The sequence below is a fragment of the Lepidochelys kempii genome, chromosome 7 (genome assembly GCF_965140285.1).
Source record: "Lepidochelys kempii isolate rLepKem1 chromosome 7, rLepKem1.hap1, whole genome shotgun sequence".
In the NCBI taxonomy this organism is placed as follows: Eukaryota; Metazoa; Chordata; order Testudines; family Cheloniidae; genus Lepidochelys; species Lepidochelys kempii.
This window is the reverse complement of record NC_136386.1, coordinates 82,276,193-82,420,371: the sequence shown is the minus strand read 5'-3', so window position 1 is coordinate 82,420,371 and position 144,179 is coordinate 82,276,193. Positions and strand designations below refer to the sequence as shown.

At 43.8% G+C, this 144,179-nt stretch overlaps 4 protein-coding genes across 4 annotated transcripts in view; 1 reads left to right on the top strand and 3 right to left on the bottom strand.

The window, feature by feature from the left end:
• The window catches only part of FAM241B (family with sequence similarity 241 member B), a 6,043-nt gene extending 2,939 nt beyond the window's left edge, over positions 1-3,104 (bottom strand). The window contains exons 1-2 of the mRNA XM_073353514.2: positions 3,027-3,104; positions 1,156-1,283 (exon numbers count right to left, since the gene is read on the bottom strand). Coding sequence (XP_073209615.1) covers positions 1,156-1,248 — 93 coding nt within the window. The 5' untranslated portion in view covers positions 1,249-1,283; positions 3,027-3,104. The remainder of the gene's footprint in view (positions 1-1,155; positions 1,284-3,026) is intronic.
• A 30,309-nt stretch (positions 3,105-33,413) lies between these two features.
• On the bottom strand, positions 33,414-34,130 carry NEUROG3 (neurogenin 3). The gene has a single exon (XM_073354773.1). It carries the CDS (start codon positions 34,128-34,130, stop codon positions 33,414-33,416), a length of 717 nt encoding a protein of 238 aa, XP_073210874.1.
• A 38,951-nt stretch (positions 34,131-73,081) lies between these two features.
• Positions 73,082-97,781, top strand: LOC140915197 (broad substrate specificity ATP-binding cassette transporter ABCG2). The gene is made up of 15 exons (XM_073354772.2): positions 73,082-73,230; positions 76,282-76,341; positions 76,729-76,846; positions 80,681-80,836; positions 81,830-81,987; positions 82,399-82,550; positions 83,785-83,877; positions 84,433-84,620; positions 87,260-87,411; positions 87,841-87,930; positions 89,586-89,710; positions 90,644-90,798; positions 95,146-95,235; positions 95,530-95,582; positions 97,634-97,781. Exons 1-15 carry the CDS (start codon positions 73,082-73,084, stop codon positions 97,779-97,781), a joined length of 1,887 nt encoding a protein of 628 aa, XP_073210873.2.
• Positions 97,782-101,523: 3,742 nt separating this feature from the next.
• TSPAN15 (tetraspanin 15) lies at positions 101,524-139,743 on the bottom strand. Its single transcript, XM_073353513.2, has 8 exons — positions 139,543-139,743; positions 125,470-125,655; positions 122,347-122,421; positions 112,677-112,772; positions 110,579-110,695; positions 104,809-104,856; positions 103,278-103,394; positions 101,524-102,792 (listed from the first exon to the last, which is right to left on the bottom strand). The coding sequence occupies exons 1-8, from the start codon at positions 139,636-139,638 to the stop codon at positions 102,640-102,642; spliced, it is 888 nt and encodes a 295-aa protein (XP_073209614.1). The 5' UTR covers positions 139,639-139,743; the 3' UTR covers positions 101,524-102,639.
• Between the last annotated feature and the right edge of the window lie 4,436 nt (positions 139,744-144,179).

Here is a 144,179-nt window from a genome sequence, read left to right as displayed (position 1 = left end):
CCCACATTACAGAGCCCAGCAGCCATAGCGCACCGTGATTTGCAGCATCTTTTCCCCTCCTGTGTGTTTTAACTTGGTCAGGGTGGTTGGGCCCTAAATGTGAACTCAGATTCCTACCCAAATTCTGCACCCACAACAGCACTTGTCATTTCCGCTGCCTACCCCAAAGATTCTTCCAGTATTTTGCAGTAAAATGTGGAATGCTGTTTCTCCCAACTCTGTCTTGCCTAGCCCTCTGGACAGAACGTTACGATCAATGTTCCCTCTACATTTTCTTTGCTCTGAGCGGGTTCCAAATTCCAGTGAGAGCTACATTTTTGTAGCAATCTGAGACTTTTTTAAAAAAAATCTTTTTACACTATATTACATTAAACAGTGTAAGGAATTTTTAAAACAACATGTTAGTAATACACATGCATCTGGGACAGACATGCATGCTGAGTACCCATTACCTTTCAAGAGCTTGAGTTAAAAAACACACACAGTTAGGAAACCAGGAGCCCCTATCTTTCCTATCATAAGCTTCTACACCCAGCCCTTCCCAGGAGCCTCAGCCCTTGAGGGAGCCCGCTACCACGCCTTCCCAAGAAATCCTGCCTCCCAAACCAGGGTGCCCGGGAGGCTGTTGCCATTGCAGCCCAGAGCGGGCAGGAACACACAGACCAGGCACTCCTGCCCCAGCAGCAGTGGCAGCACAGTCTCCCCCTTCCCCCATGCCACAGCTCCCTGCCAGGCCAGGCTCATTTCAGCACTGATAGCCCTTGGAGGCTGCTCCCAGTGGCAGGGACTAGCCTCTCCACGAACACCCCGTGCCCTACCTAAATGGCAACCCTGGTTCCTGTCCCTCACACACACACACACACATACACACTCCTTACCCATCCCTACTGGCTTGAGGTTTAACATGGCACAAAAGAGGAGCTGCTGCAGGTTCTGGAAGCAGGGCCCAGCTACCAGCCATGCTTCCAACCACATGAGGTGTGCTGTAGGTACCGCACTGCTCTGCAGCCGCACATGCTCACAGCTGAAAGGGAATGTTAATTATGAAGCATCCATTGAAGATGTAAATCTTGATGCACATCCATTTCCTTCAGCAAAAAATCTAAGCAATTACAAAAATACACTGCACTTCTTCACACTTTTCTGTTTCATTACCTGCCAGGAGGTGTTCTCCCTGTGCTGTGCATTTGCTCTCACCCGGGGGTCGTCATCCTGTACAATATCTCCATTGGCCAAAATCCGAACCATCCTTGGGGTCACGCAATATACCCACCCTGTCACACCTGTAACACACAGGAGAAAGGACCTGTAGTTCCCCTCTGAGCATTATTAGCTACTTCAGACTGATCCAGGAGGGAAGAGAGGCTCAGGGGGAACCAGTTAAACATCTTGGGCCATATTGTGAGTGCAGTCAAGGAGGGACATGCAAGAAGTTTCCCCCACTCTTTGCACGACTGCATAAGGGCCTCCACAAGAGGCCTCTGGGGAGTGTAGGAATTGTTCAATCCTGATGCCTACCAGGGAGCAAAGACAGAAAACAAGGGGTTGGTAGGAGTAGGGAGCAGATAAGGGTCATGGTGCAACCCACATTCCTCACCAGCTTGCAGAAAAGGGCCTATGCAATAAGGGTGAAATCTGCTCCATCCCAGGGAATGTGCCCACAGAGAAGCCCAGAGACATCATGGCACCTTCTCCCCAGCATACATCCTGGTGTGATGCAGCTCCACATTACACCATACCAAAGGTAGAGATGTAAATGCCACAATCTAGCCTCTTGGGGAATGGGAAGATATGTGTGTCTATCGCTCTCATTTTATCTATTACTTACGCACACTATAAATGTATTTTTTTTATGGACACAGCAAAAATCCCACTGCCAGAAAATGAAAAAGATACTTTTTCATAGCTATGGAATCCCCAGAGAATAATATTTTTGAAAAGCTGTCAAAAATTACTTTTGAAAGTGTCATATGAACATAGTTTTAGAAACTGCAATAAAGTCAGCTGTTTTACAACTTAAAAAAAGGTTCTAAAATACCGTAAGGTTTTCCCTCTTGTAATAGCAAATCTCTAAGAAGCAGAACCTTAGGAAAAACATGCAGGAGGGCTCTGCACAGAAGAATATTTTGTGCTGTGATTTAACAAACACGTTTCTGCTGATAAATTAAAAATTGGTCTGACCAGTCAAATCTATAACACAGACAGGAAAACTGACCATTACAACACATCTATCCCAGGGATCTAGTTTCTAAAACCTGGCATTTGTGGTTTCCAGGCTATTAGAACTAGCAATGCTCAAAGCACAGGGTGAAAACTGGAACTGACCTGAACCTTTGCCTATAATGCAAACTTATGGGTTTGGTTTTTTGTTTTTTTCGTTTGTTTGTTTGTTTGTTTGTTTTGGGGGGGGGGGTAAAGGGATGGTTAGAAACTTCCATCCAGTGCCCAGGGATGAGGAAGATCCAACACAGCAGCTATGCCTTACCACCACAGTGCACAATGCATAGGACCCCCCCTTTCAAAGAGACAGCTAGCAGTGTTTCAGAGTAACAGCAGTGTTAGTCTGTATTCGCAAAAAGAAAAGGAGTACTTGTGGCACCTTAGAGACTAGCAGTGTGTTTCCCCTCTACAAGACCAGGTTCAGAATGGCCTGAATGACCCAGTTTGTCATATGAATCTGAAGGCCAGTCTCTCCCATTCCCAGGAGAGCTGATAGATGCACAGACACATGAGCATGCTGATCATACCACATATGCTGGGCAAGTAGAAGCAAAGCACTAACAGATTCCTCTGGGTCAGGTACATGGCTTAAATTAGCCTGAGCAGGAACACTATACTACCCAAGCTGCCTGTGTCACTCTGCACGGTACTCAGAAACTCTTCTTCTTTGCCTCACGTTTCTTGACATAATTTTGAAATTTTGCAAGAAGCAGCTCTTAGGGCGGTGGGAGGAGAAGGGAAAGCAGAAGAGGCCGTACTGCTTCCTGAGCAGATTACCGATAAACTGTCAGAAATAGCATACTCACCTTGGCGATTCCCTCTCTCTGTTCACTCCATACAGTCTGACTGACTTGTACCCAAACTGCTGCTTCCTCCGGGCTGACATCACAGGAAGTTAGCTGAGCGAGGTGAGGGAGCAAGCAGTTTCTCTTCTAGCCAGGGGCTCTCCAGAGCTGAGCAAACCCCTCTTCAGGCGCCACAGTAAACTGCAGTTCTCTGAACTGGCTATGGAGATTAAGTGAGCTCTCTTTTGAACTCTGCCCCTCTGTCTCCACAGTATTTATGCTACACTCCTCTCCCTTGGCCTGCATGTTCATTCACACCATGACTCTGATCACCCTGCTCAAAACAACTCTAATAATCCCGACGCATCTGAAATCTAGGCATGGCGAGTGCCCCAGCACAAAGAGAAGGGAATATGGGGCAATGCGCCCCAGGCATAGGCGTGGCGTGGAAACTAGGGGTGCGGGAGGTGCTGCAGCATCCCCAGATTTTACACTGAGCCACTGGCTGAGCACCCAGGCCTCCACTCCCCAGCCTGTGCCTTGGGTCCCAGCTGCCAGCCCTGCTCCCCGGCCGCTGGCCCAGTGCCTATGGCTCCAAGCCAGGGCCCCGCTCCCAGGTCCAGGACTCTGCTCCCCAGCCCTGCCCCTGGGGCTCGGGTCCCAGCTTCCACCGGCCCTGCTTCCCAGCCGTTGACCCTGTGACCGGGTCCCCGAGCCTGGGGCTCTGCTCTTGGGGCGCTGGCCCCCTCCCTAGCCACTGGCCCTGTCTCCGGGGCCCCGCACCCAGCCCCCAGCTCCCAGGTCTCTGCTACTGGCTCCAGCTGCGAGGTCCCAGCTGCAGGCCCTGTGCCCAGGACTCCACTCCTGGCCCCATGCCCACCCCCAGACTTTTCCCCCTTACCTCTGTCCGACCCCACCCCACCCCGAGACAGGACAACTGCTCCAGGCCCCAGCTGGGGTGCGGGGCGCGAATGGGGGTAAGGGGGTTGGCTTTCAGCACCCCCACTATTAAAAGGGTTCCAGTGCCACTGCCTAGGCTACAGCCTATCAGAAATCTGAAACACTGACCACTTGTTTCCAAATCTGTAGGACTGTCCTGACTTTCACAAAGCTAACCCACAAGCCAGGTTTGCCGGGCAGTTAAAGTGCCTCAAACTGGGATGAATTCATGGGCTGGGGATGGTATGGGATTGAATTTGGGGCCAATTGGGGACCAGTTTGTAGGCTAGGAAACTAGGGTAGGGCTTGTGACTGGTTTAAGGTTGTGAGGCAGCGGGGGTGCTCAGATGAGTGTGAGATCTGGCAAAAGTTTCTGGGACCATGCTAGGGTTAACATTGGGACTAGTTTAGAGCTAATTTGTAGGCAGTGGCAGGCTAGGATATGGTTTGGGGATGCTTGTTAACCTGGGCTGTGGTAAAGTTTGGTAGCAGTTTGTGGGGCCAGGCTAGGTTTAGTGTAGGGACTGGTTTGTGAGTCCTGGCTAGCAGTTGGCAGCAGTTGAGTTCGTGGGTTCAGACTACAGTTAGGCTGCTCGAGACTTGTAAATTCCAGGACTATAACACAGTTTAGTAACCTGGTTAATTCTGTCCACACAGGAATACAATGCTCTATAACACCATGAGGGTATTACCAGGTTCTGATGTAACAAATGTTGCTTTGTAGAGGCACTCCATTTCTCCTCAGTCCAAATTACCCTGTGTAGAGTTCACAGTAACAGTTCATTTTCTAGATCAGAAAGCTTTAAATGGGACATGTTTATTGACATAAGGATGGGTTATATTTTGTCAGTCTGTATCTAATTAGGCCTTTGGCATCAGCTTAGTTGAAACCAACTGGCGGGACCATGTGACATGGACAGAGAGACAGGGTGGTGATCCTGTTCATCTCCTCTGGTCTCCCTTTGCTTGCACCTCCACGGGGAAGAAAAGCATCCAAGATGGACACTCACAAAGATAGACCTTCTTCGTTGGGGGGCCCCCATTGTGAGCTCAAGTAATGGAGCTAATCCTCTTAACAGATTGCTGACTTCTTTTCTAATAGACAAAAATCAAAAGGGAAGTGGGGAAAGCTGGTTTGGAGTTTAGGACCACAACATTAATCCCCCACTCCTTCAGAAATAAAGAAAATCTTAAAGAGACATTGTCAAGCCCTTTAGCCCACACATTTCACTTACTTTTAAAACTGAACTGAATGTTGCAGATGCCCTCTTACTCCTGGAAATCCCTTTGGGTTTGGCTTTAAAATCAATCTCTCCAACTCCAAGTATCTGAAGGATAAAATGTGCAATCTCTGTTTGTGCTACAGGCCCCACACATACTGCAGGTTCCATCTATATTGGCCAGATAAACCATGCTGGCAACTTTCTAGGAGTTTAATGTGATCATATTTAGCCCTGAGCAAAAGTGCTGAAAAATGCTCTGGGGGAGATTTTACAAGTTTGTTCCATGTAGTGTTCAAGTCTGTTCAGTTTAGCCTTTTGTGAAATTGTGAGGACCCAAAAACTTTTCATGGAGCAACTTCAATTTTCAAAATTTCAAGTAAAAATATGGGGTCAAGGACAGCTCTTTGTCACAATTTTGGCTTGCGGAGAGATGACAAGGGAAGGCAGAGCAACACACAGATAATCACACACAGAATTTGCAATATATTGTGTACACACACGACAAAGCATTACTGAGTCCTATGACCTATGGTCTGCACATATACAGCAACAGGAGTGATAATGAGCCATAAAATTGACATAATAAATTCAGGCATGGGATCAGCAGTAGCAAAGGTAGACAGGTCTCCTGTGATTTCCCAGTTAGAATCCTTCTCGCTGTTTAAAGTATTTAGGGAAAGCATTACTGAATCTGACCTGTATATGCTTCACTAAACACATGCTTTGAATACACATTGGAGGGACAGGAGGCTTACACTTCTCTTAGTACTGCCAACAGTTTTCCACTACCCAGTTAATGCTAAACTGAAATAATAATTTTCTTTTCCACTTTAAATTATTCTTACTCTGCTTCTATCATTACAAGAGAACTGAAATAAAAAAAATAAAATCTCAGACAGACTACATATGAGCATGTAGTAGACTAGCCTCCACAGAACAAAACCAAACGAACCAATCAGTAAAAAAGCACTCAGCAAACCAGCCTACCAATTGAAAAATGAGGAAATTTCAAGAGGTTCAGAATTTAGATGGTTAGCCAAACTATCCCACTAGACAGCGGTGTTGTATACCAATGCCACACTGGTTTGGGGCCCCACTTCTCCCTTAGTGTAGGGGAGAGCAAACTCCACAAGTTTCAACTAACAGAGATTCCTATTTATTCTTCCAGAGTTTCCCTCTACCCCATTAGCACTGAAATCCCCTAAAATCCAGCCTTTTTGTTTGGTGTTGCTTTTTCATTTCAAATTCATCTTAGTAACTAAAGTTTATCATATATTTGTCATATATATGTAAAGTTGTTTAGATATTTTTAATTGCTGAGTATTTTTGGAGGATAAAGATAATTAAATGTTAAAATTGTAGTGATCACTTGACAGTAAGAAAAAAAAAAGAAACATATGGGCTCTTCAGTTAGCCGTTGGCCCCAATGGGATGTGAATTAAATAGCTTTGAAATTTAAAACAAACTTTTCCCCGTATTCAGTAGGTTAGTGTTGTTTGAAAAATTATAGCCATTAACTTGGCCACCAGAGGGCAATCATATTGTATTTAGAATGCAATTCCAGTCTATTGATATTGTTAATGATGAATAAAATGCATACAAAATTAATGTCACAAATATGTCACATTTTTCACCTAGTTCAAACCCAGATAAATGCATATGTACAATTTCATGAAAATCAGACTTAATCTACTATATTTTGTCTATTCCAAAAATTTAGCTGTGCATGAGAGCACATAATAAAAGATAGTTTGGCTCTTTGTTTCTCTGTAAATGGACAACATAACAAAAGGTAGTCTGATGGTGATGTTAAAGCAAGATATCTGAGCAAAAATATGAAAACGCTTCATGGCTTTGTATTATAAAGGCAATTTCCACTTATCGCCATCAAGTTCATTCCCCTACAGATTGCAGTGGTAATGCTCTCCATCTAGTATGGCTGGAAGTCACACTTCACTTAGAACAGCCGCAATATAAAATTCCCTAAAAACCTAATAAAATTATGAATTATTAATCACAACATCTTGTACTCAGCCACCAACTGCCTTTAATTTTAAACGTATACAGGTACTTCCCCCATTGTAAACTAATCAATGCATTGTGGCTGACATTTTCAAAACTGGCTACTGAGTTTGGATCCTTTTCTTTTGGGGGCTCAAGTTGCCTCTTGTTGGACACGTAAAATCAGTAGCCATTTTTTAAACTGTAGATGCAGAACACCTCTAATCTCTCTCTTGTGTGTGTGTACGTGTGTGTCCAGGATGTTGGTCCCCGGTAATAAATTTGGGGCGGACCTGCAGCTTTCAGGAAACAGAGTACTCCCCTGACTCACCCTATGGGAGCAAGCCAGCTCTGCAGGACTGGGGAAGCTGCACTCAGACAGCAGTGTGAGGTATTGTCAAAGAAGCCTCCAGTTGCAGCTGCCTGCTGCTGTGTGAATAGTTTCACAGCTCACCGAAGAGACGACCGAATTTAATTTGAGATGAATGAGTGCCTCCCCGATATAGATGACATTTTCATTGCAAACTAACAAGGGGAGAAATCCAATTACATCACAAAGGGGCTCCCTAATAGGCCATGCAACTTGGAGAGTGTGTGTGGGGAGCAAGAAGAGGTGGGGAAGCATTCTCCAAACCCAAGTCTAGGGAGGCGGGGGATCTGCAGTGTCCACATATCACAGATAGGAACAATGCGCGTAGCGTTCCGGCAGAGAGAAGAACAGGCCATAGTAAGAGACCGCCGGCTGCAGCAAGACTGGATTAAGGCCAGACAGATGCCAGGGGTCAGGCTTAAAAAAAGTCCCTATGAAAAATTCTCTTGCTATTGGGGAAAAAATACTGGCCTCTCACATTGAGATTTCTAGGCCACTGTAGACTAATAACTGATGTGACCATCCTGTCCCAAAATCAAGAATCTCAGCACTTTTTCACATAAGTCTTCTGCTCATCATCACTTGATTCCAAAAATATATTCTTTTTCTCTTGAAGGGGGAGGATCACGGTCTCACTGACCCTGAGAAATGCATTCATAAAGATCATGGCAATATCTGTTTCCAGTGTCGATCTTGACATTTATGTTTCCAGCATGGATCATATCTTGGGCACTTGGATGCTGCACAATAATTCAATAATTATATAGAAGTGTCATAAAATTGCTCTCATAAAACCAGATGTGACACACAGGAAAAAGGCAGAGGGGGTAGATGTAGATAAACGGCCCACAAGAGTCTTTATGGGGGGAAACGTCACATTTTTAAGATGGCATGTAAAAGTGAATTGCACTACCTGGGCCCACCTGCTAACATGAGAGGAAACAGTGAGGCCCCTGAAAGGTAGGTGGTATCAGTTCCGCTCAGGGCCAGGCTCAAATAGGTCACAGATATAGGCTTACACCAGTAAGGGCTTTAAACACCATCAAGGCCAATTTAAAATCAATCTGATTCTGGCCCTTACGGGCAGCCAGTGTAATGAATGTAGGATGGTAATATGAGTAGTAAGAAGTAATATGATCACGTTTGCTCAGACCAGAGAATAAACACATTGCTGCATTTGAACAAGCTGCAAGCAACCAAGAAGCCCTGATAAAAGCGAATTTCCATAACCAAGCTAAGGGTAGGAAAAGGAGTACTTGTGGCACCTTAGAGACTAACCAATTTATTTGAGCATAAGCTTTCGTGAGCTACAGCTCACTTCATCGGATGCATACTGTGGAAACTGCAGAAGACATTATATACACAGAGACCATGAAACAACACCTCCTCCCACCCCACTCTCCTGCTGGTAATAGCTTATCTAAAGTGACCACTCTCCTTACAATGTGTATGAAAATCAAGGTGGGCCATTTCCTGCACAAATCCAGGTTTTCTCACCCTCCGCCCCCCCCCCCCCCCCATACACACTCACTCTCCTGCTGGTAATAGCCCATCCAAAGTGACCACTCTCTTTACAATGTGTATGATAATCAAGGTGGGCCATTTCAAGCACAAATCCAGGTTTTCTCACCCCCCCCCCTTTTTTCCAAAAACCACACACACAAACTCACTCTTCTGCTGGTAATAGCTTATCCAAAGTGACCACTCTCCTTACAATGTGTATGAAAATCAAGGTGGGCCATTTCCAGCACAAATCCAGGTTTTCTCACCCCCCCCTTTTTTTCCAAAAACCACACACACAATAATAATAAATTATTAAACAGAATAAATGGACACAAATCAGATGTCAAGAATTATAACATTCATAAACCAGTCGGAGAACACTTCAATCTCTCTGGTCACGCAATCACAGACATGAAGGTCGCTATTTTAAAACAAAAAAACTTCAAATCCAGACTCCAGCGAGAAACTGCTGAATTGGAATTCATTTGCAAATTGGATACTATTAATTTAGGCTTAAATAGAGACTGGGAGTGGCTAAGTCATTATGCAAGGTAGCCTATTTCCTCTTGTTTTTTCCTACCCCCCCCCCCCAGATGTTCTGGTTTAACTTGGATTTAAACTTGAAGAGTGGTCAGTTTGGATGAGCTATTACCAGCAGGAGAGTGAGTTTGTGTGTGTATGGGGGTGGGGGGGATGTGAGAAAACCTGGATTTGTGCTGGAAATGGCCCACCTTAATTATGCACATTGTAGGGAGAATGGTCACTTTGGATGAGCTATTACCAGCAGGATAGTGAGTTTGTGTGTGTGGTTTTTGGGAGGGGGGTGAGAGAACCTGGATTTGTGCAGGAAATGGCCCAACTTTATTATCATGCACATTGTGTAAAGAGTTGTCACTTTGGATGGGCTATCACCAGCAGGAGAGTGAATTTGTGTGGCGGGGTGGAGGGTGAGAAAACCTGGATTTGTGCTGGAAATGGCCCACCTGATGATCACTTTAGATAAGCTATTACCAGCAGGACAGTGGGGTGGGGAGGAGGTATTTTTTCATATTCTCTGTGTATAAATACAGTCTGCTGCAGTTTCCACGGCATGCATCCGATGAAGTGAGCTGTAGCTCACGAAAGCTCATGCTCAAATAAATTGGTTAGTCTCTAAGGTGCCACAAGTACTCCTTTTCTTTTCACACACACAAACTCACTCTTCTGCTGGTAACAGCTTATCCAAAGTGACCACTCTCCTTACAATGTGTATGATAATCAAGGTGGGCCATTTCCAGCACAAATCCAAGTTTAACCAGAATGTCTTGGGGGGAGAGGGGGGTAGGAAAAAACAAGGGGAAATAGGCTACCTTGCATAATGACTTAGCCACTCCCAGTCTCTATTTAAGCCTAAATTAATAGTATCCAATTTGCAAATGAATTCCAATTCAGCAGTTTCTCGCTGGAGTCTGGATTTGAAGTTTTTTTGTTTTAAGATAGCGACCTTCATGTCTGTAATTGCGTGACCAGAGAGATTGAAGTGTTCTCCGACTGGTTTATGAATGTTATAATTCTTGACATCTGATGAACTGTGAGGGAGAAGATGAACTGTGAGGGAAGAAAACCCCTTATTTAAACACAAATATCTTTGAAAATGAGCCAAAGTACCTCCAAAAAATTAGAAATATGTGAATGGTCTATAGATTTATGCTTACATGAGAGGTATCTAAAAATTTTCCTCAGCATATAAATTACTCATTAAAGCTCTAAGAAAGTGTAATTCCTGCTGTTAATTAGAGAATTAAGTGCTGTAGAAGAAAAGAGAGAGGGAATCTAGTTAGAACATGGGACTAGGAGCCAGGAGTTCTGGGTTTTACTCCTGGCTATATGACTTTGCTGTGTGTCACTTAACTTCATCTATAAAATGAGGGTAATAATACTCCCCCTCCAACTATAGGGGTGTTGTGAGAGTTACTTAATTAATACTGGTAAAGTATCTGACATCCCTTGACCAAAACTGCTGTGCAAAGTATTATTAAAATGTTGCTACCTGTATGAGTGTGGGACAGATGCAACTAGCCCTGGGACGTCTCTAAATGCAAAGTCTTTTTTGAAAGGACCAAGAAGAAGAAAAAAAGCACTTCAGAGCAAATTCTCATTTTTGACCTGGGTAGAGAAGATTTGTTGGCCCAGAGAGAGACCAGGCCAAGTCCTAGTCCCACTTCAGTTTTTTTCACCAGTCTGGTAGTGCAAAATAGACAGAATCTAGCAGAACCAGCCCCAAGAGTGTTCTCCTTCCCCAGACTCAACCCAGAAGGCATATCCACAAGAAAGAGGGGATGGTCCAGGCATTCCAATACCCTGCCAATTCTCAGATGCCATAACAGCTCTTCGGAGCCACGGGCAGCTGGGTACAAATTACAGCAACTTGTAGGCTGCTCTAATTTATGTCAGGGACTGATCAGCCCCCAGCAAACCTCAGAATCAGAAAAGTATAAAGGAGGATAAAGCCAAATTCAGCTTGGCCAGACTAGAGGATCTGGACAACTCTCTCTATAGATCTTTGAGACAGAAATACCTTAAAATGGGACATTACCCAGCAATGGCCAAGGCCTGTGTGGCAGGGGCAGTATCAGTGCACACGCTCATCAGTCACTGCTTTCTCTCCACTGCTTCTCTTGTTTGGCTGCAGACTGCTTCCCTGTCACCAGCACAGAGGAGTGAAAAGGAAAAAGGATTATATCTTTCATCAGTCACCCTAAATGAAGCTGGGGCCAGACGGCAGGGTGAAAGCAGGGGAAGGGGGAAAGAAAGTAATGAGATTCTGGGGCTCCGTTCATACACTAGATATCCTTTCTAGTTGCTCCGTCGGATTCAGCCAGTCTGTTCAACCATCCACAGCCTGAGAGGAGAACACCCCCCACCCCCTTGCCGCAGCACCTCCCACCTACCCTCCCCCAGCCCCTGTGAGCTGCAGGTGAATTAGCATTCGTTTGGTTCTGCCCAGGGTGAGCAAATCACAGCTTCAAAGCCATCGCAGGCTTGGGTGAGGCCCACACATTGTGCCCCTTTGTGTCTTTCTTCTACTGACGATTGACTGAGCTAATTGAACTCCTCTCCCGGAATGACTGAATGGGGTTTCTCAGTGAAGGGTATGGGGCAGGGGGCGGGGATGGGATAGAAGAAAATGGGAGAAGGTGGGGGGGTAAAGATTCTTTTCCAATCCAGTGAATGATCTTAGGGTCCCAAACAGTATCTCCAGGGTCAAAAGGTTAGAAACTAGCTAGCCAAGTTAGTCCCTGCAGGGCACTCCTCCCTTCCCAGGGGTTGAGATTCTCCTGCTTCCCTTTCAGTTGCAATTAGCTGCCACACTCTATAGACATGTCCACATCTTCCAGCAGGAAGCTGAGACTGCTCTCCAGTCCAGTATGCACTAGTTCTGCACAGTGACCATTCTGTGCTCCTATTCCATCGCCAGCTGCACTTATTTATTTCTGAATTAGTTTCCTCTCTGACTTGGGTTTCTTCTTTGATCCCCCCCCCCCCCCGTTCCCAAAGAAAAAATCCATGGCTGCATTATAGCTGAATATAGCCAAAGACCACGGTTGGTTGGAAATGCTTGTGAGAGACAACAGCATTCCATATGGAACATACAGCACCATGACTGCAGGGACAGCACTACGGTGAATAATGTTTCCAGCATTTTCCTTTATAAACTCCACCTTTCAGAGCTATTCCTTACAAGCTGATATTTGGGTCCAGATAGCCCTGGTTTATATCAGTTTCTGATACCTCAGCTGTGGAAACTCCACCAGGAGGGGAAGTTGTAGTGATGGAAAGTGGAAGGCCCCAAAAGCAGGTGGCACAAAATGGAAAAGTAACATGGAAAGACCAAGAGGGTACCCAAGGCTGCCCTTCCTCACAGAGAATCCCCCATAGGGAGCTCACTAACAGAAAAGCTTAAACTTTCATGTACCAATACTGGCAAACTTGGCTTTTGGTGTTTAAAGGCAGATCGTTAGTATGCAAGGACAACTGAAGTAATGTATTTCCAAAGTAAAAAAACTCTTTTAACATTGTAAAAGTGACCAAAAAATTATCTCCAATTATACTGTATTGGCTTCCAGTAGCTTTTTTATTTCACGTACCCATTGCAAAACTGCTTTGCTGTTGGAAATGTTTGAGGTTGCCAGGCTAGGAGTTTGTGGCTCAATTTAGGGTCACAAGTGCCATGGACATGGTATCACTGATAGTTAGGGATGGAGGCAAGTCACAAAGGCTAGAGAGGAAACCCCTATTAAAGGCAATCGCAAAACTCCCATTAGCTTCAACAGAGCCAGGATTTCAGCCAAGGCATTTATCTGAACTTGCTCCCATATTTCAGGGTGTTTTTTATCCAGAGTTTTGGTTTGGACCCACCTCCACTGCAGACTTGACCCATTAGCTTTGTATTGTAAACCAGTAAATAAAATACAAAGAAACTAGAACCTTTAACCACAACATTTAACAGAGTGGGTACCTGACAAACATGATTTCAAAGATGATCACTTTCAAAATTAAAAAATCACGGAGGGATACATAATAAATTATCATAACAGGAAAAAAAATAAGAGTACAGTTATTAGAGCTCTGCAAAATGTTTTGACTCAAAACACAAAGCACTTAAAATCAGCCTTGGTTCCAGGTAGACCTGCATGCATTAACCTCAACCCATGCTCATGAAAGTTCAATGACCATAAGCCTAAGATTCTCTCAGAACTATGAAGCTAGCAAACCTCCCTTCCCTATGCCATGCTCTGTTGCTCCAACCTGACAGCCTTCCTGATGATAAGTTGCCAGACTCCCCTGAAGATGCTGAAGGTAAAGAAGTCCTAAGGCTTGTTACAGGATGGAGGGAACAGTAGAGCTTAGGGGTGGGATGTTCTTTCTATCTTGTACCTTCAAGTACCTCTCAAAAAAAGTTGGTTTTCTTCCAATCCCTCTGAGCCTGCCATCAGGGTTCAGTTTGAAAACCATTTTGTGAACAAAATTCAGCATGGCTTACATGGGCCTTACAATTATGCCTTCCAGAGGATGGGGCATAATTGCATATGTAGGAATTACATGAAGTTAACACTATACTGTAGAGTTCATTATTTGGCAAGAGGTGGATGCAGTAATGGTGGGTTTTGAACCTGTAAGGAACATGACATATACAGAAGGCCGTGCAACAAACAGAATACATTATTCTCTGTTTCAGGCCATGTCACTGGTAGTTAGGATGTATTAAAAGAGACTATATCAAGTCATGTAGGTGCCCATATCAAGATAAGCATCTAATATTTTTGGTATTTATTTAAACTGAAACCCATACTTTTCATTAGTGTGAACCCAGCTCTAACTCAGTTGCAGCACAATTTAAAATATTGTTTAGTGCCTACAGTTCTCCAGGGTGTCAAAGTTTGCATGTGTGACCATCAGAATTCCATCTCTCTTAGGAAGAGCCATTTCAAAAGATGTTTCCTGATGCTTTGGAGGTTATGGATCAGCTTTATTGTGGCCTGGGCTATGGATGAACTGGAGAGAGGCTGGGCAGACAGCCACTTACATATCATAGCAGGAGGCTAGTGAGGAAGAGGGCGGGGGATAGATACAATCTCAGAGAAATAACAGGAAAATATATATGTCAGTAGCAATAATGAAACAATCATCAATCACCCAAGGGAAGGTGGGGGAGACCTCGTATAACCAAAAGAAAATGGAGGGGGGAGTGTTTGGAAGTCACTGGTCAGAATGATGAAAGACCAGAGCTTTAAGAAAGAGACAGAGGGAGAAAAAGAGAGGGAGAGGGGAGATAAATAATGGTTTATTTTTAAAGGAGTAGTGATAAATTTTAAGTCAGCAGTCCCTCTGGAATCATTAATGGGGAGGGAGGTTGAAACCTTGGCTTTGCCCAGTCTAGCCGGAGAGTAGGGCTATTGAGTGGAATTTGATCAATAGAACCAGCCAGCCAGAGCAGATGGCTGAAGGGAGGCCAGGTGGGGGACCCTGAGGACAGAGACTATGTCCGTGAGCTGAAGGTTTCCCCCTCTATTCCTCCCCCTTAGTTAGAGTGCTTGGCTGGAGTTGCACAGTGACAGGGAGCAAGAACCTCACTCCTGACAGGTTTACGAATGTCTCGTTCAGGGAGTTAAATCATTACCAGAGCCACAAGGTCAGACACCAAGCCGGCTGCCTCACATTAAGGGCTAAATCGACCTTTTCTTGGCTTGTTTGTATGAGGGTTTGGGGTTGGTTTCTTTAGCTTCTATAGAAATAATGTTAAGCATAGAGGCCTCCTGACACGCACACACTTTCAGACTGTCCGATGCAAAGGCCCTTTTGACACAGGGCTCCTGCACCCCAGTTCCAGTCTCCATTAACTACCACACACACGTGCATGCTTTCTACTGCTTTAACACAAACTGCTCCCCTGCCCTAGTGGCTTTGGAGCAGAGGGCTCACAAGCTTACACAACAATTAGCATAACACAATTCCAGATGTGAGACTATCCCAGGAAACAGGCATACAGCCACCATTGGCCCCCTTTTCTTCAGGTACTATGCTGAACTGGGCTTGGCTGGACCCAATAATCTAGTCATGGGACTTCTATCAAGTTACTCTCTATCTACGGTGATATAAGTGAGAATAAAATCAGGCCTAACAAATTTTAAAATTCTCTAAGTCTTACCTTAAAACAGTTTTTCTATGAAGCCTGATAAAATTAATGCTGTATGTCCCATTGGAAAGCTAGAAATCTCCTCTTTCCAATGATATAAAGTTCCCCAGTTCTAGCCCTAAAGGCTCACAAGAAAGTGGACTTGAACGTGTCACTGGTCTAGAAGAGTCTATTGCCCATGCTGTGCCTCAGGCAGGTGTAATTTGTTACATGCATTGGAGGGGAGAGGAAACATTTCTTTGGCTTTTTTTTTCTTTTTCTTTTTTTTTTCCCTACTGTTGCTACTGTAACTGTTATAATGGCAACTATCTGAAACAGTTCCTCAGAATGGAATTCTACGATTAGACCTAGTGGAGATGGATTATTGGCCAGACCACAAATGATAAATGCAATTTATCATATGGATGCCACCACTACATGCTCTGTGTGTGTGTGTGTGTGTGTGTGTGTGTGTGTGTGTTTGTGTATAATATCTATCTATCTATCTATCTTCTGGATAGAAAAGGGATGAGATGCAGTTGCAGGAAAGGTTTAACTCATAAGATCAGACTATGTAAACTGTGAAAGTCCTGTTTTGTCACGGTCTGTCTCAATCAGTGAAGCCATGATAAGGTTAACCACAAAGCTGATAAACTCTATTAGAAACTGGAATCTTAGCTACTAAAAAAAGAATGTAAGATGTTAGCTTCAGTCATGCTGCACAGAGACCTCAGTGAGTTAGATGCTTATGCTTTTAAAAAAAATTACATTTCTCAAAGTGGCGTTTTCTTCTCCTGGTTTAATTTTTATGTTGAAAATGTCTGCAGGCTAAAAGAGGGGCAACACTTCCTCCATCTTCAAAGCAGTGACATGAGTGGACATTCAAATATACTCCCACCTTTCAGGGCACTCCTTTGGAGGCTAATTTGTTAATGGGTTACAAATCATCATTTTCGAAGCAGTCTAAAAAAAATCATACATCCAACTCCCATTGAATGTCAATGAGATATAGAAGCCTAACTCTCTTAGGCCACTTTGAAAATCCTGATCTAAATAAATAATATAATATGTGGTTTCACAAAGATTAATCTTCAATACCCCTGTGAGGTCGGTAAATTGCTAAAATACATGGTATAATGAAAATATTAACATGTAAGTATTTATTAATTTCAAGAGTCTCCAAATCCTTTGGCGGATTTGTCACTTTTAATGTGTGTCATTTCATACATCTCTCAGGTGGGAGAACAACTCAGATACTTCGTTTTCACACCTTCAATCTATTGAAAGAAACATTCAAAATAAAGAGAAAGAAGTGCAGTTCACTGATAGCTAACAGGAAAAAGTGCATCAGTTTTTCTTACCTTGCCACATGAATGATCGTGGTCAAAGATGTGATGCACAGCTATAGTTCATTTATAGTATCTCTTTTAGGTGCTTGCTTGGGAAGATTTGGGCAAGAAGGATTGTAGCTCATGAAGTCAGTCCATCATATGAGTGCCCACTGGCTTTCCTACATATAAACACAAAGAGTTTCCATTAGCGTCCCTGCTGGCTTTACCAAACTACTGTGGTACTTCTCTAACTTACATACAGAGATCTACTCAGTCAAAACAGTGCCAGATTAGGACCCCAACTGAAAAGATTCCATTAACATCTCAGTCACATCCTGCTTAACCGGACTACTTTTTATCCATCACATCTCTCATTGGCCTGCTGAGTGATCTTGGGCAAGTCACTTCACCTCCCTGCACCTCAGTTTCCGCATCTGTAAAAATGGCAATAATGATCCTGACCTCCTGTGTAAAGCCCTCTGAGATTGACTGATGAAAAGTGTTATATAAGCGAGAGGTATTAAATAATTCATTAAATGAACAGTTCCAAGGCATGTTAAAGTTGAAGGTACTTTTGTTTTAGTTTCATGTGTGTTTCTGTGTATGTGCCTGAATGTGGTTCTCAAGAAAATGAGAAGCTGATAGTATGGCCAAGGGTCAAACCTTGCAAAGGGATCTGCAAGCAAGAACCTATATGGGCACATGAAGAGACAAGACCCATTACAGTCAATGGGGCTCTATGCAGGCATAAGCTTCTGTTCTTGAAGATCTCTTTCCAGGATCAGACCCTAAAGCAAGATGAAGGGACAGATTGTGGCTATCCTGTGCAGGTGCGCAAGGGGAGCAGAAAGACAGCACAAGGAGCCATCTCACATCCTTCACATCCCTGTGCAGGAGCCTGCCATAATCACAATGCACTGCTCTAGACTACCGCTGCTGCCTATGCGGGAGGCACAGGCTGCCCCACCCCTAGCCCCCACTCCACCCCCACCCCACTCCACACCAGTCAGCACAGCTGACCTAATCTATGGGGAGAATACATGCTGACTGCTACAATAGAGTATATGTGCTTTGCTCCACCATGTGTCCTGTCCCCCTCGTGGAATGTGGCTGAGTCAGCTAGAAATCATTTGGGGCTTCCTGCTGTACAGCCTCTGACCACACCCCTCAAATGTGGCTAGTGGCTTAAAGCCAAAATCTGGTCACTGAGGCATGGTCTACATTACAAATGTAGGTCCACATAAGCCGCATTAGGTTGATCTAATAATGTATGTCTCTACTCTACTGAGTCCCTTCCGCTGACCTAAGTGGCCTGTAAGCGGTTGTGATTATGTTGTGGCTTGCAGTGAAGTGTATTGAGGGGTGTTTTTGTTATAAAAAAATTAACCTTGCACCCCAGAAACAATGTATGCACTGTCAATGCTACCCTTGTGCTTTGCATTCCTTGCAGCTGAAATCTTGTCCATCAGTGCATCCTCCACACCGAGACAGAGACTTTCCCAGTATAGAAGGTGGAAAATGAAGACTTGGGAGGACATGTTCAATGAGTTAATGCGCATCTCAGAGAGCGACAAGACAGAGCTCAGAGCATGGAGGATTACATTGTCCGAGAACCTCGATATGGACAGGGAGGACAGGACAGCATGCAGGGAACAAGAGCGTGCCATGCAGGAAGAGATGCTGCAGATTATGAGGGAGCAATCAGACATATTGAGACGTATGGCTGAGGTTCAAGAGAGGCAGCTGGATACTAGAGTCCCTCTGCAGCCTATGTTGAACTTGCTGCCATCATGGCCCAGTTCTACATCCTCCTTCCACAAACATCCTATGGGGGTGAGGGAAGGAAAGTTCAGTATCCCTTGCACTCAACACCACAGGAGGGTACAAGGACCAGAAGGTGCCCATTCCCACACCTTTGATTATTGCAGTGCATCTGTAAGCAAACTTTCCTTGTTTCTCCCCCCACAGTGTTATCAGCCCTTTTGCTTCAAGTTATCTTACTTTCTTTTGCTGTCTCTCTGCATTTGTGTGCATAATAACAGTTAACGGATTGAGGAGAAAAGGCTGTTTATTCATTCAACACATGGTGGTTGGTGGGCGTGATGCTTACAGGGGAGACAATTCAATGGAGGAATCAGTTTGGTAAGGAACAACACAGATAAGTGTCACGTTACTCTGGCTCATTGCTGAAACTGGTTTTCCAATCCTCACAAAGATGCAGAGCCCTTCGATGTGCTCTCCTTATTGCCCTGGTGTCTGACTGATCAAAATTGGCTGCCAGGAGATCTGCCTCAACCTCCCACCCCGGTGGAAACTTTTCTCCCTTTGTTTCACAGATATTATGGAGCAAACAGCAGGCATCAATAACAATGGGGGTATTGCTTTCACTGAGATCTAACCTAGTAAGCAAAATGTGCCAGCAACCTTTTAAACATCCAAAGGCACATCCGCCACCATTCTGCACTTGCTCAGCCTATGGTTGAACTGGTCCTTACTGCTGTCCAGGCTGCCAGTCTATGTCTTCATGAGCCATGGGAGAAAGCGGTTAGCTGGATCTCCCAGGATCACGACTGGCATTTCAACATCACCAATGGTTATTCTGCAGTCTGGAAAGAAAGTCCCTGCTTGCAGCTTTCTGAACAGACCTGTGTTCCTAAAGATGCATGTGTCATGCACCTTTCATGACCATCCCACATAGATGTTGGTGAAATGGCCCATATGATCCACCAGCGCTTGCAACACCATTGAGAAGTACCCCTTGCAGTTTATGTACTCTTTGGCAAGGTGGTCTGGTGCCAAGATGAAGATATGCATTCTGTCTATTGCCCCACCACAGTTAGGGAACCTCATTGTGGCAAAACCATCCACTATGTCCTGCATGTTGTCCAGAGTGACTACCCTTCTTAGCAGAAGTCTGTTAATGGCTCTGCAAACTTGGATCACAACAAATCCCATGGTAGATTTACCCACTCCAAATTGATGTCCCACTGACCAGTAGCAGTCTGGAGTTGCAAGCTTCCACAGCACTATTGCCGCTCACGTCTCAACTGTCAGTTTAGTATTGCTGTGCTTCAGGGCTGGGGACAGTTCTTCACACAGTTCTTGGGAAATGGCCTTATGCATTCTAAAGTTCTGCAGCCACTGCTCATCATCCCATAGCTGCATAACAATGTGGTCCCCACCAGTCAGTGCTTGTTTCCTGGGCCAGAATCAGCGCTCAGCCATGTCAAGGTGATGCGTGACTGTTGCCAGCAACTGCGAATTGCTCCGCTCTATGTTTTCCAGCAGAGCTGTTTGTGTGGCATCACATTGTTCCACACAGTAGCTCCTGTATCAGCTGTGTAAATACTGCAGGATAAGGTGCGAGGTGTTTGTGATGCTCACAATACCGTACAGCTGAGCAGCGTCCATGCTTATCGTGCTTATGGCATCTGGGTGGGTAACCCAGGCTTATGCAACAAAGCGTGAAAAAGGCTTGGTTTGTTTGCCATTGATTTCAGGGAGGGGAGAAGGGAGGGAGAGAGGTAAGTGCATCATGGGAGGCTAACGCCATGTTCCCATAATCACCCAGGCCAATATTTTGGTCCCGTAATGCATTTCAAGCCCAACCCAAAATTTCACTCGGCTACCCAAAATTCCGCTCAGCTACATTCACTGTGGGATAGCTACCCACAGTGCAGTGTTCCGTGCGTCGGTGCAAGCCCTGATAGTGAGGATGCACTCCACCGACACAATGAGCATAGTGTAGACATCCAAGATTGACTTGCTTAAATTGGAGGCTCGATGTCGACTTACATAAAGTCGACTTAATTTTGTAATATAGACATGGCCTGAGTGGGCAAGCACTGGGTAAGCTTCACCCACACAGCTCCAGTCAATGCATCTCCTTCCTGACATGGAACACTCTAGCTGTTTCAGTTCTGGGTTCCCATATCCTTCTCAGTTCTGACCTGCAGCATCCCTGCTGTCCCAGTCATTGATCCTTACACAGTACTGTGAAATCTCTTCAATCCTGCTGCCCTCCCACGCTACTTGGTATTCAACTTCTGAGTCTCTGTTGAGGAAAAACCCACAATCATTTTAAATTGTGCCAAACTGTGGGAGGGCAGAGGGCAGGGAAGAAGTGTAATGCAGACAAAAGCTCAGTAGGCCTTATTCTGAGACCTAGATACTCACCTTCGCCAGTGACCTAATCCAAGATTTCAGCTCAGTTCTCCAGAGTAGAGAGCACACTGATGCATTATTCCACAAACCCCTCTCCACCACCCAGAAGAAAACAATGTTTTTCTTTTCTTTTACTCTATCTTCCTCTCATTCCTTCTTGTCTCACAGCACTGTAAACCTGAAAACTAGTCAGCTTCCTCAGGTAGAATCTATAATGCAGAACAAACAAACTAGTCCTTGCTCCTTCCCAAAGAAGAGCATATCCTTTGTTTCCCCCCTGCATGTTACTCATACCCAGGCACACTCTCCAGGTGGATACAACAGTGGTTGTAACTAAGTTAGACTTAGCCGTATCTCAGTTAGAAACGTTATCAGTGAATTTTCCAGCTCTGGGCTTAAAGCACCTGTTTAATTAATCTTCTTCTGTCCCACATACATGAGGTCTCTGTATTTAAAACAAGCTGTTTGCTGACCAAGCAAAAGGATTGAGCAAAATCAGAGGTAGGGACCCCATTTCACTCTACCTGCAGATGCTAACCAGATGGATTTGACACTCCTTGTTTTCCGAAGTATTTATGGGTGATGGATTGGTACCTGGCAGGTAAAGATTTTTTTTCTTCGGTTCCAGTCTGTTTCTTTTGGAAAGGAAAGGGGAAAGTTCATGACTGTGCAGATGTCTCTCTACCATACATGGAATGGTGTAAATATTTTTAAATTAAAAGCCAAATGAGCAACAAAGATAATAAAGGGTCTCAGGGGTTTTAGTGTTGTGTAGAGAGTAGGAAAGCTCCATTTATATCCATTAGAAAAGACAGTAATTGATTGAGGTGTGCGGCATTCTGATGAGTATTGGGAAGATAAATTCCATTGAACTATTTCATGGAAGGATGATGAGTTCAAACAGAAGGCATGAGCTGAAGGTACAAAATGGAGTTAAAACAGTAATGAGGAATTGCTTTACCCATACAGTAATTATAATGTGTAGAATGGATCAAACTGCCAACAACAGCAATAAAAGATATAACCAAGAACAAATTAAAAAAACAGCTAGAGGCAGCTAGAAAGCAAACTCTGTACAGAATATGATTACCTGACAAATGAGTGGATAGATCAAAGGGAAACATGGGGACAGATTTTCAAAGCCATGAGTAGTAGTTGGGTGCCCAGCTCCCCTTTGTGCCTTTGAAAATCACCATTGTGATGTGTATGAACTACCATAAATGTGAGCTTCTTCCATCTAAAATCTTACCATGAGATACAGAGATAGTAAACATTTATTGTCATCTTTGACCCTTGCTATTGAGATGGGCTTTATACTGAGCCACATTTGAATCCAGCTTCCCCAGAGTTTGGGGCTGCTCAGATCTGTACTTTTCGCTCAGGCCTACCTCTGCTTATAATATACTAGAGGAAAGCAAAGCAGCATGGTGATGGGGGGAAAGAAAAGAATACAACGTGTTTTGCATTATAACAAGCGTTTAACAGTGTGAAGTTCTCCATTTCAGACTTCTAGAAGATGACCATTCTCTTCCCACTACAATTTTCCATTCAGTTCAATCAGTTGCCAGGATTTCCTGAGTGTTAGCTGCATCTTTAAATGACTGCTTCAAAACAGACACATTGACCTGCACACTGTTGTAAAACTAGCGGAGTGTAGATTTTTTTCCTATTATACCACAGGCAGCCAATCATCTGACTCAGATACCTTCACAGATAGTATTCTAGAAATCACAATAAAACATGAATTGTAGGACTTCCAAAAGATATTACTGCTCCCAGTGAAGTCAATTGGGAACAGAATTAGGCCAATGCTGAGTGCTTTTGAAAGTCCCACTTTAAGACTCCAATATAAAGGAATGAAGTAAGAGGTCATGACTCTTACCATGTTTATCCTTCACAGAGTGGTGAGGTTTGGTCAAATGTCCACATGTTGGAAATAAAGTTAATATTCCCACCAAACATTGTCATTTTTTTCACACAGACCCTGCTTAGATGTTCATAAACAGGTTCTAGTCAGATTCTCTACACCAAATACAAACCTGTGTTTTTCTGGATCAATGCATCCACAACACTCAGGTGAACTGACTTCTCAACTTGTTCATTCTCTAATATGGACTATTAGCCATCAAAAAGAACAGTCATTTGGGACACCAAGAGGAATACAAGTGATGATTTCATTGAGAAAGCAAGAACACTCATTACTCACAATACGCCAAAACATCCAATAACACCAAACTGAAAAGAAAATCCACCTTCTGAAAGATAAGATGGTTCCTTATTCTTTGCTGACAAGTGGAACAAACAGAGACATGAGGCCAAAATGTGCTGTGATCCTTCCCAACAGGGAGCCCTTCAGTGCTGTTGCTGATACGAGCTAACCACACTCTCACTCTGCCCCCAGTGCACTGGGATGCTTTTACCCTTCCAGACACTTCCATTGAACCTTCATTTCTGCTCTTGAAGAACCCTGCTGTGTTTTCCTTAAAATGTGCTTAAACCCTCAAATTACACATCCTTTCATACAAAAAAAAAAAAAAAAACAACTCATGTTAACAGTGTGACACTTGATTCATATCCAAAGAGCTAGTGGTTCCTGGTCATAACTGTTCAGCTTTCAGGCACTGTGGCATGCAGCAGATCTATTTTCTTTTCTAAATCCTTTAGTGTGTAGAGTCCACTGGCCAGACAGAATGAAGTTTCTATCTTACACATACTTGTGATCTCTTTTCAGCTATTGCTTTTTGTATTGATTTTTAAAGGGAGCTCCGCAGCTTTAAAGAGATTTCCAGACTTCTTTTTGTGATTAGGAAAGAGGGTGGGGCTGTGAAGGAGGTGGGGACCCAGAAGAATTAAATAAAAGGAGCCCAACAAAAAGAAGTTAAAAGTGTGAGTGACAAGTTCTGGGCAACAGGCTTCAGCTTGAACTGAACCCTGTGAGGTCGTTTGCACTAAGAATGGAAACAAATGAGCTGGATTTTCATGGTTGGTGGACAGTGAATGAATAAGCATCTTTTAAAACCCTATCAGGAACTCTTTGGATTGTCATTATAGCTGGAAAAAAAGAGAGACTTTTGAAATCTGCCCATGTGAAAGTATCCTGATTCTTAGCCTTTACAGCTATGGGCTTTAGACCTTTTCCTCACTGAGGAGGAAACCTTTCTCTTTAAGATGTAAGCGTATAAATTTGCAGATTACGCATGAAGGCCTCTCCTTAATTAATTATTCATAATTAAAGAGCCCTGCTAAATATTGGTTGGGGAAAAATACAAACATGAGGGAGACATATTTCACAGTGGTGGTATCTCAGATTAAATACAGAACTGGTTTATATAAGAAGGATGTACAGAAAATGCAAGACGGTTTGACGTACTTGTTGAAATGACAGCTAATCTATAATTAATTATATGAAGGGACTGGAGACTAGTTCACAAAATTTGATGCTTTCTATTAATGGGGACTGAACAGACATGCCAGATGTATACAGCATATTGGGGAAGGCACTTCCCTTAAGTCTACATTTAAGCAGAGACTGAAGGCCATAGGTCAAATAAATTGTCTTGGAAATATGGGAATCTAGATAAATTGTTTCTCAGTTATCTGACATGATTTGATCCAGCTACTTTCTCCTGGAGCAGGGATCAGCATAGAAAAGTTTGATGAAGTTTCTCATAGGAAAATAACCCCAACATTTCCACTACTCAGCTTTGTGCTCCCCTGTCATGAGCTTTGGCAAGGCCTTTTAATAATTAGACTTGCTTATTATTTTACTCATGTAAATTATTTACCTTCTCTGTTTTCACTGTTCATTATTTTTACTGTCCTTTTGTCATCTTGATAGAAACATATATAAGCAATCTATATGTAAGAATCTACAGCTACAAGCAATGAGCCAGCCTGCTCTAATGCTAAATACTGTATGCAGCCTGAAAAATAAGCCTGTGGTTCCTAAAAACAAATCTTCTATGGCTGAAAACTAATATAAAAACCCAGAACAAGCCAAAAATGTACCATTAAGGAAAGAGAGAGTTTGAATTGGAGATGTTTAAAGCATCCCCACCTTCATAATATATATTGTCTTGTCTTTACATAGCATATTTCATCCCAAAGCATCCCTAAATGCTTTACAAAGCATAATCTATAAAGGATTACATTCTCCCACCACTGAAATGCAGCCACCTCTGGTTTCCATATGATTCTTTCATTGTTCAAATCCTTTTATCTAAACAGAGAGAGATTACCTAGAAGTGTGTGTCTCAGGCACAAAAAATGTAAGTATGTTACAAGGGATTGACTGTCTTCAAAAATAAAAGTCAGTCCTGCAAGTTTCTCAGCAACTAAAGTTTCTCAGCAACTAAATCTGTCAGAACACATGCTAAATAGTCTTCAAAATATTTATATTTTGAGCAGGAGATTCTGTAAATTTATATGAGCAGGAGATTCTGTAAATTTCTGTATCTTTGGAATGGATGCATTTCAAATGGCCACCTGTTTATTGTACATCCAAAAGTGCACAGGCCATTAAAGAAGCCTCAGTTATTATGGTGGGACACCAGATCTGAGACAGCCTAGTGAACAGAAATGAAACCATCATGCACTAAACACTGAAAAAAAGATAAATGGAAAAGGAGTCTTTCAGTGTTCATTATCAAGTCTCCAAAGGTTTGCCAAAACCATAGCAACCAGTTCAAGCAATGATTAACCTAATAATGTGGAGGCAAAGAAAAAAGATGCATTCAAGACCCTAAAGCAGTCACTAGTTCTCCAGTGGTTGTAAATTTCCCTGCCAGTGCACAGAACCAAGGCTAAAAGACCAGAGACGTCCTAAATCTCCAAAGAAAAGAGCTGCAACACAGTAAAACCCACGTAAGTGAACTCTTTCTAGAAAAACAACTAGTTTACGAAACAATCACCCTCCAGGCCTCCTCTAATACCTGTGACTTGTTGCATTGTAGGGCTCTTTCCCCTTCTGTCACTCATTCAAACATGGAACTTTACACCATGACTTTTGCAAAAGTGCAATTTTGATCAAGCCATTGTTTGAGAGTGTAAGTGTCATAATTTTTTATCCTTCTTTTCCTGATCCACATACTGAAAGGGCACTGGGACAGTCTTAGATAAGGCGGATACCAGAGACAAGCTGAACTGGGGGGGAAGGGTCAAAAGACGCTCAGTGTGGAAACTAAAATACTAAGGAGCCAGAAAGAGTAATGCTATTAGGCCTTTCACTAAGGAGGTGGGGGATGGGTAGCATTCAGGAATATGAAAAGGAGTACTTGTGGCACCTTAGAGACTAACAAATTTATTTGAGCATAAACTAAATTTGTTAGTCTCTAAGGTGCCACAAGTACTCCTTTTCTTTTTGCGGATACAGACTAACAGGGCTGCTACTCTGAAACCTGTCATTCAGGAATATAACACCCCACTCACACCTAGACACATGCTTTCTCTCCCCTCCCCTCTACCAGCCCCAATTACCTTCCTAGTGGCTTCCCAATCCACTGTGCAGGCAGAGGAGTGGACCAACACCACTGCACTCCATAATGCCAATGAAAGAGGGAGGTCCCAGGCTGCTCCCCGCCCTGGGTTGCCAGTAGAGGGGGAACTCACAGAAAGAGGAAGGCCCCAGACCCATGCCTGGAGCAGGCCCCAGCCCTGCAGTGAGACAGTGAGCAGCAAAGCGCCGCGCTAATCGCTGCCCCAGCTACCAGCTCTCTGAGTCCCTGGTTGCCGAATCAAATCTTCAAATGCTAGCAGCGGCTGGGAGCTGCGTGCTAGCAACTGGTGCAGGCCGGGGAGGTGGGAGGGGAGCTAAGGCGGATTGATGGTGCTTCCAGATGCATATTCTCCTAAAATAGTGCCGGGTCACGGTGGGGAAGAGTTCATTTGCTGGGGCAGAGTAGCTAGTTGAGGAGAGGATGGGACCGATTGCCAGTCCCTAAAAACCACAGTGCCCCCACAACTTTTTCTGATCGGGCAGTGGGCCTAGCATCACACGGCACTATTCCTGCCCGTGCGCGCCCAGGTCTCTAACACAGGGGCGGGGAAGCCCCACCAGAGCCAACTCATTTCCAGCACCGAGTTCAAAGCAAGTGACAGAAACTTTCTATAAACTCGTTTAAACAAACAACAACTCTTCAAAGGAAAGGGCAGGCCTTGGTTTGACTCTGGCCCGCGGAGCGTGTAAATGGCGACTCGCCTGGAAGCAGAAAGGCGAGCAGGCTCCTGACGAGGGGCTGGCAGCTTAATCCCAAACCACCACCCCCTCCAGCCCCCACTTGCCCGCACACCCGCTGCCCTGCCTGCTCCGGCCAGTCACGGGAACGGCTCCCGGCTTTCAGCACCATGGCCAGTGTCTTCCCCCCGCCCCCGGTTTTGCTCCAAGCACCAGTCTTGGGCGGCGCAGGCAGCCCTGCACCGAGAGCCGCGCGGCTGCGCAACAGGCACGGCCGGGCGAACTGCGAGCGGCCAGCGAACCCCGCGGAGAGCGAAGCTGCTCCAGGCGCCCCAAAGCCGGCAGCGAGGGCTGGGCAGGGCCTGGCTTCCCGCCCCCCGCCGCCGCGGGGACCCTCCCGCCGAGCCGGTCTGCGCCAGGCCGGCGCACGCAGCGGCGCTGCCCGAGAGGCGGGAAGGGCGTCGCGGGCCTCACGCCGGGCGCAGCCTTTGTAAGGGTCTGAAGGAAAGAGGCGGGAAGTGAAGCAATCGACCAAAGGGGACCCGCGCGTACTGAGGAACAGCACAAGCCACATGCTGGCCAGCTCCTTGCAGCGTGGCCCTGCACCTGAGGGAGGTGCTCGATGAAGCCCGCAGTCAATGCGAGGGACTCTTCTGGCTGCTGTTAAATGACACAGAAGATGCCGACGCCTGGTAGAGGCCCTCACCCTCCCCATCACCTGGCACATACACACCCGCAACCCCGTCGCCGCCTGGCCCCGCGTGCGTGTACCCCACACCTCCCCTTCCTCTCACCCCTGGACACACCCCACAGCCGCCACCCCTCCTCACTCCAGTGCGCCTCACAACAGCCCTGCTCCGCCTCTCCTCACCCACGCCAACGTCCCCCCCACATAAAGACACCCCACACCCCTCGTATATACACCCTCACCGCCCCCACACCCCCGCTCTCCCTCCCCCTCCCCCATGCCCCACAGACGCCACTCCCCCTCACCCCCCACTCTCTCTCCCCACCTCCGCTCTCCCGCCCCTCAGCCCCATCCTACCACCCTCAGCGTCTCTCTCCTCCCTCTCTCACCCGCACCTCTTCCTGAACTGCGCGCACTCACTAGCAGACGCAATGGGGGGGGGGGGAAGAGGCTGGTGCCTGGAGCCGGGCGCGGGGGGGGGGGTAGAAAAGAGCGAGAAGAATTGAGGACAAACAGCTTTAAAGCGCCCTCCACACTGCGCTAGGGCCCTGCAAGGCCTAGGAGCAATAAATGGGCAGGGGCCTTGTGCCCCTTTCTCAACAGAGAACTCCCCTCCCGAAGCTGGGGGCTCCCAGAGCTACGCCGGGGGAGTCTTGTGCCAGCTGGGCCATGGGACGCTGCCCCCAGTCCTCCGAGCGGCAGCCAGCTCTACCAACGGCCTGAGAGAGAGTTAGCTCCCGCAAGCCGCGGGGCGGAGAGCGGGACAGCTCGGCTAGCGAGGGCCGGGTTAGAGCGTGGGTAGCTCGGGAAGAGGGGGCGTCCTGGGCTAGTGATCAATGGCTCCATGTCTAGTTGGCAGCCGGTATCAAGTGGAGTGCCCCAAGGGTCGGTCCTGGGGCCGGTTTTGTTCAATATCTTCATAAATGATCTGGAGGATGGTGTGGATTGCACTCTCAGCAAATTTGCGGATGATACTAAACTGGGAGGAGCGGTAGATAAGCTGGAGGGGAGGGATAGGATACAGAAGGACCTAGACAAATTGGAGGATTGGGCCAAAAGAAATCTGATGAGGTTCAATAAGGATAAGTGCAGGGTCCTGCACTTAGGACGGAAGAACCCAATGCACAGCTACAGACTAGGGACCGAATGGCTAGGCAGCAGTTCTGCGGAAAAGGACCTAGGGGTGACAGTGGACGAGAAGCTGGATATGAGTCAACAGTGTGCCCTTGTTGCCAAGAAGGCCAATGGCATTTTGGGATGTATAAGTAGGGGTATTGCCAGCAGATTGAGGGACGTGATTGTTCCCCTCTATTCGACATTGGTGAGGCCTCGTCTGGAGTACTGTGTCCAGTTTTGGGCCCCACACTACAAGAAGGATGTGGAAAAATTGGAAAGTGTCCAGCGGAGAGCAACAAAAATTATTAGGGGACTGGAACACATGGTTTATGAGGAGAGGCTGAGGGAACTGGGATTGTTTAGTCTGCGGAAGAGAAGAATGAGGGGGGATTTGATAGCTGCTTTCAACTACCTGAAAGGGGGTTCCAAAGAGGATGGCTCTAGACTGTTCTCAATGGTAGCAGATGACAGAACGAGGAGTAATGGTCTCAAGTTGCAGTGGGGGAGGTTTAGATTGGATATTAGGAAAAACTTTTTCACTAAGAGGGTGGTGAAACACTGGAATGTATTACCTAGGGAGGTGGTAGAATCTCCTTCCTTAGAGGTTTTTAAGGTCAGGCTTGACAAAGCCCTGGCTGGGATGATTTAACTGGGAATTGGTCCTGCTTTGAGCAGGGGGTTGGACTAGATGACTTTCAGGGGTCCCTTCCAACCCTGATATTCTATGATTCTATAATTCACCCTTCAAATCAGCCTCTGCCCTAGGAACGGCTGCATCGGCTCCTGACTTTCCAGGGGCCCCTTTTCTCCCCACGCGCTGAGTTCGGAGAGGAAGGGCAGTGGCCTAGGACGCTTCATTCCGACAGCCCCTGGGGCCAGGCTGTCCAGGGCGCCGGTGAAGAGCGAGCGCTGCTCCGAGGGGCGGGGGCTCAGTGACAATAGCTGAGAAGAGGCTCCCAGCCCGAGCGGTTATTTTTCACTGTTGCCTTTTCTGTGGGGGCTGTGCGTGCGTTTTTGTTCCCAATACCCAAATTTCTTTTGTTCTACAAATTGCCTCAATAGCGTCTCTTTGCTGCTTGCAAATCGGCTCAGCTGACAACAATTAGCATCACAATAGCCTTTTGGCCCAGCAGCACCTCTTTGTTTCTCGGCCACATTGCAATGGGGCAGGGGGAGAATGCTTTCCGAGAATCTGCGGAGAAGAGGAAATAAAGAGCGGCCATAAATCTACCAACTACAAATTGAGCCCCTGGAAGGGGGAAAAAATACAAGATTCATGTTTTCAGACAGCATTTTATAACCAGTCTAAGCCCCAGACAAAACCCATGGGGACTGGAGAAACTCTACACTGTAATTAGCAACTCGATTTTGTAAAGTCGCTTGACAAAGCTAGGGTGCTTCCAGTTGCAAGGAATGGAAGACATGGCAGCGAGCTGGAGTCTGGGTCCTGCAAAATCCCCCAGGGCTCCGTCCCCGGGAGCGTGTTTCAGATTTTATTATTTTGCACCGAGTTAATGTAAGAGACAAACTTTAAACCTGCCCACACTGATCCTTAGAGCTGCTTCCCCACCTTCAGCGTCATTCAGTGCTGTGTCACTGCATTGGGCTGAGTGATGGGAATTCCTTGGGGCAAGGACGGAGCTGTATGCATGGTTTGTAAAGCACTCTTTAAATACCGATAGTGCACTCTCACTATAAGCAATAACTATGCTTTGCTACATTCATCTGCACACAGCTCCTGAAAGTTACTTACATCTGTAGCATGGGATAGCAGCAATGAGAAGATGTTTTATTTCGTTTTTAACTGTTCAGCTAAACCAATGATAGTGGCACGGGGAAAAGAGTCCATGGAATTCTGTAGAGCAATCGCCTCAGGGATTTTAAAGATGCTTAGAATACTGAGTATAAATGCTGATGAGATGCAGCTGCATTTGAAACCGCAATAATGAGGCCAAATTCTGCTCCCCTTTTGCAAAACTCCCACTGAAGTCAATGATAGAGAGAGTAAAGGAAGCAGGAGTTGGGTCATGATTTCCAATTACTCCACATCAAGCAGGATAAAAGCCAGCGAGAAGTCTAACTGTGCTGCAGAAGGAAGAGAAGCTGAATTGTGTCTTTGGTTTTATCTAGGGAAAGGTTATACAATGCACATTCCGACTGCCCACAAGGCCACAAAACTGTTTATACAATTCTCTACTTCTTATACCATAATTTATGGATCCTCTGTCCCAAGATGTGCATTGTGAGGAAACTGTGACCAGTTGAATACTCACCACGTTCCACCCCAGAGCCAGCTGCATCTTAGTTAAGGACGAAGTGATTCCTAGGACAAATCCTGCTACTCTTATTCATGAAAATATCCTCATTGAAGTTAATGGGGACTTCTAGTAAGGCAAGAAGCTTTAGCCCATAGTGTATAAGTAACCTAGATCTCTTTGGGGGGATGAAATATGAAATATTCTTTTTTACAAATGCATGAGTTGTGTTCAGATGGAGACTAGTTTAGAATCTTTGTGCGTAAAAAGTGGGGGAAGTTCAACAATATCAAAAACATATTGAAATCATTTCATATCTAACCAAAGACTAGGAAATAGTGATTTTATAGGGAAAGAGGCAATTTTGCTTAAAAAAAAATCATCTACTCCTTCATTCATGAAAATACTTCTCAAGTGTTGAAGCAGCTACACCAGAAAACCCAACTTTTAAAAAAAGTAACCAAATATATTACTGTCCTAACCCTCCTTCCTGCTGTGAATTTCTCATTCAGCGGGACTATAACACTTTCAGCCTGACGTTTCCAGGTGCACACTTTTCTCGTCCTGTAAATAACTGAATATTGCAATAAGCCACCAATAACTCATTAATCTCGTGTTATTAGATTAAATCCCCAGGCATTAAACAACACCTTCCTTCATTCGTCTGTTTGCTGTTCCCCCCATCCGGGTTTTGATTAGTGCCATATATCTTCTCTCTGAATTCAAATAGAAAACTTCAGGGGAAGTGAAATGGATTACTTGTGAAAGATGATAAGAAGAAAGAGATTAGACTGAGTTTTATATATAAATGGCGTATGGTGGTGGCTTTAGTAAGTGCAAGAGTCTTATGGGGTTATTGTTTTATCAAGATGATCTCGGTTTTTTAGCAGTTGCACTTGGTACTTTCAAAACTGCTCGCCGCCCTGTGAGTGATTTACACTGCAGAAAGGAACGTGCATACCAGCTGCATAACTCTCCCAGAATGTTTTCATAAGTGTAAACACAAAAGTGCCCACAACAGCCAAGCAGCTAGGATTGTTACGTTTAGTCTGAGTTCAGTGTGAAGCTTTGATTGCATGTGTTTTTAGTGGACGAGGAGATCCGCTGAGATATGGCGGTAGCCTGGTGCGACTTCAGGACAGAATATCGGCCGCAAATTTTGAGACTATTAGGAGTTGGAGGCAGGGATCAAAGGCATTATGTAAATCCCTATGTTTCTCTTTGTTTCTGCATTTAAAGTGGAGCCCTGGAGCAATATTCTACGGACAGTAGCATGCTCAACTCCTTGGTGACTCATTGGTTGGTAGCCCCCAAATGTGTGTGCTAAAAATTCTTCTGAAAAGACACTATACTATAACAGCGCTAAAAGAGACAGGCTTTATTTTCCTTTTTTGTTTTTTAATTAACATCACCAAACCTGTTTAGTACAATCATTTAAACCGGTGCCAAAAATAATCTTATGTACAAAATATATATTCGTTATGAAATATAATCAATAAATACCAACAGTGAAAAAATTAATATAATTTACCATTTCCAAGTACAAAAATTTGATTTTTAAAGACGTGCTACCATCTTACATCAAAAAGAACTTTGTCTGAAACTTACCAACCGGTGAAATATTGATCACATACACCCAAACCGCCCATAGGTGAGTGAGAGGTTCCCCAATTACAAAAAGAAAAAAAGTATCCCTCTCTAAGCATTCAGAGTTCCTAACGCACCCTACGTGCTCCGGCTCTAGCAGGAGCCCTGGAAAGTGCATATCCATTGGGTTGATCCCCATTATCTTTTAAGGCAAAGCGAGAAAAGCTGATTTCAGAGTCACTTCCAAGATCATTCTCCTCTCCTGGGGTCGGGAGGCAGTGCGTGTCCAAAGAGGTGCATGGTTTGACCATCCGTGCATCGTTTTTGTGTTTGCAGCTGCAAACAAGTCAAGGGAAAGAAAGAGAAGGGGTGGGGGGGGGAATCCCCAAAACACAGTTCTGGCCTCAGACAAACTCTGGGAAGGCATGAGGGCTGTGCCTGGGGCAGGCCGCGGTGTCCGCAGCCTGGTAAGAGCGCCCTTCCTCCAGGGAGTCAGTGGGGCTCAGGCTGCCAGCCTGGGAGAATGGAGAGTACAGCGAGTCCCATTCACAAGGCGAGATGCTGCCGGGACTGGTCAGCTCCAGCAGGCAAGCGGTGCTAGGGGGCTGCCGGAAAGGCTCCCTGGCCAGCTCCTGCTGCCCCACGCTCAGGAGGCTGTGGTCGGCCATCCGCAGGGTTTCGGTCAGTGCCCAGATGTAGTTATGGGCAAACCTCAGCGTCTCAATCTTGGTGAGCTTGGCGTCGTCAGGGAAGGTGGGGAGGACGCTGCGAAGAGCATCCAGGGCGGAGTTGAGGTTGTGCATGCGGTTCCTCTCCCTGTCGTTGGCTTTCATCCTGCGGTTCCTCTTCTGCTTCGTCAGCACCACTTCGCTTTTGGCTTTTGTGCGTCCCCTTCTGGCCTTCTGTTTCTTCTGCGGGCACTCCGGAGGGGGGGCTCTCCCGTGCCCCTCGTCTGCAGGGCAGCCTCCTGCCTGCAGCCGAGTCAGGGAAGGGTTGGGAGAGGAAGGCAGGCTGCCAGTGCCAAGGGAGGAAGCGGAGCCTTCATCGTCAGACACACCATAGTACTGATCCCCCTCGCTGTTCACCTGGGCACCAGGAGAGCAATCGGTCTTGGGAGACATCCTGCAGGGAAACCCAACGCACAGGGAATCGTCAGTTTCCATTCAGCTCCATGCACGCTACACAACAAAACCTGTTCACACAGACACTCTAGGGACTGATCCTGTGTCTAATTCAGGGCAACAAGGCAGCTGTCCCCTGGGACTCCTGGATCTGCGCAGGCTATGGGCGTGGGGGGAGAGAGCCCAGGTACTCCTAAAATACAGATTTAGATCCGAGTGGGCAATAATTCCCCGCTGCTATTGGCAGAAAGAGTGAAGAGGGCGCTTACCTGGATCCCCCGGGGGTGAAGCTGGCGCTGTGGGAGTTGCACTGTTGCAAGAGCCCAGCCAAATTGGTTCCCCGTCTTCTGACCCCTTGGGGATGCGGAGCAGCCTCCTCTCAAGTGCAGCAGAGTGAAGGCTTTGCGTCAGGCACACGACCGCCTTTGAGCTCCTATATATACCGGCCTGAGACAATGGGGATTTCCTGATCAATACAGCGTGTGCCCCCTTGGCACGCTTTATCTTATCAGCCCGGTTTGGAGTGTGCCTGGCTCATTCCTGCCCGCCACCGGCCAATCAGAGAGGCGGCTTGGGGCCGAGCCACGCGAGCCCCTCACTACTCCTCGCACAGCTGGAATCCCAACAAAGGCCAGCGTGGGGAGGAGGAGCAGGAAGACGGGGGAGGCTACAGCCCCATTCTCCCTCGGCGATAGTCCTGAAAGGATCGTTTCAGCAGCTCTCGGGTCACCAGAGAACACGCCCTTCAGCTGGAAAACTCTCCTTTGCAACTATTTGTTTCTGCACCCCCCGGCTGTGGCAGGACACGGCTGGTGCTCACTCTACACAGGATCGGTGCTCATTTAGCCCCTGAACTCAGTTGCTTCTCCTCGTCTTTCAGACAGTTGCTCTTTCACTATAACTGATTAACTGGCGTGCCCCATGCGCCGTGCTGCCCGCACCTGCTCCAGCCAGGAGAGATGATCCAAAGTAAATAACCCAACTAGCTACGCCAGCTTCTCACAAGGTCACAGTTTATTCATTTCTTCCATTCTGGGGGTGGGGGGAGAGGGACCCCTTAGCCCTGCGGTCAAACAAAATCCCGAGCAGTTCCCATGCACACTGGTTCAGATTTCCGGTTCCCCCTAGGCGTCACTAACAATAAACCACTCGCAACAATCTTTCAAAGCTATACAAGAATGGGGCAAAATTCTTAAACACGCTTGATCCCTTGTTTTCAGGTTTGGCAAGGGCAAAACAGCTCTTGTTGTGCTCAACGCCTACCGAGAATTGGGCATCTGAAATATCTGATCTGGTGTAGCCCAGTAACTACGAGGTTGCGGGGAAATACATGGTGGGACGAACAACAAACAACATCACTTCTTTTCTTTAGTAAATCACTTCGGAACGTACTTTAAATGGTACAATTAAATGATCTCAGTGCCAACTTTTCTTTTTCCTGTAAACCCACCTGATTTTAAAGATGGTGAAACATGATCTCAGAGATACTTAAGCAACAATTTCCTTATACTGACAAGTCCCCGAAATAATAAGCAACTTCACAATTTGTTTTAGGAGCAGGTAGAGACACTGGAGGTTTCCACAGATGGAGACTTGAAACGCACTTTTTAAAATTTGGATTCATACAAGAAATTGAGTTTCCAGGAAGAAAAAATATGTTGAGAAAAATGACGTTCTATGTATATCTTCTTTGCCTTTGCCTTGCCCTGTCCATCCAGGTTGGTGGTTCTTGGTGTTCTTCATCACCAAGCATTCTTGACACCAAGCTTCTTCATGTCCTATTTCAGTGTCTTGAACCACCTTTTTGTAGGTCTGTCTCATGGTCTTTGGCCCCTGACTACAAGCTCTTGTACTCTCTGGCCAACATATATCACAGTTAGGCATCTCCTATGACACAGCCTTCTCTGTAGATACTCCTCAGCTTTTCTGTGATGGGGGCAACCTGCATCAGGCTCACAGTATTTCATTGCATAGCCTATCAGCTCTCCTCTTGCCCAGCATCCACCTAAGCATTCTCATTTGGGCAGTGTGAAGTAGTTGTTGTTCTCTCTTCCTCATTGGCCAGCATTCTGACCCATACCTCATGGCTGGCCTAATCCCGATTTTATACACTTTGCTCTTTAGTTTAGCTGGCGTAGTCTTATCGCAGAGAATTCCCATCAATTCCCTCCACTTGCACCAAGTGGACCACTTGCAGCTCCTAACATCCACATCCTGGCTTAACACTGACTAGAGGTATTTAAAATGTTTAAATTTAAATTAAGTGCCTCTATGTATGTGTGTGTGTGTATATATATATATATTATAAAATGTAGGTGCCATATTAGCAAAATAAAACAAGGAGCCCCAACGCTGAGAAAATAGGCAATGAGAGACTTTAAAGAAAAAGCATAGCCTGAAGCAGTAAGAATTCCTGCACTTGCTACACCTGTACTGTCCAGGGAGCTTTGGGAAATATTTCTATAGATCAGCTGACATTAAACTGTAGGGATTCAATATCTCTGTGGAATCATAGTTACTGGCAATAATACTTATATCTTACATTTATATTTGGGTATTAGACAAGCTAAACTATATCATGCAAACTCGGCAGGATGATATGCAGATTAGGAGTAGGGATAACTTCCACCACCATTGGAAGGCAGCCATCTCTGGCGTGAAATGCCATGGTATCGAAATGACCTGGTAAGTGGTACCAACTGGCAAACTCTATCAAATGGAGAGTTTAACCACTATAAAAGCTCATTCATCTAGGCATTTTCATTGGGCCGTTTCATTTCTCGAAGCTAAAGGAATCGTGTAGCCGTGCCTCAGAGTAACTGCTAGAAAGGTGCCCAAGAGCCATGGCACAGTCAACGCAACTAAAAGACACCCATGCTCCAAAAAGGGATGCCCTGGAGGATGTTTGTGGGAGGTTACTGCCAGTTATTTTTCCTCTCCTTGTCTTAAAAAAAAAAAAGATAATGCTGTATTTTGTTCTCTTTCGGAGCTTGATCCTGTGCCTACTGAAATCAATGGCAAAGCTCTCAATGACTCTCCTTGCAGGATCACGCCCTGTACGCTCCCCCGGTATGTTCCCCATGGTTTGTTTCCCAAGAAATTCACACTCGTAACGTGATGCCCGGGATACACATCTACTGCCCCTGAAAGAGACATACCTCTCATGCAGACTGCCTGTGAGACATCTGCCATGCCTATGCAGACTTCTCCTTCAGAGACATCTAACTCCATATGTGGTCCCCTTCCGCGAAGGGGCACTTCCTCATGTGGGGTCCCCACTTCTTGATATACTCAACCTTCCTATCAAATATATATTAACCTATCAGCTGGAGGGAATAAGGCTTAAGACAAAAGTAAATAAGTAGTAACAGAGAGAGGTCTAGCAAGAGAGCCAATGTAGGGGCACCCAGAAAATTCTTCATGTTTTTCCATGTTTGCTTCAACTTGATTCTATGTGTGTAGGCTCAGATGCCTTGGATGACCCTTTCATCACTTGCATCCAGTACAGTCTTTTATATACCCCTTTTCTCTTTGGTGAATTCAGCACAAGGATCCTAAGAAGCCTACAGGGGGCAGGTGTATTGAGCTGGGGTAATATGTTTAGCCTTCGCCAAGGTAAATAGATAGTACGCCATAACTGCCTCAAGTTCACATCCGCTTGCCCATGAGACACTTGTCCCACTATGTAAATTGACCTCCTAAGTCACATGCTCCTTTTGGCCCCTTTTCCCCTCTCTCCACTGAATGAGAGGAAAGGACAGCAGCCACCTGTGAACTCCTTCACCTTCACCTCCTTTATGCAGCAGAATGCAAAGCAGGCGGAGTCTCCCAGAGTGTGCTCGCCTACTCCCCATAAAGAAAAGCAAGATGGGGAGGCCTCTCCTAGGCCATTCCACACCCCCAAAGAAAGGTTCTGTATCTATATCTAAGTGCTTATACAGACCCCAAACTGTGGTATCTGAGCAGCTTGCCCAGCAATAATCAAGGAACCATCCTTCAGCTTCCGTTCTGCCCCTTCCCCCCTCCATTACTCTACAATCAGATACTTGGGGGAGGAGGGCAGTTTTACTAGGCAGGCCTGCTGCCCCTCTCATTCAAGGAGCATCTGAGAGGGAAGGCCTCTCTGGCCAGGCTCTCAATCCCCTCCCTTATAAGAACAGAATGGTTTTCATGCCAGGCTGTGATCCTGGTTTCCAACAGGACCCAATTAACTTGAAAAATATAGAGATATATGATGTGAATGAGGAAAAAGTAAGTCAATACCTGTATTTAGTTTGAATGAACCACTAGTTCAGGAGGTGGAGGAACACCACTTGATGGTGAGGGCTTAACCTTATAAATAGCTGAGAGCACAACAAAAGCTCTGGACTAGAACCTTATGCAGGCTTCTAAAAATTAGGCAGAAGACCAAAATAATAGAAAACAGACCGGATCCACGCAGTGAGGATGGAAACCAATGGCATTCAGCTATTAGCCCAGTCGTGGGACAATTTGGTTTTCTTTACATTGCAGGAGGCTGGTGTTCCAGCCTGTGCGTGAGAAAAAAACATTCCCCTTTAAGATGAGTATAAGGTTTTGCTCTCAAGACTCAGCTGTACTAAACAAAGAGCTATTAGGTCCTTTGGCCAAAAAAGATAACGTGATTAGCTTTGGGGGGAGCCCAGGGAAAAGGAGCTCTGCTGAGAAGCTTGTTCCCTGCGAGCCGTCCGGGAGAAGTGGGGAGGCGCCCCGTGAGCAAAGCCAGATGCTTTCTTTCCCAAGGGCGAAGTGGAGCTTTCCCCAGCACCCGCAGGGAATGGTTTGGAGCCCTGCTGCAGACAGAATCCCCGGGGAAAGCTGATGTCACCAATTTTGAGACCTAAACTCTTTTCCCTCCTGAAGAACTCGCTCAGAGCAAAGGATCAGGAGCAGCCACTTCAGTGCGCAAAACGTGCCAGGGGTTTTTGCGCAATAGCTATTCTGAGCAGCATGATTTGTCTGTGCGGAGGCAGGTTTAATTTCCCAGGGTTTCGATTTTAAAGGATATGACATTTCTAAATGTCCAGAAGCCACTCATCGACCAGAGGGGGGAAGAGACAAGAGTGCTTCTAAAGCACACACAATATGGTTTGGAAGCCTTTAAAGGTTCACTTTCCTTCACCAAAACCACTCCTGACATCACTGAAGTTTGGCCGTGGGGATTCGAGCTGGGAGCTATAACGGATATCTATGTGTAAAGCTGTGGTGCTGAAACAGCTCCTTCTCTAGGGCTGGAAACGTGTCCTCTGGCCCTTCGCTGCTTGCCCACTTCAGCAGGGATCTTTGGGCTCCCCCCTCCCCAGCTTGGCACATGGTGCCCCTTTGCGCACTGCAGTCTCCAGAAGCGCAGGAGAGAGGCAGGGTTAACATGAGGCTCCCAACGGCATGTGCATCTGGTGAGTGCCTGTGATTGCTTTAAAAAGGGACGCTGCTTGGGGTTTGAAAGCCTTGTTCGTTCATTTTTCAGGGGGACTGGAAGGGGGGACACTTTTCTTCCCTCTCGAATTTTGTGTGCCCTTTTAGATTTGCAACAAGGGAAAAATGAATAGCAAGGCCCTGGCAGATTTTTGTGCTTGTGCAAATGGTTGACAAAAATCTGGTGAGCGAGTTTCCAACCCTTAGACTGCCCACTTCAAACGTCCTTCAAACAAAAGCTGAAGAGGAAAAGAAAGCCCCACCTGGTACCACTGTTTGCTAAAATAATAATAAATAGATTTCGTTTAATAAATAATTACAAGAGATTGTAAAGTGGAGTGCTTTGGGAAACATTAATCATGGGGCTGGGGGCAGCCATCACCTGCTGGGAAACAAGGCAACTTTATTGTTAAATCACCTTCAGACTGGCACTTTCTGATAACTCTCTCCTATTGCCACAATGACTGGTCGGTTCTGTTTACTCATAGTTAGCATAACAAGCACAATATTACCACAAACGTGATAAAAATCTAGGGGGGGACTGCATTAGGTTCCTACTCACACCTGTCTGGGCAGCTTCAGTACAGAGCTGGCATTAAATGGCCCTTCCAGGAGGGGCCCTTATGTCGTTTACATTGGACTATTTTATACTACTTTATAACAGGTTTACTGCAATCCCTATCTCCCTGCCCTATTTGTCTTATTTTATTGAAAACATATGGTAACCAGTTGAGCTCCATCCCATCTTTCATCTGCCAGGCGTTGGGAATGTTTTGCAATCTGGGGCTTGCCTGCAGGCTGCTCTGACCAACTGGTGCTGTTTAATTTAAGGAAGGGAGTTGAGATAACACTTGGCCTGTTTTTGTCTCTCTCCCGCACACTAACTTCGAATGTAAATACAATTTAATAAAATAAAATAAACGGTCTGCACAAGGGACAGCCCCATGCGCTCTGGGAGCCTTTTTGGGTAGGTGAGAGGGCCACCATATGCCATTTTACAGGCGAGCCCAAGGCGCACGAGGAGCACTTGGGAGGGGAAACGCACAAGAAGGGAGACAAGCGATGGGGCTCTCAAAAGTGGCCAGAGCCTTTATTTACACGTCCCCGAGTCCCCCATTCAGCAAATGACAAACAAACTCTTGAGATCGCTTTAGCGGAAACGAAGGAGCTGGGCAGCACTGAATGCGTGAAAAGGTGCGGTGCGCACCGTACCACCTGTTGTGGGAGCGAAGGCGTCTCAGAGCCCCACTTCTCTGCTTTCCCTCCCTCCCCCCCAGCCAGGATGTGGAAGCCTATTAAAAAGATACTGTGATTTGTGGTGACATATGTTTAGCGAATATGTGCATACTCTTCACAGACACAGAGAGAGCAGCTGCTCTGGCTAACATACCTACCCATAATATAATACCTGTGGCCGGCATCCTTGCGCCCTCTTTTGAGATGACAGACCAACTAATCTTGCTGACAACGGCTCTATTTTGTGACTTTATTGTCAAGTTCAACAGATGTACGTTTCTCCCCCCACCCCAACTCTCACCCACACATACACAAATGTGTTGTTAGGACACAAGGCCACATATGCCAGGCGCGAGGTGCACATATGCCCCCCTTTGTGAAAGGCAGCTAATTCAAACAATATTTCTCCCGAGGAAAAAAAAACAAACCAAACTGGACCAAGTGGAGCTCAGCACGTGCCATGAACTGTATCTTCCCTTCTGCGAGCATCGAGGGTGCGCACCCAGACCTGAGCCAACAAGGGCAAGTTGGCTCGAAGGCTGGGAAGCCTCTTAGCATTCACTCTCGGGGCATGGCAGGTGTGACCGCGCTAAAACAGGGGCTTAAAGAGGGTTCGGACAAAACGCTCACAAAGACCTCTCTGGTCTGGGCTCCGGGGAAATCTGTGTTTGTCCCAGCCGCTCCATGCGCCCCCTTCTCCGACCTATCCACTGGGAAAGCTGAGCCAAATCACTGGGAGGGCGGTAGGAAAAATATCCTGTATCTTTGGTCTCAGAGCCATCTTTGCCCCTTGGGCAGTGCTCTGGTCCGGCTTGACACGTAGGATAGAGAAGTTAGCGGGAAAGGAAGAGGTGGAGACCATGGGGCCCCAGACCTGGCCTTGCGTGAGAGCGGACGCCAATTGGAAAGGCTTTACGACAATGCATTTCTAGAAACAAGTTTTCGAGCCGGCTCTGAAATTAAACTCTAGGGGCTGGAGCGAGCCTCGGGGAGCCTGAGAATCAAACTGGACTCGTCTGTAAAACACTCTGAACAAGGGAAGAGGACCCGTTTGTCTCCCCCTCCGCGTGCTGGTCAGTTTCCCAAGACACCTTTGAGGGAGACATTGACGTTTCAACGTAGACTCCACAGTCCTCGTTACCAGAACCGGTTCCTGGGAACCGTGCAAAGAAAGTCCTCACCTTCCGAAACACCGGGCTTCCCCAAGGCACCCCCATGCCTGGAGGTGCCCGCCGCTGATTTGTTTCGCCGAGAAGGAAGGGCAGCGTCCGGAAGAAACCTGGGGAAAGCCGCTTAGTGCGGATTATTTGCTCAGGGCAGACGCATTCCTTGATCTTCCTGCCTTTTCAAAGTGGGTCCTGCCAATGTGAAGAACACAAAAGTTAGTAAGACTTTTCCTACACAGACCAGTACAATCAAATAAATACACACTCCAAATGACCATGAGTTGTGGTTTACGTATGGAGAGGGGATCAAACATAAGACCCCGGTTACTGGACCTCAGATATCCTGGTCCTTACTGTCAGTAGCTGGCGAATGGATTCTTTTGTCCTTTAAATGCACTTTCCTCGTTTCCTAATTAATCAACCCAGAGACTGTTCAGCCAGAGCAGTTTTATTTGTCTTTGGCTCTAAAGGCCAGTTCAGCATAGGCCTCTAAAAGGCACCTCCAGGGATGGATCCGTGGCCTTGAAACGTGCCACCCCCTCCCCTCCAGACAGAATGAAACACACGAGGGCAGAGATCGGGGGGCAAACGCCCCACAACCGGGCTACCCATTTAATTGATCAGGAATGAGGAGGGAAGGGGGACCGTTCCCTTTCTCATCAGACCGACGCAGAGTGGGCAATCTAGCTCAACAGTGTCCCACTGTGCCCTTTCCCCAGCGCTTCTCCAGCCTCCCGGCGCGCACACACTGACCTAAAGACATCTCCTGGGGTCTTCCTGGGAAATAATTAATTACTCAGCTAACTTTAAAACGCTGTGCAACAATCAGTCTCCAAGTCAGTGAATAGGAAAAGCAGCAAAGGATGTTTTAAAAACCCCAGCAAGTCCCATTTAGCACAGTAAATCTTCCTGCTGTTTAACTGTCTTTTGTGTGGCGAGTCCAAAAGGCAGCTCAAGAGAAAACAGCCCTGTCTACATAGAATGAGGTCTCTGGGGTCTTCCTGAGCAACTTGCACACATGCTTGTGGGTTAGCTAGCAACAGGCAGCCCACCCCCAGCTCGTGAGCCAGTGCTATTGAAAAGTCTCAGCTTGCCACCAAAGGACCAAGTCCTGCACAGCCTTACTCCCAGAGCAATCATTACTCAGGGGAGTAACCCACTGGATGTCCACATGAGTAAGGACAACCTGCCTTAGGAAAAGCAGCAAAGGGTCCTGTGGCACCTTATAGACTAACAGACTATATGTCTGGTAGTCTATAAGGTGCCACCAGACTCTTTGCCGCTTTTTCAGATCCAGATTAACACAGCTACCCCTGTGATGCCTACCTTAGGAAGGGTTTGCAGGATGGGGCTCAACAGTTGCAAAATTATTGACAATGGGGTGGATCCTGCCGTCACCACCAGGCAAAAACTCAAAGGAAGATACTGAGTGTGAAATGCAGGATCAGGCCCCAATGGCTTCAAACAGCACTTTCTCAACTGGTGCCATAGAATATCAGGGTTGGAAGGGACCTCAGGAGGTCATCTAGTCCAACCCCCTGCTCAAAGCAGGACCAATCTCCAATTTTTGCCCCATATCCCTAAATGGCCCCCTCAAGGATTGAACTCACAACCCAGGGTTTAAGCAGGCCAAAGCTCAAACCACTGAGCTATCCCTCCCCTCAAAATAGGTCTAACACCTCAGTTGTAGCATTAGCTATTAGTTGTAGCCATGCATGAAGGAATATGGAATATGTGTGACATACTCGGCTGTCAGGTTAAAGGGTCCCATCCTTCTGCCACAGGAGTCAATGGGAATCAGATAGCAGCAGTATCCAATGCCAAATCAGAGTACATATTTAGTGAATAGATTTGTGGGAATGGGGGTACTGCTGTGTGAAAGCCCTGGCAAAGTGATGGGGTTCATATTTACATCAAATACTCTTCCCTTCTGGGTTTTCAAAGGGCCATGCTTTTAAATGGTAAGACAAACTTCTAGCTTAATCTTGAAGAATTTACTAAAGCCAAACTCCCATTGAAAGTAAGGGCAGTTTTCAGTAAGTGAGGAGGAACAGGCCCTTAGGCTCCAGTTCATCCACCCACATAAGCATGCGCCTAACTTGAAGCCTGCCAGTAGTTCCATTTACTTGGAGTCACCTGCTTAAAGTTAGTCATGTGCTTAAGTATCTTGCTGAATTGGGGCCTTAAAGAGCAACTGTAATTAAAATGGCATATACAGATACAATTCAGGCAAAAGGAGCCTTTCACCAGGTGAACTTTCTGGCTGCCCTAGTTTCCTTTAGCAGCCTGGTGTGAAAACTAATTTTTGATATAAGAATAAATGTGGGTAAGCCCCCCTTTTGTCATTATTTCTAAATGATCACTATATATATCAAACTATCAGCTTCCTAAATAAAATCTCCATCCTGGACAAAGCAATTTTTTCTAGGCATTTTGAGGTCCTAACAGGTCAATCAAGTTATAATTGGCTCCAACTGGTACTCCTATAAGCAGTTAAACTCTTCACCTGCCTCTAAGTGTCATTCAAAAAGATTCACAATTCTTTCTGACCTCTGAAAATAATAAAAGAAATGGCTTCCACTCTAATATGAAAGCACGACTGCTCAAAAGTTAAACACACCAGAACACATGAGAATTGGCAAAGCATAGCAATGAATGATTACTAAAAGCTGTAGTCTATAAAACTGAATTTTCCTCTATATAGTGAATATTTAGATCTGTCCCAGGATAATATCCGCTCCAAATCCCAGAGTAAAACACTGCCAGAAGATATATAGACAAAGTTGGAACTTTCTTTTGTGAATTATTACATAGTATCAAGGGAATCTCCTGCCGTATGAAAGTGCCATTTCATAAGTCAGAGGAGGAAGAGAAAGAGCCATGAGGTGAAAATTAGCTGTGTTTTTGCACATCACACTTTATGTAAAATGAAGATGCTAAACACAAGTGCAGCTAGCAAAACAAAAAGGTTGAGAATCTGATACAAATAAAACATGCAGAAGAGTGAATAACATTTTCATAACCACACACAGAAAAAGTTCTGTTAAAAGAACATTATTACAGTCACAAAATCAAGCATCAAAACGTTAGGAAATGACAGAATTAAAGTTGCCTGTACAACCTTAATTCACCCTTCCCCCCTTGTGCATATGCAGTATCATGCAATCTTTAATTAAATGTTCACATGCCACTTTTTCCAGAGAAGCCTTGATTGGGATGGGCATCAGGGAATGGATCACTTAATGATTACCAGTTCTGTTCATTCCCTCTGGGGCACCTGGCATTGGCCACTGTTGGAAGACAGGATACTGAGCTAGATGGACCTTTGGTCTGACCCAGTATGGCTGTTGTTATGTTCTTATGTTGTCATTCTGCATCTGGATGGTGCTCACTTAATGAGCAGCTACTCAATATTTTGTTTTATTCCCATTGCTCGGTATGTGGACCTCCGCCTTACTTCCTGCAAACTAATAAAATCCTGCTCTGAAGACAGAATTATTAATTTCCTCAAGGTCTTTTCAATGGCACTCACCACTGTAGCATCTGAGTGCTTCACAGCTATCAATGAATTTATTTTCACAATACCCCTGTGAGTTGGGGGAGTGATATTTTACAGATGTGAAACTGAGGCCCAGACAAGATTGGCAAAAGTATCCACTAATTCTGGGGGCCAATTTGAAACCTGTAAGGCCTGCTTTTTCAGTACACTTAGCATTATATAACATTTTAGACGGCCAAAGCACAGTTTCCATTGATTTCATTTGCAACTGTGAATGCTCAGCACTTCACAGAATCATAGAAAAGTAGAGCTGGAAGGGACTTCAAGAAGTCATCAGGTTCAGCCCCCTGCTCTGAGGCAGGACCAAGTAAACCTAGACCATCCTTCACTGGTGTTTGTCCAACCAGTTCTTAAAATCCTCCAATGATGGGGATTCCACAACCTCCTTTGGAGCCTAGTCCAGAGCTCAGCTATCCTTATCGTTAGAAAGTGTTTTTCCTAATATCTAACTTAAATCACCCTTGCTGCAAATTAAGCCTGTTATTTCTTGACCTACCTTCAGCGGACATGGAGAACAATTGATCCGCATCCTCTTTGTAAAACCCCTTAACGTATTTGAAGATTTATCAGGTCCCCCTCAGTCGTCTTTTCTCAAGACTAAACATGCCCAGGTGTTTTTTTAACCTTTCCTCACAGGTCAAGTTTTCTTAAACCTTGTAACATTTGTTTTACTCTTCTCTGGACTCTCTCTAATTTGTCCACATCTTTCCTAAACTGTGGTGCCCAGAATTGTACACAGTACCGCAGCTGAGGCCACACCAGTGACAAATAGAGTGGGACAATTACCTCCCATGTCTCATATATGACACGCCTGTTAAAACACCCCAGAATGATATTAGCCCTTTTCCACAATTGCATCACATTGTTGACTCATTCAATATGTGATCTGCTAAAACCCCAGATCCTTTTAAGCATACTACCACCCACCCGTTATTTTCCATCTTCTAGTTGTGCATTTGATTCTTCCTTCCTAAGTGAAGTACTTTGCACTTATCTTCATCGAATTTCATCTTGTTGATTTCAGACCCATTCCTCAGTTAGTCACGGTTGTTTTGAATTCTGACCTTGTCCTCCAAAGTGCTTGCGGCCCCCTCCCAACTTGGTGTCTATGATGCTGGCAGACCAGCTGCCAGCTTCTGCCAAGGCCCCCAGAAGGCCCCCAAGTCTCCCTGGACACTGACAAATGCACAGTTAGAAACCAATCTGGCTCACCTGTGAGTTAGCATTGTTAAAACAGATGTTAAGTTGATAAGAATGTGTTTAGTCTTGATGAAATGCTTGTAGGATTCTGTATGTATTGATCTCACTTATAACATCTATAGCCCATGGTATAAAGTTATATTGAGTGTTTACATTATAAACCTCTGTAATTGTATAACTCACCAAAAAGGAAAGAAGCATTAATTAGTGCCAAATGCTGGACCTGCACACAAAAAGGCCCATTGAAACCAAATGAGCCACTGTGAAACATCAAAGGACAAAGACTTTGTTGATTGCTCTCCCCACACCCAGGAAGAGAGGATCTATGTGTGAACTCATCCCATGAGCTTGAACTCTCGGGAAAGGCAATAAAAATGCCTGACAAAAAGGAACTGTCTCATTATGCTGCTTGGAATTTGGAGAGGGCAATATTCCTAAGCATAAGCAAGGGATCCCCAAGCTGCTTATTTTGGGTTAGGCCTAAAGGACATAAAGAGCTTGCATATATAACAGCTTCTATCACCTTTTGAAACCTAAAACTGTAACTCATTTGTGTATGTTTACCTGCTTTAACCTTGTAAATAACTCTCATTTCTTTTCTTAGTTAATAAATCTTTAGTTTATTACAAAATTTGCTGCAAGCGTTGTCTTTGGTGAGACATCTGAGCTGCAATTGACCTGGGGTAAGTGCCTGTCTTTTGTCTACTCCTGGAGGGGCCTGAATATTGGTGTAATTTTTGGTGTAAGGGACATCTATCACAAAGGCAAGCTTGTCTAAATGGCAAGATAGACCAGAGCACCCAAGAGTATTGTCTGTGACTGCACGATAAGGGCCTGAGGAGTAGTCCCTGATGAGATCACACTTGATACTTGGTTGGTGAAATCTAACCCTAGAACTCACAGCCAGTTTGGAGTTTGCACCCCGTTCCTTTACAGTCTGCCCTGAGGTTGGCACTCATGGTTGTGAGCCACTCTAGACAGCTTGACAGTGGCGTCTTCACATTTTATAAGCATACTCTCCACTCCATTATACAAGTTTTTAATGAAAATTTTGACTAGTATTGGACCCACGACTGACCTCTTTGGGGCCCCGCGAAATATATCCTCGCAGTTTGACAGTGAATCATCATTAACTACTCTTTCTGCACAGTCTTTCAACTTCTACATATCAGACCACAGGGTCTCAAGTCAGGCACTCAGCAAATGAGAAACACACAATTAGTGACCACCTGTGAAAAGTATGGTTTAAGTGACTAGCTCGGCCTCACACCAGAAACTCTAGCACAGGCAGGGATAGAATCCAGTTCTCCTGGGCAGTATTCAACTACCTTACCCATGAGACCATCCTTTTTCTTTCTGTAAACCCTTGCCTCTTTCACTACTTACCTTCCAACTTCTGCAATAATGAGGCAGGGGTCCTACAGACAACAACCTCCTTCACTACACAACCCTGATTCACTTCTGAGCAGATCCATCCTGTGCACTGAATGAGGAAGAGGTCCTGGGGGAAAACCATCATATTTGATCATGTAATTAAAGACTGTATCATAATGCATATGCAAAGAGGGCCAAATTAAGGTTACACAGGCAACCTTAATTTGGGCATTTCCTGACTTTGTAGTGCTTGATTTTGAAACCTTAATAATGTTCTCTGAACATATTTTTGTGGGTACTTTCCTAGATTTTAAAAAAAAAAAACTAAGAAAAGCAGAAATCATATTGATACCCACCTGGGTCATCAGCAAGGTTGGAATTTTAGCTCCATCACACAGAACTCTGCCACTTGAGCTAATGGAGGAACTGTAGTAGCAGTAGTAGGTTGTCATTCTCTGTCTGGACCAGCATTAGAGGGGGCTGAGCACTTTGTCAGTGGTTTCGCAGATATTTGCTCTCAACGGAGGAATGGTGAGACTCAGGAATCTTGATGTTCCACTCCTGGCTCTGGAAGGACTGTGCTCTGGGGGGCACAGATGATTCTGTCCTTTCCCTGAAAGCATGAACCCTCCTTTCCCAGAACTTCCAACCTGTCCCACTTCTGTCTCTTCCCCCACTTGACTCCTAGTCACATTTCCATTTTCCTCACCTAGCTAGTCCCAGTCTCCACTCCTAAGGCTTCTTATCCCAGTCCGAGTCTCCTTGTTCAGCAAATGCTAGTCTCATGCCTCCAGATGCCTCATCCCAGTCTCCCCCATTCCCAGCCCCAGTCTTCTTGCTTAGCAAATCCTAGTCTCACCCCTCCAGATGCCTCATCCCAGTCTCCCCCATTCCAAGTCCCCACATCTCCTTCTCATCTGATCGGTCTCTCCCTTCCAATCTTCCATTCCCCCTTCCTCCCAACACACACACATTGACCATCCTCACTGGCTTCTGATCCCAATCTCCCCCCTCAGCCTCCCATACAACCTCAGTGTCATCCCCCCCACCTTTTCCATCTCTTTTCCTAGCCAGTCCTAGTTTTGGCTCCACACCTCTACTCCTTGTCTGATCTGTCTCCCCACCCCTCTCACTTGCCTTCCCACTCCGCACTGATTACAGTCCCAGTCTCCCCATCCAGTCTCAGTTTCTCACCCACCAGCTGGATTGCAGTGTCGCCTCCCCATTTCCCTCCTCGATTATCAGTCTCACTTTCCTTGCCTGGACATTCCCAGTCCTAGTCTGCACCCTGGCTCCTAATTCCAATTTCCTCCCACCTCAACTCCCAGTCCCAGTTTCCCTCTTTCCCTTGTCTAGCCTGCAGTCTGTCTGTCCTCCCTTCCAAAGCTTCTTGACCCAATCTGCTTCCCTTGCCCTCAACAGAGGCCTGGTTTTTGTCACCTCTGCATTCAAATCAGGCAGCTTCCTCCTCCACACAGCCTAGGCCCAGCAGGGAAATCATTGAGAGCACAGAAAAAACAGTCTCTTTGCTCTCAGTTCAGGTGTTTGGCTCAGACCAGCCCACAGCAGCCCAGAGCTGCAATTGCAGGGAAAGTCCTCCTCAACCCCAGGCTGAGCATGCCCAGTGAAGCCAGAATCTTTGGGGAATTTTGCTACTAAAATCTAAGAAGTCACTATGAACAAGTGCACAATGTGGTTATTTTTTAAAAAGTGTTTATAACATGCCCAAATTTAGACAGATTTTCATGGGGATGATGGCAAAAGGCACATCCCTGATGCAAAGGCCATCCCCGGCCAAATTTTAAGTCCCTGCTCCAAAGCATGGGGGCACTAAAGTTGTTCAATAAAAAGGCCACCAAAATTTTCTAACTTGGCAAAACAATGTATTTTCCTGAGCTTTGTTCTTCGCAATGACTGAACCGCTTTGGCTGAAATTTTCCAAAAAACAGACACCAGGCATCGCAAATTTCAGCCCAAATGGTTAATGTTTGGCAAAATTATAAGTAACTGAAAACAGGGTCTTACAATGGGAAGTATTGGGCAACCTTAATAATAGGTGAGCCACCACCCTTGTCTATAATAAAGGCATATATGGGTACCATATCAAGTCACTTCACATTTGGACAGGGCACATAGTTATACCCATGGAGAAGAGAAAATTGTTTCAGTCTCTGGGAAGATATTTAATTAGAGTCCACTGGGAGAAAGCAGTTGTTGCCTGCACTGAGAAAAAGTAGGACTAGAGTCTTTGAACAGGAAATGGGCTTAGCACTTGACGAAAACACATTATCAGGACTGATGGTGGGAAAAGTTCACACAGAAAAGATTTAGTTTCAATCCCCTGCTAGCTCTGTGGCCTCGATTCAGCATCGCATTTAAGCATGTGCTGAGGTCTGATTGAAGACTGGAATTTCACAGAAGGCCTAAGCAAATAGAGAGATCTGAATGTAAAGGAGTCCCTAGTGTAATCACCTTTCAAATGTTTTATGAAGATCCAGAGGAAAAGGTCATGGGTGAGAACTGAAGGCAGCATCTGGCTGGAAGTGATGGGTTCTTTAGCAGTTGGGGTATAGGCTTCAAGGGTCCTGTGCCTGCACGAAGTTGAGGGCACTCCGTTCCCATTAACTTCAGTGGCAATTGAGTGTGCTCAACACTTTCCAGGTTTGAGCCACATAAGGGAAAACCTGGCACAAGGGCAATTACTAATTAATAATAGTGTCAACCAAGAATGAGTTAAATATCAGAATATGATGTTCCAGACAATCATGTAAAGGGATCAGCTCTTCAGACAGTAAAGTTGAGGTCTTGATGTGATTTCTGTTATCTCAGATCAAACAAAACCAACGCTTCCCAGCAGCAGATTCCCGGGACATTTTAAGTCGTGGGGTGGTCAGTGGGATGCACAAGAGGGTGAAGTCATGAATTCTATTCAGACCCTTAGGAACCTCCTCATGTAGGTAGCACATTTCACACACAGGTTGGAGCGACAGCACAATAATAAGTATTGTTTGTGAAGGAAAGGGAGAGGGGAGATTATCAAAGACAGGTCTGTACCACCTTGTCCTCTGATTCCTTGCTTCTCAGCTCTCCAGCCTAGACAAACCATTGCAACCAAAATCATCTTCCTCTCCTACTCTTCCCACCACATCACCTCCCCTAAACACCCTTCCTACAGGTTTCCTGTAACTTTCTATATCAAGTTCAAATTCCTTGTCCTCGCCTTCAACGGTTTACACAGTTCTGGACCTAGGCACCATTTATGTGATGCACTGTGCCCACTCCTCACTTCTTGCTGCTCTTTTTTCATATTGCCCCCCATGCCAGCCAACAACCTCTCTCTCTACTCGGCCACCATGCAACCTCACTGACTATCCTCCTTCCCGCGTCAAAGTTCACTTATTTCTGGAAGTTTTGCAGAACTAACCTCCACCTGAAGCTTTCTTCTCCTGCTCCAGTGCCAGACCTTTATATTTATTGTAAAAAAGTAAAATAAAACAAAAAATCCACAGAAACAAACAAGAAATGCAAATGAAAATAGCAACAATCACCCTCTCTCCCACACGGATCCCAGGTTATTCCCTTACAAAGTGATATTATCCCAATGACTTTATTCCCCTTCCATTATTCAGTCCCATCCCCCTACAGACCCTGGTCTATTGCCCTTTTTTGGTTGACTTACCTAACATAGATTGCAGGCTCCTCAGGGCAAAAACTGTGTCTTCTCACTTGCCTTTAAAGCACCCTGACCATCAATGGCACCATGTAATAATATTGTGTGTGGTGTGCAGGGTGAAAGAGCATAACAGTTCCCAAACATCGTGTGGTGATTGTTGTGCAGTGTGCCATAGGAAATAGTGACGGTTGACAGCAAGCCCAGCTCTGACTGAAGTTAGAGCAGAATGCACCCTGTGGACAGACAGCATGTGATGTTGGTTGTAACAAGAAAAGCTGAAATGCACGTGGTTCCAAAGTATGTGTTAATTCAGGATGTAACTGCTAATTCAATCAGAATTAGAGCCGGTTTGAAAATGTGCTTTTCCCTGTAGAACATTTCAGCAAAAATCAAAATATTTCAGCCAAAAAATAAAATATTTAAATGTAGAATTATTTCCACAGTGCCTCATGGGAGTTGTAATCTGGCTGGGGAGCCTGATCCATAGCAGAGAATGGGGACATGAGGATATCAAACTACCACTACACTGCAGCAGGATATCAGAATCTAAATGTTTGTTGTATTTGGGGTTGGTTTTTTTTTACCAAAAAAAAAAAATCAAAATTTTCCACAGAAAGCAGAAACTTTTCATGAAAAACTCAGTCAAAACCCAACTTTCCACTAAAAACCAGTTCTTGTTGGAATGTTTTGACCAGCACTAATCTGAACGTCATTTTCTCAGCAACATAGCTTTGAGAACTGAGATGTAAACTTGAGCGAGCTAGCCCCCTATGCTGTGAATGGGAAAGCATTTTGACAACAAGTAATGGTGGGTGAACCTCAGTAGATTCAGAGCTTTGAATTATGCAAATATTTGGACGCTTATTCTAGATCCAGAAAATGGGCTGAAAACTCAAGAGATTGCCAGCAGCTCCTATCCTTTCTATCTAGTCTATCTATTTATTTTGACATGCCCACATCAGCCTGATTTCTGAGCACAAATGACAGAGCCTGAGAAAACAAAATGTACAACTGAACACAATCAACAGATTGATGGCAGTGCAGCCCACATTGGTTCACTATCTCCTTGAGAGCCACTCGTACACGGTGAAAAGGGTTGACAGAATGCAATTTTGCAGTAGTCTACATGAAAGAGTCCTTGGCGCAGATGAGTAACTGCAGAATATCACCTTCTGAGATCTCCCAGAATGAAGCCACTAAAGTGTTAGTCCTGCCAACGTCTGTATGTGAGTCAACACCACTTTGTGTGCTGACAGAAGTAAAGAAAATCATCATGAACATCTGACCTTTGCCTAGGAGAGCACAGAGCAATGAGACTAACAAAGTCTGATTACCATATCCAGACCTAACACTGAACTGAAAGGCGGGAAAGAAATCAGTGGGTGCCAGATGATGCCAGAGCTATATTCTCACAATCTTCTCAATAAACTTTCCTCAAATGGGGAAGGTAAAAACAAGGCAGTAAGTGGCAAGCTTGTCAATCTCAAAATGTGTTTTTTTCAGGAAGAATTGGACATTCATTTGACTGAAGCTCTCATAAGGAGAGGTTAATATCTACCAATTATAGTCCCTTACACTCCCCCTCCCAATCTTCTTGTTTTTACCAAACAAGAAGGGCCTGACTCTATTTTCCAGTTTCCAAGCAACTCCAGAAACTCCATGAACAAAACTCACAAAAACTCCTTCATTCATTCGTTGCCACCTCCATCCACAGCTCTGCTGCCACAGAGCCAGATATTGCAGCCTGACTCTGATCCACCTGATCCACGGAGCAGATGGACAATTCCTCATAGAGAGCAAATGTTGATTCTTTCTGAGTGGAGGCAGCCTGGATTAACTTAATTGCTCACTGCAGTTCTGGCTATCAGATCTGCACAAAAGCAGCAGTGAAGGACAATAAAGCTCTTTGAGCCTTCAGCCCAGCCACAGCATGAGGACCTAAAAAAAACTCTCTATGCTACAAGTGTCCAAATTATCCTTATACCCTCAGGGCTTGGCTTCACTGCAACAGTTCGTTCAAGTTACTACACTCAAGTTACTGCACTTGAACTAGCCTAGCACGACCACTCTTCAAAACAACACGGCAGTTACACAACGTAACCGCTGATGGAGTTGCTGTCATTTGAGCTGTAGCGTCCTCACTGCATTACTAGGTTAAGCATCAGTATCTCTGGAGCTTCAAGCCACCCACTCACCCTTCCCCACCCTCCTGCTGACGGACCAGCTAGCTCGAGTTTAAAGCACCTTTTAGCTCAAGCTCGAGATGTGTGTGTGTGGATGGGAGTCAAGTTAGGAGTAACACTCAAGCTAACTGTGCTGTGAAGACACAATCTTAGAGGTGTGCCTCCTCTGGGATGGCTATGAAATATATTAATTTCATAGTAGGGTGATGCAGGGAAGCTTGCACTACTGCTTCCTTTCTCGAGCCTATTCTGTGGCTAGAGGACTTCAGTCCTTAGAGGTCTCCATCCAGCATACTTCACTCAGGAAATTGGAAAAGGTAAATCCTGATATTTGGTTATTAATAGTTTTGTCATGGTTGCATCTTACCAAAGAGCAGTGTGCTCTAGTGGAAAGGCAACTGGACTGAGAAGTAGGAGACCTGACTTCTATTCTTAGCTCTCCTATGTGACCTCAGGCAAGTCTCTGTGACTGTTTCCCTCCTACCCTTTGTCTCGCTTGTTTCGACTGTAGGCTCTTGGTGACAGGGACTGTCTTGTGTTATGTTTTTGTACAGAACCGAGCACAATGGGGCCCTGACCTCAACTGGGACCTATGGGTGCTACTGTAGTAATAATATTCGTTCTACATATGGATTTGCTCCAACTTATTTCGATTCCTATTCTTACTAGATACTGATCATAATGTTGAATTGATCATATTGTGTTAAGGGCAAGTTACAACAGATGAAGCTGGGCTCAGCAAGAGAAAGCTCACTTTTAAATGAAAGTAACTTAAAAAAGAATGATCTATTTAGAAAAATACAGGCAAAGTAAGCAGCTTTGTATAAATGTTCTCTCTTTTCAGCTTTGCCCAGTTCCATTTCAAAGGAACTATTGTCCATAGCCACATTTCTTAAGTTCATTACAAACCTATTACGGGGCATGAAATATATACACTCACCATGTTTCTCTGCTCACTCTGAAACAAAAGTCCACCATTAGTAAGCAGAGAGACAGGAACGGCACTAACAGGAAAGCACAAATAGTCAGCTCATGTGCTGTTACCACTGCTTATTACATGGATCATACTCATTTCTGTTACACTGTGCTCCCCATCAATTTGTTGTATCTACCTGTTGTCGCTTGTCATACACATAGCATTGTAAACTCTTTGGGGCAGAGGCCATCTCTGTGTGTGTCTGTGTGTGTGGGGGGGTGCCTAGATCAATGGGGCTTTGATCATAGAGTGGGGTCTCTGTGTTATTGCTACAGCAACAATTATAGTAACATAATAAAGAAGATACTATTTAGATCAGTGAAACTTCCTATTTTGTTATCAGAATAGTTTTTTGGTATAAAATTTCTTTCCGTATAACTTTTTCAAAAAACTTAATTTATTACTCCGCCTTTAAGAGAGAGAGAGAGAGATTTTCTTAAATATAATCTCATCTTTTTAATAGTTAAATCAGTGCATATTCTTCTAACATTTATGTTATAGTGAACTGGCAAGAATATTTGGCTGTCAGAACTGAAGTATCCCGGGTCTGCAGGAGGAGACTGACATGCAGTGGCAGAACTGTACGGGCTGCAGGACTAGAAAAACTGAAGATCCTGCGAGTCTACACTGAGGTGCTTGGCCGAGTTGTGTGGTGTCCTGAAACTGGAATAGCAGAGGGTACTGCAACAGGGCAGTAATAACGTTCATTGGCAGAGATGTGCAGGATCCAGGACAGGAATATCAAGGATCTTGTAGGTCAGGACTGAGGATCATTAGAATCATAGAATCCTAGAAGATTAGGGTTGGAAGAGAGAGCAAAATCTGCAGTGATTCTGCAGGTCAGGAGGAATTAAGTGCACAGGTACTGCTTCCCAACTGTATGGGGGAAGCTTCCACCCTTCCAGCTTGCACTGTCTTAGGCTCCAGCTGGTGCAGCTATTCCCTGGTTGTCAAGAACATCTCATTCACTGCAAATAACTTTCTGAATGAGAAGAACAAACCCTGTTGCCATTAACCCCCCTTGACCATATATGTTTATACAGCCTCTGTCCACCAAGTGATGATTTGTATAGCACGAGAGCCGGCAGAAGATGATAATTCCATTTTGTGACAACTTCTGAAGTTCTGACATTTGGTTTCGTTCTGCACTGGAATGGAATACAAACCTTTCCATGTTTTTACAAGCAGACTTGTGTCAAAACATCCCTTTTGAGATCAAAGAGGTCAGGTTTTTGGTTCCTCTCTCTCCCTGGCCCTAGACTGACCTGGCCCTGCAAAACCTTTCCATCAAGAAGTTAATCAAAACGGATACATCTCCACAACACATTTCAGCTTCAGGGAAACAGCATACTTCAAGGAAAACGCATTTCATTGGAAATGTTCTGACCAGCTTTATACAGAACATTTATTGTATCACAGCTGGGACCTACGAGACCCCACCAGCGGCCCATTATGCTATATGTACATATAGTAAAAGACTGTAAGCTCTGGGGGGAGGGACCAGACTGACAAAGGTCATACAGAGGAACAGAGAAGTTAAGTGACTCACCCAAGCTCACACAGTAGGTCAGTAGCTGAACTGGGAATAAACCCCAAGTCTCTGGACTCCCAGCTTAGTGTCCTACCCACTAGACCATCCCACTCCTTGACAAGCTGAGCCTGAGCACTGAGCAGGCAACGATGTTATGTATTCATTTCTTTATTATTTTTCTGGGCTCCAAATACATTTTGGGGAATCAGCGAGATGGCAGATCTTGGCAGTGTGTTGAGTCAAGGAAAACCAAGCCCAGCCGACTCCGACAAGGCTGGGCTCTCACATGTCCGGAGCATGTCTCCCTGCCCCCATCTCTTTACAGCAATTTCTACCATTTTCTAACATCATTTAAGTTTCTAAAGTAATTTCTTTTTTTTAAAAAAGCAAACCATCTACCATATGTTCCACCCTGAAAGGCGTAATTGTTGTCAGATAATTAAGACACTGAGGTGAGCACTCGGAGATTCGTTTCCTCAGCCCTACACATTGTCCCATCTCTGTCCCTCTTTCAATAAGGCTTTGAGGGCTCTGCTTTTCTAACTTCCTCCTCAGCAAGAAATAAAAGAGCCACTAGAGTGACCCTCTTCACAGCTCTCCCTCTTGCTTTTCATTTATTTTTTGACACCCAACAATAATCATGGCTTGATGCTGGCCTGCTGTTCTCATCTGTCGCTGGGTCAAGGGGCTTCGGGGACACTGCCTGGCCCATTCAGAAACTTCCCCTTATTGAAAAGAACAGACAGGGAGAGAAAACAGGGCCAGGAATACCACATGCGGCACAGAGGTGGTCAGTCAGAGGTTCTCCAGCTCATCTCACTGTTCATTCCCACAGGCCAGAACATGGGGGCACAGTTTTCTCTTTTCACTGGCATTTGGTTTCACTGATCATTACCCATAGTGATGATTTTGCTACACTGGCCAATACTCATTTTCCAAAAGCCATTTCTCATTTCTGCTGATTTGTTCGCCCTTTGCTCATTGGACTGGATCCGATAAGGTGCTGAGTAGCCACAATCCCCACCAGAATCAATGGGAATGGAAGGCGCTCCCTATTTACGGGATTGGGCCTTTACTAATCAGCAGGGTATACGCTTGTAAGGAGCAGACTGGAAATTCTTTCTGCAGTTTTATCTGATGCTTTCAAAGGCAGGGATGAATTTTGTACATCTGAGAGTACAAGGCACTTGCAGGTGAATAAATTAAGAGTTTAATGGGAGGATAATGAAATCCAGGCATGCTGACCTGTTTTGGTACTAAAACAACGGAGCCTTCCCTGTCCTGAAGGATGGAAGTTTTGCTTTCATGCACGTCTGATTTTGGAAGCTCACTGTTCTACGGTTCTATATAGAGGGCCAAATTGTCAAAGGAGCCTCAACCCAGCCTCCAAATGAGTGTATACATAATTGTGCACCCCAGGCTAATTCGAGTACCCAGCTTGGGGTGACTGTTTTGGGGTGATCCAGAACTCAAGCGTGCACCTTTACATTTCTACACACAAATGTAGTTTCAATCTACAAAACCTTTACCAAAAGAGGAGTTGGCCAATTCAAACTAACAGTATTCTACTCTACATTTACTCATTTCATGAAACTAAGCCAGACATTGAAAGTCCTATCATTTTAGAACAACAACAACAAAACTCTACATTTAATGGTGACATAAGCTAAAATTTAAAAAATGTTTAAGCTCCTAAACCATTAGTAGAATGGATGTGCAGACTTAAAACTACAGATAGAGTTGCATTTTCTGTTCCCTTTTCACTTACACCCAAGTCCTGAATTTGTGATTCTGTGCTTCCCCTATAATAATTGATAAAATCATGAGTAATTAAAGCAGTACAAGGATCACAGTGTTTCTTGTATCAGCGTGGTAGCCGTGTTAGTCTGAATCAGCAAAAAGAACGAGGAGTACTTGTGGCACCTTAGAGACTAACAAATGTATTTGAGCATAAGCTTTTGTGGGCTAAAACCCACTTCATCGGTGTGTTTGATGTCATCTTCGAGGACACTGGTTTCTTGTGAAGAGAATGATCTCAGATTTTGTCAGGACTTGAAATTATAAGATTTTTCCATTTCCCGATAGATCTTTCTGGAATTGTCCTTTCACTTTATATATTTGATGCATAGGCTTCTATAGCAATGGGAAAGGAAATCTATGTAGAGCTGCAGTATATATAGACCTGTCTGAATGCAACAGGTTATAATTGCTGCAAATCTCGTGTTGAATCTAGAGGAAGGTCTTTAAACCACCCACATTTCCCCCTTTGCTAGCTCCACCTTCCCCCATCCCTGAACTGGGGTTTTCTTTATTTGGATTTTGATCTAAAAGAAACACCACACTAAAGGGTGCCTATCTAAAGGTCTGGAATTCCTTGATACACATTTAAAAACAAAGAGTTACAAATCATAAATCCTGCAAAGCAGCAGCATTTCTCCTCTTTCCCATCAGATCCCACCTCATCAAACTGATGTAGGTGTCCATGATCTTCTTTGTTCCCTGAAGCTCACTAGTCTCTAAGGTGCACAAGTACTCCTGTTCTTTTTACCTATGTAACTGACTCTCTTCCACTTTGGTTGTTTAAAGCAAGTGGCGTGGCTATTAAGTGGCATTAGCAGTGTTAGACATTAGGGTATGTAGACATTAGGGTATGTCTACACTACGAAATTAGGTCGAATTTATAGAAAGCGATTTTATACAGCCGATTATGTGTGTCCCCACACTAATGCACTAAGCACATTAAGTTGGTGGAGTGCGTCCACAGTACTGAGGCTAGCATCGACTTACGGAGCGGTGCACTGTGGGTAGCTATCTCACAGTTCCAGCAGTCTCCGCCGCCCAGTGGAATTCTGGGTTAAGATCCCAATGCCTGATGGGGCAAAAACATTGTCGCGGGTGGTTTTGGGTACATGTCGTCAGTCGCCCCTCCCTCCATGAAAGCAATGGCAGACAATCGTTTCGTGCCTTTTTTCCGTGTGGGCACCATACTGCTTTCAGCAGATGGTGCAGTAGGTCTGCAAACCATCATCATCATCCACCACTTCTGCTGCAACTCTGCTCTCCTGGTGCTATGAATCCTCCTCAGAGGTCCTCTATATGACCATCGTCATCCACCGCTTCTGCTGGCACTCTGCTCTCCTGGTGGTCTCGCAGGGCCGCTTCCACTGCAACTCTGCTCAGCTGCTCTTGTCTCACCATACCACGGCAAGCATGTAGCCCGCTCAGCTGTTGTGTCCTGGCAGCAGGTGGTGCAATAGGTCTGCAAATCATCATTATCATTGAATGACAGCTTCCGCTGGCACGCTGCTTTCCTGCAGATGCCATACTACGGCAAGCATGGAGCCCGCTCAGATCACCGTGGCAGTTATGAGCATTGTAAACACCTCGCGCATTATCATGCAGTATATGCAGAACCAGAACCTGCAAAAGAAGGCGAAGAGGCGATGGCAGCACGGTGACGAGAGTGATGAGGACATGGACACAGACGTCTCTCAAAGCATGGGCCCCGGCAATTTGGCCATCCTGGTGGCAATGGGGCAGGTTCATGCCGTAGAACGCTGATTCTGGGCCCATGTAACAAGCACAGACTGGTGGGACCGCATAGTGTTGCAGGTCTGGGATGACTCCCAGTGGCTGCAAAACTTTTGCATGTGTAAGGGCACTTTCATGGAACTTTGTGACTTGCTTTCCCCTGCCCTGAAGCACAAAAATACCAAGATGAGAGAAGCCCTCACAGTTAAGAAGCGAGTGGCGATAGCCCTGTGGAAGCTTGCAACGCCAGACAGCTACCAGTCAGTCGGGAATCAATTTGGAGTGGGCAAATCTACTGTGGGGGCTGCTGTGATCCAAGTAGCCAACACAATCACTGAGCTGCTGCTATCAAGGGTCGTGACTCTGGGAAATGTGCAGGTCAAAGTGGTTGGCTTTGCTGCAATGGGATTCCCTAACTGTGGTGGGGCTATAGACAGAACGCATATCCCTATCTTGGGACTGGAGCACCGAGGCAGCCAGTACATAAACCGCAAGGGGTACTTTTCAGTGGTGCTGCAAGCACTGCGTTTCACAACATCAATGTGGGATGACTGGGAAAAGTTCATGACGCTCGCATCTTCAGGAACTCTGGTCTGTATGAACAGCTGCAGCAAGGGACTTACTTTCCAGACCAGAAAATAACCATTGCGGATGTTGAAATGCCTATAGTTATCCTTGGAGACCCAGCCTACCTCTTAATGTCATGGCTCATGAAGCCATACACAGGCACCCTGGACAGTAGTCAGGAGCTGTTCAACTATAGGCTGAACAAGTGCAGAATGGTGGTAGAATGTGTATTTGGATGTTTAAAGGCACGCTGGCGCAGTTTACTGACTCGGTTAGACCTCAGCGAAACCAATATTCCCATTGTTATTACTGCTTGCTGTGTGCTCCACAATATCTGTGAGAGTAAGGGGGAGACATTTATGGTGGGTGGGAAGTTGAGGCAAATCTCCTGGCCGCTGATTATGCGCAGTCAGACACCAGGGCAGTTAGAAGAGCACAGCAGGGCACTCTGCGCATCAGAGAAGCTTTGAAAAACAGTTTCATGGCTGACCAGGCTACGGTGTAACAGTTCTGTTTGTTTCTCCTTGATGAAAACCCGCCCCCTTGGTTCACTCTACTTCCCTGTAAGCCAACCGCCCTCCCCTCCCACCTTCGATCACCGCTTGCAGAGGCAATAAAGTCATTGTTGTTTCAAATTCATACATTCTTTATTCATTCGTCACACAAATAGGGGGATAACTGCCAAGGTAGCCTGGGAGGAGTGCTGGAGGAGGGAAGCACTGGGTGGGGTGGTGGATGAGGGGAGGAGGGGAGGAGGGAAGGACAAGGCCACACTGCACTTCAAAACTTATTGAATGCCAGCCTTCTGTTGCTTGGGCAGTCCTCTGGGGTGGAGTGGTTGGGTGCCCAGAGGCTGCCCCCTCTGTGTTCTTCGGCATCTTGGTGAGGAGGCTATGGAACTTGGGGAGGAGGGCAGTTGGTTACACTGGGGCTGCAGTGGCCATCTGTGCCTTTCCTGCACCTCAACCATATGCCAGAGCATATCAGTTTGATCCTCCAGTAGCCTCAGCATTGCATCCTGCCTCCTCTCATCATGCTTCCACCACCTTTCCTCTTGATCCCGCTACCTCTCTTGTTACTCCCGCCTCCTGTCCTCGCGTTCATTTTGTGCTTTCCTGGACTCTGCCATTGTCTGCCTCCACGCATTATGCTGAGCTCTTTCAGTTTGAGTGGACTGCATGAGCTCAGAGAACATTTCATTGTGAGTGCGTTTTTTTCACCTTCTTATCTGCACTAGCCTCTGGGATGGAGATGCTAGTAGCAGCGTTGAAACATTTGCAGCTGGGGGAGGAAAAAAAGGGAGAGTAAAACTGATAAAAGAATCATAGAATATCAGGGTTGGAAGGGACCTCAGGAGGTCATCTAGTCCAACGCCCTGCTCAAAGCAGGGCCAATCCCCAATTTTTGCCCCAGATCCCTAAATGGCCCCCTCAAGAATTGAACTCACAACCCTGGGTTTAGCAGGCCAATGCTCAAACCACTGAGCTATCCCTCCCCCCATTGGCCATTTAAAAGGAGGGGCTGATGTTTTCGGGTTAACATGCAGCACAAACCCAACTAAACCCAATTCTCTGGGATGATCGCTTCACCCTTCCCCCCACTGGGTGGCTAACTGCGCGGATGATTTCTTTTCACCCACAAGCAAACAGCCCAGCAGGAACAGCCACCTCTGAATGTCCCTTTAATAATATTCCCCTATTTCAGCCAGGTGACCATGAATGATATCACTCTCTTGAGGATAACACAGAGAGATAAAGAACAGATGTTGCTTGAATGCTAGCAAACACTGGGATCACATGCTACCATGCTTTCTTATGCAATGATTCCAGACTACATGCTACTGGCCTGCCATGGTAAAGTGTCCTACCATGGCTGACATGACAATAAGGCTGCCCTCCCCAGAAACCTTTTGCAAAGGCTTTGGGAGTACCTCCAGAACAGCTTTATTGAGATGTCCCTGGAGAATTTCTGCTCCATCCCCAGACACGTTAACAGACTTTTCCAGTAGCTGTACTGGCCGCGAATGCATCCCAAGTTTTCAGGGAAAATTAATCATTAAACACGTTTGCTTTTAAACCGTGTATTATATTTACAAAGGTACACTCACCAGAGATGCCTTCTCCTCCTACAAGGTCCGGGAGCCCGGGTTGGGAGGGTGCTGTCTCCAGGGTGATAAACAGTTCCTGGCTGTCAGGGAGAACAGTTTCTCCACTTGCCTGGTGTGCGTTATCTTCAACCTTCCCCTCCTCATAATCTTCCTCATCCCCAAAATCCTCATCCCTGTTGCATGAGACTCCCTTGCAGGAGTCCATGTACAGGTGTGGGGTAGTTGTAGGGGCACCCCCTAGAATTGCATGCAGCTCATCGTAGAAGCAGCATGTCTGCGGCTCTGACCCTGAGTGGGCATTTGCCTCTTGGGTTTTTTGGTGGGCTTGCCTGAGCTCCTTAAGTTTCACGTGGCACTGCTGTGGGTCCCTGTGATAGCCTCTGTCTTTCATGCCCTTGGAGATTTTTTCAAATATTTTGGCATTTCGTCTTTTGAAATGGAGTTCTGATGGCACGGATTCGTCTTCCCATACAGCGATCAGATCCAGTTCCTCCCGTTTGGTCCATGCTGGAGCTCTTTTGCAATTCTGGGACTCCATGGTCACCTCTGCTGATGAGATCTGTACGGTCACCTGTGCTGATCAGCTTGCCACGCTGGCCAAACAGGAAATGAAATTCAAAAGTTCACGGGGCTTTTCCTTTCTACCTGGCCAGTGCATCTGAGTTGAGAGTGCTGTCCAGAGCGGTCACAATGGAGCACTGTGGGATAGCTCCCGGAGGCCAATACTGTCGAATTGCATCCACACTACCCCAAATTGGACCCAGTGATGTCGATTTCAGCAGTAATCCCCTCGTCCGGGAGGAGTACAGAAATCAATTTTAAGAGCCCATTAAGGGTATGTCTACACTACGAAATTAGGTTGAATTTATAGAAGTCGGTTTTTTAGAAATCGGTTTTATATATTCGAATGTGTGTGTCCACACAGAAAATGCTCTAAGTGCATTAAGTGCATTAACTCAGCGGAGTGCTTCCACAGCACCAAGGCTAGAGTCGACTTCCAGAGCGTTGCACTGAAGGTAGCTATCCCACAGTTCCCGCAATCTCCGCTGCCCATTGGAATTCTGGGTTGAGATCCCAATGCCTGATGGGGCTAAAACATTGTCGTGGGTGGTTCTGGATACATATCGTCAGGCCCCCATTCTCTCCCTCCCTCCGTGAAAGCAAGGGCAGACAATTGTTTCGCGCCTTTTTTCCTGAGTTACCTGTGCAGACACCATACCATGGCAAGCACGGAGCCCGCTCAGCTCACTGTCACCGTATGTCTCCTAGGTGCTGGCAGACGTGGTACTGCATTGCTACACAGTAGCAGCAACCCATTGCCTTGTGGCAGCAGATGGTGCAATAGGACTGGTAGCCGTCATTGTCATGTCTGAGGTGCTCCTGGCCACGTCGGCCAGGAGCGCCTGGGCAGACATGGGCGCAGGGACTAAATTTGGAGTGACTTGATCAAGTCATTCTCTTTAGTCCTGCAGTCAGTCCTATTGAACCATCTTATGGTGAGCAGGCAGGCAATATGGATTGCTAGCAGTCGTATTGTACCATCTTCTGCCAGGCAGGCAAGAGATGAGGATGGCTAGCAGTCGTACTGTACCATCTTCTGCCGAGCAGCCCTGAGATGTGGATGGCATGCAGTCCTTCTGCACCGTCTGCTGCCAGCCAAAGATGTAAAAGATAGATGGAGTGGATCAAAACAAGAAATAGACCAGATTTGTTTTGTACTCATTTGCTTCCCCCCCGTCCCCCGTCTAGGGGACTCATTCCTCTAGGTCACACTGCAGTCACTCACAGAGAAGGTGCAGCGAGGTAAATCTAGCCATGTATCAATCAGAGGCCAAACTAACCTCCTTGTTCCAATAAGAACAATAACTTAGGTGCACCATTTCTTATTGGAACCCTCCGTGAAGTCCTGCCTGAAATACTCCTTGATGTAAAGCCACCCCCTTTGTTGATTTTAGCTCCCTGAAGCCAACCCTGTAAGCCGTGTCGTCAGTCGCCCCTCCCTCCGTCAGAGCAACGGCAGACAATCGTTCCGCGCCTTTTTTGTGTGCGGACGCCATACCAAGGCAAGCATGGAGGACGCTCAGCTCACTTTGGCAATTAGGAGCACATTAAACACCACACGCATTATCCAGCAGTATATGCAGCACCAGAACCTGGCAGAGCGATACCGGGCGAGTAGGCGACGTCAGCGCGGTTGCGTGAGTGATCAGGACATGGACACAGATTTCTGTGAAAGCATGGGCCCTGCCAATGCATGCATCATGGTGCTAATGGGGCAAGTTCATGCTGTGGAATGCTGATTCTGGGCTCAGGAAACAAGCACAGACTGGTGGGACCACAGAGTGTTGCAGGTCTGGGATGATTCCCAGTGGCTGCGAAACTTTCACATGCATAAGGACACTTTCATGGAACTTTGTGACTTGCTTTCCCCTGCCCTGAAGCACAAAAATACCAAGATGAGAGCAGCCCTCACAGTTAAGAAGCGAGTGGCGATAGCCCTGTGGAAGCTTGCAACGCCAGACAGCTACCGGTCAGTTGGGAATCAATTTGGAGTGGGCAAATCTATTGTGGGGGCTGCTGTGATGCAAGTAGCCCACGCAATCAAAGATCTGCTGATATCAAGGGTAGTGACCCTGGGAAATGTGCAGGTCATAGTGGATGGCTTTGCTGCAATGGGATTCCCTAACTGTAGTGGGGCCATAGACGGAACCCATATCCCTATCTTGGCACCGGAGCACCAAGCCTGCGAGTACATAAAGCACAAGGGGTACTTTTCAATAGTGCTGCAAGCTCTGGTGGATCACAAGGGATGTTTCACCAACATCAACGTGGGATGGTACATGACGCTCGCATCTTCAGGAACTCTGGTCTGTTTCAAAAGCTGCAGGAAGGGACTTTATTCCCAGACCAGAAAATAACCTTTGGGGATGTTGAAATGCCTATAGTTATCCTCAGGGACCCAGCCTACCCCTTAATGCCATGGTTCACGAAGCCGTACACAGGCAGCCTGGACAGTAGTCAGGAGCTGTTCAACTCCACGCTGAGCAAGTGCAGAATGGTGGTAGAATGTGCATTTGGATGTTTAAAGGTGCGCTGGCGCAGTTTACTGACTCGTTTAGACCTCAGCGAAACCAATATTCCCACTGTTATTACTGCTTGCTGTGTGCTCCACAATGTCTGTGAGAGTAAGGGGGAGACGTTTATGGCAGGGTGGGAGGTTGAGGCAAATCACCTGGCTGCTGGTTACGCGCAGCCAGACACCAGGGCAGTTAGAAGAGCACAGGAGGGCGCGGTATGCATCAGAGAAGCTTTGAAAACCAGTTTCATGACTGGCCAGGCTACGGTGTGAAAGTTCTCTTTGTTTCTCCTTGATGAAACCCCCCGCCCCTTGGTTCACTCTACTTCCCTGTAAGTTAACCACCCTCCCCTCCTCCCTTTGATCACCGCTTGCAGAGGCAATAAAGTCATTGTTGCTTCACATTCATGCATTCTTTATTCATTCATCACACAAATAGGGGGATGACTACCAAGGTAGCCCAGGCTGGGGGGGGGGGGGTGGAGGAGGGAAGGAAAATGCCACACAGCACTTTAGAAGTTTACAACTTTAAAATTTATTGAATGCCAGCCTTCTTTTTTTTTTTTGGGCAATCCTCTGTGGTGGAGTGGCTGGTTGGCTGGAGGCCCCCCCACCGCGTTCTTGGGCATCTGGGTGTGGAGGCTAAGGAACTTGGGGAGGAGGGCGGTTGGTTACACAGGGGCTGTAGTGGCAGTCTGTGCTCCAGCTGCCTTTGCTGCAGCTCAACCATACACAGGAGCATACTGGTTTGATCCTCCAGCAGCCTCAGCATTGAATCCTGCCTCCTCTCATCATGCTGCCGCCACATTTGAGCTTCAGCCCTGTCTTCAGCCCGCCACTTACTCTCTTCAGCCCACCACTTACTCTCTTCAGCCCGCCACCTCTCCTCCTGGTCATTTTGTGCTTTCCTGCACTCTGACATTATTTGCCTCCATGCATTCATCTGTGCTCTGTCAGTGTGGGAGGACAGCATGAGCTCAGAGAACATTTCATCACGAGTGCGTTTTTTCTTTCTTTCTAATCTTCAATAGCCTCTGGGAAGGAGAAGATCCTGTGATCATTGAAACACATGCAGCTGGTGGAGAAAAAAAAAGGGACAGTGGTATTTAAAAAGACACATTTTATAAAACAGTGGCTACACTCTTTCAGGGTAAACCTTGCTGTTAACATTACATACATAGCACATGTGCTTTCGTTACAAGGTCGCATTTTGCCTCCCCCCACCGCGTGGCTACCCCCTCAACCCTCACCCTCCCCGTGGCTAACAGCGGGGAACATTTCTGTTCAGCCACAGGCAAACAGCACAGCAGGAACCGGATCTTCTGAGTGTCCTCTGAAGAAAAGCACCCTATTTCAACCAGGTGACCATGAATGATATCTCACTCTCCTGAGCATAACACAGAGAGATAAAGAACGGATGTTGTTTGAACACCAGCAAACATACACTGCAAGGCTTTGTTGTACAATGATTCCCGAGTACGTGTTACTGGCCTGGAGTGGTAAAGTGTCCTACCATGAAGGACGCAATAAGGCTGCCCTCCCCAAAAACCTCTTGCAAAGGCTTTGGGAGTACATCCAGGAGAGCCGCGCATGCCAGGGCAAATTAATCCTTTCACATGCTTGCTTTTAAACCATGTATAGTATTTTAAAAGGTACACTCACCGGAGGTCCCTTCTCCGCCTGGCGGGTCCGGGAGGCAGCCTTGGGTGGGTCCAGGGGGTACTGGCTCCAGGTCCAAGGTGAGAAACAGTTCCTAGCTGTCGGGAAAAGCGGTTTCTCCGCTTGCTTGCTGTGAGCTATCTACAACCTCATTATCATCATCTTCTTCGTCCCCAAAACCTGCTTCCGTGTTGCCTCCATCTCCATTGAAGGAGTCAAACAACACGGCTGGGGCTAAAATGGCTAAAATGGCATGCAGCTCATCATAGAAGCGGCATGTTTGGGGCTCTGACCCAGAGCGGCCGTTCGCCTCTCTGGTTTTCTGGTAGGCTTGCCTCAGCTCCTTAAGTTTCACGCGGCACTGCTTCGGGTCCCTGTTATGGCCTCTGTCCTTCATGCCCTGGGGGATTTTGACAAAGGTTTTGGCATTTTGAAAACTGGAACAGAGTTCTGATAGCACGGATTCCTCTGCCCATACAGCGATCAGATCCCGTACCTCCCATTCAGTCCATGCTGGAGCTCTTTTGCGATTCTGGGACTCCATCATGGTCACCTCTGCTGATGAGCTCTGCATGGTCACCTGCAGCTTGCCATGCTTGCCAAACAGGAAACAAGATTCAAAAGTTCGCAGTTCTTTTCCTGTCTACCTGGCCAGTGCATCTGAGTTGAGAGTGCTGTCCAGAGCGGTCACAATGGAACACTCTGGGATAGCTCCCAGAGGCCAATACCGTCGAATTGTGTCCACAGTACCCCAAATTCGACCCGGCAAGGCCGATTTAAGCGCTAATCCACTTGTCAGGGGTGGAGTAAGGAAATCGATTTTAAGAGCCCTTTAAGTCGAAATAAAGGACTTCATCGTGTGGACGGGTGCAGGTTTATATCAATTTAATGCTGCTAAATTCGACCTAAAGTCCTAGTGTAGACCAGGGTTAAGTCAACAAAAATGGCTTCGTTGTGTAGACGGGTTAAATTGATCTAACACTGCTAAATTAGACCTAAACTCATAGTGTAGACCAGGGCTCAGCCTGAGTGAGTGGAGGATGCTGACTATCCTTAGACATGCAGAGGTCAGGCACAAACTGGAAATCTACTCTCTAAACCAGGCTCACAAAGACTGTTTGCAGGCACAGTGGGTAATTTCACTTGTGGACAGACACAAACACAGCTATTGTAAAAGAACAAAACACTGAAACCTGAGAGATCAAATTACCTCTAAGAGGAAGAGGCAAACTAGGATTAATAAAGAGCGAGGTTTACAGGAAGCACAAGGATTGGGGAGAAATATTACTCTATTTCGCTTGGAAGGAGCTCAGTTACATCCAGTGATGGGCAGCAGTACTAAACCCTTGGATAGAGGTGTGCTATCATTTGGCTTTACCAGGACAAAGTGAACCACTGTGGCCTCTCACGCTCCTGCCTACATCATAGCTCCTAGTTTGTGAACAGCAGCCACCATCAAAGAAAACTGCCATAACTGTTATACAAAGAAAGAAAGGCCTAAGGGGCCTGCACTGCACTGCACAACCGTCTATGCCTTCAACTGCATGCCAGCCTGTACAAAGAATGACACCAATAGTTACTTACCAGACTTTCGGCTGGAAAGGAACCAAAGCTCTTACTTTGGGCATAAACCCTGAAGGATATGACTAAGGTGCACTCAGAACATGTAAAGAGCTCAAAGCACAGACTGCCAGAGGGCTAACCTTAGCCTTGGAAAATTCAGAGAGAGTGGGAGAAAAGATAAGGTTAAATCTGATAAGAAAGTACAGTGCAACTCGGAGATAGGTGGTGTTATACACTGTAATCCACAGGGACAAATAATAAAAGGATGAAGCTACTCCAGGATGAATTTGGTCCCCACGGTCCGGTGAGTGAGAGAGTTATGTTTGTAACAGAAAGAAGAATTTCACACAGCCTGGGTTTTGTTGTGTGGCCTGAGAAGGACATGAGCTCTGACTGTACAAACTCACAGGGACTGCCTGTTACCTTATGGTTACTCACATTTTCTTGAAGCAGAGCCACCCAGAGAATCAACAGGGAGACCCATCACTAAACCTGCTTGACTGGATTCTGCAAACACTGGGACAGCAGTACCAAATATGTCATTTTTTAAAAGGCTCACCTTGTAGAGAAAAGAGGTGTGATGCTTCCACGTGTTTCTGCCCAGGATCTCATACCTAAGACTGATCATAATGTATGAAATGCATATTACTATAAGCCCAAAGTTACCATGTTCCAGGCTGTCTTCTACTGAAAACAATCATGGAGTTATTCATAAGTACAATGGACTATGCTTTAATAACTGAGCATATTGTAGACCACAGCTTCCATTGGATGGCAGTCCTGTCAGTGATTCACCTCCAGTTCAAAAGCCAGGGATTCAGGAAGGAAACCTTCTCCTGATACTTCCTTTCATTCTGACAAGGGGATGTGCCTACGCAGAGAACACAAGAAAAACACGGACCTACTCACCTGATATATGAGGAACCATTAGTAATGATGTTACTAGTCTTTGTTGGATGGCGTTCAGAGCTAGTCATTAAACCTGCGAGCTTTGGAAGACAAATCATTATGTGAATGTTCATTAAAATGCAATCATGGATTCATGAAGTTCAGGGAGAGAAAAGGGAATTCCCCTAAGGTTTTGATCTTTAAGGATGATCCTTCTGTGGGTCCCCTGGACTTTATGGATGGCCCCATAGCATTTTGGGAAGGATAGTTTTTGAATTTATAGAGCATATATTTTGGCCCAGAACATCTCTTCTGCTGGGAAAGACCATAGGAGGGGTCACAGAAAGAGGATGTCTGTGGGAGGGAGGGAAAGGAGGTGGGCAAGGGGATTGAGGGGGACAACCTCAGGAAGCCTTCTTCCTCCCTTCCACAGGATCTCCTGCGGGCTTGGTGAGGGGAGATTCTCTCCTGTGGACTTTAGAGTGTGCACTGGAATAGAGCTCCAGCTGGGTACATGCAACAGTGCCCCAGTGAGCCTTAGGAGGCTTGTCAGGCATCCCCTCCACACCCTCCCACAGGTATTAGAATACTCGTTGAGGCCCCCAGTCACCCACCTGCAGATGGTAAAAGGTTCATGAAGGCCCACACTTATGAGCCCTGGGAGGCTGGTAGAGTAGCCCAGCCCTCCTGCTAGCATTCAATGCCACAACCAACATCTCCCACCTTTCCCTGCAAGCACAAGGAAACCTATTAGCCCTTGATAAGCTAAACTATATCGTCCACTACCAGACAAGCCTGAATAGGCCGGTTAGTGTCCCAGCAGTCCTACCGAGGCTACTCCGGGGTGCTGACCATCACTTTTAGGGTCATCAGGACCTATGGACGGAGCATGTGCATCAGGACCCCCTGAAAAACCTACTGTGATTGGTTTGCCATGGAGTGGCGGGAGAGGAGGCCTGGTGATCATTACAGAGGGAGCGATGAATCCCTGAGGGTCTACAGGAGGGGTGGAATGTCCCTGACTACTGCGTCACCAAGCCGCATTCAGTGCCTTCCAGATATCCCTTCTCCCATGCTCCCTTCTCACCACCCCTGTCTACTACTGGGAAAGGACTAGAAAATCCAGTAAGCAATGGATCTTCCAGCCTGCCCCACCTCCCCTCCACCACCCTACAGGGCTGGACTCTGCTCGCTGCAGGTAGCCCAGACCAAGTTGAGTTTTGTTGCCAGAAGACCATCCTCACTTTGGAGGGAGGGAGCAGGACTGGCCCCTTAATTGCTAATTAGCAAAAATCAGTCATTTATAATTAGGGTTGTTAAAAAATACAGGTTAGACCTTAGATGTCCCCAAACTTGACTTGAACCTCTGGTGGCAAGTCCCTTTCCCCTCGCCACCATACTTTCTAGGGTTTCTCTCTCTCCAGCTCTGGATGCCGCTGAGAACCCAGGGCCTCCGGTGCAGGGCGAGCAGCCACTTCGACTTCTGTTCAGGTTCTGCATGGTGCCAGCAGCTGACTCGGAGGCTGCAGTGGCTGGTATTTGCCTACTGCGGCGCTGTGCATCCTGCTGGGGATGTTGGCAGAGACTCTGTGAGCAGGGAGGCTACACCCGGAGAGTACTGACCCCCTGCCAGATAGAGCCCCTTCCTGACCCTGGCCCTTCAGCACAGTTCCAGAGCACACATCCCCATCCACTTGCCTTGCCAGACAGAGCCTGCACAGGGAAAGCAGACTGGGCCAAGCGCTTGAGTCAGCAAGGGGCCCTTTCCAGCAGAGAGCCAGGACTCCCGGGTACATCTTTCCACATCTTTCCCTCTCAACCCTAGTTCCTGAACATGGCCATCTGTGCCTTTCCTGTGCAGCACTGAAGGGCCAGAGTCGGGAGGGGAGTGGAAAGATGCACCCGTGAGAATAGCTCCCCTGCTGTTGAAATACAGGCTAAAAGCCGTCCTGTACTGATTTAGTATGGGACAGGCAATTTTCTATATAAATAAGGGAACTGTTGGCAACCCTATTAGCAGGGGTCTCCCTGTTGTACAATTAGTAAGGTTCTGCTGGATAAGATGGTGGGTCTAATATTTATCCAGCATGCAGATCGCTGCACCTCTCCAGACTCCTCCGGGTCCTTGCCCCTGGACATTTCTGAATTGTATCCTTTCCCCCTGCATGTCACATCTTATGTTACATTTGTTGTGAAAATGACAGGAAGGAAGTGCCTGGAACAAGATTATCTTTGTGCCCCCTCAGCCTTCAGAAATCTCAAACATATGAACCCCCTTCATCATGGCCTACACTCACACAGCACACACACATGCCACACCACAGTAAGCCCTGCCTTTACTTTGCATCACTCTGAAGTTGTCTAGGACTAAAATGCCTCCAAGGAGACAGCACTGTAGATTTACTTGGATACACTCTTTGCCTGCTGGGAACAGAGCGGATGCCAAAAGCAAAGTTCAAAATTGTAAGTAATCAGTGCCACCTACTGTCCAAATGGTATTATGACATTCCCATGCCCCCTCTACCCTTTGCATACTAAAGAAAATGTAATTTAAGGAGGCATGATCTGGGCCTCTTTCACCAATGTCTCTCTGGCTGAAATTCCAGTGCATTATAAAATTCATAGACCTTGGCATTTTCTTACTTTTTCTTTCATACACTGAGGCAGAGCTGTGTGGAGTTCCAAGACTGACAAAGGCAGGGAGATGGTGAGATGGGCAGCAGGTAAAGATCGGGGTGCACCTTCCCCTGCTGAGGATTCCCTTTTTGGTCCTTTCACAAATGATTTTGTTCTATTGTTATTTTCTAGTGTCAAAGTTCCATTCATTTGTGATGTCCCACATATTAGGCCAAACTCATTTGTGTAAAGACCATTGAAGTCAGTGGAGTTTCATCAGGGAAGAATCTGGCCTTCTGTATTTTACAGTCTGATATCAGCATTTGTGACCCTGCTGAACATACTATTGGCTGCACAATTATATTGCAGTTTGGATGAGAAGGACTTTGGCTCTAATAAGATTTTGTAGCACATTTTACAGATAAAAGCAAGATTTCCCAACAATAGGACATGAGAAAGCAGAGACGGAGCAAGACAGAGATTTGGTGGCAAGGAGACTGACAAAATCTTCTGAGGGTCTTTTTTTTTTTTTCTGAAGAGGTTTTTAATCCTAAGGGAAACATTTGGACATTCCCTCTCCCCTCCAATTTGAACTGATTGCTGACTCCCAGGGATGGAACTCTCTGATTTTCAGGAAGCTGTTACCCAGCTGAATGTTCCTGGGCCAGCTCTGGCTTTCCAAAACATCAGTTACTTTGTCCCCATCACCAAGTCCTTTTTCTCAAAAGAAGTAGAAGAAAAGGAAATTCTCAGGGATGTCAGGTAAGGAATGGTTCTTCCCTGTAAAGGCATAGCCAAAATAAGGAATCATGGGGCTCTGGAGCCATAGAGACCTAGGAAATCTTAAATATCAGAGTATTGAACACCGCATATTTGACAGAGCACAATTGAATTGCATAATAAAATTAGTTATCTGTCTCAGGGTTGTCTGTGGTTCCTATCACAGCAATGTCTAAGTACTGCCCAAAAATTAATACTCATAGTGAGTGTGCTCTAAATGGCAATATTCTCATGGCCTTGCTTGGCTTCTGTCTGCTTCTCTGGGTGATTATTGAGTTATTCTTTCTTTCTTTCTTTCTTTTTCCTCCTTTCCAATCTCTCTGATAGTCCAAGGGAAATGCCATCACCAGGGAAGGTCTCATCAAAGAGGGTTGGATTCTGCCGGCAATAAGGTGCTCCTGCAGTGTCCCATACACAGGAGAGCCTTATCCTGAGCCAGTTTGGTTGAAGCACCTCTGTGGAGCATTGCTATCTCTGAGAGTAGCAAATAGTGGTCAGTGGGGAAGATAGGTAAGCGGTGAGACAGCTTGGACCCTGACCATTAAGTGCCTCCTAGATCAGTACTGGTGATTTAAATTCATTTTGGAAAGGAAGAGTGCTCACACCAGGCTCTGTTGGATCGTGTGCATGCTGCTGTGTGAGCTTCAACTTCTTGGGGGAGATCATGCTCAGGCCCAGTTATTATAACCCAGTCTTACCTGGAGACCCAGCCCTCTGCCCTCCCACGCAGGCCCCAGGTACCACCAGTCAGGTTTCCACAGGGGCAGTGACATTCATAGCACTGTTTGTGTGTCAGTGGTTTCATGAGCAACTTATTGTTGACAACAAAACGACATTTTTAATATTTCTGGGGCCAGTGCAAGCAGGTGGGACTCTCTGTGTCTGGTCCAACCAAAGCTAGCTCAGAAATTCAGCAGTGTCCTAGGAACACATGCTCCTCAATCCTGCAGAAATATCCAGATCCCCAATCTCTCTTTCCCCTTGTTTTATCGATCCGCATCTCCCAGGCCCTTCATCCTTCCTGCTGAGGAGCAAGGGGTGCCCTCTATCAACCCATCAGGGCTGATCCTTAATTGACTGAAGGGGTCATTGATGAAGAACACAAGGCACCCCTCCCTCAAGAGGCAGAGCATGCTAGCTCTTTGGGGCAGGGACCATCTCTTTGTTATATGTTTGTACAGTGTCTAAAACAAGGGGCTTAAATAATAAACAACGTGGGCTGCATTACACTGCCAGCCCCTGCCAGTTTGTGGGACAGCAGGCAGACGGGGAATTTCACAAAGGTTTTCCTTCATGGCACAACAGAGGAAGATCCCCTTTCCTCCTAACACCAACCATTTGAAGATGAAACACCCTTATGCACCCTCTGTATGCCCTGTCAATCAGGGAGTGACTCCAGTACCCTTGCACTTATCAATTGCTACGGGATATTCATGTCTATGGCAATTATCATTTCCCTCTGTCATCACCCATCACATCTCTTCAGCTATCCACCCAGAGCTTCGTTGGACCAGAGAGCTAGAGACCCCAAGTTATTCCTGGGGCTTCAAGGCACAAAGCTGCAGATGCCAAATCCCAGGCTTGCAAGAGTAAATGGTAAGCATGTTAAATCTGAAATAGCACATAAGAGGCTGGCACTGCCGTGGATTCCGAAGTCCCGAAGTATCAAAGGGCAGATTCTGCAGCGAGTGCGTGTGCTTTGCTGTGGATTAATTGATGCCCTCTGAAACCATGACCAGGCTGGTGTGCATACTTTATGAGAGCTGGAATGCCTCACAGAAAACACCCCTCATAATGGTTCCTCATATCTGCTGCAGTAACGCTACTGTGAATCATTTAATTGCCAGCGTCAGCAGATGAGCTCTGCCTTTGCTTGGGATATGGGAGATCTATGAACAATCACTGGAGCCCAAGATTCCAGCTAACACACAACACCTACGTGTTTAGTATGACCATCATTTATTATTATTTATATTTTAGTAGCACAAAGGGGTTCCAGCTAAGATCAGGTCCCCACTGTGCTGTGTATTGTCCAGAGAGATGAGACAGTCCGTATCTTAAAGAGCTTACAATTTAAGTTTAAGATTAGAGGCCAGAAGTGGGTGTAACAAACAAATGGAGGGATGGTGGGGCTGGGGTGACAGTAGTGTTCACACATATCTACAGGCACTAGTTTGAAGGTTCAGATGTGTGTTTAAAGGGTGAGTTTTGAGCTAAATGAAGATACTGGTAGCAATAATCCCAGTTCCCTGCCTGCCTGCTCAGTATCACCTGGCCGTGTTTGGTAGGATCACAGTAGGAGTGATCTCATGGATGGATCTGAAGGAGATGGTGTAGTCACTTTATGGATTAGATTCGGGAAGGTGTTTCACACATAAGGGGAGTCATGGAAGAAAGGGGAGTCATGGCTTGGGAGAAGTGAACAAATAGGCCGTGAGAGTTGGCATAATCAGTGGAGGAAAGAGGGCAGCTGACAATACTATAAAGACAAAGTAAGTGGGCAAAGTGGGGTTAAATTGTGAACAGCCTTAAAGATAAGAATTAGGAGCTATATGATGTGGTGGAGATGGGGGCGGCTGTGAAGAGATTTAACGGGGGGCTGGGAATGATGTGGTCCAAAGGGCAAGCCAGGAAGCTGATCTTAGCAGCAACATTTTGACTGGGCCTGAGTGGGTGTTTTTCTTTGGAAATTACCTTTGTACAATTACCTCCAGCTCTCAGTGCCCATGCCTCCAGCTCAGTACCTCCACAACAAGTCACGCTGTGACACAAACATTCCTTTGGGGGTCTGTACCAGCTTTGAGAACAGCTCAGTGCACATCACACAGCATGGGCAGCCATTTGTGCCCAGGCCGATCCTGGAGTTTACTTTTCACAAATAGCACACACTCTATCAGAAAGCCTGTCTTCTGTCTCATTCCCTTTTCAGCCAATAACTGCCTCTTGCTTTCACTTAACCAGCTTGCCCACTCTGGGTTTCTTGTCATGTGAAATCATTCCCTAAACAGTTTATAATACTATTTCTTTTCGCAGTGGCATTATGAAGCCTGGAATGAATGCCATTTTAGGACCAACTGGAAGTGGCAAAACCTCGTAAGTGTGGCTGTATAAATTAATGCCTCTTGCATCACTTTTGATATCTCTTCTATTGCAAAGAAGGAAAAAGGACTGAGATTCAATACCCACCCACCCCAGGGTGGGTTGGTATCTGCAGCTCTGGGTTTGGGTACATTGGCAGAGCAGAGTCTGAATACTGAGATTCATTTCCCTCTCACCACAGGAAACAGCAATACCTGTAGGACAAAATTGGTTCCTGAAGACAACTGCTTAGCTACTTTAGTAGAGCAGTGTTGGGAAATCCAAAGCTGAACGAACTTGGAGAGTGCATGCAGGACTGGGCTGGAAGGGTCCATAGGTTGGAGTGATATGGGGAGAAGCCCTGTATTGAGAAACTGTTAAAAGTCACCTTTTTTTCCTCAGACTCCTTGATGTACTTGCGGGGTGGAAGGACCCGAAGGGGCTTAGAAGTGGACAAATCTTCATGGATGGGAAGTCAGCAAACTCACAGTTTCACCTATGCTCTGCTTACATAGTGCAGGTGAGTCAGGGCAGAATCCATGATGCCTCCCAGTTTGTGCACAGGCCTATCTGATTTTCCACTGGAATAGTATGCTGAGCCTGAAATGCCCAGGACGTGCAGCGGCAAGGATTCATGATGCTGGTTAATTGCAGATGTGTATTCCTTATGGCTACAGCAGAGTATCAATTTAGGATCCTGAAATATCACTTCACTCAGCCATAACCACATGACTCTGTCATCATAGGCATTTTCTCCATTTGGAGCATTGTCTTTTCCTTAAGAGACTACAAGTCTCTGTCTCTTCCTCCCACTGAGAACTCTCAGGGCTGGCCCTCAACATTATGGCATCTGAGGTGGGGAGCTCAAATGACGCCCCCATACCTCCTTGCTTGGGCCAAAACTTTGAAAGGTCTCAATTCTGCCGTCTTCCTGTTCTACTCCTCTCATGGTACTGCTCTGCTACCTACCCCAATAAAGGAGAACTAACAACTTAAAATGCCTTGTTCAAAAATTTTAACACTTAACTTTCAAATGCCTGAGCAGCAAATGTAACTTTTCTTGTCTGCATAGTAAACACTGGCATCTTTATCTGTTTGAATAATCAAAGTGGTGCTTTCCCTGCCTTCTTGGTTGCAAAGATTTGAACTGCTTCCTGAAGGTCCACAGTCTGGGCCAGCTCATGCTCTATTGAGATGGTTGCAAGGCCGACCAGTCTCTCCTGTGTCATTGTGGAGCGTAGATGAGTTTTTATTAACTTCAGCTTGGAGAAACTGCGTTCTCCACTGGCAACTGTTACAGGAAGTGTTAGACGTATGCGCAGAGCAACAAAAGCATTTGGAAAGAGGGTGGTCATCTTATTTGTGCAAATATATTTCAGAACAGCCTTTGGAGTTGATCCTGCTGAAATATATCTTGAAAGGGCTTTCAGTTCATCACCTAAATCACTGCATCAATATTGCACATGTCATCATGTGTCAACACTGTCTCTAGTGCCCTGCATTGCTGGTGTAGGTCTTCTTCAGGTATAGTGAGGAGTTTTGGAATATCATACAACATTCCAAATATATTGCTGTGTTCCTTGAGCTGCATGAAACATTCTTCAACAGACTGTATTGCACAATCTAGAACCTGGTTAAAGAATTCAACTTTGAATTGTTGTTTGGGGTCTCTTATGGGATTATCCCATGCCTCGTAATCAAAATGTCTTCTTCTTCAGTGACTCTTGTATTCTTGAATGGATGGGACAATAGCTTCAGTGTGAAGTTCCTCTGCCAACTTTTGTGCACTCTTCAGAACATTTTGAAATCCCTCATCTGACCGGTAAGACCGTAGGTATGACTTTGCTTTGTCCCGTTGTTCCATTGCTCCAGATATACCAAGGTCAACACTTTGGAGTCTCTTGCTTACAACATTTATTTCAAACAGTATGTCATGCCACAATGCTAAGCCACACAGAAATTTGAAGTTATGTATGTTTCTGGTGATTCCATTTCCCTCTGCCACTGTTCTCCCATGAACAGGTCCTGTCCAAGCATTATCCTCCATAATGGCAACTATGGCATCATCTATCTTCCCAATTTGGTGTTTGATAGGGTTTATTGCCTCCACTTAACTTTCCCATCGTGTGGCACTCAGTGGTTTCAGTGTCAGAGAGGATGTTCCCCAGATGTTGCTTCAAAATTTGCCATCGATGAGTTGATGCAGAGAAAAATACATAGATGCTTTGAATTACATTAAAAAATTCAGCAGCCTCACTAGAAGCTGATGCTGCATCACTGACCACCAAGTTCAATGAATGAGAACTGCATGGGACCAAAAAAGCTTGAGGGTTTAACTCTCAGATCCGTGTCTGCCCCTCCTCTGTTCTTTCCTCTCTCGTGTTGGCACCATTATTGTAGCCCTGACTTTTCCTGTCAGCTATCGCAATTCCCGTATCTTCCAGCTTTTTAAGAAGCACATTTGTCATACCAGCTCCTGTAGTATCATCAATGTCAATAAATTCTAGAGAATGCTCTCTGACAGTCACCATTAAAGGGACATTTTCACTAGGTTCTGTTGTTGTTACAAAACACACCATTAAAGTAATTTGTTCCATATGACTGATGTCAGGTGTGCAATCCAGAATAACAGAGTAATATCTTGCTGACTTCAGAGCTGCCACAATCTTCTGTTTGACTTTTGTTGCCAGTAACTGTATGATCTTATTTTGAATTGTTTTTCCAAGGTAGTGGTGGGTGTACATTTCTTGGGTCGTGACTCTTCTTAGATGATCCTGGAGTACAGCATCAAACTCAGCCATCACCGCCACAGTTTTAAGGAAGTTTCCATTGTTTGGCACATACAGCTGATCTGAAGCGCCACACAGGTTTTGGGTAGCAAGCATTCTCACAATGGCAATGAGCCTTTTCAGAACATTTGCCAATAAAGAGACTCTGATGCAACCTTCTCTTGATGCTGATCATCTATGGTGGCCTTTAACCTTAGTCTCATCTCAAGCTCTTTCTACCTATGGAATGCTCTCTGGTGATTTTCTGCCTTCTCATGGCATGCCAGATTTCTAGCCCTTTGTTTCTGTAGAACCCAGTGTGCCTGGAACATTAGACTGGAAGAGTTTGTAACAAAAACAGTATGCAGCATTCTGGGTTTTTGAGTACATAAGCCATGGCCTCTCCACTTGGTCACCATTGGGGATTTTCATGCCAGTAATGTGTTGGATGGAAACTTCTATTTTCATTGTCTTTGGGGAACATGAAGTTTTTCACTTGCTGTGGCCCATGCAGTACAAGGAAGTCCCTCAGGCTACTGCTCAAGTGGGTCCACAGTCCTGGATCATCTAGACTTAAAGAACTAAACTCAGCAGCTGCTGTTTCTTGCGCCTCCACCACACTCTTCTCTGATCTACACTTTTCTTCAGGAATGTGCATGGTTACATCCATATGAGATGAAGATATGAATGATGCACTCTGATGAACTGGAAGATCAGGCATCTCCTCACCACTCACATCCTCACGGAGGCCGGAAGGCTCATCGTGAACATTTGTGTCTACGTATCTCAGGAGAGCTCCTTCCTGCTTAGATAGAAAAGCTTCCTTTGCTTTCTTTCTTTTTCTGAATGCTGCCCCAGAGGGGCGTTTTCTTCTTTCACTCATGACTGCTGTTCTGTGCCAGCTATAGTGGCTCTCAACACTCAATTGAAGGAGACAAATAAGCAGGCTGGTAGCAGGGGCTGAGTGAGGGAAGATATCAGCGTCTTAAGGGCCTAACTGGCTCCTACTACTTCAGTTGACTGACTGTTCTCCTCAAATGGGTTCAGGGAAGCTGCAGGAAACTCCCTGAGAAGCTGGGGTTAATCAGTCCAGGCTCCTGGGGGTGCTAGAGAGGTACATAAGAGGCTCCGCCTCCTCTCTCTCCCTGCAGCTCCTGCTGCTTTCTGTTATTCCCTCTAACTTTTTCTCCTGCCTGTCTGCTATGTCTCTTGTGCCCTCCTTCCTCAAAGACAGCACTCCACCATCTCTGTGCAACTAGAGCAGAGAGAATACATATGCACCGGCAGCAGACACAATTTTCTACACTCTGAGTCTTAGTGGTGCCCACCCCCACAGTCTGGCACCTGAGGTGGCCGCCTCAGTTCGCCTCATGGCAAGGCCAGCCCTGAGAACTCTATGGAAGCCATTAGACCTCTGTATTCCTCTCACCAGGAATCCCCTTTGGGTACAGTCTATCTGTAAGGACTTCACATTAGTAGAACAGTGTTGATGATACTAGGACCCACTAAGGAGGTCTTTTCTCTCAAAGCACTGGCTGATTTTCCTCTTTAAATCAAGTGTTTTCCATTGTTTTGTGCTGCCACAGGAGGATATTCTGATGGGAACACTCACTGTTCGTGAGAACCTTCAGTTCTCTGCCAGCTTGCGCCTCCCACAGAGCCGGAACCGTGAAGCAGAAAAGCAGCTGAAGGTCAATGCAGTAATACAGGAGCTGGGGCTACAGGAGTGTGCTGACACCAAGGTTACTGTACTATCTTTTTATTAAAACAAGGCAGAGGTTGTACATGTACTCACACAGCAACACCACCTCTCATTTCAAGCAGTAGCTTCCTTATGTGTGTGCACAAGCACCTGATAGGACCCTTTTCACACACTAACAGTGACAGAGGTGTATGATATGGTGGGTGATTTGAGTTGCACGTGTAGATTCTATCCTCTGCATGCACAGGGTGAACAGAGCACACACAGGTATTTGCTTTTGCAACTTTGCATGTACTGTACATCCAACCCTGCTTAGGCCAACAGCAGGGTTTCAATCTGGGGCTTTCAGTTTTGAAAACCATGAGGTTTTACTGCCTGAGCTAAAGGACTGAGTCTGTCAGCTGGAAGCAGGTTCAAATGTTTCATATGGGCCAGCCATTAGAGAGGGACAAAGTCCCACAATCTCCTAGAGTGGGTTACACATTGGAGATGCAGGCCTCTTCTGCCATTTCTCTCTCTAACTCCCTCCCCTTAATGGGAGGGAGACAGGGAGATGGGATGGGGAGCAGGGTAGGTCCGGTAAGAGAGCAATACTGTGCTCTTGTTAGGCTCACAGAGCTTAGAGGTGGGCTCTTTGGGCAGATCTTGTATGAGAACCACGACTTCTTTGTTTCCAGTTTGCCCCCTGGCGAGGGTGATTCTGATCCTGGGAAATACAGACCAGTAAGGATTATTTCAATGCCAGGTGAATTGTTTGAAATAAAGACAAATGGAATTATAAATCATCTAGTGAACATGATATGATAAGGAGAAACCAGCATGGCTTCTGGAGCTCAGAGTGATGGGACGCAAGAGAGGATACAGCTCCCCCTGTTAAAATGTGGGAAGATGACTGAAAGGACAGGAGCGCCCCTAGCTATATGTTTACCATTTGTGTCCATCTCAGATCAACCCACTCACTACGGCCTATATTTAAACTCATCTGCCTCCTCTCTGAGGTTCTTTGCTTTCTTTCTTTTCTCTGTGGTATCAGATTGGCACTGAGTTCTTGCGTGGTGTCTCAGGGGGTGAGAAGAAGCGGTGCAGCATTGGCATGGAACTAATCACTGCACCTTCACTGATATTCCTGGATGAGCCAACTACGGGACTGGATGCCAACACAGCTAATTCCATCATGCAGCTGCTGCACCAGTGAGCCATTCTCTGTTTCTGATGCTCCACTCCATTAAGATCTTTGGAATTTCATTTTGATATTATCCCCCTTTCCATGCTCAAGCTGTCTCACAATGATCTAGCAAATCAACAGGTTATATACAGCATAGGCTCTGCATAAATATTGAAAAGGCAGGTCAACAATAATGCATGCAGCCAGGCATATTAACACCTGTTTTGAGATAAAGCTATAGTCTGAAAACTAGGCTCACACCAGTTTATTTTCAAATAGTACTCTGAGGCATTTAGTTTCCATCTAGACAGCCCTTAGAGACATAGGCAGCAAATACCTTAATGTGGCTTTGCCTCCAAAATACAGTTCAAATTAAGGCCTAAATTCTAGCTGGCCTGGGACTGTGATATTTACCACGTGCTTCTTCTGTTTTGCAGACTCTCCAGGAAAGGAAGAACTGTGATTTTCTCTATTCACCAGCCACGTTATTCCATCTTCCGTCTGCTTGATCATCTAACGCTGATGAACAAGGGAGAAATCATTTATGCAGGACCAGCCGAAGAGTCCACTGGCTATTTCAACAGTATTGGTAGGGGGTGAGACTGCGGCAGGATGAGAATTATATTTCCTACTGCTACAGGACAGCTACGCATGGGTGTTTGTTAATGAAACCCTTAACAGTAGCAGACAAGGTTTCTAGGTGCACAAACCTAGTGCAAATAAAAGGATGCACCAGGAGAACCTCGGTCAGACAGGCAAGCAGTTCACTATTCAAGGACATCATGGAAAACGGTTTTGATTCAAATCTTAACTGCATCCGCCAACTCACAGTGTGCAAAGGCCAACTTCATTGCTTCATGGTTGTGCTTTGCCCAACCCGTGCAAAAGAGCTGGATTTAACTCTCTGTCCAGGACTCTAACTCACAAAGACAGCAGAGATTGGGTATATTTAGGAGATAGTAAAGTGGGGGAAGCAGACGAGGAAAACATAAGAAAGTGCTGCCCTACAGGGGTGCCATGTGCATCCTGAGGAAGAGGAATGACAGGCATCAATGCACAGCAACATATTTTAACTGGTCCAAGGAGAAGTGTAGATGGTTCAATTCACACGAGATTAGAAGACATACAGACGCATGATACATCGGGAAGACAGACAGGTCCATTTAAAAGAAACAAGAGGTTTATTTCAGGTTCCTTTGTGAGATATTGTGTTGACCAGTAAGTTAGTTGGTTTAGGAGTGAAGTTGGCTGTGAAGGACTGATCTGTGAGAGGGCCCAGCTGGTTGATGTGTTTTAAGAGAAGGCTGGTTTGGCTAAGGTAATTATTGTCGCTAAGGAGGCACTAGTTTGACATGAGGCTGGTTGGTTAATCTGAACGGTTCTTTGGCTCTCTGGGAAGGCGGGGTATGGGGCACTACAAAATGTTTGCGATGTAATTCAAAACCCTTGAAATGAAAGGTTTTTGCATTTTCTTCTTAATTTTTTTAAAGTCCTACTTGATGTAATTTCACTTTTTTTTTTTTGCATTCAACATTAGAAGCATTTTTGAGTGGAAATAGGTTAATTGAAAATCTCAACATTTTTAATTGAATCAAGACAAATTATCATATTAAAATGTGTGAACTCAGATTTTCACAGGTTTTAATATGCAACTGTCCATTTTCCCAAAATCTCAAAAAGGAAAACTTCTGTGCCACAAAATGTCCTGAGACTAAACATAGTATTTTGGATGATATTTAGCACAGAGATTTTGTCATTTTCTCACATTGCTAGTTGGGTGTGAGGTTAGCTTTTATTTTCTCTTGTGATATGGTGCATTTCAGGTTACCAGTGTGAAGCATTTAACAATCCTTTGGACTTCTTCCTGGATGTCATCGTTGGAGAGATCATGCAGTCCCAGCCTAGTCCAGAGCTAGGTGAGTGCTGTAAAATTACATTGGCTGAGAAAGAGAGAGGTGGTGGTGAGACAGAAGCTAGGACAATGTCTTGCAAATCCACTTCAACAAAAAATACATCGGGATTGTAAAACAGAGGTAGCCAAACTTCTGCAGTGCCCATTCCAGCATTTAGCTCAGAGCCTGAACACAACATACTGGATTCTCCTCAAAATAATTCTTGTTCACGCATGGTGCTAATTCCCTTCTACCTCAATCACTTGCCAGTGTTACGCACATACAGATGCAGTCTCAGAGTAACATTTTTATGCTATATTTTCCCTTTAGCAAGCAGACCTGCCAAGGCATCATCGAATTCATATGCAGATTGCTGTGGTTCTTTTTGCTTTTCAGTTGTGTTTAAGGGTATGCAAATGGTGACTAGAAAGTTACTAGCAGTGATAAAAATGCTGGTGTGATTATTAGCAATCTTTGTCGCCTTTCTGGGAGTTGGCTAACACTTTCAAAATCCTTCAAAAGCAAAGTTGAAGCAGGAATGGAAAGTTTTGACCTGGGGCTGTCCCATTTTGTCTGCAGCCTTAGTGAGAGAGTCCGATTCTCATAGCAGCTCTTGTAGTGACAAGAATCCACTGCCCGTCTACTACCACAAGTCCCACTATTATGAGCAGCTGCAGGAAGAGTTGGAAAACCTACAGTCATTCAAGAGCCACCTCAGCGATGCAGTTCCAACAAAAGCCACCTATGCCACCTCATTCTTCCGCCAGGTGAGGGAAAAGGGAGGAAAATGCAACATAAAAGACACAAGAAAAGGAAGGTTTCAGGGTTTGTGGTCTTAAAGCAGCAATCAGTAGATTCTTGCAGAGGACCTTGTGAGACTTATTCACTGTGCAGCAATTCCAGTGAGACCTCGGAGTCTAAGACTTCATAGATATTAGGGTTGGAAGAGACCCCAGGAGGTCATCTAGTCCAACCCCCTGCTCAAAGCGGGACCAACCCCGACTAAATCCTTCCAGCAACATAAATATTCTTAATTTTTGTAACCACATAGGACCAGATTCAGGGATCCTGTGCCCTGGCCAATTAGCAAGTTGTGTGCTGAGTATCTCCACGAGGCCGCTGGGAGAAGAAACCCACTGAGTCACTCTGCAGAGGCATTGGGCTGAAGCAGCTCTGCAAGGCCCCAGTTTTCCCTGCTCTAAGGAATGAAAACCAGAGGATTAACACAGCAGTGGATCCTCAGGATCTACTCCTCCTTACACTGTGCTGTGCAGGGAGACCCAATGGAGCTGGGCCGTGCGCCGCACTAGCCTCCCCCCATATTTAACCCCATTGTGCCGCAGACTTGCACAGGTGCCACTGCCAAGGAACCTCCACAGCCACAGAGTTGAACTTCTCCCTTAATGAGGAGCCTAACCCTGCTTTTCCTTTAGGAAAGCATATCCCCACGTACTCACCTCAGAAGGTTCCCCTTCAGTAATTTGAGGTTGCAATGTACAGTGAAGAAGCAGGTACTTTTGCTGTCATGCTGGGGAAGGATTTCTATAGTCCATCATTCAAAATAAACTGTGAAATTAAGGAACAATTTAAGGCAGGTAAATTGAAAACTTTCCTTAAAAATAATATAATGGATGGAACAGAATAAACTTTTTCAGAGATACGTAAATTACATTATACAACATGAATCAGACCCTCGGCTGGTGTAAATTGGCATCACTTCATTAAAGTGAAGGCCACCATGCTGATTTACACCATCTAAGGATCTGGCCTGTATATTGATGGGGTTTATGTTTAATGTTACTGATCTTACAAAGTAACCGAGTACACTGAGTCGGGGGGGTGGGCAGGGAAAGTGGGGAAGATTAAAACAAAAATCAGAAAGGGAATGTTTACCTATGACAATGACTTCCATCTCAGGCACAGGCAGCCGGGAGTTGTAAAGAATGCACCACTGAGAGCGTGGTGTTAATTTTTTTAAATCATGAGAAAAATCAGATACGCAGTCTCTCTCTGATTGCAAATGTAATTCTGTGTGAGCAAATGTGTGAACAAATGACAAGAGCTTCAGAGCTCATTCTACTTCTATTACAGTCTTTGAAAATAAGGCAATGTTCTCTGACATGCACAGATGTACCCAATTCCTAACCTTTACACATATCATCACACCAAGATAACATATCTACGGGAAAGGAGGGCAGTTTAAAAGCCTAACTAAGTACCAGAAAATTATGTATTAGAAGTCAGATACCTTAAAAAAAACACCTTACCGTATTCTACTGTAATTATCCAGAATACTGCAGTTTACCATTGCTATAGTGCACTGAACTACTACTGAAGATGACTGAAGTACTTTTAAATAAGAATAGCTATGTGGAGATACATAAGTAAAACATGTATGCTCTAGGGCAGTGGTTCCCAAACTTGGGATGCCACTTGTGCAGGGAAAGCCCCTGGCGGGCCGCGCCGGTTTGTTTACCTGCCGTGTCCACAGGTTCGGCTGATCGTGGCTCCCACTGGCTGCAGTTCGCCACTGTAAGCCAATGGGGGCTGCGGGAAGGAGCACAGGCTGAGGGACCTACCAGCCACCGCTTCCCACAGCCTCCTTTGGCCTGGAGCAGAGAACCACGGCCAGTGGGAGCCGCATTTGGCCGAACCTGCGGCGGCAGGTAAACAAACTGGCCCATCCCACCAGGGGCTTTCCCTGAACAAGCGGCCTCCCAAGTTTGGGAAACACTCCTCTCAGGTGTTGAGTGGCTTGGCATTGTTCCAGAGTAAAGGTGAATGGACAATTGCTGCAGACAATGGAGAGACTGTTTCTCTGACATTTGCCTGTGTCTGGTTTAGAAGCCATCTTTATGAAAGTGAGATTGATGCGAAACTTTCCAGATTATATTCTCCACTAGAGGCAGGCTCCCTAGCTACAGCTTGCACATAATAGTTAATGGGAGCTTGGGAAATCCCAAGTACTTGGTTTCAAAGAATTCATATCGCACCAATCTGAGGCTGTTGCCTTGTGGATATTGCTATGCACCTGCCATGCATGGTGTGTGGGGATGGGTCATAGTTCCAATCAATTAGAGCAGGCACATCTTGGGAGGGCTCAGTCTTGCTCAGTGTCTGGGGCGGGAGGTTGAGCATCATTTCACTCAAGAGAAATCCCTGTGAAGAGTGCAGTTGAAAGGAACTTGCAGCTAGTTTCCTTTGCTAGGATGGATGGTAGCTTCAACATGCAGTTTTGAGCATGGAGAAAGCAGGGGAGAAAACAAAGAGAACATCAGGATTCAAACATCAGGGTTGTAAAGAATCCTCAATAAAAAATAAAGTCCAATGGACTGGCCTGGGATATTTCAAGGAGGAGATTTAATGTATGTATGTATAAATTATGCACTCATGTATGTTCCCTTAGCTGTATGTTGTGAGCAATCGCAATGTGAAGAACATCCTGAGGAATCCTCAGACATCCATTGGTCAGCTCCTTTTGGGCACTTTCTTCTCCATATTGGTGGGGCTCATTTTCTACCAAGTACCAGCCACTCTGCCTGAAGCCTTTCAGAACAGGTGAGAGAAAGAACAGAATCTTTAGTCCCTTCCTCCAGCTGGTAGTCTGAGGGAGGATGGATGGATAGATGAAAGGAGTGGCTCACTTCCAGAATGAATGAAGAGATGCAGACAAGTTCCTTTCAAGTAGCCCAAGTGAGCATAATATCCTGGGGCACCCAAGGAGTTAGGAGAGGGAACCTGATATGGAACCAAAATCTGCTGAAGACATCAGGGAATATTCCCAGTAGGGAGGACAGTGACAGACTCAAAAATTTTCCACCTGTAATTGAACACTTACCTTGGTGAGGACCTGATTCCCAAACCTAACTTCCAAGGCAGTATAATGTGAGAGCCGTAAAAAGCATGAGAGAACTCTCTGCCCTTTGTGTACAAGTCCAGCAGAGAACTCCAAATAAATCTCTTTTCCTTTTCTTCCCTTCTCTGCAGGTTAGGAGCTTTCTTCTTCCTGGTCATCAATCAAGTCTTTGGGAATCTGTCTGCAGTGGAGCTCTTCATCAATGAGAGAAAACTCTTCATGTGAGTGACTCTAAAACTCCTTCAAATCAAAATGCTGGAAACAGGCATAAACAGGCTGTGGCTGCAGAGTTTGCTGCAGATCTACCCACCACCACAGAATTGTGCTCCAATAATTAAGCCCTCCCAAAATTTCAAATCATGTCCACATCTGTCTAAAAAAGGAAGGGAAAGAGAAAATGAATCACCACTCCTAATGCCAAAAGCCTCAGATGCCTTGTAGATGTCAGATCCCAAACTATTTCCAATGCCTTCCCAAGATGCCAAACGCCCCATCTGTTCCTTGTCCTGTTACCGAAATCTTCACCTTCCCCCAACAGCTTTTACAACAGTTATGCATTTTCAACACCAAAATCAGCAGCACCTTAAAAACTAAAAATCTGTGGCAGCGTGAAATGTCTTGATTTTGACATCAAAATAAAAAAGACACAGGAATAATGAATAGATTGTATTATTCATTTTCAGGTTTCACTCATTTAAAAAAATTGTGCACTTTTTCTAAACCTCACCACAGAATTTCCAGATTTCAACACCAGAACACCTCAGAAATAAGGATGTCACAGAATTTAGGTCCAGCTGGACCTTAGAAATCGCCAGAAGATCATGAAGCTGAGAAAGTCTGGCTCAGCTCCCAACTTTAAAATGCTCAGTATTATTTCAAAACAAATACAATCATAGCCAATTGAAATCTATACATGCAAATATAAGGACACTCTGTTCGGTCAATCACAGTATAGCATACAAGTAGCATCTACAGACATGGCAGAATAACAGCAGAGAGAAGTGAATGGACACATTTCAGAAAGAAAAGACTAAATACAGGAAAGGTGCAGTTTCTACATTCTACTCTGGAGAAACCACGATGGCGGGAAAGAAAGGAATTGGATATTTGAGGAGAGCGAGGACGGGGTGACAGAAAAGGGAAAGATTACTTTGAAGAAAAAAAGAGAGTGTGTGTATTTGTGTGTGTGTATTTGGGGCATGTTCATCTAAGAACTTAAGGTATAATCCTACATAATTTGCAATCAATGAAAGTAAGATAGAGCCCTGCCTTGAATAGGAGAAATTGCATTACTGGATTCTGAAGCAGACAAGAAGCTTGAAGCTGGAGAAGATTTCTGATGTTTTCACATTTCTAGATATGGATGAAGAGACTGGCCACCACATTTTGGACAAATTGAAATTTGGGTCAGAGGAAGACCACTGAAGGAAAGAGGAAGTTACAAGCAGTAAGACAAGAGGAGATAGAAGCATGGAGGAGAGTTTCATCAGAGGAGAAGTCAGGATAGAATCATATGTGGTGATGTTTTAGATGTGATAGGAAGATTTACAGACTAGGAAGAAACAGGAGGCAGAAATAGTAGAAGATAAAGCTGAATGCATATGTTTATGAAAGTAAGGGTAAATGAGAGAGGTGTATCAAAGATGAAGATGAAGGCAATAGTTTTTCTTCAGGATGTTGTGCTTACTAATTATTTAATGGCATATCTGTTTGGAGATGAAGAAAGTTCTGATGGAGACAGAAGTTGATGAAATTGAGGGAGAGAGAAGTAAGGAAAGGACTGAAATACTAAAGTGGTTATAGAGTTATATCTCGTAAATGTATGAAGTAGCTCTTTGATTTTCAATGTTTTTATTTATTGCATACATTTTTCCAGACATGAGAGCTCCAGGGGATACTACAGGACCTCAGCATATTTTCTGGCCAAGGTGTTTGCTGATTTGATTCCCAATCGTATCATCCCCTTGTTGATGTTCTCTGCCATATCGTACTTCATGATGGGTAAGTACTGAATTTCCTTTAGCTCAGCACCTCTTTGAGGAAGTGATTCAGGACAAAAATCACCATGGGAAAATGCCACAAAAACTTTGGGGGTAATATCAAACTCTGGCAAGTCTGAAATGTCATATTGCACAGATTTTTGTGGTGATTGTGCTTTGTTATTAATTTTTGCCGCTAGGTCACATTGCTCATAATCAGAGGTAAAAAATTCTCTTTTTATGTACAAACTTTGTATAGAACTTCCTAGGATGCCTCTATTCATTATTTTTTCTTCCCCCCCCCCAATAATAAGACACCCACACACAAAATCATCTTATTTCTAGTATACCACTAGCTCTGACTCCAGTTGGTTGCGTTTTCACAAAGCAGTGCTGTATCAGTTCCCGACAGGACTCCAGCAGTGTGGCCTTCTAAGTTTCCCCCAGAGCTTAGCGAACAGTGCAGGAAAATCAGTCAAATGATCTCAATATTTGAGACATGTGAAGAGTTAAACAAACCCACGCAGCCAAACTGCTAATTTTAGCATGATTATATACACTAGGATGAAAACAGGCCCAGATTTCTAGTAAATAGAAACATGTTGAGGGATGCACTCTCTAGCTGCTCTTTAGTGGTAAATCTGGCACTCACAGCCCCACCCTGCAAACTCCTCATGGATCCACTGAGCTTTGTCATAACCATGCCCAAAATACAAACCAAAATTTAGTAATGGGAGATTTCTCACAACATTGTCCTGGAGGGATACGCTATGGATCCAGCACTGAAAGCATCCCCACTGCAGTGCTTGTTATGAAGCCTTTAATTCCAGAAAATGCCAAGTTGGAGTCCTGTAGCGGGAACCACCTTAGCCTGTAGCAGTTCCATGGCAATACCAGTTATGGATCCAGACCTTTCCACAGTACTTAGTCACTTTCTCTCTGTCCCCATACACAGGTCTGAAACAGGATGCAGGATCTTTCTTCCTGTATGTTCTTTCCCTCAGTCTGACAAATCTGGCAGCCGTGAGCATGGCCTTCCTGGTGAGCGCCAGCGTCAGCACCTTCGCCATCGCTAATGTCTTAATCGCACTGCCTTTCGTCTTCATGATGGTGAGAACTTTTTATCCACTCAAGGGCAGCCTTGCAGGGTGTACAGCGCCTACTGGAATCAGAGATGGGCCGAAATCTCAACGTTCAGTTCCGATCCGGATTTCAAATATCCCATATTCCAGGGGTGCTCAGATCTGAAGAAAGCAAGATACAGAGCAACTGTAGCTATAAACAATATGTTATTAGTACAGCTGGTCTAAGCGGAGAGGTCTGGTCTGAGCACAAGACAGGCAGTCAGCAATGCCTGAGTTCTCATTCTGCCTCTGCACCTGTCATGTTCCTGTACCAGACGTGGACTGGCTACTAGAGCTTACTCATGCACACAGATGTGATCATCATAAGATCCTTTACCACTCTGCCAGGTATGGCTGAGGTTAGTGTAAATAAGGTACAGCAGAACCCCGTTTATCTGATCTAATTGGGACCAGAGCCAGATTGGCTAATCAAAAATTTGGATAATTCGGAGAATGGGAAATTGTGAGGCTGCAGCACCATCTAGGGCCACAGGAGAGATTGCCCGCTTCTGGACCTGTGTGCGCTGGTTGTTGGGTTAATATGGAGAGCCGGATAATGGAGGGTCGGATAAACAGGGTTCTACTGTATTTTGTACACAGCGCCATCTAGTGGCTGAACAGCATAGTACAGTTTAGAATTCCATTACATCACCCCCTTTAAGTTCTATATTCTTACCATTTACAATATTTACACTGTCGCATTGTCTTTGAAATTCAGTACATATCAGTCTGCTAAGTGTGTCTGTATCATACTGGTTTTCTAATTATATGACCCAAATATGTAACAATTTGGTCATCTAGCTGTCTGTTAGTTTCAATGACAGGCTGTAGTTGGTTTGGAATCCTTGAGTATTCTCTTGTTGTTCTGCATCTGCCATCTGTACAGTTTGCTCTGCTGATTTTTCTTTCTGAGGAAAGAAACTGTAGATGTTGATGGTCTCTGCTGAACTCTCCGTTGTCAGTCTCAATCACATATAATCTGTGTGCTGGATTCTTTTTCTTTACAAGAGCTGGAGCTGTTCATCCTTTTTCTCCATCCATGACATGAACACAGTCACCAAGTTGTAGACCTGGCAGTCCTCTAACTGAACGATGTCTGTTGTAAAAGTGTTCATAAACTCTTTAGACTTTTTATCTGACTTGGCTACTCTCTTCATGTCTGGGCACTTTGTTCCGGTTTTGGAAAAGACTGTATCTACAATCATTCCGAGGTATCTTACCATCAGGAGTTGTACTGGACTATATCCAGTAACCACTATTGGTGTTTATCTGTAACTCAGAAGAACAAGAAACGGACCTTCCAGCTGTAGGATTTTCTTGGCTATCCGTATAGCTCTCTCACCCGTTCCATTCGCTTGTGGGTAACATGGACCGCTAGTAATATGGTCAAAAACATATTTCATTTGGATTCAGTTAAATTCTGTTGCAGTGAACTGTGGTCCATTGTCTGTCACTAGCTGTACTGGAATACTGAAGTGAGCAAAAGTGCATTTGAATTTCTCGATAATACTGCGACATGTTATATCTTTCAAGTACATTATTTTTATATATCTGGAAAAATAGCCCACTACAACCAGGTAATGATGTCCTCTAAATTTGCATAAATCCTGCAGCTAGTTTCTTTCAAGGTTTCTCTGCTAGTAGTGTTTACACTGTATGGTTCAGTATTACCTCAAGTTGATTTGCACTAGATGTCCTTTCAACAGTACAATATCATCAAATCCTCCATCAGGTTCTTCCATATTTTTCACTAGACCCATCATGGCTGCCACACTGCAGCTGCAAAGTTTGTTGGTCTTTGATCCTTTAGTCACATGCACTCTGAATGCATAGCTTTTGTCTATTGTGGTAAATCCAGGACAAACAGTGTGGTAAACCGAGGACAAACAGCTACAAAAAAGGGAGGGGTAGTAATTAGTCCCAGGGGATTAAAAGGCCTTTCCCTGTCCCCTGAGGAGGTAACCAGGGGGAAATAAGGTTCAGCTGGAAAAGGGGTTGCTAGGGAGCTAATTAGGTTCAGCTAGCTCCAACTGCTGGAGTCCTTTTTAAACCCTCCCCATCCTGGAAGGAGGGGGACAGGAGTGAGAAAAGCAGGGATGCTGCCAGTAGGCTAAGGGCAGCAAGACACCGAACCCTTCTAGGAAGGGAGGCTGCACTCCCTCCCCAGAAGGGAATGAAAACAAACACAAGGGACTGATCAGGGAAAGGAATAACTAGATCCTGTGCTATCTGTAAGGATTTGCCTTGCCCAAGCAGGTGTCTCCAAGGCTAACAAGGACTGAATCTGCTGAGGAGAACAAGGTACTTTGCCACACTGTGTAGGCTGTTTCTGTGGTGAATTGGACCATGCAGTTCAGAATACCTCCAGGGCTAGTCAGAATTGTGTCTCGTCATCTCTACAAGAGGTTAAAGGTGATTGTAAGTCCCTTCTGAGATAATGTCATTGGCTCCTGAGATAGTTTTAAAGTCAACAGTCTTGTCCTGAATATTAAATTCACTCTGCATGCAGGCTCTGGCATCACAAGTGATATATCCAAGAAACAATGGCTCTTGTTTGTCTGTAATATGAGTCAATTTCCAGACTGCTTTGGTGTGATGAAACACCTGCAACATGTCCATATTTCCTGTATGTATTACACTGTGTGCATCTGTCTGGACATGCATCATCTCTTGGTAATTTGTCCCTCATAGCCTGGGAGTTCTTGCTCTTTGCTTCAGGGGTTTTATGGTAAGGACTTTTAACACTCAAGTGTCTGAAAAACTTGAAAAACCTGAAACTAGCTTAGAAACTGAAAACAAATTTCTCTATTTTACTGTGTCACCATTTTAGACTGTTTTGCTATTTCAGTAGCTGTGGTTAGGGTTAAATCTCTCTTCAACTATAGCTGCTGTGAAAGGTTTTTTTCGGTTAACCCAATAACCAAACCATCCTGTCTCTGGTATTTTTTGTTTTGCATTCCTCAAATCCAATGTATGCAGAGCTCTTAACATTTTCCCTGGTTCTTGAATTCTCAGGTGAAAACTTGCTCTTTCATAAACCACATTTCTCTGAGGTATAAAGCATGCACCAAACCTAGCCAGAACCCTTTCAGAGTCATCTTTGTGACGGTCTTCAGTAAAGTAAAAAGATTTAAAGATATGTTCTACCTGTTTCCCCATAGCATAAAGGTGATTTGATACCTGTATATTTCCAGTTTCTTTGTGCAGCTGGATAGCAATATGAAGTCTTGCAGAATATAGTTTCCAGTCTGTCAAAGCTGAAGTTCTCTGGGGCATTAAAGAGTGGCATGTTGGTGAGATCCTGCAACCTTTGTTGCTATTTTCCCCGTTTCTGTTCTTAGTTTACTCCATATACCATGTCACATTCCTGTACCAGATATGGACTGGCTACAGAGCTTGCTTATTATACACCCCAGATAAGTTAATCATAAGATCTTTTAAGGCTCTGCCAGGTATGGCTGAGTTTAGCTTAAATAAGGTATTTTCATGCAGCAGCACCTAGTGACTGAACAGTATAATACAGTTTACGGTTCCATTACCATACCTGTGATCTTAAGTAAGTCGCAAAGTCTCTGACTCAGTTTTTCCACTTGTAAATGAGGTAATCCTTACCTATTTCAAATGGGTGATTTGAGATGTTTGTTAAATATTTGTAAAGCAGTTTAAAAATGGAAAACATTACAGACTTTAACTTCTCACACATATTGTACGAAAAATATGCATGTTTGTATTCCATGTCCTTCGTAACAGTCTAATGGTATATTATTCTCCCCACTAGGATGTATGATTAGAAGAGGCTTCAGTCCATGCTTTAATGGCCTTTGTATTTTTTATTATAATACATTGCACAAAACAAACAACTGGAGATGCCTAAAACACTATATTCTAAAACAACTAAAGACATTTCTTATGGAAAAAGTAGTTTCTGAACACACACATTAGCTACTGTTCTAAGCTAATCATTTTAAATGAAAGCTACTAGTATTAGGAAGTCCTAGTAAACTTTAGGGACAAATAGTCTGAAAAAATATTTTACAAAACAATTTTTAGCTAATAAATATACTAGTAATCTTAAACTAGATTTTTTTTAAACAACGCAGAAATTGGGTAAACATCCGTAGCATTGTTGTTTTCCTACTCAGAAGATAGTGGATAGGAACACCATATATTTGATAAAAAATAATTTCCCTATTCTTCCTTTCATGAATGAGGGCTACTATTTGGCTCAAGGTGTCTGGTACTGAGGAACAACTCCCAAGCACTTTGGGGGACAAAAGGCAAGCATATAGTTAATAATGTGTTCTACATTGTTTTTTTGCACTGTCTCCTACAGGTCTTTGGTGGGTTCCTTGTAAACCTGAACTCCATGCTGAGTTGGCTGTCCTGGATCAAATGGATCAGCATCTTCCATTACGGAATGAATGTGAGTCACAGCCCTCACAGGGGAGATGTGGCAAAGTACAAAACAGCAGGTTCAAAAGTAAAGTGAACTTCATCCCCCAATTGCTAAAATTGTGTCAGGGCATCACGGTCATGCTGCATTTCCCAAATCTCTTCCATACTGGGACCACCCTCTATTCAAAGGTTGGAAAGGGACCACAACCAAAATGGAACATTCCATGTCTCTGGGAAGGAAATTCTGTTCTTGCTATATAGTTTATTCATCTGCCATTTCCTAACAGATGAGATTTTTTTAAACATATGTTTCCTGTTTTAGGCCCTGACCATCAATGAGCTCACAGGAGCAGTTTTCCATTTGAACTCTTCCATGTAAGTACTCACTCTGTTCACCAACCACCAAAAACAACCCAAAAGAGCCAAGGGAAGGTAGAGGCTGTCATATCGGACATACTTCACCACCGGGGTGCATACAAGCATTCAATTTATAGAGTATTTTTGGATATACAGGAGTCTGACATACCACACAGGTACCCAATGGAGTATAAATAGAGGAGGCCATGATGTCATATCTGTTGAAGGAGAGGCTGCAGTGTCAATACATATTCAGTGAGCCAATGTTTAACTAACTTATAAACAGGAAGAACGGTACACAGGAATATCCTGTAATAAATACTACACAATAGAGGGAGCTGTTAGTCATTCCAATATATAACTATATTCTTCCAAAATCTCTAACTTCACCATTTTTAAAATGTTCTTTTAATACAATGTGTCTTGCATAAAGGGTACAAAATGCTTTAGTAACATTTCTTCACATCCTAGTACATATAACCTTAAATGCTGCACTAAATATAAACTGCACCACAGGTAAGATTTTCAGAAGTGCTCAAGAAACTTGAGTACTTTTCTGAATCTCACCCAATATGTATAATCTAAAATTATTTAAAATGCATAGGTAGATGTCTCTAACTAGTAGTGGTTTTTTTATTCCTTGTGTACAATATTTTTTCCCCTTCTGAAGTGTGATAGTCAGTGCAGTGTCTCCAGTTATCTCTTTCTTCCCTCACACAAGGGAAGGTGAATCTGTAAATGTCACTAGATTTCTCTATTGTAAATCAGCAGGCATGGTAATAAAAGAGTCACTGTAATTATTAGGTTAGAATTTGGTTCTGGCTGTTCCTCATGCAGATAACCTGTACCTCCACACCAAAATTTGTCAGGACAGATGCAAGACATAGGCACTTTCAGGAAACAAAGAACATGGATATCACAGAAGTCACCTATCTGGAAGTACAAAGCATTTTCAGACCAGAGAAATACATGGCGGCATTTTACATGGCATTTTTAGGCAACACAGGAGGCATATAGCAAGCGAACAACAAGATCATATTAAGCATTTATGGAACTTAGGGATTGACAGGCCACATATGGGACACCACAGAGGTTCACGCAGAGTGGGCCCACAGGAAGTTCATAGCGGGATGTTACAGGAGCATATGTATTATGGTTAAAGTACTTGCAAACACTTAATGGCTCACCTGGGAACTCACATAGTCAGATCATCAGTACTTAGAAGGGCTCATTATAGGAACTCACTAGGCAGGACACATAATACACCCTTACAGGAGTTATATACCTTGATAAAACATCAACAGCTACTGTAGAATTACAGAATACACAGAGACATACAATAGGCCCATTAAAAACCAGTACAATGTCCCATTAACAAGGACAGCTCATTTATTTAGAAAAACCAGGTTCATTTGTCAAGGGTCTTCTAGGCATCTGAACATGGACTACATCTCTTCATTCAGGGAGCATCCAGGTGGGTGGGTCAAGGCTGGCAGCTGTCCACAAGAGCAAATGCATCACTTCCATAACATGCCTTATCTACTGCAGTCCACAAGCAGAAGGCTTCCCCACAGTTGCTTCCAAGCAACTGTAAAGAGAAGATGGCACTCCCTGAATGAAGCACTGCAGTACTTCACTACAGGGGTTATCATAGAGCTAGATGTTGCAGAAAGTTAACGCACTCCATTTTTCACTAATTAGTAGCTATTGTGACTAATTACACAAATTAAAAGAGCTAGTGAGTTTGGTATTCTCCAGATAGCCTCCAGGGAGCAGCCTTTGTCCAGGAGAGGTTCAGGGCAGGATCACAGTGCATTGACAGAGCCACGGCTCAGACTGGAATAACTTGAAGTGACAACCTTGCAAGGTCAGGACCTAGTTGCATTAGCAAAGCTGTGGGAAAGGAACAGAAGGAGAGACTTGCACAGTGCCCTCCTTTGCTACACCTGGTTCTAATTAATACGTTCGCACTTATCACCACTAAAACTTATCTTCATAACATTTCACATAAAACCAATTGTGTTTTATTTGTTTGAACAGTGCCGAACACGCGTGTCTGTTTGTTGCAGGGTCCCTGGAGAGGTGTACTTGCAGCAGCAAGGCATCAACTACAGCACCTGGGGCTTGTGGGAGAATGAGGTTGCTCTCCTGTGCTTGTCACTTGTGTTCCTGTTCTTTGCCTACATCCAGCTGTTAAGAGTGAATCGCTGGAAGTAAAACGGGCAATTTCCAGCTACATTCCACCAGGGCAGCAGTCATGCAGAGTTCACCTTGGCCCCTGCTATCAGTATAGTCTTGATTTCAGATACCTCCTGATTTGTGCAGTTCTTCCCTTCAGTCACCAGAAGGCTGTAAATGCAAAGTTAATTTGACCAAGACTGACAGATTGGAAAGTGTCAACATATGTGTAAAAACATTCATTAAATACAAATGTATTTTACCTTTTAATGTAGAAAATGGTCAGATACACTTATAACAATCCATGGCCCATAATAATCAGCTAACCTCACACAAGTGTGGTTAACAGAACACAAGATAGTTTTCTGCTAAAACATAGGACAAGCCACAAACCCCTTAGCTAAAGGAGAATTGTCTCTAGCTACCAATAATTATTCTTGCATTTTCATCCTTACTACACAAATTCTTGATTATGCTTTGGTCATCATTTGCTATGACTACCCCAACTTTTCTGGCCATCCCACATCTCAGCTCATCACTAACTATGCAAAATACCCCAATCATCCTTATATCACTTTACCTCTTTATAACTTTGTGCTGGCTGTGATGCTGGCAGACCAGGGGTCAGCAAACACCAAGGTCCCCATGCCTCAATTGAATACTGACAAATACATAGTTGAAATCAGTCTGGCTCACCTGTGTGTTTATATTGTTAAAAATACAGATTAGAATTATAAGAATGTGTTTAGACTTTATAGAATGCTTGTGAGTTGCTGCATGCATTAATCTCACTTAAAACATCTGTATCCCATATTATAAGGTAATATTTGAGCATTTGCACTGTAAGCCTCTATAACTGCGTAAATCATGAGATAGGAGAGAGACATTAACTAGTGTGAAATGCTAGTCTCCAACTGAAGGTGTTATGTCCTGCCCAACAAGGAAGGCCCATCAACACCAGACAGATTGAGTAGAACATTAAAAAGGACAAAAGAATTTTGTTGTTTACTCTCCTTCCACCCATGAAGATGAATCTTGCAAGTGAATTCCTCCCATCAGCTAAATTTACAGCTCAAAGCAGAAGGGGGAACAGGAATAAAAGCCCTAACAAGGAGGAACTGTATCTCATTGCTCCTTGGACTCTAGTGGCAAGGTTTATAGGCATAAGCAAGGAATCCTCAGCTGCTAAGCCTGAGTTAGCCCTAAAGGACAAAGAGCTTGCTTATTACAAAAGTGTCTATTATGTTTTGAAATTTAAGATTGGAACTCATTTGTCTGTATATGTTTATCTGCTTTAACCTTGTAAATAACTCTTTAATTTCCTTTTCCTATATAATAAATCTGTGTATATTTTATTATCGGATTAGCTACAAGCATTCTCTTTGGTGTGAGATGTAAGGTGCAAATGACCTGGGGTAAGTGACTGGTCTTTTAGGAGTGGAAGTAACCTAAATATTGCTGATTCGTGGTATAAGGGACCATCTATCACAAAGGCAAGCTTACCTAAGTGACAAGGTAGATTGGAGTACCCAAGAGAGCTGTCTGTGACTCTTATAGTGCCTGATGAGTTTGTACTTGATAATTGGTTGGTGAAATCTAAGTATGGAAGTCACAGCTAAATTGGGGTTTGTCGACTAGCTCTTAAGTCTGCCCTGAGGTTGGTACTCTGCTGGTCAATCTGACATTGGCTTCCTCTCGCTTTCCATAATAAGTTCAAGATGTATGTCCTGATGTTCAATACCATGCCCCTACCTTCCTTCCTTCATTGTTTTCTGCTTCCTGATTTTGTTTAAACCCCTCCAAAATGTCCCTTTTTATCCTTCACCAGTACTCATCTTGATTCCTCTTTTCAAGATGCCCCTTTCATTTACAATTCCTTCTGTCTCTTTATTCAAATCCTTCTTTAAAACACACCTTTTCCCTTTAACTTATCAAAGATGACCCATCAGAGACAGATGTGTGCAACTCAATAAATATCAGGAAAAACTTAATGGCACTAAGATCTATAAAACTGAAATAATCAGAAATATTTAACACTGGTCTGAACAGAACTCTAGAAAATGTACTGTAGGAATGATCCTACTGACACAGAGTAGACTGGATGATCCAGTAGGAGTTTCCCCTCTCTAATTCCTATGATAGTAGCTTAAAATCAAGTTGGACATTTCTGGCACAAATTTCTGGACCCTTGAAGAAATATGGAGCTTTCTATATTAGATACCCCTGGTAAATGAGAAAAGCTAAGAAGAAATTAGTGGGAAAATGCAGGAGGAGGGCAGAGAGAACAAGAGAAGTGAATGGAAAGGAAATAAACAGGAATGGGAGAAGAAATAAGGAGAAAAAAGGTGATGCTGGATTTTTGCCATGCCACTTAGAGTATCAACAACACCACACTCACAGAAAAAAGGGAAGGGTTCATGAAGGTAAAAACAAAACACCAGAAAAAGATTTCTTGGCCTAACACTTGACTTTTATTTATTTGCAGAACCCAATTATATCTTCACCTTTTGCCTGTGAGTATGACAGGGGTTGGAAATACTACAGAGAAGGCACTCAGACAAAAAAATGGATATTTTTACTCAGTCAAAAAAGGCCAAGATACTATGCAGACTATTGACATCCAAATCTTCAAAATTCTCAAGAAAAAACGGGTTCTGTTGCTGTTTAAAAATCTTATTACTTCAGGTAGTTGAATATAACACCACAATATAGCCCCTACTCCTACAGCTGCATAACAACTGAACTTCTCTGCACTTGCCTGAGAGTTCATGAAAAATAGACTAGAGAGAGGTTTTTCTTGTCAGTATCTCAAATCTAGTAAAGTTAATGATTGAACAGATCCCCTTTAAAACTATAATCAAAATCAGATTTAAATAAGGCAGGAGTGGGCCAACTACGGCCCGCAGGCCGGATCCAGACCGCAAGCTGTTTTAAGCCGGCCCACAAGCTCCCACTGGGGAGTGGGGTCTGGGGCTTGTCCCGCTCCAGCCAGGGAGCAGGGTCATCAGCCGCTCCACATGGCTCCCAGAAGCAGCGGCATGGCCCCGCTCCAGGCAGGGCGCAGGATCAGGGGCCGCGCCACATGGCTCCTGGAAGCAGCGGCATGGCCCTGCTCTGGCGCTCCAGACGGGGAGCAGAGTCAGGGGCCGCTCCACATCCCGCTCCAGCTCCTACTTGTTCCAGTGGCCCCCTCCGGCACTCCAATGGGGGCTGCAGTGGCAGTACCTGCGGACAGGGCAGCATGCAGAGGCGCCTGGCCATGCCTCCACGTAGGAGCCAGAGAAGGGACGTGCCACTGCTTCCGGGAGCCGCTTGAGGTAAGCGCCGCTGGGAGCCTGCATCCCTGAGCCTCTCCCCATGCCCCAACCCCTGCCCCAGCCCTGATCCCCCTCCTGCCCTCTGAACCCCTCCATCCCAGCCCAGAGCACCCTCCTACACCCCAAACTCCTCATCCCCAGCCCCACCCCAGAGCCCTCACCCCGTCCCCCACTCCAGCTCAGAGCTCCCTCCCACACCCTGAACTCCTCATTTCTGGCCCCACCCTGGAGTCCATACCCCTAACCAGAGCCCTCAACCCCTCCTGCACCACAACCCCAATTTTGTGAGCATTCATGGCCTTTCATATAGTTTCTATTCCCAGATGTGGCCCTCAGGCCAAAAAGTTTGCCCATCCCTGAAATAAAGTGTTTGTTTTTTAAAACAAATCATAAAATTTATTGTTTATGAGAACAATCCAATTTAAAAATGAAATATCTGCACATAACAGAACAACTCCAAAAATCAATAGGCAATCTAGTTAATTTACTTAGAGGGGAAAATACAAGATTTACAAAATTTAAATTAGCCAAACATTCAATAACTCTCATACAAAATCTGTACAGTAATAAACTGCATTTAAAAGTTTGTCAAAGTGTTACCTGACTGACTCAAACACTAGTGTATACCTACATTATTAAAAGGCACAAAAGATTCATTTATGAAAGTGTGCTGCATTACATGCAGTTATATTACATCATTAAATCAGTCACTAGGGTTGCCGAGTTTCCAGGACTTAAAGATTAATCTTTAATTAAAGTTGGTCATGCGATGAAACCTCCAGGAATATGTCCAACCAAAATTGGCAGCCCTAGTCAGGACCAGCATGAAAAAGTTATTAAACATGTATTTGATTTACAATTTAGCTCAATATACAAAGACACACAAGTCTCCCTTCTGATTAGGAATCAATACGAAAATACAAACATTTAAATATGTCAAACTAGAATACAAAAACTCTTTCAAAAAAGTTTAGCTCTGAGTTTTCCCCAACATAAAGCATTCCTCACCACAGATCTTTCAGTAATCATTAGAAAAAGTTCAGACAACCACTGTCAAGCAGGGTAGGCCCCTGGGCTTGTGCTTTGAGGGTAGGTCTACACTGCAGTTAACCATCCACAGCTAGCCTGTGTCAGCCTTGGAGGCCATTTGCTGCCTTAGAGATATAAATGAGGACAGGATGGGAGACAGAGGGCCTGTGTTAGAGGCAAACAGCCACCTGGGCAGCAGAGTTGGGGAAAGCTCCAAAATAAATGTTTGAACACACTGGATTACCTGGCCCACGTTTCAATTAGCATGAGATTTAGCACTCTCCAGGGTATGAAATGCCCCAGAGTGCACAGCTTGAGAAATCCTGTGAAAATTCAAAGCATACTCAAAATTGAAATACACAGGAAAAGCAGTTAAGAACACATGGTGAGAGAGTTAAGGTTCTGTTTTTGAAGTACACGTTTTTTTAAAAAATCAGAAAGGTTTACAGATTAATTAGCTCAAGATCTTTAAGAGCTGCAGAAATACATACAAGCCACAACACAAGATTTGTTTTTTTAAACAGCACTTGAGCTCTTGCATGGCAGCTACGTTACTCAGGATAACACATACAGCAACCTGTGCCTGCAAATTCAGTTTCTGATTTCTGCTGTGTTTCTTGTAAAAGACCCTCATTATGTTTGTATTCAGCAATGATATCTTCTACGCGAGTTATGTAAAGTAAAGATAACAACACTCCAAGGAACTGTAAAAGAAAACAGCAAATATAAATAGGAGACAAAGTACTGCTTATCCAACATCTCTCACTCTACATTTTCATATATAAAATTTGGGGCACCAAGCCAGTGCAATCTTGGGGAAGGGAAAATCCACATTTGGGGGAATGAAGGACATATATTAATGACCAGCTGATTTAAAAAAAAGACAACAGTGGCTGTTTGAAACCACTCTGGAGTATGGAATGTTAGAATAAGTCTTAGTGGAGACAGATTAGTGGGCAGAGTTCAGGTGAGGTGATTAGGGTCATGAAAAAATGCAAAATATGACATTGCTGTCACTAAATCAGTGGGGCTCTGTACAGGCACAAAGGTCCAGCCACATAAGTTTACAGAATACATAAACTTTAAGTAAAAATGTATTTTATTAACTATAAAATCAAATCCCATTTTGTTTACCAAAGCAATGAACCAAATATTCCCTTTAACGGACAATGTAATGGCCTAGCCTTACCTGGGGTAACAATATGCCAAGCATGACACCAGCCATGATGCTGTAGTTGTCTAAGAACCAAATGAGTACTGCATTTGTGCATCCTCGGATATATATAATGTCTTGAACACTCAGGCGCTGTAAAATAATGAAATATACCTTCAAACAACGGTTTACTTAGAAGAGAACAGATATATTTTTGGAATATAAAGGGTCAAATTCTGTTTCATTCACATCCATGCAAACCCTCTGAATTTGGCACAGAGGGCTTATCACCAACTCTCAGATAATGCATTCTGAAGTTTTTCAAGGCTAAACAAGTGCTTTTTACATTCCATTTATACTTCGCTGAAAAAAATATACCTGATCCTAATTTTAGACCATATGGAATACAGAGGTATCTATCCACCCTTTCATTCCTACTTTCCAAGCTGCTTCTGCTGGAATACTAAAAATACAAAACCATAGCCAAAGTGCAATAGGCTCCAAGTAGGCTGGAGACAAAAGAATATAAGGCTCAATCCTACAAGATTTTGAGCACTCTAGACCTGAGCCGACAAGACATTTAAGCCCATGAGTAGTCCCACTGAAATGAATGGAACTGCTCACATGGTTAAAATTAAGCACATGTTTAAACACTTTGCTGGATCAGGGCCAGACTGGAATGCTTAGCAGCTGGCAGGATAAAGCACCCAGTCAATGAGCCTAAATGAAGGGAAAGATCATATTTAAAGGTGATAGCCAATCTACAAAAATTAACAATTGAAATTGGCATTTTATGCTAAATGCCTTATGAGAGAGATATTTAATCCAACAGTAATTCTTGTTCTACAAGCCTATGAAGTACAGACCTGTGGCAGATCAAGTTATTGGCTTCTGTTCAGTATGAACTCCACTACTGTACTATGGGCCTGAGCCTGCAGCCCTTTCTCACGTGGCTAGTCCCAACAAAGCCCACAACACTGAAGTCAATGGACTAGTCCCATGACTGAGATCTACAGGACTAGGCCATATGTCACAACTATACTTAAAAAGCATTAAAAGCCTGCCCACCAAAAATACAGAGTGTCCTACTTCCTCTCCACTGTTACATTATTTTGTGAAGTTTTCTATATTTTATACCAACTATTATGGTATATAAGATACTGTAAGAACTAAAAGTAAGCTTTACAAAGATGTGTTTTTATTTAGTGAGAAGCCTTGGCTTTCCTAAAAAATAATTTCCTGGTTTTAGTCATGGCATTAGCATTACTGAAATGGTCTGTTGTATACTAAATATGCAGCATTAGAAGTTGGTCTGTATTTCTCATCTGAGTCAAACCAGCAAACCTAAAGGTGGAAGAAAGAGAGCATTTCACAGGCAAGCCATATGTTTCCTCATGGATTACTCTAGATAAATCAGGTTAATCTTTGATTTCTTTATATTTCAAAAATTGGCAAAAAAAAGTTAAATAATGTAAGCATTATATTAATAATTTACTTAACCTTAACAAAATCCAGAAAGAAGAAATATGAAACACTTTACAATTAAGAGACTTTACAATTAAATTACCTCTCTGTCAATCATTTTATATCCACACATAGTGTTCATAATGTCTGTCTGAAAAGAAAAAATAAATGTCAAAAATTGGAAAAAATAATCACAAAAGCAAATTTATTTTTACTTTTCACTTATGTAAAAGCAACTTCAAAACTTGCAGTGAAGCCATAGCTGTGCCTACACAGCCTCTTCTCCTCACAGGCCCTCCTTGTCCAGGTAGGATCATGTCTTGTGCATGGAGCCGGCATGGTTGGTTAGGCAGTTGCACACTAGGGTGAGCTGCTAGGTGTGCTTGCCAAGGTGGGCAGTCAGGAAAAGGCATTCAAAAATACAAGGTATTTAAAGAGGGGGTGGCTTCCGGTGTCTGTAACACCTGGCCAGTAGAATTTATGGTGACTAGAGCAGTCCCTGTCACAAAGATTGGATTATTGTGAGACAGCTATTGGAGGACAGTTAGGGTAGACACAAGTCACAAAGTGTCTACACTTACACTGTGTCAGTCACAGTAGGTTGACCATGGCTTCACGCCACTCAAGGAGGTGGTTTTACTGCTTACTGCATCACTGTAATGGGGCAGTTACTTCGTCTGGATACAAATTTGAGCATAGACACATGCCCAAATAGGTTGACACAAAGTGACTTATGTTGACCTAACTTTGTAGTGTAGACCAGATTGAAGGAAAGTGTGGGTCCACTACTTAACAGGGAAGGAGAGCTAATAATGGAAGACACCAAGAAGGCTGAGGTGTTTTGTACCTGTTTTGCTTCAGTCTTCATTTAAAAGATAAATTGTGACCAGATGCTTAATACAACTAATATTAACAATGAGGGGGAAGGAACAAAAGCCAGAATAGGGAAAGAACAAGTTAAAGAATATTTAGATAAGTTAGATGTATTCAAGTTGGCAGGGCCTTATGATATTCACCTAAGGTACAGAAGGACCTAGCTGAAGCAATCTCAGCACCACTAGGGATTATCATATTTGAGAACTCCTGGAAGATGGGTGAGGTCCCAGATGACTGGAGAAGAGCAAACATAGAATCTATCTTTAGAGGGGGGAACAAAGAGGACCTGGGGAATTATAGACCAGTCAGACTAACTTTTATACCTGAAAAAATACTGGAACAAATTACAAAACAATCAGTTTGTAAACACCTAGAGAATAATAGGGTGGTAAAAAACAGCCAACATGGATTTGTCAATAACAAAACATGCCAAACCAAACTTTGACATGATTACAGGCCTAGTGGATACGGGAGAAGCAGTAGACGAAATATATATTGATTTTAGTAAGGCTTTTGACACAGTCCCACATGACCGTCTCATAAGCAAACTATAGAAATGTCGCCTAGATGTAATTACTATAAAGTGGGTGCAAAACTTGTTGAAAAATCATACCCAGAGTAGTTATTAATTGTTCGCTGTCAAACTGGGAGGATTTATCTAGTGGGGTATTGCAGGGGTCTGCCCTGGGTCCAGTACTATTCAATATATTCATTAATGATTTGCATAATGGAGGGGAGAGTAGGCTTATAACATCCGAAGATGACACCAAGCTGGGAGAGGTTGCAAGCACTTTGAAGGACAGGATTAGAATTCAATAGGACCTTGATAAATTGGAAAACTGGACTCACAAGATAAAATTCAACATAGACATCTGTGAAGTGCTGTCCTTAGGTAGGAAAAATCAAATGCACAAAAACACACTAGAGAATAACTGGCTAAGCAATAGTACCGCTGGAAAGGATCTGGGGGTTATAGTGGATCATAAATTGAATACGAGTCAACAACGTGATGCAGTTGCACAAAACACTAATGTCATTTTGGGATGTATTGTCGGGAATATCGTATGCAAGACATAGGAGGTGACTGTTCTGCTCTATACCGCACTGGTGAGGCCTCAGCTGGAATACTGTGTCCAGGTTTGGATGCCACACTTGAAGAAAGAAGTGGACAAACTGGAGAGAGTCCAGAGGAGAGGAACAAAAGTGATAAAAGGTTTAGAAAACCTGACCTATGAGGAAAGTTTTTAAAAAACATGGACATGTTTAGTCTTGAGAAAAGAAGACTGAGTGGGAGTCTGATAACAGTCTTCAAATATGTTAAGGGCTGTTACAGAAAAGAAGGTGATCAGTTGTTATCCATGTCCCCTGAAGGTAGGAAAAGTAGTAATGGGCTTAATCTCCAGCAAGGGAGATTTATATGAGATAGTAGGGAAAACTTTCTCACATAAGGATATTTAAGAACTGAAACAGGTTAACTGAGGGAGGCTGTGGAATCTCCATCACTGGAGGTTTTAAAGAACAGGTTAGGTAAACACCAGCCAGTCTAGGTATACTTGATCCTGCCTCAGTGTGGGTTGTGGGCCTTTCGAGGTCCCTTCCAGACCTGCATTTCCATGATTCTATGATTCCTAAATACTGGTAGTGTCTCAGTGTAGACACCCTTCAGACTAAGGTTAATACAACTCAGTCCTTTTTGCTCCTTTGTTTTACATCTCTCTAGACATATTTTACCTCTGGCAAAGAGGACAACATTGATTTTGTAATAGGGGTCCAGAGACCTAATGAAGTCATATATTCAGAGATTTTGTTATGATAATATATTACTTTAATAAATGAGATACAGAGCCTCTTTCACACAGCTTTCATTTGGATGCACAATTTCTAGGTTTTTGTTTGAAATACTTATTCTATATTTTTCAAAAACCTTGGATCTATTTTGAAGCCTCAAGATGTCTCATGCAGTAAGTATCTTATGCTGACAATCCTCAATAAAACTGCAGAAACCAAAGAGTCAGGCCGTTTTTTTAAGGCATAAAAACCTGGCCTCCAATTTTGAACTTGCAAGTAAACTGGCAGCACCAATTGTGGGCACAAAATTAGAGTCATTAAAATTTATTTTGTCCGAACTGTCTTTAGGCCAATTCTGAAAATCCTTGCTCAGAGAAGTATCCTACCTAGGTCAACAGGAGTAGCTCAAGTGTTCTGACAATACTCCCAATAAGTAAAGGTTTTCAAGACTAGGCCCATAAATGTGATGAAACTTCTGCTGCAAGTGATTTAATACTTTTCAAAACATTTTAGCCATATGCATAAACACAGACTTTAACACAATGCTTCAAAACACAGAACATCATTACACCATTTAATTTTAGATGTAACATTGGCTAAAACAAAGCAGTGTAAGATAAATGCATCAGATAAATGCTATGGTTTGGGTGACTACTTTGACTCCAACTGAGTTCCTTCAGATTTACATCAGATCCGAATTTGGCCATCACACGTTAACAGAAGTTTTCCATGACCACAGAGTGAATGAGTATTTATAAATCATACCTGTAGACGTCCATACAGAAACCAAGCTGTATTTGGAAACATTTGTCAAACATGTAAGTTTGATTAATGTTTTGATTTTTTTTTAAAAAAGACTTCTGCTTTATGGACATGGTGGTAAGGTCTTCTATACAAATTAGATCAAAGAGTCAGTGCTGCAAGATTCCACAGATCGTACAGTGGCACATTCATGACTCAAGGTTCTTCTATTTCATAACAGAAAAGTTTTTAAAAAAATGTAAAACATACTACAATATCCAATCTAGTAGTCTATCCTTAAATCAAAAGATTGTATTTTGTTTTGGTGTTTGACCTTGCTCTTTGATAAACAGAGCTGAGTAAATAATTCAAAGACTACATTTATTCTGTGAATTCAGCCTCTTCCTGCTCATAAAATATCTATGGACTACATTCTGTATTTTAATGTAACAAAGTTTTAGTTTTCTTTTCTTTTTTAATACTCTATGGACTGATTGTTTACATTTCGAACCCATGCTGTATTTTTTATTTGTGATGGGTCAGGAAAGTCACATGATATTGTTTCAGTTCCCTGAATAGATGAGAAGAAAATATTTTTTGTGGAAATACCCTGGCATGCAACTCTCAAAGTACTGTTCTGCAATATTCATGCCAGAAAAAAAGTCCATCACTCAAATATTAGCAAAAATTGAACATAAGGAGTATAAGTTGACCAAAAATGAATTAATAAATCTAACTGGATAATTATGGAAGCTTTTTAATGAAAGTAACCAGTATTGTGTAGTTTCTACTACTGTTCTCGCACAAATTTGAAGTAACCAATTTTAAAAGTGAGGTTGCACTTTAGACCTGTATACTAGAAATAAAATTACTATTGTGAATTAACAAGAATCTAGATTGTTCTTTATTGGTCACCACCATCCCTCTGCATCCTCAATTTAAAGGGTTAGTTCCTGGTCCTTGCAATGGCCATGTTACCTCAGTGCAGCTAATTACTGAACCTAAATGATTTTCATACAATTGAATTTATTACTCTCAAACAGATAAGACTTAAAATATTAATTGCTTAGTTTTGAATTCTGAATGAGTCTATCCAAGCTGTGATACATATTTAAATATTTTCCTTTCAGTTCTCAAAAACAACATAGGCATAAAAGAAGGAAAATAAACATGCACACTTTTATATAATATATGCACAGTATAAACAGCATACAGCAAGACTTCTGAGCCAATTATTGCAAACCATTTTAACAAAAAATTCTTTATAGGAGCACTAACTTAAAGAAGTACATAAAAAGGGTTATTTATATCAGGTGAAAATAAGTTATCTACAAGTAGATCTTTGACTGGATCTGTGCAGAAAGCAAACATTTAGATTTGGCATGACAAATACAGTATAAAAGACAATCGGGTAGCCTTTTATCCAAGTTGGAGAACTAGAAGTACCTGGGCACATGCAGAAAGATGTATGCAGCAAGTACAGATGTCAATGCCAAATGCCCTTATTTCAAAACTAATTTGGTCAGGATCAGGAAAACATAGAACTGCACAATGAACAAAGTTGAGGAACTACACAAGTACCTTATTTTTCTGTCTTGTACACAGACCTCACTTCCAAAGACTGAAACAAAGTGGGAAAGGCATTTCCAGTATTTTTTTTTAATTGTGGATCATTTCCTTATCAAACTTAATGTTACACTTAGCCTTCAAAGTAAGAGCACTGGTTACAGAATGCTCGCGATGGGTCTGATAGATTTAAAAACTGTTCCAAATCTCTAACCAAACCAGGACTTTTGGAAGGGTTCAGATGAAAAAAAGAAAAGTTAGTTTCTGCCTCTCTCTCTGACAGCAAGCTGACATTCACTGCTTTTGAGCACGCAGCAGATAGAGCAGGGGTATTTTCAAGCTATTCAGACCAATTTTCCTGCTGTGTGTCATGCCATTTGAGAAAAGGAGAGGTTAGTTTCTCATTGTATGTATTCAGGTTTCTCAGATCATTGGGGATGAACTGCTAGTTAAGAGTATGTGTGTACGTACACATGTGAATGCAACTTATGAGAATGCATACAATGCTAAAGGGAAAGCATGAACAGTCATAAGAACTTAGAGCTGATGTGCAAATTAGCAAGGATAAGAGGAGCATTTAGTATGCAGCCAAATCAGAATTACTTTCCCCTTTTTAAGTTCCTCAGAGTCACAGATCACAAGCTCCCACTTCAAGCTCCACCCCACTATATACTATATTGGCCCCATAACAACCTTGTGGAGACTATGCTTAGCATAAAAACCTAGCAACTATAAAAATCTGTTCCTTTCTGCTTAACTAACAGACATACTTCCCAAGATTCTTAATTGATGAAAAGTTATTCTTTAAGAGAATGAGTAATTTAGGATAGTTATTTTTCTGTGAATCACTGAGATTTAACAGAAACCAGGTAAAATAATAAGAACAAATAGAGTATACATACCTTATTTCTAATACAACAAGTATAGGGCACTCCACAGGCTAATGGCCCTGGTGCAGAACACTCATGATACGGATTCTTTGACCAGTCTTTAAAATCTTCCCCACCACAACACTTAAACTTAAAAAAAAGAAAAAAAAATCTGTCTTAATAAAAATGTTTCTAATAATTGAAGAATGAATCAAATATAAAAATGAATTACTGGTAATTTTAAGAAAGCTCAAGTATCAGAGAGAAAAGAGGCAGCAAAACATCTGCTTGTCATACCATTGACTCATTAGCAAAAGTTATAGCACAGCATGTCCCAAAATTGTAGTCAAAGTCACAAATAAAATATGCAGGATAAGGGAAAATCAGATTTAAAATGCATTGGATCAGAGTCAACGTTTCAGGTAAAAAGCCCAAGCATCATTTATAGAAGAAACCAGTAAAATCAAATGATTAGAGGCAAAATGAAAGAGGAAAAGCTCTCATCATGTTTGTAGCAATGGTTAAATACTTTATTTTATATAAAATTGTATCCACAGGAAAGTTTCTATCTGACTGACAAGGAGGGAAAAGCTAAATTGAAAGATCCAGTTTGCTGTTAGTGTACATATGCCATTAATGGGTAGTGTTGAAGCTGGGGTTATAATGGGACTATCAACTTTGCTTTGATTAGCAGGTGTGTGTGTGCGTGAGCGCGCGCATGCGTGTACATACATACATTGTATTGCCCCTCAGAATAGAAAGAATATTAAGACATCTAAAGAATCGGGCTCCTGAAGAGCAGGATCCAATTTCAATATGCTGTCTATTCAAAAGGACTAGCAGCATTATGGATACGTGTCGTGTCCCTCCATCATTCATTAAGCCATTACTCTATATTTGACAGTAAAAGTAACTGATACTCAGTCCCAGCTCTATTTTTGAAAGATGATAGATTTTGGTTTGGATCTGAATAACACAAAACTTATTTCTTTTTTAGCTGAATTTTGAGCTGGTCAATTTTGACCAGGTTCCTGTAAAAAATGAAAAAGATTTTAAACACAAAAAAGATATTTTATCTAGGGATGTTCTTGCAAATTATAAAAAACAGCAGAATGTTTTCAAAGTGATTTAATTAACAGAATAGGACTGTGATCCTGCAAACAAAACAAATCTAGTTAATTTACAGTAGTCCAGTTAATTAAAAAAGCCCCCCGCTATTGCTTTTTTCAAAATGAGGAAAAAGCGCGAGTTTATCTATCACTGGTACTTATAATCACTGTCCATATATATAACTATTTGTAGAACATGGAAACTCTTAGAAGGGTATGAACTAAAATGACAAGATAGCTTAGATGGTTTGCTTTTGAAAACTTTTTCCATGTTTACTTTGTTTTTGAAAGTACCGTGGTGTTTCCATAATGATGTTACAAAATTTGTGCAGCATCTAAGCCACTTAAGAAGAAGTTTTTAACAAATCTATACATTGTATGGCTCCCTATATACACTTCTGAACACTTTCTGTTTCTTCTATAGTCTCAAAAGTATATATGTCAGAATTCTTCAATAATCCAATAAATATTTTAACACAGCAGCTTTAATAAAGGCGATGAGTCAACTACGTATGCTATTAAATACTGTTCAGCTGCGCTCAACATCATTTCTGAATTTTAGTAACAGATATATTTCCTTCAGTAAGCATTTCAAGAAGAAAAAGAATTTGTTTAAGCAAAATACAGTAATTCATAGCTTTTGTAAGTGAAACCCAGTCCAATGCCCATTACAGTGGATTTCAAAGGAAATCTTTGCATTGTCTTCAGCAGGATTTGGATCGTGCCCTTAGTCCCAGATTCACATTCAGAGGTGTAGGGGTTGCAGTTTGCACTCCTCACACCTGGGAGGGAAAGGGGGCTTTAAAAGCCAACTAGAACTCCATAAAATCCCTGCCAGCAGAAAGTCTACAAGAGATTTTCCAGCTCACACAAGGGAGTCTATTCCCCCCATTAATGGGAGTTAGATTAACACACCAAGGAAGAATATTCTCCGTAATATTTATTATCAAGAGTTACATTCAGGGGTTTACCACGTTCCCTTCTAGAATTAGTTTTAATTAAATACTCCCAGAAAAACAAACCTGCTTTTGAACAAAATCCATTATGTTTTTGAAGTCCAGATCATCATAATAATTCTTAATTCCTCTTCTGATATTATCATTTAAAAAGTCAATTGTCTAGGGGACAAAAGCAAAATAAGATGTATCACTTACATATTCTACAACAATATTTTAAGACTCAGCACTTACTGATAGGGTAACTAATGGGCATAAAACTAGCACAAACAGATATTATGTCATTATAGATGCAGGTAGTAACTAAATTAAGCCCTGATCATGTAAAGACTTATTCACTTGCTTAATTTTCAGCACATAAGTAGTCCCATTGACATCACTGATTAAAGTTTAAGCACATGCATACGTTTTTGGATAATCAGTGTCTTAGATGTCACTTTTTATGATAGTATAAATAATTAACATTACCTAGCTCTTACATAGCACTTTTCATCTATAGAACACAAAGCACTTTACAAAGGAGGCAAGTATCATTATCCCCATTTTACAGATAAGGAAACTGAGGGATGGAGAAATGAAGTGATTTGCCCAGAGTCACCCAGCAGGCTAGTGGTAGAGACAGGAAACTGCACAGGTCATCTGAGACTAAGTCCAGGGCAACCTGACCCTTAACAAGCCAGCTCAGATTGTGGGATTGGGGAATGGTCCAGATCCCTGGCAGTTCGAGGGCAATGGCCTGCCAAAGGCAGCCCTCCTGGGTTAGAGGAGCTACAAATGGTAAATTCACAATATATCATTTCTGGAATGCTTGCCAAGAACTTTTCCACTCAGCTTACCCAGAACACCTGGTCCAGTTCTGGGAAAACACTTCATCCAGTTCTCTGGGATCCAAAAACTCAGTTCAACTCCAGCTACTCATTCGGGTTACTTTATTAGGCATGTAACAGCTCTATGCCCATCCTGGCCAGGCCCAGACACAGAGGGGTTAGGTACAGAGTGGAACCATAATTACACAGCAAGTCACACACTACACAGTATATAGACTTTTTTTCAAGCTACCAGTATCTATACTTCTTGAATCTACATTGTATCGATCACGTCAGGACCAATCACTTTGCAGATCATGTAAACCCATATTGCTTATGTCCTCACCTTAATATTACAAGCTTATCAGTTCAGGGTGTTCCCGCTTATCGCAACCAGTCTCCAGCACACAATCTCTCACACCCTTGTTTACAGTGTAACCTTGCACTCAAATCAAGCTATATGCAAGTTTACTCATGCCCAGCAAGATCTATGCCTACAACTGGCAGGATTAACTGGATGGACCCAGGCACACTCCCTAAAGGGAGGCACAAAGTGGAACCAGGCTTCTTCCTGCTCTACTTTCCTTGCTGCTGCACATCCCATCCTCTGTTGCCCTCCTTCCTTCAGGGTTATTCCTTGCATGAGGTATTTGTTTCTTATTGCTCTATCTGTTCTGAGTTATTTAGACGCAGTGGGTTAGGACAACATGCTGTGGGGTCCCCTGGGTTGGAAGAGATTTCATGGGTACACATGGTAGAATTAATTTGTCTTTGATTTGCAAAATCACAACTTTGACTGGTTTGCCCTGGCAGAATGGGTTAGATTCCCCTTCAGGTGATAAAATTAAAAAAGAGACGTGACTGGTGCTCTCAACCCCACAGTGGTCAGGAGTTAGAGTAATGCCCCTTACTAGTACATTGGGTATCAGTCCAATTCTCCTAAAGAAAGAGCCTGAAGATGCATGCAGGCACTTAGAAAATGTTGTTCACTCTCATAATTTTACCCAAGCCTTGCAATATTTGGTTATTCTTCTTAAATCCCAAGCTCATGGAACCATGTGATTATGTAAGACTCTCATCTTCCATGTTTTAAAAAGTTTCTAACCCTCAAGGTTGCGGAGAAAAGATTGAAAACATGAATCCTAAAGGCTGTAAAACCAGATGGGCAATAAGTGGATCTGGTTTTTATTTTAAAAAGCCACATTTTATGAGGTCTGCCTCACAATTTTTGTATGCTTGAGTTGGCAATACTGCTTATGTAAGGCCTTGTTGTTATGTAAGGCCTCATGAAGTAGCTTGCACAAGACTGTGGCCTTGATCACCTTAGAACAGCTGCAGGACTTGGTAGGTCTTAGAGCAGTGGTTCTCAACTCTGGTCCACTGCTTGTTCAGGGAAAGCCCCTGGCGGGCCGGGGCAGTTTGTTTACCTGCCACATCCACAGGTTCGGCCAGTCACGGCTCCCACTGGCCGCGGTTCACTGCTCCAGGCCAACGGGTGCTGCAGAAAGCGGCGGGCCGAGGGATGTGCTGGCCGCCCTTCCCGCAGCCCCCATTGGCCTGGAGCAGCGAACTGTGGCCAGTGGGAGCCACAATCGGCTGAGCCTGCAGATGCGGCAGGTAAACAAACCAGCCCAGCGCGCCAGGGGCTTTCCCTGAACAAGCGGTGGACCAGAGTTGAGAACCACTATCTTAGAGTAACATGGGCTCCCTTTGGGCCAGAATATGTTAGGATGCTCTGTCTTTGAGCACTGGAAAGTGGTCTTCCCTCCTTTTCACTGCTGCCAGGAAAACTGCCTTTAGAAAACACTTTGTTTAAGTTGAAGGTTTAGTACAGTTCCTGTCACTCGTAAGGTTGCCAGGTGTCTGGTTTTAGACTGGACCACCTGGTCGAAAAGGGACCCTGGCCGCTGACTGGACCATTAAAAGTCCGGTTGGTACGGGGCTGACGGGCTCCCTACCAGGCTCCACACAGCTCTTGGGAAGCAGCTAGCATGTCCCTCCAGCTCCTAGGCATAGGGGTGGCCACAGGGGTTCCACGCACTGCCCCAGCCCCGAGCACTGGCTCCGCCCGGCCAACGGGAGCTGCGGGGCAGCGCCTGCAGGCAGGGGCAGCACACAGAGCCTCCTGGCTGCACCTCCACCTAGGAGCGGGAGGTACATGCCGGCCACTTCCCAGTCAGCGCCACCCGGAGCCGTCACCCTGAACCTCCTCCTGCGCCCCAACCCTCTGTCCCAGCCCTGAGCCCCCTCCCACACCCAAATTCCCCCCTGGAGCCCAGACTCCATACCCCCTCCCACACCTCAACCTCCTGCCTCAGCCCAGAGCTCCCTCCCACACTCCAAACCCCTTGGCCCCACCCCGCAGCCCAGAGCCACCTCCTGCATCCCAAATCCCTCATCCCCAGCACCACCCCAGAGCCTGCACCCTTAGCCAGAGCCATCAGCCCCTCCCGCACCCCAACCCCCTGCCCCAGACCAGTGAAAATGAACGAGTGAGTGATGGTGGGGGAGAGTGAGCAACAGAGGGAGGGGGATGGAGTGAGCGGGCGTGAGGCTTCGGAGAAGGCACAAGGCAGGGGCGGGGCCTCAGGGAAGGGACGGGGCAGAGCAAGGGTGTTTGGTTTTTTGGGATTAGAAAGTTGGCAACCCTAGTTTCTTAGCCAAAATATTTTAATTCCTGTCTCTATCCTCACTGTTCCCCTGTCATTCCCAATGATACAAAGCTGAATAATCTCTCATCAAACATACAAATAGTTTATGGTCTAACATGAAAATAAATAATTGTGCTAAAGATCATTAGTGAAACAAAGAGCTTCAGTTTCGATGGACTAGAAAGGAGAGGGAAGAAATGAATATTTGCATACTTTACAATCATGGCATTGAGCACATATAAAAGTCATAAAGAAAAGAAGATGTAGATATAAGAAGCGATGTCTCCTAAGCTCAATGTACTGGGAATTACATAAATGAGCCTAAGAGGTAAGAAAAAATGTCTGGAACTTTTCTCTTTTAAGTATCCAATACAGTCATAGCCTTCCTGAAATGGGCAGTCTTCAGAACACCTCCATCTTCCTTACAAATAAAATTTTCATAATTAAGAAATTTATCAAGACTAGACTTCTGGTCAGAAATAGGTACAGTAGTTTCCTTCATATGTAGAGAATGCCCCACAATAAATAAAGTCTGTAGAAATAATAAAGTATTGTGCTCACTTCTTCTATTCTGTTAACATTAGGTTTCTTAAATCCCAATAAAACAAACTTCTACAGAAAACAATTGATTATATAAGAAATCTAATCTTCATCTTTTTGCCAATATCAAATACATCCTTCATCCAAGAGTCAAAATCCTGCAAGTGGGTGGACTCAACTGATGGGTCTTTTAATTTCTAGTTTTTGTACACTTATATAAGAGCATCCCAAAAGAAGAGAACAACACTGTAAAAGTCAAGAATATATCAATAAGAAAACCAAATTTATCTTCCAATATCCAAATTAAACTATGAAAAACTGAAAGTTAAATAAATAGTTTAGAGTTTGAGTCTATAAACCTGTATTTCTTTATACCTAGTAGAAAGCAATCGCGAGGGAGCACACATAAAGCAAGCTAAAGTTGTATAATACATCTGTATACCTAGTTCTGCACACATTAATCACATATTTGGTCTCTTATCTTCCCAATTTCTCTCTCTCCAAGCCCTCAACTTCTTTCTTGACATTTTTGTTCAGTTCTGACAGCCAAGGAAGAAGCTAACTGAGGCCACACTAGTTCTTTCCCCATAGCTCTGGTAGCTTAACATTAGTTGTAGTTTAACATTATAGCCAACACATATCTATGCAAGAAGATGGACTCATTTTCTTCAGCTGTCAGCTCCTCAGAAAAAGCCTTCATGAGAGCACCTTTCTTCAGACTTCAAGAAACAGAAACAGAGGATGTTCATTACAGCAACAAGGAAGGCCCCATGAGCTTGTCAGCATGGCTTGTTCCTCATCATGACAAAGGCTACACTATACTACATGTCTACACTACAAACTTTGACTGCAACGTATCAGTATAAACATGCCCCAAGTAGTATATCACTCATTCACATGAATACTTGGCTCCTTGAGTCAGAGCTGCACATACTCACCAGGATTGCTTGAATCGATGCACTGTGTGGTGCACAGGTAACCCAATGTGCAACTCACCACCATCCAGCACACTCTTTTGCGAAGTTTTGGCAATGCATGTTGGGGCAGTAATGAATTGTGCAGGGGTGACTGGGAGCAACGGATCAACTTCCCAGCATGCAACTTTCTCCATCCCATCATTTCATCCATATCCCATGATTTTTGTGCCTTTTGTGCCACCTTCTGGCAACTGCATGTAGTGTGGTAGCTCTCTTTCTCTCTCGTGTGGCAACTGCCTCCTTCTTCAGTATAGCCCACCCATCTGGGCCAGATCAATCCTAGGGCTTTTCCCTGCTGGGGTAGTCCAAAAAAAACAAAGGGAAATTAATAGAACTGGGAGTCCATATGAGAGGAAGAGGGGAATGCTTCCTTCTCAGGCTGTCTCTGTAGCAGGTCCTCCCTTCCTTCAGTTGTCATGGGGAAAGGTTCTGCCTTTCCTTCCACTCTCTTCTGCTGGGGCTGCTGGTTGTAGTCTGGTCTCTTCCCTGCTCTGCCACCAAATGAGCTGATCCCCTGCCTTTTAACTCCTCTGCCAATTGGTGCATTTCCTACAGGTGTGGAGGGGCAGGGCTGGCTGAACCTAGAGCAGTCCCTTAACCCCTTGTTGCCCAGTGTGGGGTTTGTATACCCCATCACACTCCCCTAAAGTTTTAAACAAAACATGCTTACTGACACTTCTGCTTCAGAGTGCTTGTGCACAGCACTGCTCATAACACCAGCCATGGTGAGTATCGGCCACCGGGGTGAGGGAAATGAGAAGGAAATTGCTTGATTGCATGAGACTATAAGTAAAGAGCAATGGCACTGAAAACTGGCACCATTTTCACAGGCGGTGGTCATTTTAACTGATATCTCCCCCCTGAGGGTAACAAAAGTACAGAGAACACAGCTGCAGCCGGCGTCCTGCATGGGTCCATAAGCCACTAGCCTATTTACTGCAATGGTGCATGCCAAAGTTATCGCCGACTGGCGTGGGAAAGCATCGTACCGCAGAGGAAGAAATAAGGCTGCCATTCACAGAAACCTTCAGGAGAGGATTGCAGAGTACCTCAATGAAAGTTTCAGCGATCTCTCTCAGGAGGATTCAAGGGAAATTCCTGTGTACACACACAAAGTGCTCTGTATGGCCCCCACCACATAACTCTATAGGGGGATGAAAAGCAGATAACAACGCTATCACTGTTTGTTGTACCAATGCTTCTTCCAGCATCAGTAAATCACTGGCTGTGTCCTGCTAAGTTGGGGGTGTCATCAGTACATCATTGAAAGGAGAAATACATTTATAAACATACTTCAGTTTCCTTCCCCTTGACCTGGGCTCAGCTGCCATGACTGACTGGACTGCAAGTGGAATCTCAAAAAGGTCCTGGCTCACGGCATAGCTGGACCCCCTGGTTGCATTTCCCCCATCCTTATCATCATCATCCTTGCTGTTCACAGGTATCCACAGTGGTCTGCAGGGCTGTGGTGAGGTCTCCACCAAGTATGGCATGCAACTCATTGTATAAAGGGCAGGTCTGTGGCTCAGCATCAGATAGACTGTTGGCCTCCCTGGCCTTCTGGTATGCCTGCCGCAGATACTTCACTTTCACACAGTACTGTTGCTGATCCTCCTTGCAATCTGCTTGCAGATATCGACATTTCTGTGGCTGGTCCATACCTGTGCCTGCACAGCCTCTTCTCCCCACAGTCCCAAGAGATCCAATATCTCCAGTCTACTCCAGGCCAGAGTATGCCTGGAATATGTAGCCGGCATGGACAGCTGGGCACTTGCACCCAACAATGTAGAGCCAACATGTGTGCTCGCCAAGCTGAACAATCAGGAAAAGGCATTTCAAAAATTTGTGGGGTTTTACGGGTGGAGAGGTCTTCTGGTCTCCATGTCCCTTGGGCAGTGGAGTTCACAAATGTGATGAGAGCAGTCAGCGCTGGGCATTGTGGGACAGTTGCTGGAGGACAGTTAGGGTCAACATAAGTAACACAGCATCTACACACATGCTGTGTCGACCCCAGTACATCGAACAAGACTCAGCACTGCTTGGGGAGGTGGTGTTACTGCATAGCCATAACAGGGTGCATAGATCAGAGGAAGACAAATTTAAGTGTAGACACATGCACAATTAGATCAACGCAAGACATCTTATGTCAATCTACCTTCGTAATACAGACCATGCCTTATTCCCCAAAGGATGATCCAGTGGTCATCTTACCTCTGTCATTCTGGGAATCTCATTTTCCCTTCTGAAGCCCTCATCTATTTCTCTTCTAGTTAAATGTAATTGCTCAACCCTTGGCTAGAAAGGCAAAGGAGAGGGCTCATTTGACATCTGTAAAAGTCTGCAGATATTTGCTAAGGGAGGGAGGGAATAAAGATTCTCCATCTTAGTTATATTTGATAATGTTTCAGAAGGTTGAGATCCAACTGGTGTATCTTAATGGCGGAGACTTGCATGCAAGAGCCATTGTGCTGCTGCCCTAATGAATTCATTTCTGCTGCACAAAAGGAAATAATAAAACAACCTTCCACAGGCAAATAGAAGTAGGAAGAGAAGAGAAGAAGATGCTTTTCTAGAAGAGATGTATATCTTACATCTACACACCACCAAACTTTCATATTTCCATGTTCATGATGGTTTTCTTTCTTGATCAAATTGAACCAATAGTCTGGCTAATTAGATACCAGAAAGGATGCTACTTGTGCTTAGTCAAATTCTCAATTTTGGCTATCCCATGGGAAACTCAGAGCTAATGAAGTCTGGTGCAGCTTGATGCTGCCATCTAGAGAATCAGTAGCAATAAATATAAAATGTACTTGTTACTTTCAGGAAGTATAAAATATACTTGTTCAAGAACAAGAAAGAACACTAAGCTGAAGAAGCAAGTCAGTACTCCATGGAATCATCCTTTATGTCAGAAGCTCAAGGACAATACATAGCCTCTGTTTTAAAAAAGAAGGATGTACATTTCAGTGTTACATGATATTTTTCAAACCACAATTAAACTGTAAAATGAACATGAAAAAAAAAAGATGCCAAATCTCGATGAACAACCAGAATCCCCTAGAGAATACACAAATGGCCCCATAAAAATGAAATTGTTATAACAATTTCAAACATCACCTAGACACTAGAATAATGGGGACAGGTTGTACACAATAACTGCATGAAAAATAAATACATAACTGATACTTTCTCTGTTATTAAAGATAAAAGATGGTAAACAAATGCCATAATGAGATATTTCTTACAGTAAGTATGACTCAAAGAAAAGCAACTTAACTTTTCAGCTTTCAGAGGGAAGTGGCTTATGCAAAACACCAGCATTTTTATTCAGTGCATCACTGAATACAGATCATTTCCTTATCCATAAACCATTAGCACCAAGCTCTCCGCCAACCCTAAAAGAGGGTAGTACAGCCCCCAGATCCCTTCAGTTATTAATCTCCTTGCTGAGACAGCCAATTAAGCCAATAGAAATAAAGTTGTGAGGGGAGAGTTAGAGGAATGATCATTTGGAACCTTTTCTTTATGAAAATCAATAGTAACCCTTCCCCCACACTCAAAAAACAGAAAATTGAATTCCAGATATTTTATTTACCATGAACCAAATCTTCTATTTACTATAATGTCCATTCATTTTGATTCTAATACAGTGTAAACACATTTGATGGGTTCCATTCTGATGTCTAGTTTCTCACTTTAAGTGAAATTTAGAAGAATAATTTGCACAATGTTAAGTATATGTTACGGTCACTGTTAAATATAATTTTTAAAAGTGAAGATAACCCATCTCTTGATGTTACCATTCAATTTCAGAACTTCGCTGTAGCATCAAGTGGAAAGAGCAGTGATGGGAAAGGGAAAGCTTCTTTCAATACAACGGTGAGAAGTAAAATGGCAAGATTTATCGTTTAAAAATTATGTGTTTTAAAGCTATCCATAAGAACACTTTCTTTAGAAGAGACAGATGTAGGACACTGGGGGGGTGGCCATTTATTTTTTGCTCCTTTGTTCCTTTTGAATGTTCTTACTGATTTTGCCAATAGAAAAATAGAAAAAATAAAAATTAATGTGTATAGGCTTCTGCTACTTAACATGGCATATACATTTATGTCCTAAAGCTTTAACAGAAAAGAGTCATCTATGACCTATCTGCCCACACACATGTAGATTACCCACACACATGTAGATTAATCAGTCCATTTTTTAATTTAATCAATATGCAAAGTATTTGGTTGATCTAGTCTGTCCGAGCAAAGTAGTTTGGTTATTGAAGGAAACATACTCCAACCTAGTAACAGAACTGAGATAATGTAAGCACTACTGTACTAATATACACGAATAAGGTGAAAATGCAAAACAGATTGTTCACCCAAAAGTGCCCAAGTCTCCCTAGGCAGCTGAAATTTTCAGAGAGCAACAAAGGGTAGGACATGGGAAGTAAAATGAAGAAAAGCATTTCACAACACAGAAAGCTTTTGCAAACCAGTTCTGCACATATTGCAGATCCTTACTAATGGGTTACACAGATAACCTTTTCCCTTATTCTTCAGTCTCAAAATCAGTTGCACAAGTTATGACAATTCCTTTTTTTCTACTAATTTGAAAAAAAAATTTAAACCAGTACCTTTCTTTAGTCCCTCACTTTTTAGTGTTCAGATGACAATTTACATACTTTTACCCTCTAAACAGTGTAGCCACACATTTGCATATTGCACATTACATTTTTACTCCTTAGTAATGTTAACTAATTTTTGCTCACCTGATTTCTGAAGATCAGTGCCACAACTCCACCGACCAGTTCAATGAAGAGACAAATGCCAAGGATGTACATAAACTGCAAAATGTAATTGCAAAAAAATATCCTAAATAAGCTTAGGCTCAAATTTCCTCAGTTATTCCTTCAATTATTCTGCTTTAAGTCAGGAATCTTTAACCTCCAACATACTGAACAATTTTCTAAATCTCAAAGTACTTTTGAAAGACAACAGGAAAAATCAAGGTTAAAATATAAACTGTTTGTGGTTTGAGAGATCCCTTTCCCCACATTGCTAATTGTACCTTTTTCCATTTGGCAACACTGAAAATTTTTCAACTGAATTGAAATTTAAAAGCTTTTTTAAGACTTGCATTGCATTTATCATGCCAAAACACCTCTTCCCCTCTCTTTATATCAGCATCATAGCTCTTGGAATAGCATATTAATGAATTGCTAAAAAACACGGAACATTATGGTTTTGTGCTTCCCGAAAAGATCAGTAGTATTCAAAGTCAGTCAAATCTGGGACTTAGTACATTTGATAGCAAAGTGAGAGCACTTTAAGAGGGTCAGATGTTAACTACCACCACACTTCCCTTTTTCAAAAACATGGGGGCAAAAACTAGTGCTGTACTACGTTGATAGAGCACTGGAAATGTTTGTACTTCCTGCTACTGACCTACTCCTTCCTCTCCCAACCCCCAACCAGGAAGATACAGTTTGTCACTTGTGAACACAAACACATACCAAGGGTAAACAAGGCCCAGAAGTAAACACTGCAGACTGCCCACATTAATAAACTGAGCTTATTCAGAATGTTGTGAACGACCTGGAACTACTGCACATTAAAGTCCTTTCCTCTGCTGGAGACAGAATTAGTCTAAGAAAGAAGCACCATGAACAGCAGCAAGAATGGTAAACTTTCCTACCATAGAACGGTAAGCAATACTGTGTGCAATTAGAGACTATAATCATTCAACCTCAGATTCTCAGCAGTTTTATCTGTATCTGTACGGTATCTGTCAATTTCCAGTGTACTTTTTAAAATCGTAACCACCCATGATTTTAGCCTACATTATGTATCACATTTAACTATTCCTTAAATAAAATTTGGCAGGTGAATAAAAATTATGTTTATATTTATTGTAATTTATGTTTATAACTTAAGTTTGAGACCACAGAACTCTGCAGGGATGAATGGAATTGCCCTCAAATAGCTACACTCATTCTTTCACAGAAATAGCAGAGAAGTGCTAGGTTACTGCTGTTTCCTCCTCAGGGGTCTCAGCTTTGAGGAGCTATGTGCTACAATGCCATCAATATTCTGAATACACATTTGTACATCTCCTTTTCAATGTACCCCCCAGAACCATGCCCCCTGCTTTCCCCAGTGAATGGTAGACAGAGATTTGGATGAGAACCAACTTGTTTAGATTCAGTCTGAGTCTGCCATCTCCTCAAAATGCTTCTTTTGACAACAACCCTCTCAGTTTGATGCCTTAACCCAGCAGCTCTCAAACTTAATTGCACCGCGACCCCCTTCTGACAACAAAAATTACTACATGACCCCAGGAGGGGGGATAGAAGCCTGAGCTCGCCTGAGCCCCGCCACCCCAGGTGGGGGACTAAAGCCCGCGTCCTACCGCCCTGTGTGGAGAGGCCAAAGCTGAAGTCCAAGGGCTTCAGCCCCAGGCAGGGGGCCTGTAACCTGAGCCCCGCCACCCAGGGCTGAAGCCCTTGGGCTTTGGCCCCAGGCCCCAGCAAGTCTAAGCCAGCCCTAGCAACCCCATTACAACAGAGCTGCAACCCACTTTGGGGTCCCAACCCACAATTTGAGAATTGCTGCAAAATCCATCTATCAAAGTGGTTCACAGTTTCAAGGTTCTACTCTTCTCTGTTCTCAAATAGTAGCAGTGGCCAGATATTTTTTCTTTCATTTTCAACTGGCCGAGAGATTGTGCCATTTCCTCTCAAATGCAGTCCTCACCACAATACATGCCTTTGTTATCATTAGGCTACACAAATGCCACACACAGTGTACCTGGGGCTAACTTTGAAGGGTATTTGTATGCTTCAGTCAGTGCAATCCATTTTGACTGCCTATTCATGATTGGGGTTATTATCTATAAAGCCCTTACTTCTCTAGGTCCCAGTTATCTCATCAAAGACTGACTCTCCTCCTAGGTGCTGTTATATCAACAACACATAGAAAGAATGCTTCAGCTATCTCTTTCAAGGGTGAAGCTCACACAAGTTTGAGGTAGGGCATTCATAGTGGTGAACCCTCTAGAATTAGATATCACTGGGCATTCACTGGCTTTTAAAGTGAGATACATGGTATCCCTTTATTTAGCTTTTCTCTAGCTGTAAGCCTTGGAATCTCTTAAAACTGTTTATTTACAACTTTCAACTGACATAGATCCCTTGAGAGAAGCTCGGTTTTTTGCTACAAAGGGCTGCAAAGAATAAGCTCTTTGTTTTTAGAAGATGCAGTTTGGTACATTTCTAATCTCAAGGCATATAAAGTGAGATCAGATACTATGATAATGTGAATCTTATTACCTTACTACTAATTAGAAAATATTACAAGTATTTATAATATTAATTCTACTTATAAGTAAACAATCTAACCTCTCAATATTTGACATTTTTATTTATTCATCATTTGTTCACTTATGGCGCTATGCACACATCAGATGAGATTTTCAGACGTGCTCAGCACTGGCTGAACTCTGGTCCCACAGAAGTCAATAATGATCTCAGTGGGAGCAGAGCTGGGCCAATGCTGAGCACTTGTGAAAATCCCACTTGTACATATTAAATAATAATCCAGATGATTCATTACAAAGATACCTGTGCAATGAAATATTTGTAAGATCAGATCAACATAAAGGATTTTATAATATTTAATTAAAAGTAAGAAAAGTGATTTTATTGTATTGCTTCTAAAGTTGTGTGTACCAGCCTTGCTTTACATAGTTTCTCTCTATTATTTAATTGAAGGAGAGGAAAAAATACTGTGTTTTTCCATTAAAGATAGATGACGCAATGATTAGGGAGGTTGAGCTCAAGTAATATCAAAAAATACAAAAACTATAAAAGACAGTAAAAAACTAGAGTACTTACTGCTTGAAGAAGGCATATATTGTCCCTTAAAGAAGCCAATACACCCACAAATGATACAAGAAACATTACAATGCCCAAGAGTATTAAAATAATTGCTGGGGCTAGAAAGGCACTTTCAAGGGTTTTATACTTCTGTCTTTCAACTTCTGCATAAATTCCAACAGCAAGAACAAGTGCTCCTATCAACTGCAATGAAAAAAAGAAAAGCAGGTGTTATTGTTTTTTCAAATAATATTTACCTTAAATACAGAGATGTTATTTGATGAATTGTATTAAATTTGTTTTTGTCACTTCTTGTCATATACAAATATTGTCACTAATTGCTTTGGAATGAATTACAAATCGTTTACTTCTACAATTACCAAGCACTAGGTTAAGGAAAAAAATTAAAAGTACTGGCTTCTAAATTTAACTTGTATAATGTTCTCTTTGTACAGACCCCAACATTAAAGTACACGGCAAGCAAATAAGTTCAAAGTGACCCTGTACATAGTTAATCATTTGCACACCACTTCATGCCAAAAAATTTTTTAAGAAAAGTTGATTAAAAAAGTTTACTATAGATACTGGACCTATAGATACTCCACTGACATCAGTAACCAAACTCCCACTGACTTCTACAGTGCATGCTCAGGCTCAATACAAAGAAGGATTTTCTAGGACAGCCAGGACTAATATTTGGTTAAGCATCATCCAGTTTCAATTATCTTTCAGTGCAAAGGCTACTTCTCATTTTCCACTTAATCGGATAAATCTTGGCCACCTCTGACAAACAATACTGTTTTGGGAGCCAGTCTCATAGCTCCACATTTTGACAAGAACAGTCACATAGGCACTTTTCCACTTAGCAAAACTCTGCATAAGATGTACACGGGCTTAGTCCATGTTCAAGTTTTACCAACCTGCCTTTTTTCCTTCCCTCCTCCAACAGAATTTGAAGAGAGAATTTTATGTTCCTGGTAGACCAGATCTTCCTGCTTCTATGTCAGTATTGCAAAAAAAGTCTATATATTACTTCATGTTAAACAGAGGATGAGCAACAGTTCTAGAGGACTTCACATTTCTTTCAAACATTTTCCCTGGCACATTTAATATAGTGGATTTTCTTAGCTATCCCAAAATAAAATTTGGGATTAGACAGTCAAAAACAGGAGAAAGTTTTATTATAGTTGGAAAGAGTCAAACTTAAGTATCTTTAAACTACAGGCATGACTGTTACTCTAATAATTCAATTTTGCCAAGATGAGCAATTTTCCATCATAAATGAAAGCTTTCAGGAAAAAAATATTAGACTTGTTATTCTGCTCTTGTATGGCTATTTCAACCTGCCAATTCAAATTCTCTACAATTCAGTCCACAAGATGATTGCATTTGGACTCATATTAGCTATGGACACATGTATTTGGTCACAGCTTCTATTACTCTTGTTAGGCTATGCCTACACTAGCACTTTTGTCAGTAAAACTTTTGTCAGCCAGGGGTGTGAAAAACCACTCCCCTGACAGACATAAGTGCCTTTTGTGGACAGCGCTATGTCGGAGGGAGGCGATCTTCCTCCAACATAGCTACTGCCAGACATTGGGGGTGGTTTAATTATGCCAACGGGAGAGCTCTCTCTAACTGGCAAAGAGCGGCTATGCAGGAGACCTTACCGCGGTGCAGCTTCTGTGCTCGCGGTAAAGTCTGTAGCGTAGACATAGCCAGTAATACTATGCAACTTCCAAGAGCTTTGCAAGTTCTTGATCCTTTTGCTGCCATAGCAAATTTCACCCACACAACACTTCTATAGATGGTGTACTTGATATTAGTGTCTTTTTCTCTTTGTGCATTAACACTAATCGCTGTCTCGTTGAATTCAACCATTAAATAACTAAATAAGACTGAATTCAGGCTAACACCCTTCCTTCAATTCAGAATGCCTTTTGTATAAGGGAGATTATGAATCACAGAAGAGAAAAGACAGACAGCGCTTATTCAACTTTACTATTTACATTACAAGCCCTTTTCTACTGTACCTATTTTTAACTGGTTTTACATCTTTAAAAGGCTGATCTCTAATGTTAGTTTAGCTTTTAAAAAGCAAAATGTTTTGAATTATCAGTTATAAATTATATTATTTATCATAACAATTCATATTTCTCTAGCTGGTATGAAACTTAGGAACATTGGCAAACAACCCAAAGAATCTTCAATAAACCTTATAATAGCAATTGTGTAATAGTAGATTTGTAAAGTCCACTAATTTTAAAAGAATTATTATGTAATGTAGCATTTTAATCTTATTCTAAAAATGTTGATACTGAATAATGCTTTGCAGTTTACAAAGAACTCTGAGATGGGGAAAATAGTTTGCTAAAAGCCAATAACAGAACACACAAATGGATTAGTCCTGTGCTTATTTAAAATCTGTCTCTCATCAGTGGAATACTATTGTATATGATTTTTCAAGTTCACTCCTTAAACAGTTTGTTTTATCAAAAATCTTGAGTACCAACTTAATGGATAAATTGCAGGCTTTTCGGCTATTACAGCATGTATATTAATATAACTGATAAATGTCTAGAGAATACCTTTTTGTGATAAAATATATACATCTGGGTTTAGCTAGCCTTACAGCCCTATATTCCTTACTTGGCTTAAAGTTTTATATTAATTTGTGTGTTAGATCTTCCTATCCAAGACCGTAAAAATAAATATGCAGTGAAATGATTTGCAATAAAAAGTTAAAAACGTGCCCTTTGAAGAATAGATACACTCACTATTAAGCCAATAAAGTTCCTAGTGTTACTGCCCAGAAACAGAACGACTTTTTCTGTTACACGCTGCTGCTGTTGTACAGGTCTAAATCTGAATTTGATTAAATCAGCACCTTCAGATCTGTCATGATTTCAAATGCCTGCTTTACACTCTGCTATATCAAAGCCTCTTACAGCCACCACAGTTAGGACTGTGTCAGTTTTTCCATTACAAACTCCAACTTTCAGGAACTTAAATCTCAACAATAAAATCTACTCCAGAGTGAAATCTGGTATACAATGTTTCTTGTTTGGAATTAATTTGTTTAAAAAGAAAATAAGAAATCTGTCCACAATAATCTCTTGAAATGTATACATTGTAAGAGCTGAAAAACAAGTTTCAGGTGTATGTTTGCACTCTGATAGCTTAGAAATTGTAAACGTTACAACCCTTTACTATACACTGTTCAAGCTCCCTACTACTGCAGATAATTTAAACCTACTATAGACTTGCAGTTACACCAAGTGTACTCTGCTAGGAAAGGTACAGTTGGTAGAACTTACTGCGCACTACGGTAAGCAACTGCACTCAAGACACTAAAGTACAATATACGGTGTTTAAGATGTCCTCAACTGTCAGCATTTGTAGCCAAACCATCAAGATTTGAGGATTTGATTTGTCTAGTAGCTGAAATACTTGTCCAGCAAGTATATATCTTATAGAGAGGGCATGTATGGTGGTGGGGATATAAAGTCAGAGTTAAGTTTCTTTGTGGAAACTTACATTTGAATTCCCAGGTTTTCAGAAGTTTGTTATTTTAACACTAAAAAATTCTGTTGAAAGATTTGTCCCTTGAGTTATTGATCCATATTTGCAAACCTAACCACATCTTCTTAAAGACTTTTGTCTGGAAGTAGGAACATATGCTCCACACACAAATTTTGCATATCTGGTGATGATACCTAACTAATAAACTGCAGGGCCATATGACAAAATGCACTTTTGTCCACTTAATCCTGCACTCTGCCCATCCATCTCCTCCAAGACTACTTTAGATATTCCAAATTTAGGAGCAGTTTCAGTTATTTTCCTCTATTAAATCAACATACCACAACTATGTCTCCTTTCTTCCCATTCCCCAAAAGATTACACTGGCCTGCCTGAGAAGCAGAACGGACACTATTCAGTGTTGGAAAAATGACAGGTTTAAGATGTGATATCTCATGACTCATCAAGACTTGAAATGCAAACTATAGGGATAGTCCGAGCTTCCCAACAGGACATGCAGCAAGAACTTCTACTTCTGGAAGGCTCCAACATTTCGCACTTCAAAATAGTGGCACTTGACAGGTAGACAGTTACAAAACTTGGTGCCAATAAAATTTATAAAAATTCACTAGAATATTTCTAAAATAGTTATTCTACAAAACAATACATATAGAAATGTGGGAGGTATAAAGCATTTATTGGCACTCATTTGTAGCTTTGCTATTCAGGAGTAATGCAACCTTCCCACAATCATGCTAATAAAACATTTATACTATACCATCATGCAATACACACATATTCCATACTGTATAAAGGCTTTCTTTTAGCAGAGGGAATTCCTAAAGAAAGAATAGATACTTTATTATAATCCTTGTGCATGTGGGTTATGTTTATATTTACTTGTACATTTTTAAAACATGAAATTTTTTTAAATCCTACATTAAAAAGTATGAAGTTGACAATATAGTTACCCCTCTGCCCAGCAATACCATTACTTGAATAAACTTGTCCTCGTGTGCACTTCTCTTACACACAGTTGGAATAATTTTTTGTAAAATGTGCATAATAAACCAGCTTTATTACTGTACTCATTATTTCTATTGGCAAACCATTAAAAAACAAAAACTCACAGCCTAGATGGCTAAAAAACCCAGCATCATTGCTTTGCCTCAACCAAGAGGCAACAGTTTGGGAAAGAACTTTAACCCCTCCCAACTTACCCTTTTCGGCCAGTGTTGATTCTTCTCCTCCTTCCAGATGCTGCAGAAATCCAAACCACACATAGACTATGTCTACACTACCAATTTGTGTCAACAAAATGACACCCAAAAGTCGACATAATAAAAATCGCAATTTCATGTTCACACTTGCTCCCTCTGTCAGCAGATCGCGTCCACAGTGGGGGCACCATCATCGACAGTGTGAGCACTGGGCCACAACTGAGGATGCCAAATTCAGGAAAAACTGATGAGAAATAGGGTAGACACACCCCCAGACTGATGGCTAATCCCCCATAGGATATACCAAACTAGAAACGAAAGTAAACTTCTGTTTCACCAAACTGGCTAACAAGAAGTCATAAAAGCATTTCCTTAGACATTCCAGTTCTTATATCACCACTAAAAACACTGGATTTAAAGGTGAGTGGTTCTTTACAACCAGTCTCATCAAATAAAAGGACCAGCCACACACCCAGGTCACTATATAGCCCAGATCTTACCCAAAAATCATGCTGATGCCAATCCTTTAGTATCTAAAATCTAAAGGTTAATTCATAAAAAGAAAGAAAGAAAGGTGAGAGTTAAAAGTAGTTAAAGGAATCAAATACATACAATAATTGCAAAGTTCTTGGTTCAGGCTCATAGCAGTGATGGAATAAACTGCTGGCTTACGTCAAGTCTCTGGCTGCTTTCAGATCATTGGAAGGTCCTCAATTCCTTGGTTAGAATGCTTCCATTAATGTAAGTTCATAGTCCAGAGGCTGGAGCAGAAAAGAGGCAAAACGGAGGTGTTTCCAGAGCCTTTGATATCTTCTGCCATGTGGAGAGAATCCCATAGTTCTTACTGTGGAAAAGTACAATAAGAAGATGGTGGTTGGAGTCACATGGACAAGTCACATGTCCATGCATTTCACTTAGTCATTGCAGGAAATTCCACTAAGTGTAATAGGCATCTCCCATGGTTCATTGTCAGTTAAATGTTCTTTTGATGGGCCACTCAATTTGAATAGTACCTCCAAGATGTGCTGGCTAACTACCTTGTGGATGTTCCCTGAGGAGCAAACCTTTGAAATCCAGGTATAGAGTCAGTACTTATAACTTCAAATACAAAAACGATACATGCATACAAATGGTAAAATCATAACCAGCAAATCACTGCAGATCACAGCGCATTTTGGGACAGGGCTAAATGTCCCATGATGCGTTGCTTTCTGTCCCAGCACTCCAGGGTCTTCTGGCTTTTTTTTGCTGCATTTTTGAAACGGCCCTTCTTTGCTGTGCATCCTGACATCTTTGTGAGAAGGGATGGATCCTGCCCTGTTCGCCTATGCTCTGTTAACTGTCATGAAGACTTCGCGGATGGCAGTGGAGTTCATCGTGAAGTTCTTAACTGAGGAAGACTCGCAGGCACCCAACATTCTGCGTGATATGGATAGGAGCAACTTTAGATTGCTTTTGGCATTCATAGAGCAAGTGCATAGGGTAGATCGTCGCTTCTGGGCTCGGGAAGCAAGCACTGAATGGTGGGATCATATTGTCATGCAGATATGGGATGAGGAGCAATGACTACAGAACTTTCGGATGCAGAAAGCCACCTTCCTGGAACTGTGTGCAGAGCTCACTCCAGATCTGCGGCACAAGGACACCAGAATGAAAGCTGCCCTCTCGGTAGAGAAGCACGTGGCAATCACTGTGTGGAAGCTGGTGACTTCATACTGCTTCCGGTCGGTTGAGAATCAGTTTCGAGTGGGGAAGTCGATGGTTGGCGCTGCATTAATGCAAGTGTGCAGGGCAATAAATCGCGTCCTGGACTGTGATTCTTGGAAATGTGCATGAAATAGCGGGTGGCTTTGCAGAAATGGGTTTCCCTAAGGGTGGAGCGGTGATAGATGGCACACATATTCCCATTTTGGCACCACACCACCTTGCGACAGAATATGTTAATAGGAAGGGGTACTTCTCCATGGTGTTACAAGCACTTGTGGGTGTTTCATTGACATTAATGCAGGGTGCTCTGGAACGGTGCATGACGCTTGCATCTTCAGGAACACTGGCCTGTACAGAAAGCTTCAAGCGGGCACTTTCTTTCCAAACCAGAAGATTACAGTGGGGGATGCTGAAATGCCCATAGAGATCCTGGGGGATCCTGCATATCCCTTACAGCCATGGCTCATAAAACCTTACATGGGACACCTGGACAGCAGTAAGGATTGGTTCAACAGGCTTAGTAGGTGCCGGATGACAGCTGATTGTGTCTGTGGCGGATTAAAGACACACTGGTGATGCCTTTATGGCAGATTAGACCTCACTGAGGATAATATTCTCATGGTCATAGCCATGTGCTGTATGTTGCATAATCTCTGTGAAGCTAAGGGTGAAAGGTTTGCTCAGGGGTAGAGTGTTGAGGCAGACTGCTTGGCTGCTTGATTTTGAGCAGCCAGATACCAGGGCTGTCAGAGGAGCCCAGAGTGGGGTTATTTGAATCAGGGAGGCTTTGAGGCAGCACTTTGACAATGCACACCAGTAACACATCTCTGTCAGAGGTGCTTCAATGTTACATTACATATAGTTTTCTAGGGGGCAACGGTGACATTTGGGGCCTTATATTCCAGTAAGGAAGTGATTAAACTGCCAGTTCATGTATTGGTAGAGCCTGCTATCTCAATTTGTAGGAAACAAATAAAGATGATTTACCATTATAAAACTTGGCTTTTATTGCACAAGAATCAGCACACACAAACCCATAGATGCTTGGTGGGAAAGGAGGAACCAGAGAAGGACACACTTTCACAACTGTGTGTAGGTCCAGCTATCATTGTGAAAGTTGTCGAAGGGGGTGGAGTGAAGGGAAAATCGAGAAGTCCCAGAGAGTGGAAAAGATTGTGTGGGCGGAGTTTGGGGAGGCATGGAAAAGAGTTCTGAATGTTCTGCAGTGGAGGTGGAGCACTGGTCTGCTCAGTCTGCAGCATTATTAAGGACTTCAGCATCTGCATTTGCTCCTCCATTACTTTAATCATCCGCTCAGTTCTGTCCTTAACAAATGGGTGATTCTCTTTTCTGTCCTGCCGTTCGGCTTCCCAGTACTCCTTGTGTTCCCTTTTTTCTGCATTGGAGCACTGCAGGACCTCCCAGAACATGTCTTCTTTGCTGCATCTTGGGCGCTTTCTTGCGTGGTGGAGATGCTCGGCTGGGGTGCATGGGGTGTTCCTGAAGGCCACATCTGGCGAAGCACAGGAGACAATGCATAAAAGCGGGATTGTTAAATTCACACACAGCATTGAAACATTTTGGTTAAATATACCTTTTGCAACATTGCCATCACTTTTTTACTGACCCTAGCCAGGCACACATCTCTGCGAACAGCCAAAGTATGGTGAGTGTTGGCTGGGGTGGGCGGGAGTGCTCCACATGGGGAAAAGAGCACACACTCTTTGCAAGGTTCATGGTGCAGCATTCTAGGGACAAATTCTAAAATTCTCCCACACTTTTCACAGGCGGGGATCATTCTAGCAGACATGTCACTAAGGGTAAGCAGGGAAATGAGGGTACATCTACTCCATGCTCATGGCTTTTGCCCTGCTCCCTATGCTACTCGCCTGTCTGCCGCTTTGGTCCCTGCAAAAGTGGTTGCCGAATGGCGCAGGAAAGTTTCCTACAATGGAGGAAGGAACAAAGCAGCTCTGCCAAGGAACCTTCAGCAGAGGATTACCGAGTACCTCCAGGAAACTTTCCTGGAGATCTCTCTGGAGGATTCTCGTGAGATCTCAGCGTGCATCAACACCTGGTTCCACTATACTGATTAGCTACACAAGGAAATGTCCAGCTCACAGAAACACAGCCAGCCTCCCACATTACTATATCCTGAACCCACCTCCGGATTACACAAGCCACAGCCACTTACCAGGTGTCTCATCTTCTGCTTCTTGCTCCCTGGAGAGCGACCGCTGAGACTGGCTAGACACCACTGGAGAGGAGAACAGTTCCTGGCTGCCTGCCCCACCGGGCAACCCTGCCAGGAGGTGCACATCCTCGTCTAACTCCACCTCTTCATCAATAACTTCGTCCTCCAGGTTAGGTCCTCTTTCCGCTGCCTACAGGCCTGCCAAAGTATCCATGGGGCTCTTAGCAATGGAGTTGAGGTTGCCACTGAGGATAGCATCCAGCTCCTTATAGAAGAGGCAGGTCTTAGGTGAAACATCTGAGCGATGGTTTGCCTCCCTCGCCTTATGTTATTCCTACCTCAACTCCTTGATCTTCACTCTGCACTGCAGCATGTCCCGATCATAGCCCTTTTTGCACAAGCCTCAAGAAATCTGCCCACAGGTATCCCAATTCCTACGGCTCAAGCACAGCTGGGACTGCACAACCTCCTCTCCCCATATACTGAGCAGATCCAACAGCTCCGCAGTGGTCCAAGCAGGAGAGCGTTTGGTGCGATAACTCGCAAAGGTCACCTGGGAAGATGTGATGAGACTTCTCCATGCCGAGCCAGCAGGAAATGGAATTTCAAAAATTCTCGGGGCTTCTAAGAGGGATGGGAGGATGGTTGTTTTCCTGGCTGCAGGGCAGTGGAGTTCAAACTGCTGACCACAGCGGTCAGGATGGGCTTTGTGGGACACCTCCTGGCGGCCAATTAAAGTGATGAAATCAAGCCTGGTGTCTACACTGGCACTTTGTCGACAAAAATGTAGAGGAAAAAGACATAACTCTCTCATGAGGATGGATGAATTTTGTCACCAAATCTGGGCATTTTTCCCGACAAAAGTCACCTCGCAGTGTGTATGCACTCACTGTTTTGGTCGACAAAGGGCAGTTTTGGCAACAAAACTTGGTGGTGTAGACAAGGCTGTAGATAAAATAGACTTATGTATATTTTGCATCCTGTCCCTTCACAACTGAATTTAAATTTGGCAAATCATATTTTATTCACACCAGAAGTGATTTGGCCTTGTTTGTATTAACTGGATATGTATCACCAAAGGATAGGGACATCCTCTGTATTTTTCTGTGTGTGGGAAAGAGTGGAGTCACTTTCCCAAGTGGAAGAAAAAGTAGTTTTTTAACTACTAGTCCCAGCACTAAATTTACTATTTAATTCACATATAAAAGTTTAAGTGTGTCAAGTAATTCTGTGACTATCAGCACTAGTTATTTTCATCTTGAAACCTTGGAGGGGGAAATGGGTTTTATTTAAAACATAATTATGGATAGAACCTCTGGAAAAACAGCTTTTTGAAACTGTATCAGTGACTAAGATCTTGTCTGCATTAAGGTTGTATTGGTGTTTGACATGAATTTCAAAACTCAATTACAGTCTAACAGTGTTGTAAAATGCTTTATGTTCTCATCACACCCACTATTGTTACAAACCTTACTACAGGCCAACCTAGGATGCAGGCCTTGGGGGAGAAGAGAATTGATAATGTTATTATGGCTAGCATAACATAAATACCTCTTCACATTGGAGAGATAAATTATGCTACTACCTGATTAGCTGGAAGTGTTGGAAATCAATTGTCTAGAAAAGTCAGCAGTTTTTGAAGAGAGTTCTAGATGCACAGTTGAAACCATAGCAGTGACAGGACCTTGCAACAAATGTATTCATTCTGACAGTCTAAACAAGTTTTTTCAGACTACTTTTATTCTTCTTTGTGCATCTTCAATAACGTTGACAGGAGCAAAAATTAGTTTAATCAAACAGATGTGTCTCAGAAAATCTGTAAAATGCGCATGTCGCAAGCAACAGGATTAGATTTTGAGAGACCCATTTGCTTGATCAAACCCACAAATTAAGAAAAAAAAGTCTTACAATTTACAAATTTCATACTTACTCTTTAATTAAATGCTCCAGCCCTGACCCATTATTGCAAAAAATCATTAATGTTAAGAGTTAAAAAATATTACGAGAACAGTAATTCTGGCAATTACCAGGAGAAAGAAGGGGTAAAGGTAGCTTTATATAACCTTTGCCTCAATTGTATGCTGAGACTTCCAGCAGGTGATTTGACCCCTATTGCAGGTTAGCAAAACTCTGACACCAGAGGAATTTCCAGTTGCCCCAGTAGGCCAGCTTTCTGGCTGCTTTGCAAGTGTACTTAAGAGGGTACTGCCCACAGAAACTAATGGAAGTAAATGGGAGGTGAATGTGCTAAGCACAAAACAAAATATAACCCTAACAAAAGGGAAAGTATAGAGCAGTTAAGTACAGTGAATAAAGGTTTAAGCAAGTGAGTATAACATACTGAAATTCCTTCACAAGTTAAAACGGTTGTTCACTATATAGAACAAAACTCTACTCTCGCCGAAGTCAATGGGATTGTGTCAGCATAACAGAAAAAAGAATTCAGCCTTAGGTACTTATTACACATTTGGACAAGTAAGGAGATCTGTTTCACTTGACTGGGAGAATGCAGAATTTAGAGGGAAAACAAGCCTGCGACATATTTCAAACAATACATCATATGTTAAAGCTGTGAAAGAAGACAATTATACTAACAAAGGAAGCCCTCTGCAAGAATAAATGCCATCAGCCCCCATCCTTTCCTCCTCCAACAGCTCTTTCATTGTGGCCTCTGTCCCACTTTCAAGTTGCAAACTGCCTTCTTAATATATTAATGAGTTAAGAATTTAGATATAAATAAGGTTAAAATAAATAAAATGAAAGGACCACTAAAATATAGATGCCTTGGGAATTCTATATGTGCAGGTCTGTTATTTATCGTTTTTTCTTCTTTTCGTTTTTGCAACATTTACAGTCATTTTGTTGAGGGTGGGGTGGCATGGTAAAACCTGCCTGGACTCTGTGCTGAGGTGACAAGGAGTTATTTAAAGGAAGATACAATGTGTATAAACTTTTCTCCATTAACATAGAAATTTAAATTCCGTCTCTTCAGGATTGATTTGAAAACTATATGTTTGCAAACTCCATTCACATAAGCTAATCTTAGTTCACCCGAACATTATTATGAACTAACATTTCTAATTACCAAAACATTCTATCTAATTTCCTTTTAACAACTATTCCATGGTGTTAGACTGTACCTTATGTATTTTGATATATGATAGGAGGAACAAGTTTAGCATATTTTCCTAGTTGAAAATCCAGGGGGGAGGGAGCGAAGAATTACAAATAAAGACTAAGTTTCTTAAGGTGTTTGAAAGCTACTATGGTCTGGACAGGTACTCAGTGATATCAGAGTTGACTTTTCTGTTACTAAGTGGTGTGTTATGCCACACCAGAACAAGCTTACCATGCCAAATGAAAGAGCAGACAAGTAAATGAGGTACAAGTGTGCTTGCTTACAGAAAAAAAGATAATGTGGTGTTTAAGAATAGAAGGCATACTTGTGTATAAATCAATTTATTAGAAACCCTTTGAACACAGAACAAAATCAGTAAAATGTTATTAGTAGGACAAGTATTCTAATGTGGAAAGGCTATAATTATTGTTGCCCTGACCTTTTTTTTGCAGAAGGTTCTACTTATGGAATGGTTGCTGGAGTGAAACTAGGAGTCCAAGGAGGAGAAAAGGTTAATTTTCTATTAAAAACAGAAAAAATAATAAAATGAAAAAGGCTAAAAGATACCTAATACCCAAAAAAGTCTGAACTAAAGGCAATGTGCTTTATGTTCTGATTTTCAGTCATTCGTCAAATTGTAGTTTTTCTTCAAAACAAAACCTAAAAGGATACTACACTATTAAGACTCAGAAACTCAAGGTAACATGTTCTCCCAACTCACGCTTTAAAAACAAAAAGCCTTACTTTAAACATCTATCCCTACTAGGGAAAAATTATCAGATCTTCAAAACAAGAAATGCAGTAGTCTTGAATTTGGAGCTTTTTGAAGACAAAGACAGAAACAAATCTCATCTAGGAATCTGAAATGTCAACATATGTGACAGTTCCCAGCACAGAAAACAGTCTGTCAGATTCTACTGTAAATACAGAACTTCATACCCTGAAAATGGAAATTTGCTAATTTTTTTTTTTTTTGCTAAATGAGTGTCACCACTGGTCATTGTTTTCAAACTCAGGATGCATACCAAAGGTGAAGTTGCCATTTTTGAGAAGGACAGACATGTAAGTCAGATTTGGGCTGTAACACCCTGGATGATGTCTCTTTCAACAGAAACTCTATTAGACTAGTTTCAGAGTAGCAGCCGTGTTAGTCTATATCCGCAAAAAGAAAAGGAGTACTTGTGGCACCTTCGAGACTAACAAATTTATTTGAGCATAAGCTTTCGTGAGTTACAGCTCACTTCATCGGATCCACTGCATGCATCCGATGAAGTGAGCTGTAGCTCATGAAAGCTTATGCTCAGATAAATTTGTTAGTCTCGAAGGTGCCACAAGTCCTCCTTTTCTTTCTATTAGACTACTTTCTCTTCACCTAACAAGCCTGAACAATTTTCTTCAGCACTATGAGAGCCGGTCTGCTGCTTTGCACAATAGTATAAATACCACACAGCGGAGAGTTTGTACTATCTTTCCTATGAAAATCAGTAAAAGACATCAAACAACATTGCACGTTCCTCTTTTAAAAGCACAGAACAGAGCAGGTGAAATATCACTGAACAGCCCACAAGCCTAAAATTGAAATCATCCTACATTAATCAGACACAAAACAACTGGTTCTCTAGCGGCTGAAGCCTTTCCCCCTCTTAGCTTTCTCACTCCCATCTGAGTGTGATAAAGCAATGTTTTGTTGTCAGCGTACACAACTGATTTTCATGCTACCTGCCACACCCTTCCACCTCTGGAAGTCGCTAAGTGCCAAAACCAGTTGATTATCACGCAGTGACAACCACAAAACTGCACCCCAGAGGCTTCCTTCTAGGGCACGCGGTGCATTGACGCCAGAGATCTCATTCAGGGACAGAATTCTTCCATGTGCCCATCCACTGAGCCCTGCCCAAGGGGGAAACGGTCCTGGCCTTCTCACGCACTTCACCGGGTGCGCCCGGCCGGGAACCCACATCCACGCTGAGGAGGACTCGAGAGTCCGCCCCCACCCCCGGCCCCAAAAAACCCCAACACAACAACTCTGCCCCGCGGAGTGCGCGGGCAGCTCTCGCCCTTGAGGGGGGTATTTGCTGGTGTGACACACGGGCGCACTGCCAGGGCCGGAGAAGCGGTGCCTCCCCCCCCCCCAGCACACACCCGGCCTGGGGGCGCTGGGCTCCAGGACCGCACCGACCGCGGCGCCAGCTCGCCTCAGCGCAGCATCTCCAGGCGGGCGCTGTTCCCCGGCCCCCGGGCAGGGCGGTGACCGTAGCCCCCCCGCGCAGCCGGCTCGCAGCGGGGATCGGGGCCTCTCCTCGGCCGCCCCCCGCGCAGCCCGCGCTCACCCAGAAGAGCGTCGAGTAGGTGATGAGGGTGAACTTGAGGCAGAGGTAGGAGAAGCGCGCACAGTAGCGGATGTTCTCGGAGTCCCCGGCCGCCATCCTGCTCCCCGGCCCGGCCCGCTTCCTGCTTCTCCCGCCGCCACCTGCAGCGCAGCCCGCGAGCGGCACCCAGCCGGCGGCGGAGTCTCGCAGCCGCGGGCAGCACCACTGGGTGGCAGCGGCGCGGGAGCTGTCGCTCAGCTGGGGGCGGGGGACGACCCGGGGGGGGATGAGCGAGGGCCGCGGAGTTGGGGGGCGGCGGGTGTCGCTTGGCGGGGAGAATGCAGAATGTAGAGGGGACAGAAGCCTGCCCCGTACTTCAAACCATCCATCCTACATGCAAGCTGGGAAAGCAAACGATTCGACCAGACAAGTCGGGCTCCCAGGGCTCTGACCACGGAGCCTTTCTGCTCCTAGTTGAGGAGTTACAGCTCGAGTCCTTCAAGAACTTAAAGATTCTAAGTCAGGCTGTGTCTTCAGTCATGACCTGGAGTTTGACAGCATCCCTTCCCTGCCAAAGGAGTACAAATTTACACTGCCTTTAATTTCTTTGTGGCCCTGTTAGGAACATAATTATGACCACACTGGGTGTGTGGGGTTCCCTCACAGAGAGCCCCTTGGGACTGTCACCTGACCTGCAGAAAATGACCTCTGATCCTGTTTTCCCTGCCAGCTTGGGACTTCAGAGCCCTTTCTCCTGGAGCCAGACAGGGCCAGCCTGCTACAAACACAGACCAAGGGTCTGGACCAGGGCCCCCAAAGCTGCAGGCTTTAAATGAAAACAGTTTAGCAGGTTACCTGCCTCCAGCTCCCAGACACCCAGCTCCCAATGGGATCCAAACCCCAAATAAATCCATTTTACTCTGTATAAAGCTTATACAGGTAAATTCATAAATTGTCCATCATCTACAATGCTGACAGAGAGATAGGCACAGCTGTTTGCTCCCCTGGGTATTAATCACTTACTCTGGGTTTATTAAATAGCAAAAGTGATTGTATTAAGTATAAAACCTAGGATTTAAGTGGTTTCAAGTAATAATAGACAGAACAAAGTAAGTCATCAAACAAAATAAAAAAAACATGCAAGTCTAAGCCTAATACATTAAGAAACTGATTACAGGTAATATCTCACCCTCAGAGATGTTCCAATAAGCTACTTTCATAGACTAGACTCCTTCCTAGTCTGAACCCAATTCTTTCCCCTGGTACAGTCCTTGTTAGTTCCAGCAGACATCTTAGATGGTAAGCAGGGGATTTCTCATGACTGGCCTCCTTTTGTCCTGTTCCACCCTCTTTTATAGCTTTAGCACCAGGCAGGAATCTTTTGTCTTCCTGGGTCCCCACCCCTCCAAAATGGAAAAGTATCAGATTTAAGATGGATTCCAGTATCATGTGACATGGCCACATGTCCTGTGGGACCCCAGCCTCTATTCTTCCTGGGTTGGCCCACACATACACAGGAAGGTTTGCACATAAACAGAGCCATTCACTAAAAAGAAAAGGAGTACTTGTGGCACCTTAGAGACTAACCAATTTATCTGGGCATAAACTTCCGTGAGCTACAGCTCACTTCAGAAGATGCATACTGTAGAAAATACAGAAGATATTTTTATACACACAGACCATGAAAAAATGGGTGTTTATCACTACAAAAGGTTTTCTCTCCTCCCACCCCACTCTCCTGCTGGTGATAGCTTATCTAAAGTGATCACTCTCCTTACAATGTGTATGATAATCAAGGTGGGCCATTTCCAGCACAAATCCAGGGTTTAACAAGAACGTCTGAGAAACAGCAGGGGGGGGGGGAGGAATAAACAAGGGGAAATAGGCTTGAATAGAGATTGGGAATGGTTGATTCATTATAAAAAGTAACCTAAGTTAATTGTATCCAATTTGCAAATTAATTCCAATTCAGCAATCTCTCTTTGGAGTCTGTTTCTGAAGTTTTTCTGTTGTAATATCGCAAGTTTCATGTCTGTAATCGCGTGACCAGGGAGATTGAAGTGTTTTCCGACTGGTTTATGAATGTTATAATTCTTGACATCTGATTTGTGTCCATTTATTCTTTTACATAGAGACTGTCCAGTTTGACCAATATACAAGGCAAAGGGGCATTGCTGGCACATGATGGCATATATCACATTGGCAGATGTGCAGGTGAATGAGCCTCTGATAGTGTGGCTGATGTTATTAGGCCCTGTGATGGTGTCCCCTGAATAGATATGTTGGCAACAGGGTTTGTTGCAAGGATAGGTTCCTGGGTTAGTGGCTCTGTTGTGTGGTATGTGGTTGCTGGTGAGTATTCGCTTCAGGTTGGGGGGCTGTCTGTAGGCAAGGACTGGCCTGTCTCCCAAGATTTGTGAGAGTGTTGGGTCGTCCTTCAGGATAGGTTGTAGATCCTTGAAAATGCGTTGGAGGGGTTTTAGTTGGGGGCTGAAGGTGACGGTTAGTGGCATTCTGCTATTTTCTTTGTTAGGCCTGTCCTGTAGTAGGTGACTGGGAATGGTTGGTTCATTATAAAAAGTAACCTATTTCCCCTTGTTTATTCCTCCCCCGTTCCTCAGACGTTCTTGTTAAACCCTGGATTTGTGCTGGAAATGGCCCACCTTGATTATCATACACATTGTAAGGAGAGTGATCACTTTAGATAAGCTATTACCAGCAGGAGAGAGGGGTGGGGGGAGAGAAAACCTTTTGTAGTAAAAAACACCCATTTTTTCATGGTCTGTGTGTATAAAAATATCTTCTGTATTTTCCACAGTATGCATCTTCTGAAGTGAGCTGTAGCTCACGGAAGTTTATGCCCAGATAAATTGGTTAGTCTCTAAGGTGCCACAAGTACTCCCTTTCTTTTTGCGAATACAGACTAACACGGCTGTTACTCTGAAAAGAGCCATTCACTGTTCATTGATTTTGAAGCACCCTTAATGGCTTCCACTTAATACGTTTACATCAGTAATAAAAGTTTATATCTTATTCTCCTAACTCCAGACATAGAAATAATACATGCAAACAAATAGGATGAACACACTCAGTAGATCATAAGCTTTGTAATGATACCTTACAAGAGACCTTTTGCATAAAGCATATTCCAGTTGCATTATATTCACATTCATAAACATATTTTCATAAAGCATATGGAGTGCAACATCACACTGGGTCAGACCAAAGGTCAATCTAGCCCAGTATCCCGCATTCTGACAGTGGCCAATGCCAGGTTCCCCAGAGGGAATGAACAGAATGGAATCATCAAGTGATCCATCCCCTGTCGCCCATTCCCAGCTTCTGGCAAACAGAGATTAGGGACACCATCCGTGCCCATCCTGGCTAATAGCCACTGATGGACCTATCCTCTGCTGGAATACTCACCTTACCCAACCAAAGCTTCCACTTATTTCTTCTGAGCATTCATCACTCTGGGTAATGGGAGTTTTACATCTCCATATTCTGCACACAGGAACTTTGGTGCATGCAATGCTGCATACATAGGGTTGCCAACCCTCCAGGATTGTCCTGGAGTCTCCAGGAATTAAAAATTAATCTTTAATTAAAAAAAAGAACAGAAGTACTTGTGGCACCTTAGAGACTAACAAATTTAATAGAGCATAAGCTTTCATGGGCTACAGCCCACTTCATCGGATACATAGAATGGAACATATAGTAAGAAGATATACATATATACATACAGGAAGGTGGAAGTTGCCATACAAACTGTAAGAGGCTAATTAATTAAGATGAGCTATTATCTGCAGGAGAAAAAAAACTTTTGTAGTGATAATCAAGATGGCAGGCACTCCTGTTCTTTTTGCGGATACAGACTAACATGGCTGCTACTCTGAAACCTATCTTTAATTAAAGATAATGTCATGTGATGAAACCTCGAGGAATTTGTATAACCAAAGATGGTAACCCTATTCATCCACAAAGCTATAGGTTGAGTTGAAGTCACAGGAAACTTGGCCCACTGTTATTGTTTTCTTAATCCCCTACTGTTCCATTTAGTTATTCTTTATAAAATATTTGAACATATAAAGTCCTACATATGTGCTAAATATTCTTATTCCTAAGAAATTTATCAGCGTTTTAAAACAAAACTGGAAAACAAAAGAAAACAAAGCTTCTCAGCTGAGCAGCTCAACAATAACAATTATTTCCAGTCATGGGTACACGAATACACAAACTGCATTATTCCTCCATTTTGCCAGCTTTCTCCATTCTCCAAAGCAAACAGAATATTACTATTTACAAGAATCCTGTTCTCAAATATAAAGCTGACTATCCAAATATTAAGCCTAAAAGACATAACAACAACAACTGAGTTGGTTGGAGAAACTTCAGCAGAACCATATTCTGTCAGAATATGCAGGTCTGTCTAAATCAAAATGCTTTGTGAAATTGACCTAATTTTGCTGTAATTTCATTTCAGAAGAAACAAACAAAAAAAAATAGTTTCAACCGTGTTGAAACATCTCAACTTGACATTTTTGTGCATTAAATACTTTGATATTTTGTTTTGAAACAACTTTTCAAATTTTTTTATCTTGTATAAATAATATTATGTAAAAAAGTCAAACTCGAAATGAAACTTGTTAAAACAAAAC

Coding starts and splice junctions, on each gene's coding strand:
- NEUROG3 (XM_073354773.1), bottom strand. CDS start 34,130: ATGTCTCCCAAGACCGATTGCTCTCCTGGTGCCCAGGTGAACAGCGAG.
- LOC140915197 (XM_073354772.2), top strand. CDS start 73,082: ATGGAACTCTCTGATTTTCAGGAAGCTGTTACCCAGCTGAATGTTCCT. Junction 80,837..81,829: donor AGGAGTGTGCTGACACCAAG/GTTACTGTACTA, acceptor CTGTGGTATCAG/ATTGGCACTGAGTTCTTGCG. Junction 95,236..95,529: donor TCTTCCATTACGGAATGAAT/GTGAGTCACAGC, acceptor TTCCTGTTTTAG/GCCCTGACCATCAATGAGCT.
- TSPAN15 (XM_073353513.2), bottom strand. CDS start 139,638: ATGGCGGCCGGGGACTCCGAGAACATCCGCTACTGTGCGCGCTTCTCC. Junction 122,422..125,469: donor ATATATGCCTTCTTCAAGCA/GTAAGTACTCTA, acceptor TACATTTTGCAG/TTTATGTACATCCTTGGCAT. Junction 102,793..103,277: donor TTGGCATATTGTTACCCCAG/GTAAGGCTAGGC, acceptor TTTCTTTTACAG/TTCCTTGGAGTGTTGTTATC.